Source organism: Gnatocerus cornutus, chromosome 3 (assembly GCF_029298725.1).
Source record: "Gnatocerus cornutus isolate USDA-ARS CGAHR chromosome 3, icGnaCorn1.1, whole genome shotgun sequence".
NCBI lineage: Eukaryota > Metazoa > Arthropoda > Insecta > Coleoptera > Tenebrionidae > Gnatocerus > Gnatocerus cornutus.
The window spans coordinates 266458-409778 of NC_142235.1; the positions used below are offsets into that span (position 1 = coordinate 266458).

General features: G+C 35.4%; 9 protein-coding genes, 2 long non-coding RNA genes and 1 pseudogene across 21 annotated transcripts; 5 read left to right on the forward strand and 7 right to left on the reverse strand.

Annotated features, from left to right (window-relative positions):
• Nucleotides 1-24081: 24081 nt before the first annotated feature.
• On the reverse strand, nt 24082-24914 carry LOC148176707 (uncharacterized). Its single transcript, XR_015769866.1, has 2 exons — nt 24759-24914; nt 24082-24708 (listed from the first exon to the last, which is right to left on the reverse strand). It is a non-coding gene; the product is annotated as an uncharacterized LOC148176707 (long non-coding RNA).
• Nucleotides 24915-24920: 6 nt separating this feature from the next.
• Nucleotides 24921-26064, reverse strand: LOC148176708 (uncharacterized). 3 transcript variants are annotated; one of them, XR_015769865.1, is made up of 5 exons: nt 25796-26060; nt 25543-25742; nt 25227-25498; nt 25062-25175; nt 24921-25011 (listed from the first exon to the last, which is right to left on the reverse strand). XR_015769865.1 is itself a non-coding variant. In XM_088033494.1 (5 exons), the coding sequence occupies exons 2-4, from the start codon at nt 25672-25674 to the stop codon at nt 25118-25120; spliced, it is 462 nt and encodes a 153-aa protein (XP_087889620.1). In that variant the 5' UTR covers nt 25675-25742; nt 25796-26062; the 3' UTR covers nt 24933-25011; nt 25080-25117. The 3 variants fall into 3 exon arrangements, 2 of the variants coding, with proteins under 2 accessions (XP_087889621.1, XP_087889620.1); XM_088033494.1 differs by having other exon boundaries at nt 24933-25011; nt 25080-25175; nt 25796-26062; XM_088033495.1 differs by lacking the exon at nt 25062-25175 and having other exon boundaries at nt 24929-25011; nt 25796-26064.
• A 7760-nt stretch (nt 26065-33824) lies between these two features.
• On the forward strand, nt 33825-36477 carry LOC148176709 (uncharacterized; annotated as a pseudogene). The gene is made up of 5 exons (XR_015769867.1): nt 33825-34154; nt 34213-34351; nt 34403-34456; nt 34512-35012; nt 35974-36477. The product of XR_015769867.1 is annotated as an uncharacterized LOC148176709 (transcript).
• Nucleotides 36478-37300: 823 nt separating this feature from the next.
• On the reverse strand, nt 37301-38338 carry LOC148176710 (uncharacterized). Its single transcript, XM_088032483.1, has 4 exons — nt 37962-38338; nt 37814-37904; nt 37587-37765; nt 37301-37535 (listed from the first exon to the last, which is right to left on the reverse strand). Exons 1-4 carry the CDS (start codon nt 38173-38175, stop codon nt 37426-37428), a joined length of 594 nt encoding a protein of 197 aa, XP_087888609.1. The 5' UTR covers nt 38176-38338; the 3' UTR covers nt 37301-37425.
• A 1403-nt stretch (nt 38339-39741) lies between these two features.
• Nucleotides 39742-40756, forward strand: LOC148176711 (uncharacterized). The gene is made up of 2 exons (XM_088032636.1): nt 39742-40454; nt 40509-40756. Exons 1-2 carry the CDS (start codon nt 40393-40395, stop codon nt 40750-40752), a joined length of 306 nt encoding a protein of 101 aa, XP_087888762.1. The 5' UTR covers nt 39742-40392; the 3' UTR covers nt 40753-40756.
• A 1707-nt stretch (nt 40757-42463) lies between these two features.
• On the forward strand, nt 42464-44531 carry LOC148176712 (putative fatty acyl-CoA reductase CG5065). The gene is made up of 7 exons (XM_088032449.1): nt 42464-42655; nt 42693-43090; nt 43139-43248; nt 43554-43746; nt 43792-44025; nt 44071-44328; nt 44379-44531. Exons 1-7 carry the CDS (start codon nt 42464-42466, stop codon nt 44476-44478), a joined length of 1485 nt encoding a protein of 494 aa, XP_087888575.1. The 3' UTR covers nt 44479-44531.
• Nucleotides 44532-46992: 2461 nt separating this feature from the next.
• Nucleotides 46993-48858, reverse strand: LOC148176713 (uncharacterized). Of its 5 annotated transcripts, none has more exons than XM_088032835.1 (6): nt 48688-48851; nt 48473-48640; nt 48186-48421; nt 47820-48044; nt 47430-47782; nt 46993-47369 (listed from the first exon to the last, which is right to left on the reverse strand). In XM_088032835.1, the coding sequence occupies exons 5-6, from the start codon at nt 47663-47665 to the stop codon at nt 47300-47302; spliced, it is 306 nt and encodes a 101-aa protein (XP_087888961.1). In that variant the 5' UTR covers nt 47666-47782; nt 47820-48044; nt 48186-48421; nt 48473-48640; nt 48688-48851; the 3' UTR covers nt 46993-47299. The 5 variants fall into 5 exon arrangements, with proteins under 5 accessions (XP_087888961.1, XP_087888962.1, XP_087888963.1 ...); XM_088032836.1 differs by having other exon boundaries at nt 47820-48047; XM_088032837.1 differs by having other exon boundaries at nt 47820-48421; nt 48692-48858.
• A 675-nt stretch (nt 48859-49533) lies between these two features.
• LOC148176714 (uncharacterized) lies at nt 49534-51172 on the reverse strand. The gene is made up of 4 exons (XR_015769796.1): nt 50790-51172; nt 50438-50736; nt 50311-50379; nt 49534-50257 (listed from the first exon to the last, which is right to left on the reverse strand). It is a non-coding gene; the product is annotated as an uncharacterized LOC148176714 (long non-coding RNA).
• A 1865-nt stretch (nt 51173-53037) lies between these two features.
• LOC148176715 (choline/ethanolamine kinase) lies at nt 53038-60026 on the reverse strand. The gene is made up of 5 exons (XM_088032216.1): nt 59931-60026; nt 59630-59742; nt 55996-56320; nt 53951-54227; nt 53038-53770 (listed from the first exon to the last, which is right to left on the reverse strand). The coding sequence occupies exons 1-5, from the start codon at nt 59940-59942 to the stop codon at nt 53358-53360; spliced, it is 1140 nt and encodes a 379-aa protein (XP_087888342.1). The 5' UTR covers nt 59943-60026; the 3' UTR covers nt 53038-53357.
• A 591-nt stretch (nt 60027-60617) lies between these two features.
• Nucleotides 60618-62125, forward strand: Septin1 (Septin 1). The gene is made up of 4 exons (XM_088032217.1): nt 60618-60808; nt 60855-61047; nt 61095-61818; nt 61866-62125. Exons 1-4 carry the CDS (start codon nt 60785-60787, stop codon nt 61990-61992), a joined length of 1068 nt encoding a protein of 355 aa, XP_087888343.1. The 5' UTR covers nt 60618-60784; the 3' UTR covers nt 61993-62125.
• A 552-nt stretch (nt 62126-62677) lies between these two features.
• On the forward strand, nt 62678-63614 carry LOC148176717 (uncharacterized). Its single transcript, XM_088032219.1, has 3 exons — nt 62678-62979; nt 63026-63186; nt 63236-63614. Exons 1-3 carry the CDS (start codon nt 62904-62906, stop codon nt 63593-63595), a joined length of 597 nt encoding a protein of 198 aa, XP_087888345.1. The 5' UTR covers nt 62678-62903; the 3' UTR covers nt 63596-63614.
• ct (homeobox protein, cut) lies at nt 63606-117391 on the reverse strand. 4 transcript variants are annotated; one of them, XM_088032215.1, is made up of 8 exons: nt 116867-117391; nt 91544-91684; nt 73915-74185; nt 72748-73003; nt 72296-72708; nt 67264-67603; nt 65971-67219; nt 63606-65920 (listed from the first exon to the last, which is right to left on the reverse strand). In XM_088032215.1, exons 1-8 carry the CDS (start codon nt 116990-116992, stop codon nt 64700-64702), a joined length of 4017 nt encoding a protein of 1338 aa, XP_087888341.1. In that variant the 5' UTR covers nt 116993-117391; the 3' UTR covers nt 63606-64699. The 4 variants fall into 4 exon arrangements, with proteins under 4 accessions (XP_087888341.1, XP_087888340.1, XP_087888339.1 ...); XM_088032214.1 differs by having other exon boundaries at nt 72296-72687; nt 72748-73183; XM_088032213.1 differs by having other exon boundaries at nt 67264-67588; nt 72748-73183.
• Nucleotides 117392-143321: the final 25930 nt, after the last annotated feature.

Here is a 143321-nt window from a genome sequence, read left to right on the forward strand (position 1 = left end):
TTTCAAATTTATACTGCTAATTCATTCATTTTTGTTATTTCTGTATTCATTTACTAATCTGTTTTTCGGATTCTGTTAATTTTAAAGTTTGAGTTTATTATTTCATTTTGTTGGTCTTAAAATAAACTTGTCAATTTTTATGAGAAGACGTCACCTAAAAAATTACGTCAGTGTAACAACAATGCAAAAATATTTAAGATGCATCCATAGTTACAAATAAAGCAGGAAAAGCTAATTTTCAGGTAACTTAACATCAGCAACACGATTGGTTAGTTTAAATTGTTCATTTTCTGATCACTATTAAAGATGGATTTTTTTAAACATTTTTCCAATTATTCCCAGAAGATTGTGAATACATCGTTTCATTTTGGTCCGCTAGTTCTGATAGACCCTGTATAAGAACTTTATTATTTATGATGCAGTACTGCAAATGATTAACTTGAAATTGAGAAATTCTTGTTCAACGTCAGAACTTAGGTCGTCGTTGAAAGATCTCAATAATTTTTGTGCACAACATAATATTTTTCATTTAGTAATTATAAGAAATAATGAAAATGTGATAGCTATCAAAGAAATAATTAAACTTTCCAAAGATTTTAAGAAACCAAATATTAAAGTATCAATTTTGCGAAATATTCAAATAATTGACGATTTACCGACAAGACAATTAATCTTAAATGATTTTCACATGCTTCCTTCTGGAGGACATGCAGGAATTAACCGAATGTTTAATAACATAAAGAAATACTACTATTAGCAAGGATTACATAAAAATATTGTATCGTTTGTTCAACGTTGTGATCAATGCCAACGTTTTAAACATTCCAAACCTTATGTGGAACCTTTAAAAATTACAACAACATCTTCCGTAGCATTTCAGAAAGTATTTCTAGATTTAGTAGGTCCTTTACCGCAAGATTCAGATGATTATAAATACATTTTAACAATTCAGTGTGATTTATCAAAATTTGTTGAAGCATATCCTTTAGAGAATAAAGAAGCAGAAACTATAGCTAGATCATTCGTAAATAATTTTATTTTGAGGTATGGAATTCCATCAGAAATCCTTACCGATCAAGGCAAAGAATTTATAGCTGAAATTTTTAAGAACACATGCAATATTTTAAATATTCGACAACTAAATTCTACAGCTTATCATCATGAAAACCTTGGAGCAATTGAAAATTCGCATAAACATCTTACAGCATTTTTAAGGATGCAATCATCTGATAATTATAATTGGAGCTCATGGTTACCGTTTTGGTGTTTTGCGTACAACACCACCGTGCATTCTGAAACGAAATACACGCCAAACGAGTTAGTTTTTGGAAGAGTAGCAGTTTTACCGTCAAACATCGACAACCATGTAGATCCTTTGTATTCTTTCGAAAATTATCCATTAGAGTTGAAATTTAGATTACAACAAGCAAATTTGGATGCAAGAAATAATTTACTTAAATCTAAAGAAAAAAGGAAGGTTTATTATGACCAAAATAATGCTCTCAATTCGAAATATAAATTTAAAATAGGTGATTTTGTTTTATTAAGAAATGATGCAATAAGTAATAAACTAGAAGAATTATTTAAAGGCCCATATGAAATTACCGTATAGGAATGTCAAATGTAGCAATAAAAGAAAATGACAAGACAATTACTGTACATAAAAATAGGATTAAACCATATTATTCTTAGAAATATTTTATAGATAGTTTTGTACATAATGTAAAGTAAAATCAATTTTAGTTAAGTAATTATGTAGTTTTATAAATTTAAGTAGTATAAGATTAGTTAGCTATAAGAGGGTCACTAAAGAGAAAAAAAAAATTAGTAAAATACAAATTTTTTTTTTCTTCCACCCCGAAGGTGTAGTAATGTAATAAATTAAGTCGTTGAACTATTATTGCAAAAGTGTCAACGCACTATTTTATGTTAACGTAGATCGAACGATGTGGTCGGATATGATGTAATCAATTGCTTATTCCGCAAAGCCCATCGTTCGATTCTATGCCCATTTATGGTAATAAGTAATAAGTAATAAGTATAATATAAGCTGACGATTGTAGAGAAAATCCTAATTATTATTAAGAGTCCAATGTAATGAACGTACGTGCATCATGTGATTTTTATTAAGTTCTACTCAATAAATTAATGGTGACAGAAAGAGTGAGTTTTCCCTTCTCCCAACATCACAATGCTGAAACAAGTTTGGTTGATTATGTAAAAACCTTTAAAAGTTATTTCACTTATGAAGAACCAGAGACAGAAGTGGGTGAATTCCCACAGAGAATTCCGTATGAAGTATCTACAGTTGATGAAAAATTTATATCAGAAGCTGCTAAGCTGACAGGTGTTGCGCTATCAGAGCTTGACTCCTGCCAGCAAAGGGTTGGTGTTTATTCATAGATTATCGATAATGTAACTGACGTTGTTGCAGGTGGTGTTGAAATTGAAGTCTGATTGTGATAAGCTTAACGACGAGCAGCTGGCGAAAATGGCCGTGCACCTTTTAAATTGCCAATCGTATGTAGAAGGGCGCCCCATTTTCCCCTGCACCGATGATATGAGCATTCGCGATTGTACCAGTAGCATGGATTTTGACACCTGGACCAGCTATCATTTGATGAGTAACAGAGCTAGAGCTGTTTGTTACTCCATCAGACAGATACAATTTAGGGGCTTGGCGGAGCATACCGTGAATAGATTGATGGATGCCCCTCGCGATCAGATACAGACTTTGGGAAAAATTGCCGATAACCAGCAAGATATACGAGATCTGACTGAATATACTCTTACTTCCATGTCTGAAGGTCATTCTATGTTGGCCAACCAGCAGAGAGACATCCAGAGGGCCCAGTTCCACGGTCAGTTGGCCCTAGAGGATAACATCCGGAAGTTGTCCAAAGAGAAAGAATTGATTGCGGACACCCACAACGAATTAGTGCAGATGACCCAAAGGATCCAGAAAAAACTAGAGGATTCCACTAAAGCCATGGAGAAACAAGCGGGAGAAGTCAAGGACAATCACCAGGAATTGTTGGACGATTTGATCGCAATCCAGTTCAAAGCAGAAGCCATTTTTGAAAGAATCGGTACTTTTATAACAAATCTTTGTTTGAATTCGTCGCTAATGTAGGTTTTAGAAGAGTCATTGCGGCTGCTTTTGGAGCAAAACGAAAATTTCAAAGTCCAGTATCAAGAAACGCTCCGAAATTTGGCTGAAGTTAACAAGACAGTCCACAATTTAGTGGTTTTAGTCGGAGGAACTCGCCAGGCTTTAGAGGAGCGACTAGCTTGGTTAACTACAGCTCTCGGAGGCACCGGCTTGGCTGTGGAGCGGCTATATCTTATAATTTGGCACGCTGCTTTCATGATGGTGTCAATGTTGACTTGCGCGTTTCTCTCAGCCAGGCTAGGAACGAGACTTATGGTGGCAATCTCGCCACCGCTCAACTTAACGTTTGCGCTTTGGGGCAGTGAGCACCAGTTAGGACCTCTCACTTTAGGGGCGACCATATTAAGTTTGGTTCAACTACTTTACATGAATCCGGAGTGACTTCCTTATTAAGACAACAAATGACAAAAATTATTACATACCAAAAGGTGACAACACACAAGTGCTTCTACAAGGGGCCCTAAAATAACACTACACTCCCGTTAAAATAAATGATTTACTTATAGATTTATTTAAAAAAAAATAAAAACTGAAAAACTGAACGATATGTCGTTTTACGGGCACAGTTTTAGGAATTTTTGCTTGAACTACGACTTGATAGATAGAGAATTGTATTCTACACGCGGGAAACTCCTTGATTTTTTTCAATTATGAATAGTTTTTTTAGAAAAAAATAAAATGTAATGTAAAAATGGTCCTCAATTTTCTAAAAGTCGGCAACCAACACTTCAAAATACAAATGATTTACTACCCCTCACAGCAGGGGTCTCTAATCCTAATGACGGTTCGACGACTACGGCTCGACCGAGTCGGGATTGACCATTGGAACCTCAATCAGATACCTACTCACTACCGAGAGCTGAAGATCATGAATCCATAACATTTTAATCTTATTCTTATCAGGATTATCATTACTAAATTTTCTTACCAAGCATAAAGCTGGCCCAATTACCAACGAACGAAAATTGTAATTATCAATTAAATTACACTCAAAAAAAAAATCAAAGAAAATTATAGAATTATAATATCATCCTAACATGTTATGTCCTTGTAGCCATGTGATAATCACATAGTTAGCCTTTAAGCTAGGACATTTGCTTAAGTGTTGGGATTTAGAGCAACAAAATCTAATCAGATTTTTTTTATTCCACTTACCAATCCTTTTTTTAAATATTACGAAGGGGTTCATTTCTGCTCCACCGAGAGTCAATAATCTCTGGAAGCATGGCTACAAAATAAAACTTCTCGAGATGGGTGATCATATTATTTTCCCAAAAATCATTATTCCGTTCAACCACACAGTGGCTCGTATGAATAAAGTCGAAGTAAATGCTAATGCTTCAAGTATGTAGTATATACTTGGCGAATTGAAGTATATACTTAATTCCGGTAGAATCTACTACAAGCACATACTTCGACTGAAGCAAGATGCTAAACGGATCAAGCATCTGCTTCTCCATGAAGTATATATTTTTTAAAATTACCAATAAAAAATGTATTAGAATAGAATATCGTTAATTCACGTTTCACGAGATTGAGCATTAAATACAAATTAACGGAATATTGGAGTGTGTTAGGGGGCTACCTACATTATCGAAAATAAAGGGTAAAAAAAATACTAAATAGCAAAATTTTGTGAGTACTACATCCATACATTGGATTCTGCTTCAATAATAATTTTAAGTTATTAGACAATTAAATCTCACTTCTTTTTCTCTTATTTTTCTTAACCTTTCTTCGCATTTAAAAAGTAAAAAAGTAACTATATATTCTTTTTTAACAAGAAATGCAAACAAATTCGCTTATTCAGGGTGCGTATAGTAACCTCAGTTGACATATATCTAGTAAACATTTTATGGCTAAAGTCAAACCACCCATAGAAATAAAACTGGGTGTTGTAAACTGCAGCCGACAAAGTTCTAGGTAGAGAGTTGACCGATGGTTGAATAGGCCGGCATTCATTTCGTGCTCATTTATGGTCTCCAATCGCAAGGATTAGTACTGCCCGGCCCTCTCATAATGTGGCCATAAAATTTACTAGGTATATGTCAACTGAGTTTACTATAAATCGTAATCGCTATGCTTTTTCCAAATGTTAGACTTGATCTTTATTGATTTATCCACTATAAATTCCAACTTGAATATAAGATACATTTAAATTTTCGAGATGCAAAAATAGTAAGGTATTAAGGCTAAGTATTTTTTTTGACCCAAGATTTTTATTGTTTGTTATTTTGTTGCAAATTAATCTCATGTTTTCCAAAGCGATGAAAATAAAAAATAAATAAATAAATAAAAAAATAAATAACAACACATATGCATACCTATGTACAGTGTCCGGAAAGTGGCACACTAACTTGAAAGGAGGTAATTGGGTGGTCCCCCAGAGTACCAAAAAAATGTTAAAAAAAATGCAGATTCTCTATTTTTGCAGGAGGACCAAAAGAAAATTAGGAAAATGGCAACATTGCTGAGCTGTTCCTCCAATAATTTAAATTTCTAGTATTCAAAGCCATAGTAACGTCGGTGTTGTATTGTTGGCGTTAGCAGTTAGGTCGGTTCATGAACGAGTAATGTAACTATGGTTTCATGTGAACGATGTCACACTGATAGAGATTGTTGGTTACAAAATCCTATAAACAGTTTTCTGCCATTTCTAACAAGATTTTTCGATTTTTTTTGCACCATGCCTTTGCGTAAAATGTCCTTTAATTAAAAAAATCTTTTGAACCTAAAATTACTGCACAGAAATCATTAATTTTGGCTTTAAACTTTTCCTCTTTAATCCCTCAAAACTCGAAAAATTGAAGACATGATTTTTTTTAACATTTTTACGGTGATCTATGGCATTGTTTGATGATACAGTATCACAGTGGTGCGCGACTTTCCGGATACCTGTATACAGGGATAGTCAGGAGAAGATTACTTCTGAAAATTATATTTCCGCAACCCAAAATACTAATATCCAAAACTACTCGATACTACCAGAGTTAGAAATAAAATGCTGAATCCACGATAGCTTTGGGGTGGACAATGTCACTTTGACATTATTTGTTAAAATTTCGTCTTCACTGTTAATTCCGCTCCATTAAAGCCCCATTAGTTCGAACTGCATCTATCAATCTACCCTATGCTGAAGTTGTAAGTGGTAGACCAATAATTTTTCTCGTTAATAAGCATAATATGTTAGGTTGAGTTGAGAAACCCGTCACAATGTCTTATTCAAATGATGAGAAAACAGACATGATTCTCATCTACGGAGAGTGCCAAAAAAATGCTGTGGCTGCTGCGGACCTTTATCGAGAAAGATATCCACATCGAAATCATCCAGTCCCTCAAACTTTTAGAAAACTAGAAGTCACATTACGTCAAAATTGGCCTAAGGTGCAACGACACCGTGAAAGGATTGCTACTGGTCCAAATAATGAGATTGCGGTTTTTGAGGCAGTCGCTGAAGATCCCCATATCGGTCAAAATGCACTGGCCAGACAAATTGGCATTAGTCAATCGTCGGTAGGTCGTATTCTCCGTGCCAACAAGTTTCATCCATATCACATGACACTGGTACAAGAGCTAAAGCCAACCGATTTTCAGAAGAGAGTGCAGTTTTGCCATTTTATACAAAGAAAATTAAATGAATATCAATTTCCTAGATAAAATACTATTCAGTGATGAGGCCAGATTCAATAATAACGGACAAGTAAATCGCCACAACTGTCACTATTATGCTCAAGAAAATCCGCACTGGATTCGTGAAACACATTTTCAAAATGTATTTTCAGTTAATGTTTGGGCCGGCATTATAAATAATCACATCATTGGTCCCTACTTTTTTGATGGGTATCTTAATGGTGTAATGTACTTAAATTTTTTACAAACTTAGTTGCCTGAACTGTTGGAGGATCTTGATCTAAATACCCGAGGAAATTTGTGGCTGCAACAAGATGGAGCTCCTCCGCATTACCATGGAATTGTCCGCAAATATTTAGATCAAAGGTTTAGAAATCGATGGATAGGTCGAGGGTCTGAGAATATGTGGCCACCTCGAAGTCCCGATTTGACACCATTAGATTTTTTTCTATGGGGGGTTATTAAGCAAAGGGTGTATGACACACCAATATTAAGTGTGGAAGATTTAAAAAACAGAATACGCCAGGAGTGCAAAGCTGTCACTCCACAAACACTGCAGCGCGTTAAACTATCTTTTTTAAATAGAATTAATGCATGTCTTTTAGCCAATGGCCAACATTTTGAACAATTGTTGTAGTTAATTATTACCTTTTTATGTGTGTTAGTTTGAATAAAATGTTGTAAAAGTACTTGTAATTTTTTAGAAATAATTCTTTCGTGACTATCAACTACAGCATTGTAAAAAACAAGACGCGTTGGAAGCAAGGAACTGGGTTGTCCTTGAACACTCACGTAACCTCATTTTCTGTAATTGTCAAAGTGACACTGTCAAAGCGTAAGCAATCGTGGATTCAGTATTTCATTTCTGATTAGGGTTGTATCAAGTGATTCAAGAAATTAGTATTTTGGGTTGCGGAAAAATCATTTTCAGAAGTAATCTTCTCGTGACTAACCCTGTATGTATCGAGAGATCAAATAAAAACTCACCCTCAGTAGGGTTTGTTTCTTTTGATTCTGTCATGTGAAGTGTCGGTTAATCACATTTTAAAGACAATTTAATATAATACTTGGAATTCTTCTTGAACGATGGATTAGCTTTCTTGCTTTTAGGACTCTACCTGAAAACTGATAATGACTATGGTTTCTTCGCAAACCTCACTCTACCTGTCAAAGCACATTTACCTACACATATTTTAAAACTAATTTTGTTTTCGAAAATAGTTTACCTGAAATATTTTGTTTTATTTGGAAGTGCTCAAAACACACATGCGCCAGATTTTTAAATTTGTTGCAATGGATTTTATTAATAACAGCGTAAACATTGAATCAAAAGAAATAACAAGATGGGAAAACATCTTTATTTTATTCATTTTAATTTATTATTATTAATGATAATTTTCTAATACATTCAATTAATTTCGAGGGACATCGTATTTCGAAATAAGAAAAATCTATGAAACAAACTCCGAACCAAGGCAAACTTATCTGCCTGGTTTATTGCTGTACTGCGGTAGAAAATATGCTAATTTTACAGACGATTTTCACCCTTATGGATGACTGGCATGTGTCAAATGGTTAGTATGTTGGGTTGCATACGTTTCAAAACACGAATTTTAGTTGAGGGATAGAACAGCCTTAAGAGCTGGAAGGCTTTATTTGCATGATATTCGAGAATAGATACTATTAATTAATGAATACTATTAATACTCCACAAAAATCACGCACAAAACGGCGATAAATCGGTCACGCAATAGGCTACCCTGCCCCGCAAAAATTAAGCAAAATTTGAAAATTAAATTTTTTTTAAATAATTAAGTGTTTCATCTCAAATTGGTTCCTAATACATGTTTATTAAAAAAAATGACATTTTTCAATTGAATTTTTTAAAAAAATTGACACTTTTTACAAAAAAGTACAAAAAACAAAAGTGGGAATCGCTGTGGTTCTTACCTCAAGTTTTACAGTTGGTATTGACAGAGTGTTTTACCTCGTCGAGTACTGATAACAGTCAGTTTTATTCGTGGCATACAGTCAATTAAATTTCTGACTTCTTACTAAGCTGACTTTTTACTTAGCTGACTTCTTACTTAGCGATTTTTTGCCACATTTGTGTTAAAACAGTTAATGAAACTGTTGGTTCTGAAAGAATTGCAAAATGTTGCTGTAAAAGTTTAATTTGCGTTTTCAGATTGTCTGAAAATCATTTATAACGTTCTTTTTAAAGAAATTAAAAAACATCTCGATTTACAATTTTCAATTTGATTGTAAGCAAATTCCCTTAGTAATAGAGCAATAAAGCATTATTTATTAATATCTCTAAGCTGTAGTCAAAGCAACATAATTTGAAATTGCAATACAATTTGTGGTACCGAAATGTTTTACGCTTGAGTTCTTATGATTGCAAAAAATGTGAAATTTTCACTTTCAAAATCTATTTCCATCTCCATCAACCATTTCTACAACTTTGTTTATTTCGGCTAAAATAAGCAGTAAAACTACGGTTTCCTAAGAGAACGGTGCCGTAATGTAGCGGCCGTAATATGACGACCAAAAATTCATTCTGTATAAACGTTTCCTCGAGGACGGTAGCAACCACCGTCACGTAAAATAGCGGCCGTACAATGTTTGTAGCGGTGGCCTGTACGGTGGCAACTGTTCTTGCAACGTTTTTTGACGTACGGTGGTGGAATCTCTGCCGCAATTAGGATGCAATGCGTGTTTTCTCATCAGTTTGACGTCTTTAGTAATTAATTAAATTCATTTAACAGTAACTAATTCTTAAAAATTAAAATATCAACTTGATGTACAAACTGTAGTACCTTGGAAATGAAGCTTGAATAATTAAATAAGTGCAAAACTCCACAATTATAAATTATATTTGTTTCCATAAAGATTCTTTTAGAGAAAAAAATATTTATTTAAATAACGAAATAATTTTATTACTATTAAAGAAATAAGTTGAAATTATAATAACAAGCACTTTCACTTTTACTACTTTATTGCAACAAGTATATTCGAGTGTCAAATAAGGGTGCTATAAAACTAGATGGGTTTGCCACAATGTCTTCTTTTATACAGTATGTCCCCGGATGAGTTCACACGAGGGGAAAAAAAATATTTTCCATTTTACAAAAAAATGACAAAGGATTAACATTTTTTCCTTATTTCAAAACAGATAAATCTGCAATTAAAATTTCAAAATTATTAGTTTGTACTCTTAAAATTAATTTTTTCATTATTTTTATTTATTAAATTTTGCAATCGTATTCAAATAATAGCAGGCTGTGGCTTCACAAAATCAAATAATGCGTTAAATATTAAAGTATAATTTACCTAATAATGTGTAAGTATTAAAAAATTAGAAAAAAATGCAATTGCATCCTTAACAATAATTGAGAAAGTTCGAAACAGTCGAAGGAATTAGGAGTTAGAATTGAACTAGGTGCTAAAACAGGTAATGGGTCAATCAAATAGTAGAAATTGGTTTGAGTTAAGGAACAAATTTCATTCCTTTGACATTTTTTGCTAAATTAAAATAAAAAAGTTCTTCGTTATTTTTTGTTTTTTTTTTTTTTGATTTTCAGAACACAGCTTGATAATATTAAAGTTTTAATTAAAGATTTATTTATTTTAAATTAAGCAAAAAATATTATTCCTTTGTCATTTTTCTGTAAAATGAAAAATAACATTTTTTTTTCCTCTTGTGAACTCAATCCGGGGACATACTGTATATTAAAATGTAATTAAACAACACTAAGGTGACCCAAAAATATTCTCTAAATTTAATTTCGTTGCACGACAGGTGACGACGAATTAAAATTTAATAAGCACTTTCTTTTGGGCGCATTTTGAATAGGTCGCCCTCATTTGACCTTTCGGGTTCTTCTTCTGAAGATAACTTTTTTTCTAAATACACCAGTAAAGCAACGTCAAGTTCGTTCATGGTCGATCAACACACTAATGTCTTTATCCTGACCGTTTTCTAACTTTACACCCAAACCCACCGCTACGATCGGACGCTTTTTCTTGCCGCTATCTTACGGCCGCTACATTACGCCACCGTTTTCTTAGGAAACCATAGCTTTACAGCCTTCCAATAGGGAGAATGCAAAAAATGTAACCTATATGTTTTTGTACCAAATTTTGTAGAATATTGTTCAAATAACGCAGTGGTGCAAAAATTTTTAAAAAATACATGACGGTTTTGCCAAAATTGGCTAAAGAAATTTAAATATTCAGGCGGGAGCTGAAACACTTTTTCATTGGTTTGACGTCTCATCTCAGCTACGCGCTCCGCCTACTGATGGAATTCCGTATGCAGAACATTTGTTTAACACCAGCGTTGCAATTTATGGTTGTTATTGCAAAAGAATTTATACACAATGGAAACGGGATTTCAAAAAGCCGACACACAAAATTTGAGACACGTGATGTGCAAATGATATGGGATTTTTTATCAAGAAATCCTAACTTTGCGGTGAAAGTGTCGCGGTAACTACATCTTTCTTTAACTTGATATGTCAGTTTACAATGAATGGTTGGATTTTTATTATATTGATGTTTCTTATTCAACCGGTATACTTTCAAACGTTTATTCACATTTTTGCTTTGCATCATTCTCGGTCGGCGGGCGCATTTATCGCATTTACCGCATTTAACGATAATTTCTACAAATACACAGTCAGATTTATTATTTCTTTCTCTCTCTTAACATCTTTGTAGAAAAAATATGGTTTTTACATTTTGATCTATTCTGATTTGATTGAATTTTATTTATGTACCTACGATATAATAACCATCTATTATTTTCTATATTCGGAAATAATTATTATGAAGAATACGCTCTCCGTATTCGCAAGAAAATTTATAATTCAATAATTTGGTAGAAATTAAATAGGTGGTTTACTGTATTGGATTTTTTATAATCAGACCAAATTAATAACAATAACTGATCCAAAGCTTTTGTTGTTTTTTTAATTTTTAATTTCTACACAATCCACTATACAGTATGTCCCCGGATTGAGTTCACAAGAGAGAAAAAAAATAAGTTATTTTACATTTTACAAAAAAATGACAACGGAATAACATTTTTGCTTAATTCAAAACAGATAAATCTGCAATTAAAATTTCAAAATTATTAGTTTGTACTCTTAAAATCAATTTTTTCATATTTTTATTTATTGAATTTTCTAATCGTAAGTACTTAATAGTAGGCTGTGAATTCAAAATATCAAATAGTACATTAAATATTAAACGAAAATTTACTCAATAATGGGTAAGTATTTAAAACTCGGATAATAAATGCAGTTGCATCCGATAAAATTCGAAACAGTCGAATTACTAGTTAGAATTATTGAACTATGTGCTGAAAGAGGTGTGGGTTAATCAAATATTGGTTTAAATTAAGGAATAAATTTTATTCTTTTGGCATTTGTTGCATAATTAAAAATAAAAAAGTTCTTTGTTAGTTTTTGGTTTTTACGATTTTAGAAACACATTCTGATAAGTTTTAATTTAAGGAAAAACTATTTATTCCGTGATTTATGCGTAAAATTAAAAATAAAGTTTTTTTTCCTTTTGCAAATTTAATCCGGGGACATATAGTTCAGCCACGTTCGTCTGAGCCACCATAAAATCATAAACATTTGCGGGCGACCGCAACGGGACAGCTCGTGGTATTTTCAGATTTACGATGACGACCAGACAGCTGGCCTGTTTGGGGAGGATTCTTATATTGCAGGGTGCTTTGGTAAATAAAGATCAGGTAGATATTTTAAATATTTGCAGATTGGGTTGTAATAAAAATTCTGTATTATACAAATGAAAATTTAATCCTCCACCTCGCTTTCGCTATCGTCACTTTCATCGTTTACATGTACAATAATTTCAGGAAATTGTGCTTCTGACAGATAACTATTTTTTATATTAACAACATGGTTGCATTACCTTGAATAAATTTGGAGCAGTTGAGTAAAAAAAACTCCAAAGAGTTGGCTTTAAGCTTCTAACATGATGCGGTAGCTTAGTTCCTTTATTATAGAAACCTAAAATCGTTTGTTTTTTATCTAATGGGGATTATTTTTCTCTGTCTTAAAGAAAACGTAAAGAGTAATAAATAACGTTATTTAACTCATTTTTGACAAAAATTTGAGATTGACTCTTATGCTTATAAGGTACCGAGATGTTCAGGTACATACATAAACCCAAAGTAGATAATTAAGGACCGTTAAATGTCATTTAAAAAAATACTAGGGAATGAAAGTTAAATCAGTGGTGGAAATGCTCGTTACATTCAAATTAATTCGGGGTGCTATCCCCCACTAAACTTTTACATTTTCGTATCTTTGCGTTACAACTTTACTTAGTTCGTTGACCTAATTAGGGCCAAATGTAAAAAATTAGATAGTTTACTTTGGAAAAGTTGCGTCAACCATATTGTTAATATAGAAAATAGTTATCTGTCAGAAGCACAATTTCCTGAAATTATTGTACATGTAAACGATGAAAGTGACGATAGCGAAAACGAGGTGGAGGATTAAATTTTCATTTGTATAATACAGAATTTTTATTACAACCCAATCTGCAAATATTTAAAATATCTACCTGATCTTTATTTACCAAAGCACCCTGCAATATAAGAATCATCCCCAAACAGGCCAGCTGTCTGGTCGTCATCGTAAATCTAAAAATACCACGAGCTGTCCCGTTGCGGTCGCCCGCAAATGTTTATGATTTTATGGTGGCTCAGACGAACGTGGCTGAACTATACTAGATAGACTACTCTATAGAATAAAAGTCGCAACTAAATTGGTAAATTTCTTCGAATAGTTTTTTCGTTAGACCAAAGGATTTTTTTATTAAAACACTTCAAGTCTTTGAGAAAAGGTACAATTGGCAGTTGTTTCGGATATAATAAAAGTCTTCAGTTTTAGCAAAATATTCATTGTTTATAAGTTTGTATAAAGCACTGTAATAAATAAAGTCAGTGTATGTAGCATGTGGACTAGAGATAAAGTCAATAAAAAAATGTAATACCTGCATGTATCATGGGTAATAACATAATTAATTTCAATAAATTTAAAATATTACACTTTATAGAAACATCAGACATCGAACATCTCGCGGCCGAAAAGCATTTTTTTTCTTCTTATTATCTTAAGGAACTGTTATAAATATTTTTTCGGGTGCATTAATACTAGCACTTTTACATCCTGGCACAAAACACCACTGCTTTGACCCCATTTTCAATTATCAAGACGGCAATAGAATTAGAGTAATACAAACACACGGCTCCGCTAAGAGCGAAGCTGAGATGTGACGTCACAAAGCTAGCCTCGCTGATAGGTATGTTTTCCAATCTCGCTCGAATCGGACTTTTAAAAACGCTTAAAAAATTATAAACAATTTTTTTGCAATTTTTCTATTAGCAACATCATATTATACGACATAAAAACTATCGATTTTCATCAAAATTCAAAAATGTGCATTCTCCCCATTAGGCAACCCATTATAACCGCGTTCCTCGTCCAAACAATTTGGCAACCATGGGAATGGTTCGGACTAAATCGCTGTTACTCTACGCATGCGCCTTTCTCGGGGGGGCGAAAACGCAACTTTACCTACAAAAGCCCCCAACAAGAGTAATAAATCGATTTGAAACCAAAACTTGATTTGTAAACATCGCGAAAAGTTTTTGCATAAAAGCCACCTAGCGGAATAACGCCGAAGTTGATAGTTCACGCCTCTTCTCACCAGAGGGCTAAACTTTTGTTTTTAAAACTTACAATTTTTGAATCAAAACCATTTGCAGGAATAAGGAAGAATGATAAAAAACAATACCCTCGAATTAAACTAAAGGAGTATAATTAAAATAAAAACACACAAACTCGACACTCTCCCTCCTTCTTGCAAAAAGTGTGAAAAAGTTTCATGAAGAACATGTTTGTTAGCTTACCTAAAAAAGACGAGGCAAACAATCTGAAATGGACGAAACTATTCATTCTTATGTAATGATCTGTAACCCAATTCCGCCAAAATTCAAATGAACCGCCAAACTCTTGAACCGCAAACTTTAAAATAAATAAAATGGCCGAAAATCGTGATCGTCTGAAACGGCTAGGACCTACGTTGTGTTGTGAAGGCGGATGTTCGTTAGATACAAAGCAGTGCGACGTTTTTTGGGAAGAGCGTACCAATACAAATCAATAAAATACACCAGACCAAATGTGGTTTAACTTGTTTTATTCAGACTTTAAAAGTTTGAATGGTTTTGATTTAAATTTTACAGCTAATTCTTCAAGAATTACAAGCATTTGAACAGACGAACTGATCATGTTACAAAATACTTAATAATCTTTAATGTCAAAGGAAGTCACTTTACAAAGAAACGTTTCGGTACAAAAAATGCAATAAACAAATTAACGGAAAGTGAATTACATCAAAAGACCTACAAAAATCTCCCATTCTCTCTGTTGTGAGTGTGATCAAATTCCAAAAATTATTTAAAACAAAAAAAACAATGAAAAACAACACACAATTTACCAAGTAAACATGTACAAACAATTTATCAATAAACATTAATAAAAGATAATTATTTTCAAAGGCGACACACAGAAACAGGACGAGATTATATTTTCGGAAGACCCGAAAACAATCTTTCCTATTCCGCAAGCATAGTACAGGCGGTGTCTTGTCGAGAGTACTAACAAATTATGGCCAGATTAAGAGTAACCAACATGTCACCCGCGGAAGACCCGCTAGTTAGGTGAACCCTAACTACCCCGCGAGTCCCACGTAACAAGCTTCCAGCACTGGAGGGTTTTAGAAAGTCGAAAATCAAAGTTTAATTTTGAATTGATCACACTCTAAAAAAAACATACTAGCATTAACGCGAGAGGCTGTTTGTTATGTTGAGTCTTTTGTGACGAAGAAAATCTAGAAAGGAGAATTGGGTTCGGACAGTACAGAGCAGCTAAGAAAACAAGGGACATACATAAAATACATAAACATATAAATTTTCAGTTTCAATAAAATACAATGGAAGAGAAAGTCGTGGACTTTAGGAAAAATGTACTCGTTTTTGCTCACGAATGACAGAGCGATTCAAAAAGACATTCCCAGTTAATTTGATGTATTTCACAATTTCTTTAAAATTCCATTCTATTTTTAATCCTTCGAACTCAACAGTATAAAACTGAACTGAATCGAATAAAATTCAAGTTCCCAAAAGTATCGGGTTTCCACGAATCTAAACTGCTTCTGCACGTGTCTTATCGGACGGTGAGCGAACACTGGTTGAATCCAGACGCTTACGTCACCGGAAAAACGCGTTGCTTTAGAATTGTGCAGAAAATAGCTACTTTACATGAATCCGGAGTGACTTCCTTATTAAAACAACAAATGACAAAAATTATTACATACCAAAAGGTGACAACACACAAGTGCTTCTTCAAGAAGCCCTAAAAGAGTCACTACACTCCCGTCAAAATTAATGGGTTTAAAAAAAAAAAGAAAACGTTTAAAATGTTTTGACAAACTACAAACTAACAAAACACAAAAATGAAAAATTAAAACAAAATAGGAATTAAAATTAACACTGGGAAAAATTTGGCGAAACGCACTCGATTACACAGCACCTTGGTAGTTCCGAAGTCGTACCCAGAATGCTTCGCCTCCGGCGTCGCCCGCCTCCTCCGCTGTGGCGGCGGTGAACTCCCAAGTCCACCAACTTCTTAACGCAAAAAATTCCTGCGGTCGTTGTGGCGCGAAGAGTTTGAAATTTGAATTTGAAGTGGGACACTACACTTAATTAATGGTAATTGATTATTGCTCTAATTCCAACTGATTACAATAACTTGTAAATTCCATTTGATGAATATCCAAGAGCCAAGAGCCAAGGTTAGTCTCGCAAGTGGCGCTTCCTCAAAAATATCTCATTTAACGACTTCTTCAATTCTTGTAGATCATTGTTGTTCTTATATGCTGATGTAACCGCAGCCAGCTTGTCGGACATTTTAGTGCTCATTTCTTTTTCCGACTAAAACAGTTTTACGTGTTAATCTTCCTCTGATACTACCAAAGCCATTACATCATAAAGACACTAAATTAAAATCCCAAATTTGCAATCTGCGTAAAATTCTGCGTACAGTGGTGTATAATAACTCAAGTTTACTCTAAAAAATAAGCAAGATATCGGTATGAGAAGTTTGGCCATAGTTTTAGTCATGAATTTTTGCGAAAATTTGCAACTTTTGACAATTGGAAAATCTAAAAACGATTTCTTATGTAAAAAATCGCGAGAAAAATGATGCCGCAAACCGCATTCCAATATCTGAAATAGTTTTCGAGATATCGAGCATGAATTGTTTGGAATCTTCAAAAATTTGGCCATCTGGCGACAACCCAAAATTTCAAACGGCCATAACTCGGTTATTTATTGACAAATTTTAAAAAATTATTATATTTTTGGATTCAGCGTGAAATTCTGCGTAAAATGAGACCAAATTTGATGAGTTTGCTTAATAAATAAACGAGGTATTGGCCAAAAACTGTTTTAAAAACATCATTTTAGGGTGATTTTCAATCAATGTTTTCCAAATGAAAATGACGTTTAATAGCATTGAATTATATATCAGTCGAAAGAGGAGCTTAAAATCTATCTACTGGCCAAATTTGAGATATATAGGACAAATAGTTTGCGAGTTATGCCAAAAATTAAAAAAAATGAAAAATTTTCATCGTTTGAGTCGCAATTTTTTTTCGCGAAAAATCGACTATCGAATTTTAAGCTTTTAAGCACTTTTTCTAACGTAAAATGAGCCGAGAAAAACGATGGCGCAAACCGCATCTCAATATCTCTAATAGTTTCCGAGATATTTAACTTTGAAAATTGGGAAAAATGAGAAAAAATGAAAATCAACTATCCGAAATTTTGATCGGCCATAACTCAGTTATTTGTTGTCGGATCTGAATTTAAATCCCAGATTAGGAATCTGCGTAAAATTCTGCGTTCACTGATATATAATAACTCAAGTTTACTCTAAAAAATAAGCGAGATATCGATATGATAGTTTTAGTCATGAATTTTCGCAAAAATTTGCAAATTTTGACTATTGGAAAATCTAAAAACGATTTCTTATGTAAAAAATCGCGAGAAAAACGATGCCGCAAACCGCATTCCAATATCTGAAATAGTTTTCGAGATATCGAGCATGAATTGTTTCGAACCTTCAAAAATTTGGCCATCTGTCGGATCTGAATTTAAATTCCAGATTTGAATTCAGCGTGAGATTCTGCGTATAATGAGTCGAAATTTATTGAGTTTACCTACGAAATAAAGAAAGCATTGACCAAAAACTGTTTGGAAGTGGTAAAAAAAAAGAAAATTTTTCATCGTTTGAGTCGCAATTTTTTTTCGCGAAAAATCAACTATCGAATTTTGGGCTTTTAAGCACTTTTTCTAACGTAAAATGAGCCGAAAAAAACGATGGCGCAAACCGCATCTCAATATCTCTAATAGTTTCCGAGATATTTAACTTTGAATATTGGGAAAAATGATGATGGTTGATGATAGTTGCTTTTTCCCCCGCCCACCCCTCCCTTTTCCTCTCTCCTCACCCCTCCCCTCCCCACCCCACTCCTTCTTTCTTCTTTCCTTCCTCTTCCCACCCCTCTTAAGTTGCTGATAAGGTCGATATCTCCGAAACTGAGACCTCTATCGATGTGCGGTTCGAAACATCGTTTTTCTCGCTCTTTTTTACATAAGAATCCGTTGCCAGTAAAATATCGAAAAATTTGACGAATAATTCGAAGTCCAAGGGTGGCCAACCCTATGGTGCAAAACCTAATTCGATCGATATCTCGCTTATTTATTAACCAATTTTAATAAAAATAGTCTCATTTTGTGTAGAATTTCGAGTAGAATCCAAAAATATGGCCGCTGAGTCACGTACGTCCAAAAATAAGCGAGTTAGAAGGGTTTAAGTTGCTGAAAGGGCCGCCAGATATAAAGGTCGATTTCTCCGAAATTAAGTCCTCTATCGATGTGCGGTTTGAAGCATCGTTTTTCTCGCTCTTTTTTACATAAGAATCCATTGCCAATAAAATATCGAAAAATTTGACGAATAATTCGAAATCCATGGGTGGCCAACCCTATGGTGCAAAACCTAATTCGATCGATATCTCGCTTATTTATTAACCAATTTTAATAAAAATGGTCTCATTTTGTGTAGAATTTCGAGTAGAATCCAAAAATATGGCCGCTGAGTCACGTACGTCCAAAAATAAGCGAGTTAGAAGGGTTTAAGTTGCTGATAGGGCCGCCAGATATAAAGGTCGATATCTCCGAAACTAAGCCCTCTATCGATGTGCGGTTTGAAGCATCGTTTTTCTCGCTCTTTTTTACATAAGAATCCGTTGCCATTAAAATATCGATAAATTTGACGAATAATTCGAAGTCCAAGGGTGGCCAACCCTATGGTGCAAAACCTAATTCGATCGATATCTCGCTTATTTATTAACCAATTTTAATAAAAATAGTCTCATTTTGTGTAGAATTTCGAGTAGAATCCAAAAATATGGCCGCTGAGTCACGTACGTCCAAAAATAAGCGAGTTAGAAGGGTTTAAGTTGCTGAAAGGGCCGCCAGATGTAAAGGTCGATTTCTCCGAAATTAAGTCCTCTATCGATGTGCGGTTTGAAGCATCGTTTTTCTCGCTCTTTTTTACATAAGAATCCGTTGCCAGTAAAATATCAAAAAATTTGACGAATAATTCGAAGTCCAAGGGTGGCCAACCCTATGGTGCAAAACCTAATTCGATCGATATCTCGCTTATTTATTAACCAATTTTAATAAAAATGGTCTCATTTTGTGTAGAATTTCGAGTAGAATCCAAAAATATGGCCGCTGAGTCACGTAAGTCCAAAAATAAGAGTTAAAAGGGTTTAAGTTGTTGATAGGGCCGCCAGATATAAAGGTCGATATCTTCGAAACTAAGTCCTCTATCGATGTGCGGTTTGAAGCATCGTTTTTCTCGCTCTTTTTGACATAAGAATCCGTTGCTAGTAAAATATCGAAAAATTAATTTGACAAATAATTCGAATTCCAAGGGTGGCCAACCCTATGGTGCAAAACCTAATTCGATCGATATCTCGCTTATTGTTATGATCCCACCGATGATTCATGGACCCATCACTGATCATTATGGCTAATTATGTATGCTTTGCATGACGAAGGTCCATGGGTCTAAGTGATAACAGAACCGATATAATTGTACCCCCAACAGTATTCAAAATCATTTAGTATTCAGTATTCAGCATTCCATATTCCATATTCAGTATTCAGCATTCCATATTCCATATTCAGTAATCAGTAGTTAGTAGTTAGTCGATCACGAAGTTAGTCTGTAGAATTAAAGAATATACAGGGTGTCCCAAAAGTGACGCACCACCTTAAAAGGGGGTAATTGGGTGGTCCTCCAGAGTACCAAAAAAATGTTAAAAAAAATTCCAGACTCTCTGTTTTTGCAGGAGGAGTAAAAGAAAATTAGGAAAATGGCAACATTGCAGAAGTGTACCCCCCTATAATTTAAATTTCCAGTAGTCATAGCCATAGTAACGTTGCTGTTGTATTGTTGGCGTTAGTCAGGTCGGCTCATGAACGAGTATTGTAACTATGGTTTCACGTGAACGATGCCACACTGATCGAGATTGTTAATTCAAAAATTTTCTTAACAGTTTTTAGGCATTTCTTACAAGATTTTTCCGATTTTTTTTGCACCAGGCCTTTGCGCAAAATGTTCTTTGGGTAACAAATTTATTTGAACGTAAAATTATTGCACAGAAATCGTTAATTTTCGCATCAAACTTTGCCTCTTCAACCCATCGTATCTCGAAAAATTGAAGACATGGATTTTTTTTAACATTTTTCCGGTGATCTATGGCATTGTCCGATGATACAGTTTCACCGTGGTGCGTCACTTTCGGGACACCCTGTATATATACCATCAAAAGTTTGTGTCAATCCTCTTCAAAATTCGACCGGCCCAAAAAGGAGATAAAAAGAACCATCACAAACTGGCGCAGTCGTTAAGGATTTCCAACCGGGAGCAGAAAAACTTGTGAAAAAGGGAAGATACGGTCAACTTTGTTGAAAATCCGCAACCTGATTTCAAGTCTACTGGTCGGAGAATGAAGAGGAAGAACCGCAAATTGCTGGAGAACCTAGCAGTATTGTGCAAGCTCCAGGGGGCGATACGTTGCGCAGGAATTTCCAGCAGATACAAGAAGGGCGCACGCTTAGTCAGAACGTGGAACCGCCGCCAAGGAGTGGAAGGAATAAGGATAAGGAGGAGATTCCTGAACCTGGACCACCTGCGAGGCCGCCTATTCCGCAGATACCCCAGAGGGTAATAGTAGTGCCGGATCCGGCGCCTCCTCAAAGACCACTGCCTCCACCGCCTGATAATAACTTTGAAAGATCTTTCCAACTGCCAACCACTGGAAGAAAGGATAACACTATGTTCTGATGTTATGACATACGCCACTACCTCAAATCCAAGTTGTGAAGTTACACCTAAAGTAGAACATTCGAATGAAGTACCAACAAATTGTCATCTCAACGTAATTAAAGCACAGTTCGAAGTTTATCACAAAATTGGACCCAACGAATGGTTGTACATTGTTTCGAAGCCAACGAGCCTCACCATCAATTGCAAATTCGATAAACAGGACTCTACGGACAAAACCATAGAAAACGTCGGAATCATTCGATTAAGCACAGATTGTGTGGGTCGCACTATGTCTTCATCCCTTAAACCAAGTTATAACCAAACCGTCATCGTTCATCACTACATCCCTAATTTCGACATAACGAGAAATGTCAAATACCCAGGGAAAATCAAGGAGTTAAGCAGGATGGAAACCAAACCCGTGATGTTCCGAACCGTCGATTTAGACCAACTCCATGATGCCAAACATCAACTCCAGATGTTTTCAGATGTACTACAGGACCAAATCAACAAACCTATCCTAGGAACTTACGTCGACCACTCCGTGATAATATTTTCGTCGCTCATTTTCGTAATCTTTGGTGCCATGATCACTTTCATCTACAGAAACAAATTGGTGCCGAAGTGTTCAAAACGCAAAAGAGAAGTGTCAAGTTTGCAGAATACCCAAACTGTGCAGCAGACTGTTCCACAAAGTGAATTTTTGATTGAAATACCTCAACAAACTAGTAACGAAACTCATAATGTAAATTTCAGAAGCATTTATTAAGTAGTTCTCCCCTTTTTATATCTCCATGTTATCTTTATTGTTTTTTTTACCTTTTTATATATTTGTATTCACACATATATCAAAAAACTTAGGAGGGAAGAGTGTTATGATCCCACCGATGATTCATGGACCCATCACTGATCATTATGGCTAATTATGTATGCTTTGCATGACGAAGGTCCATGGGTCTAAGTGATAACAGAACCTATATAATTGTACCCCCAACAGTATTCAAAATCATTCAGTATTCAGTATTCAGCATTCCATATTCCATATTCAGTATTCAGCATTCCATATTCCATATTCAGTAATCAGTAGTTAGTAGTTAGTCGATCACGAAGTTAGTCTGTAGAATTAAAGAATATATATATACCATCAAAAGTTTGTGTCAATCCTCTTCAAAATTCGACCGGCCCAAAAAGGAGATAAAAAGAACCATCACCTTATTTATTAACCAATTTTAATAAAAATGGTCTCATTTTGTGTAGAATTTCGAGTAGAATCCAAAAATATGGCCGCTGAGTCACGTACGTCCAAAAATAAGCGAGTTAGAAGGGTTTAAGTTGCTGAAAGGGCCGCCAGATATAAAGGTCGATTTCTCCGAAACTAAGTCCTCTATCGATGTGCGGTTTGAAGCATCGTTTTTATCGCTTTTTTTTACATAAGAATCCGTTGCCAGTAAAATATCGAAAAATTTTACGAATAATTCGAAGTCCAAGGGTGGCCAACCCTATGGTGCAAAACCTAATTCGATCGATATCTCGCTTATTTATTAACCAATTTTATTAAAAATGGTCTCATTTTGTGTAGAATTTCGAGTAGAATCCAAAAATATGGCCGCTGCGTCACGTACGTCCAAAAATAAGCGAGTTAGAAGGGTTTAAGTTGGTGATAGGGCCGCCAGATATAAAGGTCGATATCTCCGAAACTAAGTCCTCTATCGATGTGCGGTTTGAAGCATCGTTTTTCTCGCTCTTTTTTACATAAGAATCCGTTGCCAGTAGAATATCGAAAAATTTGACGAATAATTCGAAGTCCAAGGGTGGCCAACACTATGGTGCAAAACCTAATTCGATCGATATCTCGCTTATTTATTACCCAATTTTAATAAAAATTGGTCTCATTTTATGTAGAATTTCGAGTAGAATCCAAAAAATAGACTAGTCCAAAAATAAGCGAGTTGGAAGCTTTTTAAGTTGCTGATAGGGCACCAAGTGTGGCTGACCTTTTTTCTATAGACCACACCCCTCCCCCCATCTTTATCAAGCCACACCCCTCCTCTATTGACCACACCCCCTCCTCTTTTTGACCACACCCCTTCTCCATTAAGCGACACCCCTTCTCCACTAAGCCACGCCCATACTCTATTTGACCACGCCCCTTATCCATTTAGCCACGCCCTTTCTCCATTTTACCACGCGCCTTCTCCATTTAACCACGCCCTTCCTCCATTTAACCACCCCCTTCTCCATTTGACCACACCCCTTTTCCATTTAGTCACACCTTTTTTCCATTAAGCCACGCCCATACTCCATTTGACTACGCCCCTTTTCCGTTTAGCCACGCCCCTTCTCATTTGACCACACCCCTTTTCAACTAAACCTTCCACCTCACTCCTTCTACATTAAGCCACACTTCCATTTGGCCACTCCTCTCATTCATGAAGCCACACCCCTCCTCCGTTGGCCACACCAAACGGTGTGGTAAAATTAGGCCCAAAATTCCATGCTCGCAACTGTACAAATGTAAAGTGCACTTATTGCATTCACTTTCAGGGAGAAATTTAGGGGAAAATTGAATGCAGCGATTTTTGAGGTTAACAGGTTGTCGAACTTAATCTATAATTAATCAAAAATTTGATGCAAAGAACAGATTCAATACAGATTTGACATCATTGACATGTTTTGGCAATCTTGCGCAAGACGATTAGATTCTACACGCATGCCACAGTTGCGTCAAGGTCAAACTTAACTTTTCAATGAGTGGAAAAAGACAGTCCCGAAGAAAATTTTAAAATATATTTGTAAAAATACTAGTAAAACAATTCTTATTAGTTGTTCTTTGCAAATGCATTACATAATTTATACATTTATTTACATTATTCGTTGTTAAACATGGAACACACAAAATTTACATCCGAGAATTGTCGTCAAGGCCATCTCTATCGCTAATTAACAAAATTATACAATTATGTACAATGTTTTTTCTTGAAGATTTTCCTAACGTTTTATGAAAAATTTGTTATGTACAAAAATCAAGAAAAAGCGAGCCTGTCGTCATTCTCATGTGAAGACGGAAACGTCCTGATCGACACTTGCCTGAACTTTATAAACTATATAACTAACGTTTCATAAAAATATTATAATCTTCTATAACAAGACATTTAACAATCGTATATAATATATATTAAAGAGCACTTTGGGGTGATAAAAAATGACATAATAATTAAGTAGAAGCGAAAATTGCAAACGATTTGAGCACTTGTTTAGAAATGATAAGACAACAATTTGTGCGTGCTAAACCAGCACCAGAGCCACTTCAGCTTCCAACGCTCGAATTCTGTTTTCGTGTTTGACGATCATCGCCTTCAACTTTCTTATTTCGCCGGCGAATTCTGGCAACGTTTTCTCCTAGATCAACAAAATTAGTTTAAGAAAAACCACAAACCTAAACCACTCACCGAAACTTGTGTTTGGTTTTGGGTCTTCCCCGATTTCGAGGAGCTTCGACACAGAAATGATCGCTTTCGATTCCATCCTTGAGCGCGCGCCGCACTGTCACCCAAAGTATCTGGATAGAGATCTTCTTGGAAGAGTTCCGACTTTCTCGGTACGGTCAGTCCGGAGTTGTTTAGCCTATAAAACCTATAAAACCTCATTCCTATGCCCGAGTTGAGTGTTGATGTAATACCACGCTATCCACCATCTTCCTTCCTGCAAGAAGTGTAAAAAAGTTTCATCAAGAACATGTTTGTTTATCTCACTTCAAAAACTCTTCTTACTCTGTGCAGTCAATTGCTGTTTCTTCACGGCAAAGCTTTTAATTGCGCCTGCTTCTTGACCAACAGGAAAGACAACAAAGTTGTGTTAAGCTGCAACTAAGAGATTAAGGTGAGACCATGAATGGAGAGAAAAGAAAACAAACAAACCTTCCATCCTTCCTGAACAAGCAGATCTTCACAAAATAGCTCACAAGACAACAGATGACCTTCAGAGCCTTTGTAGTATTTTCTTTCTTGACAACTGCATCTCGATGATGCTCTGTTTCCGTTGGTTGAGTTCCTTTGGCTCTTCTCCAGAGGAATACTCGTTTTCTGCTCATAGCCTCATTAGGTTTGAAAACGTTACAAACTTCGTGCTCCCGCAATGCAATCAGCAACACTTGAAACATCTCCCAGTCACTGAACGACATCTTCAACCACTGGAAAAAGAACATTTGATTTTGAATTTAACCTTTTTCATCACCTTTTTCGTGATGTTATGCTCCTGGATCAATTCACTGTACTCTGGGAGCACTGAATGGGTGGTTTCTTCAATTCTGTGCAATAACTTGCAGAGTCCTTCAGCGTTGAGCGACGACAACCGCCTTTTCGACATCTTAGGCTATGGGTATCATCCATCGATTCAGTCTCTTTAATAATAAACTCTGGTAATGAAGTTGGAACCTGAAATACCACGAAACATTTCAAGGCTGGAATTCAAACAGTTTTCAGCTTACCTGCGTTTAAAAATTTCAATAAAGACCCATCAATTTGTTGCAAATCAACTCCAACTCTAAATAGCTTCAAATGAACTTCTTAACTTGTGTAATTTCTTTGCTACCATGCCCAGAAGAACGAGAAAGTAAACAGTAAAGAATTCTGGTAGTTTCTTGTTAAATCATGAACATAACCTCAATGTGTGTTGTCAAAATAGTCAAGTTAAGACATACGTTAAGATAGAGACACAATAATTTTTAATAATTAATAGAATCGTAACCAAGTCGTGAATGTTAAATCAGAGTTCAGATTCTAACTCCTGAGGACCAAATTAATAAAAAGAAAATTTTCTTGCTTTAATTTTCACGGAAAAAATTCAAGTCAAATAAAAGTTTGAAAAATTAATAAAAAATTAACGGAGCGTCTAAGCAAAAAATCTTTAACAAATTCTTGTTCCTGAGGTCCACATTGATGATGGAAAAAAGTCGGTTGTAAAAAAACACAAAATTCAGAAATTTTTATTAATATTTTATTATTTATCCTACACCAAATTTCGTATTTTTGGTAATTTTAGTGCAAGTGTGTTTTACATTAACCGCTAAAATTACAGTCAGGTAAAACTAGCTTTCTAATACGAAAATTCTCAAATTCTAAGTCAATTATTTAAATAATAATTCGACTGCTTAAAACGCCTCATAACCGAAATCATTGAATATATCGATTTAGTTATCTGAAAATAATTTCCAATAAAAAATATTTCGCATAAAACATAACCCACCGAAACGCCCAAACTGTAATTAACATTCACTCCTTCCGTAAAGTTCATTTTCAAAGTCTTTTGCGAATTAATAAGAAGTATTATAGGTCTTTTGATTTTCCAAACTCCAGTTGTACCAATTCCTATTTTTCAAAACATCCGAAAACTCAACGGACTAAAATCACTAAAAGGAAGAAAAACGATTGATAAATCTTACCACATCTTCCAGTAGTTGTCCTGCGAGAATGACGTGAGTAAAAGTTAGGCCTGCAGCAAGAATTAAGGTGATCACACGAGGATAACGCCCTTCGAAAGTCCCTTGAAACTTTAAGAAAAATTTAAGAAAACTGATAAAAAAAAATTACTGTTAGGTAAAAGACCAAGATGCTGATACCAAGCATGGCTCCAGAGATGCTAAGAATGGCAATAAAGGATTGTGTCTTCGACACGACATCTCGTATTTTCCTAAAAGATACGAATGAGGCGAGAAGGAAGAGAAGAGAAACTCACCAAGATAAATAAAAGTGTCGCTCTCCGCAAATTTTTAGTTTCCGGCGAATTTCTTTTTGGTATTCTTTCGTTTTCGCACAATCAAATCCGTCGTCAATTTTGCTCTCAAAAGTCAATCAATAGATAAAATTCGTACCGAACAGTACTCGATATACAGGGTGATTTTTTTAAAACGGCAGGCGTTGTAGAATTTTTATTTATGAATCGATTTCAAAAATTTAAAAAGCAAATTAAATGGTTTTTAATTTACTATAAACTGATGATTTTAAAAATTTTCTAAATGTTTTAGTATCTTTTGGGCGATACTCAACTTTCTTTATTTTAAATTGGAACCCATATTTTTTTTTTCATAATTTGGAAGATATTAATTTTCTTGATTCAGAAATGTGCAATATGTTCTACTTCTACCAAAAATATTTAAAAAAAAATTATCAAAATTGAAAAAAAATAAGCAATAAAAGTTAATAAAATCTATTGCATGGTGTCAAATAAAAGAATGCTGTTATTGTAATGTCAAAAAGCAGCAAATAACAGAAAGGATCGGCATTTTTTTTTTGAAATTATTAATAACAAAAGACAATAATAATTACAAATCAGAAAAAACAACTACCGAATTTAATTAAAATACTGTTGAAACGCCATCCCGTTTTTTTCATTGCACAATTGACACCATGCACCTAGATTTTATTAACTTTCATTGCCTAAATTTTTTCATTTTTGATTTTTTTTTTTAAATATTTTTTGTAAAAGTAGAACATATTACACATTTCTGAATCAAGAAAATTAATATCTTCTAAATTATGAAAAAAAAATATGGGTGTCAATTTAAAATAAGAAAGTTGAGTATCGCCCAAAAGATACTAAGACATTTAGAAAAAATTTAAAATCACCAGTTTATAGTAAATTAAAAACCATTTAATTTGTTTTTTAAATTTTTGAAATCGGTTCATAAATAAAAATTCTACAACGCCTGCCGTTTTAAAAAAAACACCCTGTATAAACAGTCATAAAAAAAACTGACGTAAGTAAAAAACTGCTGGGAAATAAACTGACCCTGAAACACCAGTTTAAGAAGTTTTTCCAAGCCGGGAAATATTCCTCGAAGATGAACAAAGGAAAAAAAATATCGATATCATCTGGAAGAGGCATCGCGTGTGTGATTCCCCCAATAGCACTTAGGACCAGATTAAGAAGAGCAACAGTGTAGAAATAAAAAATGTCGTTTCGTATCCGTTTTTGGGTTGGAATACTGGCTAGTTTGAGGTCCCAGAAGTCGCCACATTCCACACTTTCGCGAAAATGTTGCCCGAGATCGTGGATGGAATACATGACAACCATTGTCTGCAAATTTGAATTAATTCGTACTGTCAGCTGCAAATGAAATGAGCTCATGAGTGAAGCTTTTTCGTTGAAGAACTTTGTTGTTGTTTTACATCCTATCTTGATTTGTAAGTGCCCACTACATTTTTTTACACAGCCTCTGGCGACTACCCAAAATTTAAATAGTCCATAACTCAATTATTGGTTGACGTACGGAAAAAATAAGAACAGTTTTAGATTCAGCGTAATATTCTGCGTTAAATGAGCACTAATGACGCACAGATGTCTAAAAAACACAGTGGGCATATACAGGCTCCGGCAACACTTGTGTCCACCCAGGCCCAAGCCGAAACCTTCTTGCGCCCGTGTGCGAACCAAATGTGCCGCCCCCATCTCTCATACAAAATTTGAAAACAAAAAAACAATAACAATGTAATTAAAATTACCCAAAATTCACTGTTCAGTTAGTCAGCAATTTTTATCGATTCAACGATCGTTCATTTTTTGTTTTGAAATTTTGGTTTCATATGGCTGCCTGAAGATGAAATGTTCCAGAAATTTCATAAATTATGGGCCAGTTTACATTGAGATTCACTTAATCGCGTATTTAATTTGATGATTGCCCACATTTGAGTAGCAAAAAAACAATCACGTCGGTATAACAACAAAATTAAAAATTTTCAAATTTTAAAAATTAAATTTACCTTTGGTAAACCAGGCCCCGATATTAAAAATGTTTGCCTATTAATTAAAAATGGTTTTTCTTTATTTTGTAAATTACGCCTTTACACTTCTTATTATTTATTATCTTAGGTTGTCCGAAAAGTCGCGCACCTCTGTGATAGTGTATCATCGGACAATGTCAGAAACCATCAGAAAAATGATTCAAAAAATCTATATTTTTAATTTTTTGAGATCTGATGGATTGAAGAGCAAAAGTTTAATGGAAAAATTAACAATTTTACGTTCAAATGAATTTGTTAAGTAAACAACATTTTGCGCAAAGGCATGATGCATAAAAATCGGAAAAATCTTGTAAAAAAATGGCTGAAAACTGTTAACATTTTGGACACAACAATGTCGATCTTGAAACCATAGTTACATTACTTGTTCATGAGCGGACCTGACTAACGCCAACAATAATACAACAACGACTCTACTATGACCGGAAATTTAAATTTATGGGGGGAACAGTTCAGCAATGTTGTTATTTTTCTAATTTTATTTTGATCCTACTGCGAAAACAGAGTGTAGATTTTTTTTAATATTAGTATTCTCCGGAACCACCCAATTGCCCCCTTTTAGGTGGTGCGCCACTTTCCGGACACCTGAATATCTGGGCACTAACGTAAGAAATATGTCAACGGAAATAACTCGATATTCAAAGGATATTATTTGTTGAACGTTAAAATCGCACTCTCATTAGCGTCATTTATTATAAGAATGAAACGGCAAAATAGTGAATGGCAGGAATTCCAGAGCCACCCTTGATGCCAGAAACATTTATAAACACCTTGTATAAGTTATTCACACATGGTCTGGTTTGACAGTAACAAGGTTAGTAATTATAGACATAAGATGATGGCCTAACCAAACTGGAATGCAAATCAATCCTCATTGTGACATGAATTGATCAAAGAACCTAGTTATTTATTTATTTTTAAATTAAATTAAATATGTGTGTTGTTATTGTCAACTGAAGGACTTCGGTCCGTTTTTTTTAAAGACACCCCACAAAAGTAATGAAATGATGATGTAATACCCTAGTCACAATGGAGTAAAATCCTAATCAATGCAATGCAGTTAACACTGATCTTGTTACAATTGACACCAGTTGGATGTCGATTGTAACACTTGACGTGGTCTTCTAAAAAATGTCGCGGTTTTATAACTGAAAAGTTATTGAAAGTTTAGACTTCAGAATTATGTCTGTTAAGTTTTTCAGTTTTCGACTGCATGAATTCAAAATTTTAAATTGTTACGTAAGCTTATTATAATATAATATCCATTCACAAAACATAAAAGTTACTATGGTTGGTGATAAAAAATAACCCTTAACGGAAAAGTTGGTGAGATTGGTAACCAAATGGACATTTGACAATTATAATGCCAAAATTTCAAAATAAAATCTTTAATTTTGACTCACTCTGCAAGAAAGCGTAAGAAATAGATAATTTCTACATTGGGAAATTTCAACAAGACACTAAGAAGTACTCTAAGGTAAACTAAAATTAAACAAACTGAACTGACTTTGACCACAAACTTCAAAGTACAGTTCTATGAAATGATGATTGAAAAATACACTCTGATTTTACAGAAATCAAACGTAACTTGATTTTTATGTTTTGTGAATGGATATTAAACAAATATTTAAATTTTGTTACAATTGACACCAGTCTCCCCTACTTTTGTTTTTAAATGCTTCTAGAATATATAAGAAAAACAAAATATAGTAGGAAGAAATGTCTATTAGAGCAGTTTGCAACGAAATTGATCATAGAGTATGGTATACTTACATAAGAAAGCTATGAATAAAAACAATCAGAAATATATCTTTAATTTGAACGGTTATTTTGTTTGAGCTTTTTTTGTTTTGAATATATTTTTTTTAAGCCGGGGTTATGTGGCCTTCCCCAATGAGTGGCCGCCCGCGTGCCTTGCACGCATTGCACATATGGACGGCTCGGGCCTGTAGTCCACCCCCAAAATCGTCTTTAATTTGAAAGATAAAATTTTGAAAATTTGCATACGCCCACAGTTGACAAAGTTCTACAAGCTGACGCAAAAATTTGTTTTTTATCACTAATAGTTTTGGCGCCGCGACGCCTTAAAAATGTAATTTTTAGTTAATTGTGACGGTTTGTGACATCAACCTCTAATTTAATTTTTTTTCAATATAAATGTGTTAAAAATATCTCAGTTGTTATTTTAGATTCAATGCAAATTATCTTCAAAACTTGAGAAAAAAAATGCTGTTTTATCAAGTTAGTTTCCAATGTCATTACGTCAAAATTGGGAACGTTTACACCCATCTGTCAACATCTTGTGTCACAAATGACATCTATTCTTTGGTTCGCTTTAGATTGTAACAAAAGTCTTACTTGGTGAAATTGTCGCTTTGTCGATGTTAATTAACAATTTCTGGTGTCCATAAAGTGCAACATGCCCGTGTTAATCGAAATTAACCTTTATAGCAGTGAATGAAGTGACATGTAAAATTTTGGTGTAAACTTAGTTTGCCACTGCGTTGTCATAAATTTGAAAACTAACTTGATAACAGTGTTTTTTTCGCAAATTTTAAACACAATTTGCATTAAATTTAAAATAAAAACTCTGATATTTGCATCACCGTTATGTTGAAAAAAAATTGAATTCGCGAATATTTCCGCAAAAACTCAAAAATAGCTAAAAATTATACTTCTTAGACGTCGCGACGCAAACCAAACCGTGATAAAAAACTAATTTTTGCGTCAGCTTCTAGAGTTTTGTCAACTATGAGCGTATGCAAATTTTCAAAATTGTAACTTTAAAATTAAAGACGATTTTGGGGGTGGACACAAGTGTTGCCGGACCCTGTACAAATAAGAGTTTACTATGAGCTCATTTCTTTTGCTGCCGACTGTACGTACAAAACATGACACTCCGAAAAATGGAAAATACTTGATGAAGAACAGACCATCGAACTTTTGCAAGAACAAGTAAATTAAAAACAGTTGAAAAGAAGTGTATATGTAGAAGAGAATTATCCTCTATCTTCATAGGCAAATAACTTAAGAAGTCCATGTAGATAAGGCGAATAAGCCCGAGATTGTCAGCTAAATGTAAGAAAAATTTTAGTTTTTTAAATTTCGTTTTATTCCTGCTCTCGTAAACCTCCAAATACATATAATTTGATTAATGGTGAACTGTGTTTTAAAAAGTTTTTAATTTGAGAACAATTTTTAGAATCCAAAGTTAATGCGGTATTATTAAAAAAATCGAATAAAAAAAGTCAAATTTCAAATTTCCCGCTCAAAATTTCAAAGTTGCTGTTAAGTTGTCACATTGTTTAAACTAACTTTACTTTTGATATTTGTCTAGTGACAGATCTTTATTTCGCAATTTCGAGCGGAAAATTTAAAATTTTACATTTTTTATTCGATTTTTCTGCTAATGCCGTAAGTAATATCATCACATTCTAAAAATACCTCTCAGATTAAGAATTCTCTAGAATACAATCTGTCAATAACCAAATCTAATTTGGAGGTTCAGAAAAGCAGGAAAAAATAAAATTCAAATTCCGCGGAACACCCGGTACATACCTTTTTTTTGAATATTTTCGGATTGGTGGTAAAGTTTCCACTTTGGCATGTCTCATCTTGGAAAAATTTCGATAAACTGTATTCGATTTTGTAGACACTAGCCATCATCGTACATTAATGAACAAAAAAAAAACCTATTGTAGTCATTATATTGTTCAGGTGTAGATAATGTGACGGCTAATGTGAGTCAGTTTGTTTATTCTTGGAAAATTTCAACTCACTTGTACCATAAATAACTACGGCGTGTTTTAAAAAATTGTTTTTTTCTCCAAACGTGACAAAAAGTCATTATTTTTTGGACAGTAAAGTAGGCAATTTTCTTATAAGTAATAAAAAGCGCTCGTTCACATGAAAACACTTTTTCTGCCTATTTTTCACAGTAAATGTCATCAATGACAACTACATATAGCCATCCATGTTTATAATTCCATGTGCGATCACTCATTGTCGGTCGTAAAACTAAATTTTGGTTTGGAGAAAAAGTAGTATTTGTTATTTGGCCGAAAAGTAGCTTTGCTATCTCACAATTTTGGATACGCTCGGCTACGCTACACTTCGCCTTGCTACTGAAATTTATTTGCTCGACAAAAAAAAACACTTTTCTGCCGTATAGCCAAAATCTACTGTTATCTACTCGCCTAAGAAATTAAAATGCCGCTTTACAAAGATAATGATTGGAATGTTGATGACATAACCATAAAATACTTCCCTAAAATTACTGATCTATGCCAATTGTATGTACCGTTGAGGAGATAAAACTGACTCATCCTCAGCTAAATTTTTCTGTTTGTTTTTTAAATTCTTTCATTCTTGGCGAATTTGACAAAAATCCAAAGTGACAGGACAAACTCAAACACAGAACAATGCGAGCGGCACAGAGGAATTACTTTCCAAAGATAACTAGACGAAAATAATTTTGAAACACAGTGTATCTCCATGAAAGAGAGAAACGACATAGAAGTCATATCGGAGCGATATTTTTGTTTTTAACATAACGTCAATTTTTTGATAAAAAGGAATAAATAAAAGAAATTTGGAGTAATATTTTTACATTTAATCTTTTGCTTATTGATTATAAAAAGTTATAAATAAATTAAAAGATAACGACTAGAACAATTGGGCATGAAAACGAAATGTAGATGGCGCTGTAAAATTCCAATATGAATGACGGTTGCGAGATAAATGTTTGTTTACAACCGGCGTGTTAACATAATCTTATAGTTTTCATTGTTTTAAGTGCTTTAAGCAGTGCATTATTAATCAAAATAATGAATGCAAATAAAAAACGCTCTAAAAGCAATATGTACTGTTGTGTGCCGCAGTGTAAAACATACTATTCAGATAATGTATCGTTTCACAAATTTCCAAATCCCGATAATAAAATACTACTATTGAAGTGGATTCATGCGTTGAAAATGGGAAAAGCAGTATCACCATACATGCGAGTATGCAGCAAACATTTTCAAGATCAAGATTTTTTCTTTAATCGACGTACGTTGGTATAAATTAATCTAACCTAACTTTAACCCATAAATAATAATGATTACAGGCCATGTAAATAAAAATTACCGACTAAAAGCAAATGTTGTGCCTTCACAAAATCTTCCAAAGGGTTTGCATGACAAAGAAGTAAACAAAGAAAAGTCTTTGCAAAGACAACAAAGAATTGCAAATCGACACAAATCAATGTAAGCATAGGTTTTAGGTGAAACTGCTTTATTATTATTTTTTCAATGCAGAGATGCGAGTAGGAATGTCGTGCAAATCGTAGAGGATACACCACTTGTTGAGAGGTAGTTAAAAAGTAAAGTCAAATAGTTTTGTTTCTAACTGATATTTTCATTTTAGTGTTAACACTACTGAATTGGACGCTGCAGAGGCGTTAATTTTTTTGGGACATTCAAATCCCATCAGTTTTTCAAACACAGAAGCTAAAGAATTTGAAGATAAATGTATTCAAGTAAATACATATGAAGAGTTGAAAGACTTTGATCTGTCTGACATTATAAATACGGATTATAAACTACGAATTTTGACGGGAATTCAAAATTTTGCTTTGTTAAATGTTTTTGTGAATGCGTTAATGCCAACATTGCATATAAAGTCAAAATTATGTATGAAAAAAATTGTGTTACTCTCTTTAATGCGCCTCAAGTTAGATATACCACTTACATGTTTAAGTATTTTGTTTGGTGTCAGCCACACAACAGCTCAAAGCTATTTTCAGCATGTTATAAAAAATTTAGCATTTTTTATTGAAAAGTTTCATCCGGTTTCCTACTATAGAAGAAATTCAATGTAATATGCCACTTTGTTTTAAAAACTTCCCAAATACAAGAATTGTTCTTGATTGTGTAAATCGATTTTTTACGCTTAAATGCTGAATTTACGAAACCAACCCTCATTACAGGGTTCTACTCATTTTCTTTCCTTGAAAGGGTACTTCTAACTACCAACACAATGCTACTTGACTCACCCCTTCCGAAACACCCTTATTTAGTCAGGTCCGGGCTTAGCTCGACTGGGAAGTCACGGAATTCTTGCAACAAAACATATTGCCACCTGCCTTATCGGCCTTAATCATTTATTAATGAAATAACTTACCGGGGGAGCTCCGCCCCCTGCCCCATCGCTGGATAGCGGCTCGGATTACTGGCTTTGACCCCTTTTTCTGCAACTGAAGGACACCCATGTTCTCACTCCGACCCTGGTGACATCTTGACATCTTTTTCTTTCTTCGAGTACGGCAAAGTCAACCATTACCGTACCCACCCGCGTACCTGAAATTAACCATCCAGCACGCTACCTGGAAGTCAGCCATCCAGGCCTTCTGGAAGTAAACCATCCAGGCCCTCTGGAAGTCAGCCATCCAGCTGTCTGGAAGTAAGCCATCCAGCCCGACATGTAGCCCCTCGCCTTCTGGAAATCTACCATCCAGAACACTTCCTGGAAATCAGCCATCCAGGCCGCCTGGAAGTCAACCATCCAGACACTACATGTCCCTCACTCAGCGCATTCTGGAAATCTACCATCCAGAACACTTCCTGGAAGTCAGCCATCCAGGCCCCGCACCGCGCACAACACTCAATTTCCACCTTCTCCACCTACGGCCAATTCTTCACCTCTTGGCCACCATCCCTTTCACGGCCCAATTCCTTACTGCCTGAAGCTACACATTCTGGCGTCATTCACCCCAACCCGGGGTGCGCACAAGTTACTGAGCCAATCCAAGGGCTCTTAATTACAACATTAATGACTCCCAGTTACGTCATCATCATTATTACAAATACCACATTTTTATCGTCTTACAATTGTACGGAAATTGAAGTTGAAAAATGTAAGTGCCTAAAATGTAGGATTAGAATGTATTCATTTTACAAAAGTAAACATACTGTAAAGTTTTTAATAGGTGTAGCCCCGTCTGGAACTGTAACGTTTTTAAGCAAACCATATGGCTTCGGACAAAGCCATATTCAATAAGGAAAATATAATTTCAAAATTTTCTGCAGGTGATGCTATAATGGTCGACAAAGGATTCTTAATCGACAATGAATGTGCTAAAAATGGCATTGAACTTATTCGTCCGCCTTTTTTAAAGAAAGAAAAACAATTAACAAAGGCGCAAGCCCAAAACACCGCAGAAATAGCTAGAGCCCGAGTACACGTAGAACGCGCCATACAAAGAATAAAAACGTTTAAAGTCTGTCGAAATATACTGCCATTTAAATTATTGAAGAATATTAATGATATTGGTATTATTATTGTTGCTTTAACAAACTTGTCAAGTCCAATTTTATCTACGGATAAATTTTAATCATATAATACTCCCTCTGTTCAGAAAGGGGGAGTAAATCATGCTCAAATTTAAGCTAAATCCATGTTGTAACATATATGTAATCAATGCCATGACCTCATGAGGCTGTAAACGATAAATTGTACTGTTTTGAAAATTTAATAAAAAACTTAAAGTTGTGATATTTATTTCATTGTAGGTTTACATAATACATGTAACATTTTCTCAAAAAATATTGAATTTAGTTTCTTCACTAGATTTTGACATTTCATCTCGATCTACATTCAGAAGATGAAATGTTTTGTCAAAACTACTATATATAACAAAATCACAACCTTCTAGGTTTAACACTGCCATAGAAAGTTGCACTTGGGCCATATAACTGTGCTTTCTTTTTAGTTGCCAACCTTCTCCTTTCAATTCCAAACAATCCATGGTGGGAAGACACTCTAAAATCGTTTTCCACCTTCGTTGACCACCTCATTGCTTGGGAGGCAAGTCTTGTAAGCCTCACGGGCAAATTTTTATTGCTCATTGCCGTATCGTGTAGCAAAGTTTCCTGTAAACGACTTTGGATAAAAATACTTCCTAGATTTCATGTCCCATTCTTCTTTGGCGTACGTAAATAAATTGTAACACCTTGAGCCTACAACCCCATATTCTTATTTACAAACAGAAACATAAGTAAATATTTAGCTACAAACCAGTTATTCTAAATTGGCGTTCTTTGTGCCAAATTGCTTTGCTCAGGCAAGTTTGTTTACAAACTTCGAAGGTGTCACAGGGATACAATTTGTTGAACGTATCAAAACAACATCCTTTCAAATTTAAATTGGACTGGGTCACCCATTCGGTTAATTTGCTTCGCTCGGCATTATGGCAAATAGATCTGATCAAGTCATCCCTGCAAAAAAAAAACACAGCAGCAAAAACTTTTAAATAAAAAAGTGTTTATATCATAATCAATTGCTAAGGCGTGATGATGCCGTTTATAAAAATTATTTGATACAACCTGGCTTGGTGTTTAGCAATGTCAACTGTCCCCTTGGCAAGCAATGCAGCTCCTGAATGTGGAACAGCTTTAACAAAATATAATTATTGATTTTAATTTTTAAGATCTACATATATACCTTCAAAACACTTTTGTTGAAACTCGTCCAGAGACGATTCTGTCATTTCACATTGAGCGGTAGCTTTTGGGACATGACAGAATTCGTCTAGTGGAACGAGTTCAACAAGCTCTTCCCTCTTTCTTTTGCCACAAACCTGGGGCAGGTCAGTACAACTTAAGGTGTCAAGATTCACAGCACTGAAAAAATAATGCAATAGTTGATAATTTTAAAATAAATCAACTTACTTGTAAACATATAGCAAAGTGGCAACAATATGTTTACACTTTGCCCCAGCTCCTGCCTTGCAGCTGCAGTAGCACGTCCACTGTTTGTAATCTGGTAGAACATATTATGTATTTGTTATAAATGTAGTTTTTGCGATTTTTTATTCACCTGAGTAATCGCCAAATCGAATTTCAATTTTATGGGGCACAGCACTGATTTTTGAGGTTAAACATCGCGCATGAACGCTTTGCCCCACAAAATTGCAGTTCCCAATGAAACCGGCTAAATAAAGTTTTTCGCCCTCTTCTAGGGGCCGTGTTTTGGTAACACAAACTTGTCCATCACTCACGTAACTACTAATATTACTAATCGAAATCAACATACTTATACCTAGTTATTTACAAAAAAAAAACGAAATAGTCACAAATACACAACAACTAAACACTACAATAATCCTATTCTACAGTTCAACACAAAAATAGCCATAAACAGTCACTACATACACTTTATCAACCACGTTCAAACTATCCACCACTATCCACTTATCCCTCAAATGTAGTTTAGAAAATTTTCCGCAACGCGGCGCCACTATATCTCGTTCTGCCGAATTGGCTGTCATTTGCATACGTCAAACAAAGTCGCTTGCTTTCATGACACTAAATATTTTATAAACAAAACAAATTGTGATCGTAATAATGTGTTTTCCTACGTCTCAAAAGAAGGTGGCATATTTCACATGGTTAAATGGCTCGAAGGTGGCATATTTCACATGGTTAAATGGCTCCAAGGAACGTTAAGGGGATATCAAACAAATTTCAGTATAGGGCAAATTCAATGTATTTTTCCAAACACGATTACTCGAAAACTATTTGAGTAAATTGCTTTCTGTTTTTTGCATATGAATCTGTTCAACGTCCACTATGTTGAATGCTATATATAATTTTTGTAAAATGATTCTTTAATGACTTTTTGATTAATTAAATACGTAAACTTGGCTGAAAGCAAAATAATTTTTAGCATTCCACATGCGTAGACTAATTTTACATAATGTCGACTAAACAGATTTTTTTTAAAGTTAATAGTTTTTGAGAAATCGTGTTTGGAAAATTTCATATTCGAAACATGTTATCCTTGTTTAGCAGTAACTTCTCTTTTCTCTGTACCAGAGAGGTCTGGTAGGTAGAAATGCGGGTACCATAAATCAATTTTGTAGCCGAAGGGATAGTTTACAACTGAAGCTTTTCCATAAACACACAAAATCTTAAATTTGCTTGAAACAAGATTTTTCTCTTTTATTCAAACTGAACGTAGCTTTGAGGATAATCATTTCAATATTTTGAACTTTATATCTGATGAATTAGGATTTTAAATTGTTTTAGAATAGTTTTATGTGATAAATATTTGTCTTTATCTTTATTTTTTAAGGGGATCTCAACCAAATTTGAATATAAGGCAAATTCAATGTATTTTTCTAAACACGATTACTCGAAAACTATTTTAGTAAATTGGTTTCTGTTTTTTGCATATGAATCTGTTCAACGTGCATTATGTTAAATGCTATATACAATTTTTGTAAAGTGAATATTTAATGACTTTTTGATTAATTAAATACGAAAACTTGGCTGAAAGCGAAATAATTTTTAGCATTCCACATGCGTAAACTTTTCAAAATTCACACATACGTATTTTGAGAACAACCAGACAGTAATATAACGTCTTGTTGTCAAAATTATAACTTTGGGGTGGTGAAAAGACTGAACAAATTTTCGTAATTTAAAGGTTTTAAAAGATAGATCAATGACTAAAGCAACAGAATATAATTATTATATATAATTTAATTATTTATAATTATGTTCACTATTTTTTGTTACATTCACAAAAATCTTGAACAAAATTCGAAGATCCCCGTGCATCCATTAATTCTTCAATTTTTGCATTTACACCAATCCCACCTTTTTGGGAAAAATTTAATTTATTTATGAAGATAAACATTAAATAATAATAATGAGATATTGTAATTATTAAGTTTCATGGGTGTAATTTGTAAAGTATCTGACTCTACTATCAAAGTATTTAAGATTTACTGGCCATGGGCAATAATAATTTGGCCATCAATGCAGTCAAAACTATTAGCTATTGTCCTGACCACAAGATGATGGGAATAATAATCTAAACTACTCGGGCTGGGGTTTTAAGAAGTAGTTTTTATTTATGGTTTTATTACCGTAGTAAGCAGACTGACCATGGGTAACTCACTAAAAGAGTGCCGTGTACAAATAATGAGGGTTGAAGGGAGATGCTGCATTTAACGTTTGGATGTTTAAAATGTTTCATATAATAGGGGCTATTCTGTATCGAGTCGGTTAAATTTAAAGGGTGGTTAAATTTTAAAGGTCCTTTAAAACGAAATTCCTATTCTGTATCAGCCAAGTCCGTTAAAATTTTAACCTAGGTACGTTAAAAAGCTGCTTATTTTAAGGGCTAGTCGAAGCCATCCCTTAAATTTAACAGGGTTTCTGTTTGACAGTTCGATGCTTGATATTTTTATAAATATTGAAATTATAACATAATTCTTCCACAAATTTGTTGCAACTCAAAAATGGCATTGGATGGTTTAATACATTTGATAATTATGCATGATGAAGAAGATCGAATACGAAGGTAAAATTAGAGGTTAGATTATAAATGTTTATCTAAAACTTAAATTATTTGCAGAAATGAAGTTCGTATAAAACACCGACACTTGAGAGATTCAAGCGATCCATTTACATTGCCGGATAAATTATTTATAAAATTGTTTAATTGTTGGACCAACTCTTCCCATTTGTTTTCAGATCTCTCCAATTCAACAGCATTTCTGGCTCTGCCCTCAATTAAGAAAGGATGTTCCTCCAAATATGCAATTAAACCTTCTTTTTGTTTTTTGATAATTCTTGGAGCTCTCGACATATTTATTTAAACTTTTAAACAAAGTAAGGTAGAGGATCAACTAGACGCACCAAGCACAACCACAATAATGAACACAAATTCTAGATCAAAATAACTTACCTTCTTGTAATAAAAAAAGATGGAAAGAAAATCAGCACGTTTCGATTATAAATATTTTGCATATTATTATCTTTGACCCAAACTTTGCCTGCTCATGGGTTTTTCGAAGTACATCTTGAAGCCAGATGTTGCATCTAAAGGTGCTATCAAATCAGAAACAAGAAATTTTCATTTTTTGTAGCGTTTATACGTTTGTAACAACGAAACAAATATATTTATTTTTTTATTTGCTTCGTTTGAATTTAAGTCGATGTCACATAAAGCGCACGCGCACGATCACAACAGCCTACTTTCGGGTCAGAAAACCTACCAACATGGCTGGTTCACAATCGAATTAACAGACGTACGTTAAAATTCTCCATTTTAACGTACTACGTTTATTTCATGATACAGAATAGCTATTTAAACCCCGCACCGTTAAATCGGACTATTTTAACCTACCCTTTAAATTTAACAGACCCGATACAGAATAGCCCCTAATGTTTCCTTTACGCAGAATTTTGAAGCAGAATTTACCGTTACAGTTTGTTAGATATCCCCTTAAAAGTGGATGTTTTCGTACGTGTTTTAACGAAAATAAAAGTCAAGTATCAGGCCGTAGAAAAATGACATTTGAAATAAGAAAGAAATGGACCACTGTTTGTTTCAGACGGAGGGTCGTAGGAAAAATAGTGCATATAATTCGTCGGAAACTGCCTCTCTTGCGTTCGCGTGATATCTGCGCCTCGTGTATCTACATTCCCATTCGTGCGAAATTTGACACTTTCCGCACTCATTATGTAAATAACTATTTTCCGACAGCATTGTCATTTTAGTGTTCAAAATTTCAATGATTCTTCTTTTTTTGGATGGAAACAATTTCCAGAACGCCGGTATGTCCACTTGGGATAAACATAATTTCCAAGTTTCATTTTGGATTAGCAATAATTTAAAATTATGCGTTGTTGACATAATTGTCACTAAATTTACTAATATATAGTTGGAAACTAACAATTACATATTTAGTTTGTAATTGCATTCATTATCATTAATTATGCACAGTTATTTCTGTCATCAACAACATATCCAATTAAGAGGATAATGCGACTCACTTTCATTCCCTGGAAGTTAAACAACGTCACTTGCTTTGATGACGCTTTAAATAATTTATAAACAAAACAACTATTCAAATATTTTTTTAGTTATTTTATTTTCATTGGATTGGTAGCCCTGTAATTTTAAACTGTTAAAAGTAGCCCACAGATGTCACCACAGGCGTAGATTATTTTGAGAACGCAAGTGGCTCGCAAAACTCATGTCGTAACTAACATCATCGCAGCATTTTTGACGCTTGTAAAGTACACATTGTTTATGAATGATTCTGGATCAAGGCTAGCTTTGGAACAGCAATGTTATTTGACAGTTTGTTCGAGCAAAAAAGAAGTTCTAATAAAACCGGGAAAAAAATTAAAGTCGAAAATCCAAAGTACAGAAAACAATTTCTCTGTCATCCCACCTTTGAAAAACATAAGAAAAAGTACGTCGTCAATTGCCTATCTTGTATTTAAGTAGTCGAAGTCAAGTGTGCTAGACGTGTGAAATCCCCACACAACTGCCAACCGAACTAACTGAAAACATTCAAAATGTCCGACCGAATTTCCGAGCTGTTCACCAACAAAACTCTCCTTTTAACCGGCGGCACCGGTTTCGTCGGCAAAGTCTTCATCGAAAAGCTCCTCCGCACCTCTCCCAACCTCAAAAAAATCTACGTCCTCGTGCGACCAAAAAGGGGGCGCAGCCCCACAGACAGAATCAGCGACATCTTCAACGGCCCGGTAAGAATCTTTTGCACAATTTACGTCACGATTTTAGTTGTTTGAGCTCCTGAAGAAGCAACGTGGCGAAGACATCTTGAAGAAAGTCGAAGCGGTCGGCGGCGACATGGAGGTGGCGGATTTATCTCTGTCCGCCCCCAATCGCCACAAACTGGCTCAAGAGGTCGAAATGATTTACCACTGCGCCGCAACGATCAGATTCGACGAATCGTTGAAGAAGGCGGTTTTATCGAACACCCGCGCGACCAAGTTGATGTTGGAGTTGGCGAAGGAGTGCAAGAAATTGGTGCTTTTCGTCCATTTAAGCACCGCTTATTGTCATTTAAACGAGCGCATTTTGTTTGAGAGAGCGTATCCGCCACCGGCACCACCACATAAAGTCATCGAAATGTGCGAGTGGTTGGAGGAGAAGACGTTGGACACCATCAGCAGAGAGTAAGTTGGGTGTGTTTTCCTTCTCCACCGTGGAAATCCTCGTTGTAGTATTCTAGGTGACATTCCCAACGGCTACGTCTTCACCAAGTCCTTGAGTGAAGCTTTGGTCAACGAAGAAATGGACAACTTACCGGTCATCATCGTTCGACCATCAGTTGGTAAGTTAGCACAGGCAAAGCTAAAGAAATGAGTCGTAATGAGGTGTAGTAAACTCTCAACGAGTGGTCAATAACACATTTACAAATTGTGTATAACACAATTTGTAAATGCGCACTATGTTTTTTTACACAACCGTGGTCGATATCTCGCTTATTTATGAAGCAAACTTGTGATACTCGGGCTCATTTTACGCAGATTTTCGCGAAGATTATTAAATAACTGAGAGTATAAATCTATAGCTGTGTAAAAAACCATAGTGCGCATTTACAAATTGGAGTAGGTTTGTAAGAAACGACCGTTTTAGTCGTCCCAGTGTGGAAAGAGCCCCTACCGGGATGGACAGACAACCTCAACGGTCCCGCGGGTCTTCTCACCGCCGCTGGAAAAGGAGTCTTACGCACCATGTACTGTAAAAGCGAGACCTACTTGGACTACCTCCCAGTGGACATCGCCGCCAACGCGTTATTATGTTGCGCGTTCTTCTATCTTCAATCAAAGTCGGTAAAACTGTTATCTGACAGTCCCACACTAAATTTCTTCAGACAGCGCGTCTTCAACATCACCAGCTCCTCCCAGCATAAAGTCTCCTTCGAAAAAATCATCAACATCGGCCGAAGCATCGTAACGAACGAAGTACCGTTCAATGCGGTCCTGTGGTATCCTGGGGGATCCATGAGAAGGTACCGTTGGGTGCACAACGTCGAGTTCTTCTTATTCCAGCTACTCCCGGCTGTTTTCCTGGATGCGTTGCTGATGGTACTGGGATACAAACCTTTGTGAGTAGCAAGCAAGGATCGGTACAACTTTAACGTCGTTATCAGTCTCCTTAGAGTGCAAAAACGGATCTCTAAAGGCTACGAAGTCTTGGAGTACTTCGCTAACAATCAATGGGACTTCAACAACGACGGCACTTTGCAACTCGTGAAGACTTTGAACGCGGAGGAACGAGCAACGTACAAGTTGGACGGGGATGGGCTCGATTTTTATGAGTATATCGCTGATTGTGTGCGGTGTGCTCGGAAATTTCTTTTTAAGGAAGGGGATGATGACATTCCAGCAGCCAGAAGACGGATGAAAGTGTAAGTTGACGCAAGAGACAAGAGAAAAGAAGCGTAACATTGATTTTTAGGTTGTGGTTCGTTGATAAAATCTGCAAAATCTTGATAATTATGGGAATGATGTACTATTTCTATAGATGCTTCGTGGTGCCGATATTTGGGCCCTTTTAGACCAAAACTCAATTGTTTTTTATTGAACTAGGTAATAAATGTAGGGATTGGTACTGTTTTGTAAACTTTACACAGTGTTCCTATGATCTCAAGACTCCAACGTTACAAAATGCCTAGATACAACGAAATTCATTCGTCAAAACATTCTTGAAATTACAAACGAAAAGAACGTCTTTTTTTAGTCAATAATGTAATGTAAATAGATAGTTGTAGCAGTTAACAAACAAAAACTGTCACAAAAAACTTGACAGTTGCTTGTGAAGCCATCTATTAATCAAAATGGACGTGTATCCACTACAGGCATGACCAACTGCATTTATTACGCTTGACGCGTAATATGGCCGTGCCATTTGAACAAGAATGGTGTTCCTGCATAGTAGGCCGTCGATACGATGAGTGGCGCCGCTAGTTATAATTTTGTCCGCATCATGCTACTCGAGTTTAATCGAGGCGGGGAAGGCGACTTTCAAATTTTTAAACCAACTTCAAGTTGGCTTTGGCGTATTAATGTCATTATTGTCATCATTTATTGCTTGTCAATAGAATTTTCCGGTTTTTTTTAAGTTCTTGTTGTTTTTATTGTTGAGTTTAGTTATTAGGTGTTGTTTTCTCGTTTTTGTTATCCTTGTTTCTTGTTCTACGTTACTTTTAAACACTGAGCTCTAGACTTTCACTTTTAAAATGGTTAGAAAGTGTTTCATTTGTGGAAACCCAGAGAAGCCACTTTTTGAGTTACCGGCTAACGAAATTGCGCGAAGCAAATGGTTTGAAGTGCTCGCAGATTTTTGTGGTAGTTTTGCACTATTCATTTCTTATTTCAAATAATGTCTAAATTATTTTAGATTTGTCTAAAATTTCCGACCGTTCCGTTATACAGGGTGTCTCGCATAAGGTTAGCTTCCTGAAAATGTAAGATTTGTGAGTTTATAAGGAACAAAAAATATATACATATATCATCTGGGCCTAATCTGAATAATAAGCGAAAAAAAGGCATTTTTGTAAATTGAAATTTTGGGACCACTGATATAAGATCTACAATTAAGCAACTACAATGAAACAGTTAATTTTCTATAGCAACACTAAACTGTCAATTTTGACTTTTGTCACAAATTTAAAAGTGTTTTCTGCTGCGGAATATTCTGATCTGCTTCTGTTATATGGAAAATGCAGATGAAATGCTGCTAAAACCGCCCGCCTGAACAATCAGCGTTTTCCTGCAAGAGTGGTTCCCCACAGAGATACGCATTGAATCGTCTACGTACTACAGGTACGATATTATTATCGCGTCATTGGGAAAGCCATCATACGCTTGAAGTTTTGGAAGCAGAAGATGCAATACTTCAACTGGTTGAAGAAGAACCAGGGATCAGCACTCATAAAATCAAAAGGCGAATTGCAAACATTTCGCGAACAACTGCATGGCGTATTATCCGAGAGCAATAACTCCATCCGTTTCATTACTCTCGTGTGCAAGCTTTGGAACCAGAAGATTACCCTAAAAGGGTTCAATTTTGCGAGTGGCTAATTGAAGAAGCACAAGACCCAATTTTTGCTGACAGATTCAACAATACCTTATAACCATAGAAACAAAATTAGTAAATGTCTAAGAATGAATTTCTTTATTGCAGAGAGGTTCCCAAAAGTTGTACTTTTTTGAGTGCTTTTTATAAATGTCTTTAAAACGCAATTTGCCATTAGAGTTTTTTAATCCTAAAACCTTCAACTTTCTCTATGTTTAAGGAAGCTAACGTTATGCGAGACACCGTGTATGCTCTAAACACTTCAGTGCGGAATGTTTGATAACAACGTCGAAGAAAACATGCCTTAGTAAAAATGCTGTTCCATTTATGTTGTCTGTAGGTAAAACACACTTCTTTCAAACAAACCTTAACTTCTTTCCTAACTCTAGGATCCTTCTCCTACTCCTAATCTTCGTGTAAATTTGGAAGAAGATATTCCGACCTATTCCACCCCGATCATAAGCACCGAATCGCCAAAAGATAAAGAAATTAAGGATCTTCAATATCAGTGTAAAGTTCTGAAACAACAGTTGAAAAGAACCAAAAGCAAGTATTCTCAGTGTTCATCAAAAATGAAAGATTTAGAAGAAAAATTACGCCACTTCGAAACATTCAAATTAAATAAAATTGTAAAAGATGCGAACAATTCTGACGAAAGATCAATATTTCTTCTAGATCTAATTAGAAATCACTATAAGAAAAAGCCCCGATGGTCAGAAATTTCAATCCGGTTGTGTACTGTATGGAGGTACTGTTCTCCAAAAGGCTACATCTTTTATCATCAGAATTTGCTAAAATTACCATCGAAAACAACAATTCGTAGATATCTGGGTGAATTTCAAGGTCGCAATGAATTAATAAAGCAACGTTTATCTATGGAAATATCTCAATTAAAGAAACCGATCGAAAGAATCTGCTCAATAATAATTGACGATATGGCCATAAAGGAGAAAGTCCATTACAGTCGCCCAGAAGATGAAATTTACGGACTTGATACAACAACACCGCACAATATTGGAAGTGGACCTAAAGTAGCAAACAAAATGCTTTGTTTCGTCGTACACGGTTTATGTACAAAATACACCATCCCTGCAGGCTATTTTTTCCATGGTTCCCTTACCACTCAAGAGCTATATGTTTTAACAAAAAATGTTCTGCAACTTTTAACAGACTGTGGCTATATTGTAATCAGGATGGTGACCGACAATATGTCATCAAACGTAGCTCTTTTTCGGAAGTTCAGTAATGGTACCCTTCAGAACACTATTAAGCATCCAATTTTAGAGCACATCCCACTCTTCCTAAGTTTTGATTTTTGCCATGCTCTGAAGAACGCTAGAAATTTGTTTTTGGACCACGACATGCAGTCTTCTAAAGGAAGAATAACTTCAAGTTATTTAAAAGATCTATATGAATTGCAGAAAGGGCTACCTGTAAAACCTGTCAGGTACTTGACAAAAAAACATTTGTTTCCATCGAACTTTGAAAAAATGAATGTGCTGAGGGCCATTCAAGTATTTTCGCCCGCTGTGACTGATTCTTTGAAATTTTTGAATGAGGCTGGAGATGAAAGGTTTTCCAACGTTGAAGGCACGGTGCAATACATGGAAAATATGTATCACTTTTTCCAGGTGCATAATGTTTCCAGTAGACGACACTACATACATTCCCTTGATGACTCGGTGGCTCCCTATGTGGATGTATCAGACGAACGTCTTTCGTGGTTAAATATTACTTTCCCAAAATTTGTTGACGACATTCAGGCGAACTCTGCAAAAGCAGGTCTAAAAGGATTGAGTAAAGAGACTGCTCACGCATTACAATTTACGGCAAAAAGCACTGCCTTGTGCATTCAATTCTTGCTGAGTCAAGTAGGATTTTACTATGTTCTCACAAGATCATTTAGTTCAGATGCAATAGAAGGGATGTTTTCGCATGTACGATTAAGAGGGGGGTCCAATGATGCAACAGATGCAAGAACAGCAGATTATGCCATTCGACAAATACTTCGTTGTGGAATTGTCAAAGCATCGCAATCTTCGAATACTGCTGAACGGATCAATTTTGTTAGTTCTGCAAGCGTTTTAACATCTGACAAAAACGTAACAAATTCAAGAGTTACCCAAGATCTAATTTTACCGATTGAAGTAAAAAACAAAATTGAAAATCTTCAAAATAACATTGTACCTGAAAACAACATATTTTCCGCATCAATAGCATTTTTGTCAGGATATATTATTAAGAAGCTTAATGACGAATTTCACTGTGATGAATGTCTGACACCATTGCTATCAACAACCATCCCAGGACCTCTTATGCAACTAATCGCTCTTCAAGATCGTGGTGGATTGATATACCCCAACGATACTTTTGTGGGTATCATTCAAAGAATCGCGGAGCTTGTTCAAGAGATTTTACCATTTCTACAACCAGAGAAGCCTTGTGAATATTGTCTTGAACAACTTTGTCCATACCTGATTCGAAACCCCATTTTCTCCTGTGCAACTCATAAGGCTACAGTATGCAAATTAATTGTTAAAGCTACTACCAAACCAGTCATCAGTAATATTTGTGTAGAAAGGACTGATTCCATAAAACGTCTTCCTCTGAATTATAAACCGCAGAGCCGGAAAGTACTGAAGCTGTAATAATTATTGTAACCTCCTGTTCCAATGTTTGAACAGTTTACCTGCTGTTAGTTTTCTTTGAATTCAGTGAAAGTAAAGTGTTTTTGTTAACTGTTTCTTCTCTGGTTTCTTATTTAACTCAATTTAACTTGGATCTAACATGTCTAGCTGAAGCTCTCTGTCAGTTTGACAGGCGATTGATACCTTAACGGTTGTGTAGAGGGCCCTACTAACCGTATGCCAATAAGGTCACTAGATCAAAGTGTCTGTTTTATAAGGTATGGCTATTAGTGACAAAAAGAAAGACAACGATATCTTCTGTCTATCTCTACATGCGCACTAAATTTTGTGTTGTTTGTGTGGACACATTGCTTTATGAACTGTCAATTCTTGTCAAATATCGTTTGTAATAAAATGTTTGAATGTGCGATTTCTCAACACGAATCGTTATGGTGTATTTGTTTCCTCCGCCGTAAGTAAATACTATTTGACGTTTTATGTACGACGACTTTCCACTAATTTCAGAAAACTCCAAATAGAAGGTAGATGGAAGCCCTATCAAAGCCGACAATCATTGTGACATTGGTTAAGCAGTACGTATTGGGGGAATACTAAAGTTGGTTTTTGTATATGAACCCTTGAGTACTTCTTATAAGGTTATGGAATTTTGTACCTGTTAGTTTACGAATTCCGTGAACTAAATTTAAATAATGTTCCCCCAATTTGTCTTCAATCGCTTTTGTGTTTCAATAGCCCCAATACCAACATGAACTTCTTGCATTCAGGCGAATAACTCGTTCATCTTATTGTTAATATGAGTTGAAAATCAAATCTATGGGCAAGAAAATGGAAGAAGGAAGACCACTCACATGTGGTACATCACAAAACCTGCGTTATGATATTGTAAAGTGTAAGTATATCGGCCTCAACGGTAAACGTTCTCAAAATGTGTTGTAGGACCAACTGACTGCTATCCTTAATGTAACAGCGGGGCCTCATAAACTAGCAGGTGGACAAGACACAGTCATTGCACTCATCACTTGAACAGTGCAGATACACAGTCTCATGAGGAAGACACACCATCGCTTTCAACATCAGCGGCAGAAGATGGTTGGTTTGAAGCCGCTGCTACTTCCTCATAATGAATGTGAAAACTGAAAATGCAATGGGACATGAAATATACATAAGATATGCAAAACTGGTTCTATAGTTTAATGTGACGTACGAAGGTCCTTAAACTTTGATGTCTCTTAACTACTGCTACCCCAGTTCTTAGTGAATACATATATTTCTCACCTACTTAGCAGTTCCTCTACACCATCTTATTGTTTTACTCACAATTATGACTAATATCAGTCTCATTATTCATTTATAAACTTGCACTTGGTTCTTGTTACTTTATATGAAAATTTCAAGGTTTCATTGCAACAATCTGCATACAGTGTTGTTCATCTTAAGTTCTTAAATTTCTTTCCACATTCTTTACTTCTTCTTGATTGCATTTGTGGTTGTTGTTTCAGAATTCTTCTTTTCATATACTGCTCATTTATTTCCTCACTATATGTGCCCCTTCTATTTTCCATGTTCCATTGCTCTCAGTTTTTTTTTAGATATGATAATTCTACATTTTCGCTAAAGTACACAATATATAAAGTATTTATAACAAATTACATTTATGCTCTTACTGAATACACGTCGAATCGTTGAAACACTGCCAAATACAACGCTGGAGGCTCAAGAACTCGAACAAAGCACTAAAATACATTATTTGCACTTCAATGGAATTGATCGAAATGTTAGTTTACTCCTTACGTATTCAAATGGTCTCCTGTAGTGTTAAAAATAGATGTAATTTTGTATTTCAGGGTGATTTAAGTAAATGATTTTACCATAACCTTAATATTTGTTCTTGATATTCATTTTGTTGCAGTTGTTTTGCATAAACTCATTCAAGATCTTAAACATGTCTACTTCTTCAAACTTGTAAATTCTTTCTTTAAAATATCTCATGTACTTCATTTTCTGCTCATGTATTTGCTACTTCCATTTGTGCAATGCTTTCTCTCAGTTACTTTAACATCTCATCATTGTTACTACATCGTCGGGAGAAGCTACAATATAATAAGTGCTAATAGCATATTCTAATTAGGGCGTTACTGCATACAAGTCGAATCGTTGGAGATTAGAAAAGACAGTGCTTGAAGTCCGAGACCGTTTCTGAGTGTTGCACCTCCTTAACGTGCTAAAATGGAATCGGTTCTAATGTCGGTTCGCTCACCTCTTACGTATTCACATAGTTTGTTATAATGTTGGAACCTATTTTCTTTTTGTACCCACGGTTTATTTAAGTGTATTTTAAACAAATAAATTTAAGATAACCTTAAATTTTGTCAATGACAAATTTTACGTCAACAATTTTATGACAATTCCCTAGAATCTTGCGTCTCGTTCTAACCCATTGATTTATGGACTATGTCTGTCTCTCTTGAATTGCGCACTGAAAACTAACAGCGGTACCTTATAAAACAGACACTTTGATCTAGTGACCTTATATGCCAAACGGAAACATTTTTGCCAAGAGTAAATGGCACGGCCATATTACTTGTAATAAATGCAGTTGGTCATGCTACAGGTATCTAACTTATATCCTTTTCAAATCGGGGAAAATCCCTGGACCTGGCAACACTGATTATGAATTGAGCGTTATGACGTACAGCCACTTGTCAGTGCCACATTTTAAAACTTTTGCCTGCTAAAACGGGAATGAAATTTGCAATATTACGAGTTAATAAAAATTGGCATGCAAAAACGCCACCTTGATTAGGATCTTTAATTGAAATGATAATAACTGTCATAGTTCCTAAGTGCAAAGTGTAAAATTTACCGACAATTCGATGCACACCTTTAAATTGTTGTCATAGTAAATTTGACATCATTGTAATTAAGTAATTAGTGTAATGCTGTAAGAACTGTATTTAAGTATGTGGACGATCTTGAATTAATTTGTTTTGCTACACACTTTAGTTTTTTGTTTTATTAATTACTAAAAAAACAAATAAAAAGTTGAACTCCGCAGCCTTGACTTCTGTTCTTCTGCCATAAGAAAAAAATTGACAAAAAAATTATGGTTTACACTGGATTGCAATAAATTTGCGTACACTTAAAATATCAAGCAGCAGAATTTTGACGTTCTTGAACTGACTGTAGAGTTGGTTGTATACTTAACATAGGTTTTAAGAACAGGGGATGCAACCCCAATCGGCAGTCTCTAACAGACCACCGACTTGTACAGATACTGAAATAAACAAGTTACTACTACCACTGTGTTTTACTATACAGGCTGTTAGGCAACGTTATGGCCATAGAAAAAGGGGTGATGGAGGCAGCCGTGAAAAGTAATGTTTCAAAGTTTTTTTCGGGTTTTCTTGAACCGTTTAAGAGCTAGAAGGCTTTGAATGTGACCAATCAGGGAACAATTTGCATAAGGTTACAAAAATTTGAATCAGAGTTACTGAAGGAAATTTTTTGTTTGACGTCTAACTGACAGTTCTTATTTTTTTATCAGTGGCGTACTTGTTCCATTTTTGTGGACATCACAAGTCAAGTTCGTCAAAACGAAAATGTGTTGGGTACAATAAAGGAAACATTGTTGCGTCGTTTACAATTATGTGTTCAACAAGATGGTGGCCATTTTGAATCTATTGTAATGTTGCTTTATTGTCTGTTTTTTGAATAAAATTGCGTTGTTTTTCCCTTTTATTGACGCCACTGATTTAAAACTTCAAATGTGACGGGAAAGTGACAAATTATTCGTTTGGTCCGAAAGCTACTTGGATTTCCGTAAAATTGAAAAATTATTTGAAGCGATTCTATTGGTCAACTTTAAACCCTTGTAGCTTTTTAACTAAAACGAAAAAAATAAAATTGATTGCGGATTCCGAGACAGTTTGCCTTCCTTAATTACCTATTAGTCTATGGCCGTAACGTTACCTATCACCCTGTAAAACACCATACTGACAAATGCTGTTACAATAATTCTTGGCATTTTGATTAATTTTTGAATGTCAGTGTCAAAATGAAGGCAAACTCAATCTAGCAAAAAATGGGTGAACGCAAATTTATTGCAATCCAGTGTACATCCAAAATTATACTGCCGAGTTAATGCCCAAAATTTTCTGACTGCGACTGTATAAGAGTGGTATCAACCTCTCAACCCTTTGCAGTAGGCTTTGGAAGAAAACTACAATGTGCTTATAAATGTTGCTAGAATCAAGGGTGGCTATAAAATGTCAAAGAAATTTGCCGCTCATTACAAGTGTGGGTTCAGACCAAAGAAATTATAATTACTTTGGTTCAGACTTTTAACTGACATTTGAACAATTGGTCCTCAATAACACAATAAAACTAAAATCCCCATACTTATTATTTATTAAAATAAATTATTTACAAAAGATAAAATCATGAGGAATAACTTATATACACTTATATACGCATAAAAACTTAACAATGCATTTAAGATTCAGACATGCCATCAGTCTCGAATGTTAAGTACATTTTCCTAAAAACCATAGAATTAAGCCAACAAGAGTGCCAATAACGGATGGAAAATTCGTGCAATAAATGTGAAATAAACAAAATCACGATTTTTCTATCTAATATCACGTGAAGATCATCAGCCTTTTGTAACCTTCAGACGACTAGTCCAAAGTTAACCTAAAAGGGAAGTACGGATTCACTCCAAGCTGCAACTCTTCCGCTTCGCCGGCAGACAAGTCCCCAGTGGTGTTAGATCGATTGTAAACTTCTTCTTGTCCTCGAAGTAGTTCTTCAGGCGGGACGCCGCGTACTCCCAGTAGCCGAACGGGATGGTCGAAGTGTCGGCGTTGATGATGCCCCAAATGCCCCAGAAGAAGTGCGAAGCCAAACTGAAGACCTCCACTTCGCGAAGGATCTTCTTGGGGTTTTCTTTTGATTCGCGGGCTTCTAGATAGGCTTTGATGAAGTGGAGTCGTTGCTGCTTGCTGGGGTAGTTGTCAAATTGCTCTTTGTAGAAGGGGTACTGGGGTTCGGTGTAGTCGTACATCCACTCCATGAAGTGGTTGGCGATGTCGAACGAGCGGTAGTTGTAGGAGCAGTATTCAAAATCTACAAAAAAAAAGAAATTTAGTATAGTCCACACACCTTTAAGACACCTGTATTGCTGGTAGCCTAATTAACCACAAAATTAACGAAATCTAATGAGATTGCATTCAAGTAAGCATTGTAAAGAAAATCAACCGCCAAAACGCCATCTGATTGGCGCGCAATCATCACCTGACAACTCACCAATCACAACAATCTCAGGGTCGTCGTTGTTATTATTCTCCGGTCCTTCCAGTCTAATAAGGATATTCCCCTCTTGCATGTCATTATGGCAGAACACGACCGGACAGTTCTCCATTTCTAATCTCTTTCTCAGCCATTCAACTTCCGCGCTAATGTCGACATTAATCACATCGCGAATAAACTCAGGAACGTCATCACTCTTCAGTTTCGTTTCACAAGTTTTCAGCCATCTATCAATGGTCTCCCACAACCATCCCGGCTCTTTATGAAGCGGCACCTGAAAAGTCACCACATGATTACCAATCCCCACAAGCAGTCGAAGAAAAAAAACTGAATTGTAACAAGAGGACATGTTTCCTGTCTGCACACAGGGAATTTTAGTTCGTTCAGTTTGATACACTGTCTGTACTTACCGCGATCTGAAAATTAAAATTATCACAGTACACTACCGTAGCGACACTATAAAAAACTTCGCAATTGAAGGTGAGTTGTCGCTACTGTATTATAGTTCATACAGTGAGAGAATGAATGACAAAAAAGTCACTAAATCTACGTACGAATTTATAGTGTTTTTAGTGTATTTTGTAGCACAATTTGCTGCCAACCTATATGTCAACTGTCAAAATCTCCCAATCTCTCACCGGATAAACTATACACTGTGGTTATGTATACGTGCCATGCAAACCAAACAAACCAAAAACCAACAAAAAGCAAAACAAACGACGTACTGACTATGGCTCCTCGGATTCAACAAAAAACATGTCTTTTTTTTTAATTGTGTATTTTTTATGAATGATTCCTACGCTTGGTAGTCCCCGGACTGTTGTGTGCGCCTCGGGAGGGCACGTGATTCGAGATGTATCGGGCCAATGATACGACAACGCTAGAACATAACAACAACAATCCCCATATGTGTGTGAGATGAGAAAAGGAGAGCGCACGCAGACCCATGAGTGAGTTAAAAAGGGGTACAGCGCGCTTATGCGGACGAGAACGGGCGGTTTTACTTCCTAGGCAGTAAAATTCGGACGCTAAGCTCCGATAAGATTAACATTGTTGTGCGTAGACGCGAAAATTTCTTATCAGTGAGTCTAGACCGCATTCTACAACGATTTTCATCTAGTTACCTTTGGAATGTAATTTTGTGTTTGAACTAGTTCTGTCAATTTGACTTCTGTCACTAGTGCCACTTGTCAAACGTCAAAATCGCCGTAGGGAAAAAATTTAAACATCAAACTGTATAACTAAGGAAAGGTTGAATCAGTTTGATTTCTTAAACGATCCAGTTGGCCTAGATCAGTAATTTTTGAAAAGTATTTTGGGGTTATGTAACCAACGTTCCAATCATTATCTTCATAAAGCGGCACATTTTAATTTGTTCGAAAAGTCATAGTTGTCTACATGAAAATCGTTTTGAAACACGCTGTACTACAATATCCATTATTTTTATATACAGTATACAGGGTGTTCGTTTATGAATGTTTCTAGCATCACGGGTGGCTGTGGAATTCCTGTCATGAGATAATGAACAGTTTTTTTTCCAAAACTAACTTTACTCCATGATTGAAATTAACTGCAAACGTCAGTTGAAAAATTCTAAACCCACATTTGTAACGAGCGGCAAATTTCTTTGACATTTCATAACCACCCTTGATGCCGTCTGAAACTTCATTGGTCGCGACTGCAGGAAATGATAAACAAACAAAACAAAATGATTACTATAAATAAACGTGTCGCCACAACAAACGCGATAATTAATGTAAATTTATCTCTCTCAGAAAAGCGCGTTCTTTCTTCAAGAAACTGAACGAAATTCACAAAACTCGCCTAATCTCGTAACAATGCGTTACGTATTTACCCGCTGCATAGTAAACAAGTGTATCTTTCCACGATAAGATTTCAGTGGAATTTTCCCGACCCATTTTCTCGTCCGCGTAAACAGCGCGTGCATGGGCTCAGCGCCGACCCTCCACAGACTAACTCAATAGTTTGTAAATAAAAATTTTACCTCTTCTTGGATCTCTTACTAGAATTGAAAACCTTACCTCCATGCCGTGTATGGCCGCCATCTTCTGGGCAATCTTCACGGAGAGTTTCTGGTCGGCGAGTTCCTTGGTGAGCAGCGGTCTGGCGTTGATGTACTGTTCGATGCGTCCTCCGGGGAAGACGCCGTGGAGTTTGGGTCCTAGACCGCGCTCGGAGAGGAGCGTGCAGACGACGCTTTCGGTGATGAGGGCTTCGAGGGCGTGCTCGCCGTGGGTTTGGCCGTAGACGCGGATGAGGACCTCTTTCGGCTCAGTTAGGTCCTTAGTGTCTTTGACCAGGGAGTCGGGGAGGGAGATGTGGTAGAGGAGGTTGGACAAGCCGCCGCTAGAATAAAAAGAAATTTTAGTGACTTTTATTATTATAAGTTGGTACGGCTGTTGTCATTTTTTAAAGCTTGTTAAACGTGAGTCCAAAGATCAACAAAGTTTGTCACGTGACTTAAAAAAGTGCCAAGAGTTGCTTCATATGAAACAATTTCGCCAACCTAATTGTGTCATCCTTCGTAACAGGTCAACGCGCTGCCAACAATGCAAAAACAAAACAAAGCCACCTACATCCAACAACCCATTTCTTCGTATTGTTGATCGAAAACAACAAACGTCTCGAATCTCGGCGAACAAAGACCTCAAGGACAAACAAACACTTAAAACGCATTTCGTGGTTTATTTATTTCATGATTCATTCAAGTTTCTGAAAACAATCACAAGTTATTTGTCGAAATCAATTCTATCGAAATCGGTTTTTATAGACTCGGGTCAAACCGAAAATGTTATCGAATCGTAGATTTTTTTTCAAATCGACAAGATTTCCGTTTAAAATAGCTCGGAGTTGATAAGGTTAAAAAAAAATTGTGACATCGGTGGAGTGGAGTGAAGTAATCACGTCATTCTTAGATTAATTGCTACGATAGGCGGCCGGAGAGGCGGAATAGGTCACGTTATGCGATTCAAAGTCGAATCTAGCTCCGACATCACTTCGGGACACATGATCTATAAAATAATAATTGCAGTTTTTAGGTCGGTTAACTTTAACTGTTCTCATGTCATAGGTAAACGTGCCACCAACAATTTAAAAAAATAGTATCGTATCGTATAAATTTCGAAGTTTTGATAAAGTAACAGAAAGTGTGAAATTTATGAATTAAAAGTGAAGTGGAATTTTCACGTCATTCTTAGATCAATTGGTACGATAGACAGTAACAATGGATCACATTACGTTACGCAATCGACACTAGCTGCGACATGACGAAATGAAACACTCGTGGCTAGAAAAATCTAGTTTTCACAAATGATACGATCAAAATGATGTTTTGTTCAAAAATCGATAGAAATCTAACTTGATTAGTTTAATTGGAAGATTGCAAATTCGATTATATGTCAATAATTTGATTGATTTTGACTTAACAGTGAAGTGACCACACATGCCAACGTGAACAAACAAACAGGGCTTCTTATTTTAATCAAAAGATTCCAAAGAAGACCAGCCAATCGAAAGCGAATGTAATAAAACAAATGAAGAGAATTTGATGCAAAGATTCCTACTCGCGTCTAATTGACAGTGTTGCCAATCTAAATTTTTACATGTCAACTTCAAAAAATAGACGACGATTTACCAACCTAAGCCGACGTCATGTCCCTAGACTTGTAGTTTTCTTCAAAATTGAACGATTTCTAGTTAGAAAAACAGCTCCAAGGTTAATTGGGTCATGAAAAATTTGTTATCTATTTAAAGTGGATGAACAGTATAATTTGAAATAATGTTTTTTTGCGTCAGAATAGGGAAATAACATGTGAATTTGAACTTTATTCTTTTCCTGCTCTGTCAACCTCTTAACCTCTTAAAGTTGCGATTAGTAAATTTTAAGTTCCTCCATGTTTAAACCTTGATATCTCGCTTAGTTTCGGAGCAAACTTGAACTATTGGTGCTCATTTTACGCAGAATTTCACGCTGAATCCAAAATTGGACGACATTTTTATGTGCGTCAATAAATAGCCGAATTAAAAGCGTTTAAAGTTGAGGACAGTGAATTTTTAGTTCCCATTTGTATAAAATTTAATATCATACTTAGTTGCGGAGCAAACTTAAACTGCTGGTGCTCATTTTACGCTGAAGCCAAAATTGGACGATATTTTCACGTGCGTCAATAAATAACCGAATTAGAAGCGTTTAGCATTGCAGTTGGTAGACTTTTAGTTTCTATATGTAAAAACCTGGAGTTCTATCTTACTTTTAAAGCAAACTTAAACTATTTGAGCTTATTTTATGCAGAATTTCACGCAGAATCCAAAACTAGGCCATATTTTCACGTACGTCAATAAATAACCGAATTAAAAGCGTTTAAAGCTGCAAATTGTGAATTTTTAGTTCCTATATGCATTAACCGCGATATCTCGCTTGTATCACTGCAAACTTGAACTATTTATGCTCATTCTACGCAGAATTTCATGCAGAAACCAAAACTGGGCGATCAGTTAACGTATGTCAATAAATAACCGAATAGAAGCGTCTTAAAATTGTGGATCGTAAACTTTTCATTTCTATATGTATAAACCTCAATTTCTCGCTTATTTTTGGAGCAAACTTTAACTTTTAGTACTCATTTTACGCAGAATTTCACACAGAATTCAAAACTAGGCGATATTTTTACGTACGTCAATAAATAACCGAATAAGTAGCGTTAATAGTTGCGGTTGGTGAATTTTTAGTCTATACAGGGTCCCAGAACGTTCGCACTTCCTTTTAATGGGAAATTCTTAAAATCTGAGTTGATAGTCGTATCGCACAACATTCAGGCCCTTACAGTTTTTGAGTTACTTTAAGCTGGCCAATCACAGCTCATAAATCGCTAGACCCCATTCTGTTGCTACGTTACCTGCGAAAATGTTTCCTTAAATTGTACATAATGCGCTATGGGCTGAACATTGTGCGTTACGACAATCAACTCAGATTTCGATAGAGAATTTCCCGTTAAAAGGAAGTGCGAGCGTTCTGGGACACCTGTATGTATCAACCTCGATATTTCGCTTATTTTCAAAGCTAACTTCAACTGTTGTTAAAAGCGTTAAAAGTTGCGGTAAATTTTTAGTTCCTATATGTATAAACTTCAATATCTCGCTAATTTTTAGAGCAAACTTTAACTATTGGTGCTCATTTTACGCAGAATTCAAAACTGGGCGACATTTTCACGTACATTAATAAATAACTGAATTAGAAGCAATCAAAGATTTACATTATTGGATTAATCTCTAAATTTAGCAAGAAATTGACAGGAGTACCAACTCACAAAACAGTACTTTAAGGCGTTTCTTAAAACATGGGAAACAATCGAAAAACAATGCGAATGAAATCAACACAATTCTCACAATACTACGATTTGTAAATTTTTTTTTAGATATTGATAATAATGATAATATAACAAAGATCGCAAATTAGATTAGAAGTGTAAACAGTTTATTGATAAATATCAAAATCACGAAACGGTGAGGTGGCGCCTAGAGCTACCAACGTGATAAACAAACCATCCAAGGCCTCCTTTTTTGAATCACCTTGTTTACGAATCTGTTCTCTGTTCTGTTTACCTTCTAAATCTAGCGCAAGATCAAAACGTTTCTCATGAATGCAGTTAATCTCACCTGATATGTTTGAATCCAATATTCTGAGGGGTGACACTTTTCCACGGTCCATACAGGTAGTCTCTGCATATCCTCGACGCCAACTCCCTCATTTCGTTCATATCACCCGACACCTGTCCACATAGCAAATCCTCAAAAGACTTGTTACAAAAGAACCTCTTGTGCATAACTTGCGGCGCAAATTTCGCAAAAATTCGCATAATTTCACAACCCCGACTTGACACAACGCGATCGATAAAACGACGCAGACGTACAATTTCGGACACTCTCAACCTCAAATCTGCACGAGGGGCACACTTACCTTTTTTGCCATGTTTCTTGGACGCTAAACTTGACACTCTTGAGAAAAATCAAGGAAATTGAAGAGAAAACGGACTAGACGCTTGCGCTGCAGTTGTGGGGGGACTGGCGATAACGTCGTTGGAATTTTGTAAATACGGAGATTGTTCGGCGTTATCAGTAAGGGGGGATTTTCAGTGCAAAAAACTGAGAAATTTGATTCGTGGAGGTTAGGAAAGAGTGACGTTTGAATGACGACTTGTATGGGCACGTCATTAGGCGGCAGGGGTACCAACGTGGTGGTTGTTATGCAACCAGACAAACGCAAATTAACGGAAATCCTGTCTTTTCATTCCAAATAGCGAGATTTCAGATCACGTCCGAAGAAAAAAGCTTTTGTTGAGTATTGTAAACAACTTTTTTCTAACGTTTATCTCAAGTCCAAAGAACAGAGAAGTGATTGAACTAGTCAAACCACAAGCGCGATGTTCACGCGAGTGCACGGTCCTTTTCCACATTTTAGTGCCCCCTTTTGCAACAAACACAAGCACATCTTTTTTATTCAACAACAGCTACAAATCTGAAGCCCCGGACTGTTCAGTTCTCCCAATTTCCCCTTTTTTTATAATTTGCGCTTATGAATATCGCGCTAACGTGTGTGCGTCTCAGTGATTTTCATCGTTCAAGGTTGGCAGCGCGTCCGACCACACCTTATCTCGACCAATCACGTTCATTCTCAGATCGTTGTTTGATGTTTATAGTTTCTAACAGATTTCCCAACAACCGGCTGTTGAAATTCAAGTAAAAGTTCGTTATTTTCGTACCGTAGCACGTAGTACTTATAATTTTCGCCCCCCTGTTCGATATATGTAGAAGATGTCGAGCGATTCTGTCAAAAATGTAAGTTTCCGTTGCACAAATTCCAATCATATCAGCACTTCCGTAGTTTTCCGGTTTGGAGACTCCGGGCTACGTGGGCTTCGCTAACCTACCCAACCAAGTCCACCGGAAGTCCGTGAAGAAGGGCTTCGAGTTCACTTTGATGGTAGTTGGCGAGAGTGGCCTGGGGAAGAGTACTCTAGTCAACGCGTTGTTCCTCACTGATTTGTACCCCGAGAGACAAGTTCCTGATGCCACAGGTGAGAGGTGGAGTCTCCCCAACTCCCCACTAACCTCACTTTTGTAGAAAAAATGAAACAAACGGTGAAACTCGAGCCGTCTACTGTGGAGATTGAAGAGCGCGGGGTGAAACTCCGACTGACCGTCGTCGACACTCCTGGCTACGGCGACGCTATCGATAACACAGATTCCTTTTCCGCCATCATTCGGTATATAGACGACCAATTTGAGAGGTTCCTCCGTGACGAGAGCGGTCTCAATCGCAAGAATATCATGGATAACCGGATTCACTGCTGTTTCTACTTCATATCTCCGTTCGGGCACGGGCTCAAACCTCTAGATGTAGAATTTATGAAGCAACTTCATAACAAAGTTAACATTGTGCCAGTTATAGCAAAGGCTGACGTACTAACAAAAAAAGAAATGCAAAGACTGAAGAAGAAAGTCATGGACGAGATCCAAGCGCACGGGATTCGAATCTACTCGCTTCCAGAATGTGATTCCGACGAGGACGAAGAGTACAAAGAACAAGTTAGACAGTTGAAACAAGCCGTTCCTTTTGCAGTCTGTGGGGCCAACACGTTGCTTGAAGTTCGTGGGAGGAAAGTCAGGGGGCGCTTGTATCCCTGGGGGGTGGTAGAGGTTGAGAATCCCGAACATTGTGATTTTATTAAGTTGAGAACGATGCTGATCACACACATGCAGGATTTGCAGGAGATTACTCAGCAAGTTCACTATGAAAACTACAGATCTGAGCATTTGGCGAGAGGGGGGCTTCCAAAACGCAATACGTAAGTGTTTGAGTTCAAAAAAACAATTGTTATCGAGTTCTTTTCAGGATTGTTGAAGACAAGGGTGCTGCAACTAGTGATAGAGATAGGATTTTAATGGAGAAAGAAGCGGAATTGAAGAGGATGCAGGATATGATTGCGGCGATGCAAGCGAAAATGCATCAGCAGCAATAAAGGGGGTATATCATTTATTTTTTACAAGTGTCATTGCATAGACTACCAAAATGTATTTTATTTTAAGGTTTTTATGATGGTCTCTGTGAATTATCGTTTCCTATTCAAATAGAGCATATTTTATAGAATGCTGCACAGGCGTTTTGTTATCCTGTCGCCTCTAATATTTTTTTTAGTGCCAGTTTCACTCCACGACCTTGAGGAGTGACTCTGGCATAGGTTTTATGTCGATGAATCTTAGAAGATTGCTAGTCATTGCCCTACTGCTCCTGTAGGTCAAACGACTCAAAAACGCCTTATGAATGTGGGGATATCTTGCCGAGAGACAGTCAAAATGCCTCTCGGTAAAGCCGAAAGACAGTAGGGACCATTCTTGATGAAAATAACAGTTCAGTGGTTTGAATATGACCAGTGCGAAATTGGAAAAAATTGAATGCGAACAGGTGTGAAGTTGGTTGTCTACTTCACACAATAAGATTTCTGGGTTCTGGAAACGCTTTTAACCTCTAATTTAGCAACCAAAGTGATCTCAAGCGCACTAATACACCTTCTATAACCACAAACACTTCGATTTACACAAGGAAATAGTAAACAACTCAATTTTAGAATTCGAGAAAAAGTTATGTTAACTGTCGTTTGGAATACCAACCTGAAACTACTGAAATCCCTCAAGTAAAGTCAAAAATTGCTGAATTTGGTTAGCTTGGCACTTTTAACTTCTCACAACACCCACAGAGCCCCAGTTTTGTAGTTTTCTCAACAAAAAACGAACAGAAAGTGTGTAAAACTCACCCAAAACGAATAAAATCGACTAGTGATTTTGGCACCGCAGTGTTGGCAGTCCGGTTTCCCCCAAACTGTCAAATTCGAATTCAAGTTGTTTACAAACGAACTCTTCAGTTGTCTCCAAAATGAACGATGTTTACCTCCAGAACAGCGTGCAGTTCATCCATTTCCACTTTACCGCGACGGAGCTCTACGAAGACTGTAAGTAAACTCCTCCGTGTCCTCAAACTTCATGTTCAACTTCTAGTTTGTAACTTGACCGAAGCTCAGATCAAAAACGCGTTAGAAAACTTAGAGGAGGACCTTGCGGCCAAGTTTCCATCGAAAAACGAACAAATTAGAGAAGAAATCAAAAGACTCGAGGAGTTGTACGTGCTCAGATCCCAAGAAAGTCTCCAGAAGTTTAAGGTTTGTTGGATTGACCCCCCCCCCCCAGTTGTCTCATTCTGAGTTTTAGGAGGCAGCGAAGGCGATTTTTGCTCTGCCGGTAAATACAGAGCACGGGGGCGTAAAAGTGACGAATGAAGAAGTCGCGAAGTTGTCTGGAGAGGTGGAGGAGTTGGAGAGAAAGTACCAGCAGGCGGTGTTCTACAAGAATTACTTGCAGAATGAGATAAAGAAGTGTGAAGGGGTGGAGTCTCTGCGACTTGAGGTGGAGAGGGCGTTGGGTCGTTTAACGAAAAATGACGAGGGGAAGCCCCTGAAGGAGTTGCTGGAGGTGGTGGAGAAGTTTGAGGAGTTTTATTATGACAAAGCCTTCTCTCAGAGGGAGGTCACGGATGTGTTGAATTTGTTTAAGATTGGTAAGGTTGAATAAAAGTCTTCAGTTTAAATACAGTGAAATGTATAATTTAGAAATTTCAAAAGGAGGATGATATGATGTAAATATTTACAATACAGAAAATCATCACTAATTAAAACGGTTGATAGTTTCTACAGTTTATAAAATATAATATGAGAATAAAAAAATGTAAATAAAACAAACTTTCATTTGAACGTTCAGGTAATGGATAACAGAAGACGAGTACACAGAAAGTTCGTTTTATTTGGTTTATCTACTGCAAAAAAAGATCTAGACGCTATTCTACATGCAGTTATTTAAAAATGTGCTTTTTTATACATATTTTGCTAATGTCTCTCACTTAATTCTTTAAACATTCTTTGTAAGAGCAGAACATTACGTATTTATTTTTAATAACTTTTTTACAATGTGTATACATTGAATAATACAATGGAAGAATTACACAAATTTGTATATTGCCAAAAATATACATTTCTTTTAAATATGGAAACGCTAAAATATTGCACTCGTGCCATATTTTATCGTCCTGGAAGAAAACAAGGATAACATCACTATTGTAATTCATTTAAATTCTTCTCTATTGGGTGGATTCGTATCTTAATACTTAGAAGTAACGATATGCATTTTTCAATAACTTTTGCTCACGATTAATCCTAGAATTTGGAAATTAAAGCTATGAACAGACACATTTCCAGTCGGTTGAGATCACTGGAAAAATAACAACAAACGCGGAATCTTGTCCGTAACTGGCCAAACAAAATGATGCCCTTTATGGAAAGACTAGAGGAAAAACTGGGAGCAATTCCGAATATGTACAAAAATTTTGGAAAAAACTACGACACTTATTGCGAATTTGGCCATCATGGGTTGGAAAGCACACGTTTTCTCTCAAAACAAGCATATCACATGTTTAAAACATTTGCTTTGCAATAATAAGCCTTCCGGCATGGTAACAGTCTTGTAATAACTACTTAAAAAAAAAAGAAACAGTGCCTCGTTGGCAAGAAAAGCCTTAAGTTTAACAAAAGGTAATCACAATAAATTAGGGTAATGATTATTCGATTTCGTGATTGCACTTATTTATTATCTTACAGTCTTCGGAGAAGTCTATCACTGAGTTCAATACTCCCACCGCTCGTCCTCGTCCTGCTTCTCTTCTTCGGGTTTCTCGCTCTCTTCGTGGCGAGTCTCCTCCTTCTCCTTGTCTTCGTTTTGATTCTGGGGTTCGTTATCGTTGCTGATGGAGGAGGTGTCGCTCTGGTCATCTTCGAACCGATCCATGACTGGCGTGGGTTCCACTCGGACCGTCTCTTCGGCGTTCCTCCTTCCATAATCCTCCGTCTGCATGACACACACTCCGTTGATGATGACTTCGTCACCGGTCGGCTTGTCTTTCTCGTTGTCTTGCCATTCGGGGTTGACCCACTGGGGCGCCGCCGGTTTCCTCCGCGAACTCCGAGCTTGGTTTACCGCCACTTCGCGCTCTTTGGGTTCGTTCTTGAGGAGGCTCCCCGTCGAGAGGTTGGAGTCTTCGGATCCGACGTTACTTTCGACATCGTCGTCGTCGTCAAAATCCCCCGGCTCTCGCTTCAGCGACAGGTCTAAACCACTGATCTGTTCTTTCACTGCGTTGTTCAGCGCCGCCATGTCCACTTCACTGGGCAAAAGCCCCCGACTAATAAGCGCCGCCAAGTTCGTATTTGCGGCGAGATAAGGAGGGTATGGTAAGGGGACGCCCCCCAACCCCATCCTCTCTTTGGACAACTCCAAAAGTCTTTGGTTTAACAGCAACCGAAATTGCACGGGGTCGAAGGGGCCTTGAGCGCCGCTCTGGTCGCGTGGGGGCACGTCGGAGGCCATCCCGTGCGGCACTTGCTGCTTCAGACGCATCCGATGGTTGTGGAACCAGTTGGTGATGGTGCGACTCGACAGCCCCAGTTCGGACGCCAGGAACTCGATCGTGGCCACGTTGGGGTACGGGTCCAGAGCGAACGCCAGACGCAGCGCTTCCTTCTGTTCTTCGGAGAAGAGCACGCGTTGCTTCTTGGTGGGGCCGGGGCCCGGAGAGTTGGAATGATAGAATTCGGAGGTGTCGTTCGAAGACGTGTCCGAGCTGTTGTCGTGGGCGCCGGGACCAGAAGACCGCCGGCGTTTGTTGGCTTCGCGACGCTCGTTCTTCAGGGCTTGTAGCCGGTCGATGTTGTGGGCGTCGTTCAGCCAGAGTTGCATGCGGATGAAGGGCTCGCGGCCTTTGATGCTCAGCATGTGCCACGGCTTCGGCTTGGACAGCAGCTCGCTCACGGAGCCCTGTGACAGCCCCAGCACGGCCTCGCCGAAGATCTGGAAGAGAGAAAGTTTCAATTCCACTTTCTAGCGTTCAACGATCTCACCTTTTGCCCGATGTTGTTGGCCAGCAGCGCCTCCTTGATCTTCGTCGTGATAACCTGCGTGTCCAGGTCCTGCGTGAGCGCCGCCATTTCGTAAACGCTCGGCGACATGTGCTGATGCATGTTTCGCAGCGACTGGTGCTGCCCCATGGGCGAGTGCGGGATGCCATGGGGGCTGGGATTGGACTTTTTCAGATGGTCGGGCGTCTGCAGACTGATGGCGTGGTGAGGCGGGACCCCTGGCGGCGTTAGTAACATCGGTGGCGGCTGCGGGTTCTGCCCCAACGACGGCGGCCCCAGCTGCAGCGATGGCGGCAACAAGTTCTGCGTCTCTTGCATTTTGCTGATGATGCCAGCCGCGTCGTTGAGCATCTTCGGCGTGGGTGGCATCGGCTTCCCTATCGACGTCGCCGCCCCGCCGTACCCCCCAGTCCGCATGAGCTTCTCCGGGGCGATTTTGTACTGACTCGCGACGAGTTTGTGCACGGCGTTGTCGTCCTCGAGGAACATCTTCATGCGGATGAAGGGCTCGCGACCCTTCTGGGTCAACATGTGCCAGGGTTTGGGGCGGGCAAGAAGGTCACTAACCGACCCCTGGGACAAGCCCAAGACAGACTCCCCGAAGAGTCTCTGGCTGATTGAGTACTGACTGAGTTGTTCTTTGACTTTCTTAACAATATCTTCGGTGTTGAGGTTGTTGTACTGGTCAAATTGCTGCTGGGTGATGGGCGGTAACACCGCCTTCAACGGCCTCTGCGAGGTGGTGTGATGGGGTTGCGCCGGCGGTTGCGAGATGAGGGAGTTGGTGATGGAAGCCATTCTTTGGAGAGGACTCGCAACGGAGGAAGCAGTGAAATCGTCAGTGGGGGTCATCGCCGGCGGCAAGATTGCGTTTCCTAGAGGACTTGAAGCGGTAGATCCGCTCGATGGTTGCGTCCCCGGTTCGATTTTTGGTCTAACTAAACTAAACGCGCTCCCGGAATGTCTGAGCGCTTCTTCGTTATCTTTGGTGTCTTTCTCTTCCCCGTTGACCATCTTCTTGTCTTTGGGCAAAGAGAGATCCTGAACGCCTCCATTGGGCTGGTGCTGAGCCAACGCCTGTTGTTGCAGCGCCAACAACCCCAAATTCGGCATCTGTCCAGGGTTGGTCTGGTTCAACTTGACAATCTCTCGGTGGTACGCATCCAGCGCCATGCGGATCTCCTCCTGGGTCCGGTCCATCTGCCCGCTAAACAGTTGCGGGAAGAACATACTACAATGAGTTTAGCGACACCGTCGAAATCCCAACATACTCACCCAGGAAACGCCTCTCGGGGATTCCGAAAGTCTTCAATCCGGCGCCCCATGAGCTTCGCGAGCTCTTCCTGGTAGATCCGCACAACCTTCTCCTGAGGAATGTCGTCGTTCTCGTACTTCTTCAGTCTGCGGTTTTGGGACGAGTCCTTGGAGAAAGGACTCAAACACTGGTTGTGCGGCGACTTTGAATCGTCGTTACTGCGGCTATCTTCAGTGCTGTGTTTCAACTGCTGGAGTTGGCTAGCTTCGCTCAGGATGTGAGCTATCCGCTCTTCGGTTAGATCATTTTCTGGACGGCCGAAAGTTGGCATTCCTGTATCTTTGCCTGAGGAAAAATTGTCTGTAAGGGAGCGGAATAAAGAGTCTTAATGATTTAAAATTATCTAATTTACCTCTCTAGTTACCCATGACTTTCAAGTCACGTCGTGGTTTATTACAGACACTATCAAAGAGTGTCAATTGTCAAAAGTGACGTTACTTTCCATGGATAACTAAAGGTAAAATTTATACGAACAATCAAGCGTGACAATAAAATCCCCAGAATTTTTTCCCACCGTTTTTAATTATTGTTTGTCGATTTGAGGTTCCGAAGAAATCAACCATAATAAGAGTTGCGTGTTTGTTTTTTTTCTCCGAAATGACGAGGTAATTACGTGCCGTCGATTCTTCCGATCTTCTTCAATCTTGTCGTTATTAAAATAAGATTACGATTGAAATAAAGTGTAACGGTGGTTTCTAAACCGTGTGACACAAGACGACAGTTTAATGGCAGTATTTACGATGTACATCTGTATTTATATAATAATAAAAACTTCAAGAGAGTCGCTAGCAAATAATTACTCGTTGCTCATTTTGTATTTTTCATGGGAATGTGAACGTTTGGATCATAATGGAACAAGAATAGTAATATTGTCAACTCGTTTCAACAATGGCGGAAGACAACTTTAATGTTAAGATGCGAGCAATTGCATATGTCAACGTATCAATTTTAATACAGTTAACCCAATTAGTAGTTCGAAGATTTCTTTGTGTGCGGAGACAGAGAGATGGATTTAATTGGACCTTGAAGGATCTATAATTTTATTGTCAAGTGCACCGGAAGGAAAATATACGAAATCTTGCGATGGACACGAACACTTTCAACAATTACCGGACGATCGACAGCCAATTTTTAGGACTTTCACGGAGGCGATGAGGCGCAATTAGAAAGACAAATATCTAATATCCGTTCACAAAACAAGTTACGAAGGTTGGCGAAAACTAAACGTCCTAAACGCACAGTTGGTAGCAGTGACAGTTAACGTTTCTAATCTCAAAAGTTCAATTTCAAAGTTTTGATAGCAAACTTCAAAGTGCACTCTGATTTACCAAAAATTTAAGGTAATTTGATTGACTAGGTTGAAATTTAGCCTTCAATTTGAAGAATACACAACCTGGTGCTCGACAGCCTAAAATTCCCACTACTAACCCTGAAATTTGAAAGAGTTTGGCATCTTTTGAATGTGACTAGGCTTCTAACCTAGTTTAGTGGAAAACTATCGCCTAGACTTCCAAGAAATCCGCTCAGTCTTTAAAAGTTTAGTAAACTAGAAGCCTAGCCAATGTAATTTACTGCTTTAAATGAAAGCTGGAAGAAACCCCAAAACTTTTAATTCATTCCTAGGTTTTGACGACTGTGGAACGTTAACCTTCAAGAAATTGTGTAACAGCCTGGAAGGAAACCTGGAATTTCAAGGTTTATATGTAGGGAGTTTTGAAGCGATCACCTTAGGAAAAATGTCTTAACTTCTAGGTTTGTGCAATGGACAATGTGAAACTCAAATGACACAACCTGGGTGAGAAAAGTAGGTTTCTTGCAAAAACTCATAAACCTAAAAAGACACTGAAAAGCTCAGGTTTCTAATCACGCTTGTTTGATTCAAGTTCATGGAAGCCTAGTTTACATTGTGATAAATGTGACTTTCTTTTTTTGAAATGTTCAGTTTTTGTAAACTTGGGTTATTTAGGGATGAAAAATACTTCGTATTTTTGGTAAAGAAACTTGGTTGTAAATGAAAAATCACCGGATCTGACAGTCCGAAATCTAGAAGGATGACTAGTTTCGTGGAGTTTCTCAAATTGCCTACTTGAGAACTAAAAAATCCATAGATGTGTTGGTTTTAAATAAAAGAGAAGATGCCAACTGGTAATCAGAAAACTCCCTAAAGTGCAATGGTGATTAAAAAAGTTGAATAATGAATAGAAGACGTGTGTTTTTAGCAGTTCTTTGGTTGTTGTTGATGTGAATGGTAGAAGAGGCTTTAGGTATTTGTATGAAATTCAGTAATTGCGTAATTGTCGAATGAATAAAAAAAATTAATAATTGGAAACACATTGTGAGTGACAGCAGCATGTGCCAACACAAAAATGTTCCAGTTGAGTCGTCCGACATTGAAATTGCATTGATGGATGTATTTTTTGTAGGCTGTCGTGTTGAAAATCGTTTTCCAGAGACATCCAAAGGGCCGGACTAGCGCCCGGAATTAGCATCCGAATTGTATCTTTGTTGGCAAATTTATAGAGTGAAATATAAAAGAGTAAATTAGCAATTTAGACAAGTATATTACCGGAGATTTATTAATCTTTTGTTCGGTTTGCTGCAGACGTCGTAGCATTGCACCCTCTTTTTTCCCCGATAGAGGTAAATTATTCGCATCGACTTCCGTGGCTTTTGTTTCGAAACGATATAAAATATCTTTATGCCCAGACATGGACGCCGAAAACAAACCCCAACACTTTAAATTTTAAAATTTCAGAGATAATCGCGAGAGGCGATCTAGCGTGCTTCCGCTGTGGCCAAGGTTTCGACCTTATCGCTCGCCACCATCATTCCAACGTTCGCATTGAAAAATCCTATAAAATCGATAGATTTTTCCGACTGAAAGCGACTTATGCCGCTTTTCCTCATCGAACAGTGACGTGCTTCCAATCCGATCGCGTGTAAAATGTTGCATGTGTAAAAACGCCGTAAAAACTTTTTTATAATTCTAGACGTGATAGAAATCGAACGCGCCACGAAATGCTACAAACTTACAACCATTTCTTATCACAAAGCCAATTTTACAATATCGAATTTATTTTCGTTTTAATAACGCGACTTCCTTCCTCTCTCCATTTATCAAACTAAATTTGGAAATGATTCAATTTTTTTTTCTTTGTTTGCGGTCAACCATCTAGTTACATCCGTTCAGACGCGGCAATTATTATTATCTCTATTTATTAATCGGATATATGTGTGTACACACTATAATGTTTTAAGGTCTGCATTCTTCCGATTATGCGTGGAAAACGTCGAGATTTTACCGACGAGCTTCGCATGGGAACGCGCCTTAAACAACGGTTCCTGTGCGTACATAAATGTATAAACATGTGTGGTCATACCTCGCTGCGCGCGCTATTAGAGCGTTATTATTGTAATTCTTCCACAAATTTGCCCGTTTCTTTGTCCGGATCGCAATTATTTCTACTCTAATTTCGCCTTTGTTACCCAAACGTCTTCAAATCCCAGGAATCAAGAAGTATTTTTTTTTTAACCGGAATTATTAGTAAAATTTTTAGTTCCTGTATGAATAAACCTCGATATCTCGCTTATTTTCAAAGCAAACTTCAACTGTGAATGCTCATTTTACGCAGAATTTCACGCAAAATCCAAAACTAGGCGATATTTTCACGTACGCCAACAAATCACCGAATTAGAACCAATTTGTTATTACAATGTGGTAACCGCAGCCACCTCCATAAACATTTACGATTTCCAACAATAAGTCAGCGAAAATCCCGCAATAAAACAGTTGATTAAGAAACAACAAAATCACAAGACGATGATAACACCGTTTAATTAACAATGACGTATTTGTAAAAATAACCTAAAAACAATAGTTGAGATAAAAGTAATTATCCTGTTTTGCCAACTCGAAAAAGACGACCTCATCGGAAAATCCACTCTTCCGGTAAATCCATCAATTCCTACAATACCGACCGTGTAAACTGCAGCACGATTTAATTCAATTAAACGCAGATAGTCTCCATTGTCATCGTTGAATTTTATTTTATTTTGCGTTCGGCGGTAATCGACTCTGAACATGCGATTAATAAAATTGATTCCGACATAACCTCAACTTTGGTACAGTCTCCTGGGCTTCCCCGATCTATTGCGTCCATCTTGAAACAATTGTGACATTTTCCGCCGATTACGATCGTGTCAAACAAGAAAGAACGTGCAACAATAAGTCATAAAATATGCAATAAAAATGTAAAAGTAGAACATATATTTACGGTAATCCTAAAATCGAAGAAGTGTGATTGTAGAGATAATTCCGAGTTTAATTGCGCATTGTTAACTGCTCAGATTGAAATTAAAGAGTTTTCAGAGCAGAAACGTTGATTTAAGAATGTGTTGTAAGGCGTGGGATTTGTCCGGACAATACTTTTGTAATTAAATATTTGGGTTATTAATGTTGAAATCGCATCGCATGTAAATTCGTTGTGACACAACAGTTTTTTTTTTCTTAAACACAATAAAATTGCCACAATTCGATTTTTTCACTGTAATTATGTATCATTCCAAATAATAATTTATTTTATTGAATGGCAGGAAATGATTCACGAATTATTTTCAACATGCGTGGCCTAGAAAAACGTTAATTAACGAATTAGTTATTGCTGATCTAGTGATCTAGGAAAACGCACATTTTTGGGATGATCATCATCTAGTGTGCTGGTCGATTAGTATCACTTGTCAAACGGAATTTGAGGTTATCTGACCAACGTTCTGACCATTATCGTCGTAGAGTGGCACAGGCGACTAAATTTTTTTGAAACGCGCTTAATCAAACTAAAGACGAGACCACTAGATTTAGATGATTGAATTTCTTGGAATGCGCCATGAATCACTTTTTAAATCTAGTAGGTACTTATTAAACAATTACAATTCGACGAAACGGCAGGAAATGATTCTAGAGCCCCCCAGTGTTACCAACCGAACAGATCTTACCTTTCTTTGGTATGAGGGATTTGAGAAGAAGAATTGCTTGTTCGTCGCAGGCCCAAGCGTGCATCTTCCGGTAGCTGTCTCGTCCCTTCTCCGTGAGTTTGTCCCACGGTTTGGGCTTGGACAGGAGTTCGGAGACGGTCCCCTGGGACAGCCCCAGGATGTACTTGGCGAAGAGCCGCTGGCCGATGTTGTGGATCGAGAGCAGTTCGCGCACTCTCCTCGATATGTGCAAAGTGTCGAGATTCTGGGAAGCGTATTTGTCCATGTTGTACCTCAGCATCTCCTGGAGCTTCGCCTCCATGGGGTCCCCCTTGGGGATGAGACTCTCGCCCAGCCGACTCACCATGGAGCCCGGCGCCATGCCCAACTCCTCGGCGAAGCGGAACGGCGACCTGGTCGGGAAACCGACAGAACTAGAAGACCATCAAAAGTGCTCCGAGGAGGGGGCTTACCTGTGGTCCTCGAAGCGGTAGGGGCTTTTCAGCGACTCGTCGCCGCGGAGGAAGTTGACGGCGCACATCGTCGCCATCGGGATGTTGTTGTTGCTGAGGTGGTGGTTGTTGTTGTCTTCCGGGCTCTTGGGGTTTCCGTTGAGGATGGGTTCGACGGGGGAGGATTGCGGCGGTTGAGAGTCCGGAGGCTGCGGCGTCGAAGCCGTCGATTTCTCGTCGGGGACGGCGACGACCGGCGTCGGCGTCTTGGCTACATCTATACAGGGTGAGCGCGAGATTAGACTCGGTTCTAAGGAGCGGCGCCAACTGGCCACGATCTCTTCACCTAACATGCTACCGAATGCTTCTACGTTCTGGAAGGGACGCGGCAAGGGGGCTGGGGGGGACAGGGGGGACAGTGCTTCCGCCGTTTGGTTCGGTGGATTGAGTGCAACCCCTGGAAAAGAGGAAACAACATCAGATTTTGGGGATGACGGACGCCACTGAGCAGGAGGAACGAGAGACAATTACAAGCGAATTATTCTTAATTACCTGAAAATTGGCGCGGAGCTGATTGCCGATTATTAAATTCGAATTAAAACGCCATTTTTAAGCACAATTTGCGCTGGGAAGAAGGAGGGGGGCGGGAAAAGTGAAGTTGGTACGACTGGAGTTGCCCGTAGAAATGTCCACACGTTAAAAAATTAAGTTGGCAGCACCAGCCGTTGACCTTGAAACGTGACATGCGCAGAAGCTAATCGTAACCTCAAAAGTCGCGACGTTCAGTCTTCCCCCAAAAAGCCGGATTTACACCCGCGAATGTTCGTGGACTCACAGCAATGAGCTAAGAAAATTCGTCAGCGCAATTCCCAGAGATTTATCATGATAGATGTCCGAAATAATTCAACCGCGACACATAAACAAAATTTTTTACGTCAGCTCGTAAATTTTCGGCAGTAATCGGCGTCCTTGTTTAAAATTCGGAATTCTTTATCAATCAATTGTTTCCCTTCAGGGCCGTCTCCGCTCATTTCGGAGCATACGAAAAAAATCATAAATAACTTGTTATCTGATACGGCTCTGATAAATGACTTCCTTTTTCCACGGTTCACCGATCTTAATTTATAATCGCACTAAACTAATTAAAAATCCGCTTAATTACCGTGTGCAAGAAGTACAAATAATTACCTTCTTCTGGAGTTTTGGGTCTTTCGATTTTAGTCTTTTCCAAGAGGAGATCGATGGACTTGGTCGTTTCGGGGTCCGATCTGAGGATGCTCAGCTCCCGTTTCATGTCTTCATAGTCTCTTTGATGGTCGAGTTTGGCTTCTAATCTCACGATGATTTGTCTTTTCTGTTCGAGTTGGTCTTCTAACCTGGAGATCTGCGATATCGACGTTTCTTTGAGTTTAGATATCGTGCTCTGGAGTCTTTGTACTTCTTCAACTAATTGATTGATCTGGAACGGAATTATTTAAATTCGACTATTGTCTCGATCTGAATAATATTAATGACATTAGCATGAAAATACACCTTTGTTGACTAACCCCACGTGTACTTTGAGGAATTCTATTAGCTAACAAGCTTTTGAAGGGAAAGAGACGGATATGTTTAACGTAATTTAGGAATCAATCAATCGTTCTCCGTATGAAGACATTAATCTGTTCAACCCCTTTTGCATAAGGTGATATAGATCGATTGATTACATTCCGGGGGCGAACACCACCCTAGGGCAAGCAAATAAGATCAAATACATTCAGAAAAAAATCGAAATATCTCACGAGTTTGCTACACTTTCCGATCAATAAAACAATATTTCCAAAAAGTTGTTTTGTTTTTTTGAATAATTGATTCTGTTTATGAAAATCATCACCATTTTCTAGAACATTTCGTTAATTTGGCGGTTTCAATCCCCGAATTGTGTATTGCTGAATTCGAAAATTTTGGAATTTTTAGATTTTTTTTTTAAAGAACCAATTTTTTTATTAAATTCCCTAACTTTGACAGTTTTGATTCTAAAGAAATGAGCTTTGGCGATTTTGTTTGTTCCACTTCTTTATCAATTGTGCTAAAATTCAAAAATTTTCAGAATTAAAAAAAAAATGTTTTGACAACGAACCAAAAATTTCCACTATTTTCGATTAAATTTCGTAACTTTGTCAATTTTAATCGTAAAACAGTGAAATTTGGGAATTTTATTTGCTTCGACTTTTTCATAAACGGTGCTGGATTCCAAAATTTTTAAGCAAGAGATAGAATTTTTGGAAATTTTTATTTTGAGAACGAACCAAAAATGTCTACCACTTTCTATTAAATTCCATAACTTTGGCAGTTTTAATCGTAAAACAGTCAATTTTTGAGGTTTTACTCCTTTCGACCTGTTTATCAACTGTGATAAATCCCAAATTTTTGGAGCAAGAGAAATATTTTTTAGAAATTTTTATTTTGAGGACGAACCAAAAATTTTTCTATTAAACTCCCCAACTTTAACAGTTTTAATCGTAAAGCAGTGAGCTTCTTAGACTTATTTTGCTTGGACTTCTTTATCAACTGTACTAAATTCGAAAATTTTGAAGAGACTAAATTTTTGGAAATTTTTACTTTCATGACTAATCAAAAATGTCAACAAATTTCTATAAAATATTGTAACTTTGACAGTTTAAATACTAAAACAGTGAAATTTCGAGGTTTAACTACTTTCGACATGTTTATCAAGTGGACTAAATTCAAAAATTTTGGACCAAGACAAGAATTTTTGGAAATTTTTATTTTGAGCCGATCCAAAAAAGTCCACCACTTTCTAATGAAATTCTGTAACTTTGACAGTTTTAATCCCATAACAGTTAAATTTCGAGGTTTTATTACTCTTCACTCGTTTATTTGTGCCAAGTTCCACAATTTTCGAGTAGGAGACTGAATTTTTGGAAATTCTCATTTTGAGGACGAACCAAAATGTCTATTAAATTCCGTAACTTTCACAGTTTTAATCGTAAAGAAGTAAGCTTTGAGCATTTTACTTCGATTTCTTCATCATCTGCGTTAAATTTCAAAATTTAACAGCAAAAAACAGAATTTTTAGAAATTTTCATTTTAAATGGAACCAAAGTTTTTGTTAAATTGCGTAACTAACAGTTTTAATCCGATACAGTGAAATTTCGAGGTTTTACTCCCTTCGACTTGTTTATTAACTGTGCAACATTTGGTTGATGCAGGTTGGTACTCTTGACTGTCGTAGCCAGAGCGCCAAATTTGAAAAATCTAAGCGAATTCCTTAGCATTTGACAACAAGCACAAAAAGAGCAAAGAAGAAGTAAATTTGAAAAGAAACTTACTCGTTCCATTTTTATCAGTCAATGCTTCATCTTTCAACAACTCGAGATAACTGAATGAGCGTTAAAACGATAATAATTAACATTTCTAATTATTGTGCAATAAATAAATTAAGGTATAAATTAAATTTCTAGTGTCAACACAATGATGAAGAGTCAACAAAATCAGACACGCTATCTCGGAAATTACAATACACTCAGAAAAAATAAGATTTGTCAATATTGAACTAACCTGAAAATAATAACAATAAATCTACTGAATCAAAATTTACAATTTCGAATTAATCCGATAACGCTTCATAAACGCTGATAACACACAATCACTGATAACAAATAAGATGGCGTCTATTAAACAAATAAGATGGCGACGGGAGCCATAAACTCGTTCAACAAGTGATGCAATCAACTTTTCGAATTTTTCATCGAAATTATGACGGCTGATAAGGCGCTGCAGAACAATTGTGAAAACGAGATTTCGGTCTTTGATGGGAGATCATGGGCTGTATTGTTATTTTAATGGGTTTTTTGAGAGAAACGCGCGGTTATGGGTATGGGCATGGACTTTTTTATATGCTAATTTAAGAGATTTCAGGGATCCGAAAGTTGCTAATTCAAGTTCAGGTTAAAACGCAGTTTCAAGTTTTGCCAATTTTTAGGTTTGTGTTGTAAATTTCAGGTTTTAAATTGCACATTTTTTAGGTTTTAGAGCAGATTTAAGTGATTTGTTTTAGGGCTTTTCAGGCTTCACATTGAACATTTCAGGCTTAGAACATTTGAAGTTTAAAACGCTATTTGCAGGTTTAAAAATGTTTTTTTTCGGAGCTTATAAAGGATAGTTATTATCTCTCCTTGGACCAAAATTCCAAGTTTAGGAGACAGACAAAATTTTTAGTGACAGAATTTTTGGAATTCTTTTTTTGAACCGAACCAAAAATGTTAACAAATGACTTTAAATTGCGTAACTTTGACAGTTTTAATCCGAAATTAGTGAAATTTCGAGGTTTTACTACTTTCAACTTGTTTATCAAGTGTACTAAATTCCAAAATTTTTTAGCAAAAAAGTGAATTTTAGGAAATTTTTATTTTTAGGACGAAGCAAAAATTTTGAAACATTCCTATTAAATTGCGTAACTTTGACAGTTTTATTTCCAAAACAGTGCATTTTCGAGGTTTTGGTATTTTTGACTTGTTTACCTAGTGTGCTGAATTCCAAAATTTTTGAGCAAGAAACTGAGTTTTTGGAAGTTTCTTTTAAGTTGTGTAACTTTGACAGTTTTAATTCGCATGCAGAGAAATTTCGGGGTTTACTATTTTCGATTTGCTCATTAATTGTGCGAAATTCCAAAATTTTCGAGCAAAAGACAAAATTTTGGAAATTTTCATTTGAACTAAAGCAAAAATGTCCACCACCTTCTATTAAATTTCGTAACTTTGACAATTTTAATCCCAAAACAGTGAAATTTCGTGGTTTTACTACTTTCGACTTGTTTATCAAGTACGTTAAATACAAAAATTTTTGAGCAAGAAATTGAATTTTTGGAAATTTTTATTTTGAGGACGTACCAAAACTGTTAACAAATTTCTATTAAATTGTGTAACTTTGACAGTTTTATTCCCAAAACAGTGAGTTTTTGAGGTTTTGGTACTTTTAACTTGTTTACCTAGTGGGCCAAATTCCAAAATTTTTGAGTAAGAAACTGAATTTTTGGAAGTTTCTTTTAAGTTGTGTAACTTTGACAGTTTTAATCCGCATGCAGAGAAATTTCGGGGTTTACTATTTTCGATTTGCTCATTAATTGTGCGAAATTCCAAAATTTTCGAGCAAAAGACAAAATTTTGGAAATTTTCATTTGAACTAAAGCAAAAATGTCCACCACCTTCTATTCAATTCCGTAACTTTGACAATTTTAATCTCAAAAAAATTTTTGAGCACGAAACTGAATTTTTGGAAATTTTCATTTTGAGGCCGAACCAAATATGTTAACAAATTTCTTTAAATTGCGTAACTTTGACAGTTTTAATCCGAATACAGTGAAATTTCAAGGTTTTACTCCTTTCGACTTGGTTATTCCAAAATTCCAAAATTTTCGAGCAAGAGACAAAATTTTTGGAAGTTTTTATTTTAAACCTAACCAAAAATTTCCTCTACTTTCTCTTCAATTCCCTAACTTTGACAATTTTAATCATAAAACAGTCAGTTTTGGGGATTTTATTAGCGTTGACTTCATTCATATTCATATTGTTCAGGTTTCTAGGCTTCAATTTCAGGTTTTTTAACATATAATTTCAGATCCTCTGGCTTCAAAACGCGAATTTTTTCTCCCTAAGAACGTGTCCCAATGAAGCTCCCTGCGTGCCGCCCATTTTCCGTCCACTTTTGGTTTCTTCCCCCCGGCGTTCCGCCACCTCCGCAACGCTCTAATGCTCATCTTTTCGTTATGTTTCTTTTAAAAAGCTGACGCTTCAACAATAGATGAAACTGGAATCACACAAGAGGTTGAAACCGGCAGTGGTGCGCAACGGAGCGTACTAACAACATGGACAATCAGTCATTGCAAATGAGCAACCTGTTCTTCCCAAATTGGACTTTCGCCGCGGATTTTCTAATCGCAACAATTAAAAATCGAGCCATCTCCTCTCGGAATTATAAACATTAACCGGAACGCAAATCACGTATTTCAGGTGGCGGAAACAAAGGGGGAATCCCCGAAGTGATGCCTAATGCTAGATTTAAGACAGAACTTCGGATTGAGTATGCGAGATGGAGCAATTATGCGTGCAATGGCCGCCATTTTGATTCAATCTATTGGGATGACACCCGAGGGATTTGCCTACCAGATCTTAATTCGTTTTAATGCGCGCGGAAAGAATGTTGCCCTTAGATCCGTCATACACATTTTTTTTTAATTGTCAGTTGCATGTGGTAGCGCTTGGTGGAACAGGAGACTCAACAAGCAAGAAATTGCCGCGAATTAAATCAAAAATCGGATTTCGGGCTATTATGCGGAATCTGTTAACCATGAATTCACGTGAGGGAAGATGAAGAAGCTTCTAGCGGACCATTAAATTTATTATGAAAACCGGATTTACACGAACGTCCTCTTCTGACCTTGCGATTATAAATAATATTAAGTGATGTATGAGAAATATAAAAACTTAATGAACTATTTCCTCTGTTCGAAACATCAATAGAGACAATAACAAGCATGAGAAAAAACGACGAGACCGACAATGACGAACTGCACTCTTTTACAACTTTACTTTCATAAATCAATCCTTAATTGTTTTTCTCCAAACCCTAAAACTAATTTCATTACGAGATAAGGGAATTTGCATGACTAATAGATAGGCGAGAGTCACGTCAAAGGCAAACGAGAAATAAAACGAGAATTTTCACATTCAAACCACTGAAAAATTGGCGCGGTGATCACCTTCAAACCACTGGAAAAGTGGCGCGGTGGTCACATTCAAGCCACTGATTGAAAAAATCACGTATAATCACCGAAAAAAGTGGCACGTTGGTCACGTTGAAGTCACTGATTTTTTCCAAATTTTGGATTTGGACTGCAATTATTAAATAAGTCCAAATTTTAAAGTAAATTTTTTGAAATGTGACACCCAAATTCTTTATTTTTTTTATTGTATTCTGGTTGAAAAAATCTAATTTCGAACAAATTTTGAACTGATGCGAACTAGGAAAAAAGTCAAAAGATTTGGACTGACTTGGCTTTAAGATTTGGGCTACAAATTCGTAATTTTAGCAGAATTCTGGATGAATAAGTACAAATTTCAAACAATTGACTGAAGTATTCACAGAATATCGAAAATACCTCCAAAATTGTCATTTAATTTGGACTGCAATTAAAATTAAAATTTGGACTGCAATTAACTTTGGACGATTTTTCACTTCAAGAGTTTATCTACAATGTTCCAAATTGGATTTTTGCATTTATTCCAGAAATCTGACATTTGGACGATTAAATAAGTCCAAAAGTTTTGAAATGCTAAACTCAAATTCGTAATTTTTAGTCGAATTCTGGTTGAAAAAGTCCAACAAGTTTTGGATTGATGTACCTGCAAAATATTTATGATCCTAAAAAAAAATACTCGAATGGGAGAAAATGATGTTAACCCCAAACAAACTAAAATTGCACAAAAAATAGTCCAAAGATTTGGACTGACTTGACTTTAAGACTTGAACTACGAATTTATTTTGAAATGAACCTAAACTTGTAGCTTTTACAGAAGTCTGGATGATTTCACACTTCAACAGTTCGAAATTGGACGATCCGTGTCAAAAGTTGGACTGAAGCTTCAGTTTCCAAGACTAAATTTACAGTAATTGAGTGTTTTTTGATTAGAAATTTGGTCTGTAACTTGCTCGGACTTATTTATTATTTATAAGATAAGCGAAAAGAAAAAAAGTAGCCGAGATTGGACTGCTTTGGACAACCTACTTGAAGTTCAGGTAATTCAAAATTTAGACTTTTGGGTGCTCAAACTATAAAAAATAATGAAAAATTTGGACTTACATTAAGTTAGAAGTCCAAGTAAAACTGTAATAAAAATTTGAACTTAAAAGTGGGTGATTTGAATTTTGATGGGCTTACTTTTGCAATATTATTACACGTGAAGTTTTCTTAAATCTGTAACAGATTTTTTACATTTTAAAATTTGGACTTGGGTTTAAAAAAAATTGTAGAAATCGTTTGTTTTTTCAGAATTTAGACTGTGGCGTAAAAGTCTAATGGCTATTGGATTTAAATTCTGGTAAAACAGTTCTAATTTTAAACAAAATTTGGACTGATTTTACCCCAAAATATACATAGAAAATACCACCAAAATATTTCACAAATGGGAAAAAAATGTGTTCTAACCCCAAACATTCTTTGACATGTCTCAATCGACTACACTAAAGTCGATGAAGTCCAAATATCATCGACTCTCTTAAAGAAGTCCAAAGATTTGGATTGACTCGAGTGTAGGATTTGGCGTAGTTTTGTTTTTTCAAATGGAAATCTCAAATTCACTATTTTCAACTGAATTCGGGTGGAAAAAGTCCAAATTTCGAACATGTTTTGGACTGATTAAAATTATCGATTCTAGTTCAAAAGATTTCAAAAACGGCACTTTTTTTTTCAAAACGTGACTTTAAATCAGAACAAGCACACTTAAAAAAGTCCTAAGATTTGGACTGACCGATTATACGATTTGGACTACAATTTGTTTTGATATGGATAACCATAATTCGGCATTTTCAACTGAATTCTGATGAAAAAAGTCTAAATTTCGTAACTATATTTTTTATATGAACGAAATTCTTTAAAATTCGGACTTGAGTTTAAAAAAAAATTTGTGAAACTCGATTGTTTTCCCGGATTTTTTTGCGATAACTGTCCATTTAGACTGACGTGAAGTTCAAATTACAATTTTTTATCGAATTTGGACTTAGTATTTGGACGACCGACTTTAAATTTTGGATTAGGACTTGGAAAGATGCGATGTGGAAGCAGCAAATGTGTGTAATTGAGCGTGTGAGTTCGAACTGACAAAAATGCGAAAGTGGTTTGCAAGTGATCACCGCGTCAAAGCCACCCAAAGTAGTTCGAACGTGATAAGTGTCAAAAGCAAAGTTAACGATCGAATAAAATAAAAGTGTAAACGCCGAAAAGCCATTATTCTCGATGTTTGTAATCCGTTAAAGTCTCGAGCATCAATTCGTTTCACTCGCTAAATAATCAATTGTCTTAAGGAAAAGTTAAATACGAGGCAAGTGTAGTGAACTCTCCCCGAAGAAGTTTCGCAAGATATTGGCCGCCAATCAAATCAGCTCGCGAAGTCGGCCATTTTAATTGTTCCAATTAAGAATAATCCTCGATTTGGAGAAATGAAAAGTTTGATTTGGTAATCCGAGTGTCAATCGGAGGAAAAGTCGAAGCGATGTCTGGAGGTATAATAAACGTGCAAATGAATAATCTCCGTATGTGAAACAAAGACGAGAAAATGTCAATCAGTGGAGAAAGAGAGAGGGGAAATAATCAATCGATATTGCTCAGACTTAGTTGGTATCACTCTAATTGTCAGACCAGATGGGTGGAAGGGAAAAGGGGGCCAAATTGAGAACCGAAACCGAAATATAGAATGTGGTTGAGATGCCAGATATACATTCCGTTTTAAGCCGCCAATCAATTTCCAATCCAACTTGCGCGATTTTTTCCCTCAAACTTCTTCCCGTGTATGAATAATACGCAGATCGCATGATTCATAGCCAAAGTTCGATGCAGATCAAAATACACAATTGATGGCTACAATGCAAAGCAAGCAAGAATAAGTCGAAACAAGCGCGCCCTCTCCCTCTTTCTCATTAGCGCGCCGCACCATCACGACCAAATCGGCATTCGCCTGGCTCTTTTCTCTTTATATTTCAGTATAATTATTGATTATCGGGAGCTTAGACGTACGTAAGGGGAGGTGGGGGGTTGAGTGATTAAGCTATATGGAAACTCACCCCTTTCGCTAGGGATCTCTGACTGATTGGGATAAAATACGAGATATAATATTTAAATTAGATACGTGGCGCGTCTGATAACTCCGCTGAGGAAACGCTTGCACGTCAAGAGTTAACGTTTCTTGCTCCATGATTACGTGTAAGGAAGTTAATTAAGCGAGGGCACAGTTTTACTACTTTGCAAACACTTTTTTTGGAAAAATACGAGCAACAGATCGCGCAAAAACGGACGATTATGATCACATTCGAACCACTTTTTAGGTTTTTTCTTTTCATCAAATGGGAATTACTACTCTTTGATTTGATTTTTTACGCAAAAAATCAAGGAGGCGCTGCAAGTTTTCTTAAAATCGTCCGCAGTCCAGATTAGTACTAATTTTTACTACTAAAACTTCAATTAGATCTTTGGACTGACTGACAAATTGTTTATACAGTATTAATCAAATTTTGGACTGCAACTCTTTATGCATATTTAACAAAACAGCTTTGGATTAATTATACTTGATTACAAAAAGAAGTCCAAAAATTTGGATTAAGATAACTGATGAATCTGCACTACAAACATTTTTTTAATGCGCGCTCTTAACAAATATCCCAAATTTGTGGTGCTTAACAGAATTCTCGTAACTGAAGTTCTAGTTGCACGTAGTCAATTAGTCCAAATATCGATAAATCGGGTTCTAGGGTGCCCAAAAATTAATTTCTTTTTCATATTTTATATTTAGATCTAGAACAGGGTGTAAATTCAGACAAATAAATGCAAATTTCGATCAAGATTTGGACTGATGGTGGCTATAGGATCTGCATTCTGGTTGAAAAACTCTTTATTTTGAACAGGATTTGGACTGATGTAATCGCAGAATATAGAAAATACCAGTAAAAATTTGTTCTAATTGGAAAAAATGGTTTTTAACCCCAAACACTACATATTAATATCGATGAAGTCCAAATTTCCTCCATCGATTCGAGTTTAGAGGTCTCCAAAACGGATTTTTTTTCCAAAATGTAACTTTAAATTCAGTGTAAAATGCGAACCAGGACAAGCACACTTAAAGAAGTCCAAAAATTTGGACTGACCGACCATATTATTTGAACAATTTTTTTTAAATAGAGAACACAAAATCGGCATTTTCAACTGACCTTCTAGTAGAAAAAGTACCCATTTCGAATAAGTTTTGGACTGACGTTCCTGTAAAATAGTCCAAATATCATCTATTCGAGTTCAAAGGTCCCAAAAAACGGTACCTTTTCCAAAATGTAGCTTTAAACTTTTTTTTTAAATAAAGAACCCAGATTCGTAATTTTAACTAAACTGTACTTGAATAAGTATATATAAATAAATTTCGCACTTCAAACATTTGGTCTGACTTGACTGTAGGATTAGGATTACAATTTTTATATATTTTTTTAAATGAAAATCCCAAATTTGTAATTTTAACTAGATTATGGATGAATAAGTATAAATAAATTAAGATCTTTTATAAATTTTGCACTTAAAAGATTTCGGCTGATTCCACTGTGGGATTTGGACTCCTATTTTTTCGAAATGAATAAAAAAAATTGTTGTAATTGGACCTTTAGACTATTTCGCACTTGAAAAATGTGGACTAATTTCTGTAGGATTTGGACTACAATTTTTTTGGAAATGAAGAACACAAAATCGTAATTTTAACTGATTTATTAAAGTTTTGGACTGACTTTTTTGTTGCAACTCGTCCAGCGCTGCGATAAGCGCCGAAACCGATAAGACCTCTAAACAAAGACACGATTTTGCCCCGCTCTTCCGCAACATAAATCAAGCATAATTGTTTTTCTGTAACCCTCAAAAGTAATGAAATTATCCGATCGCAGCATACATAACTCGCAAGTACAACAATCAGCGATCTTGCGCCTTTTTGAGCGCTCTCGCACTTTGAAAAACCCCCCAATCCGAATGAGATATTTGCATGCGATGTTGTATGATTGGATTTGGCATTAAGGGACTATGCTTAGGAAAAGAGAATAGGGAACGTCATTTTACTAATTACAATTTCTCCCTCATGTGTCGTTATTACTGAACGCCTTACGATTCGATTTCGTGATTAAAAAAACGCAAAAGAGCGACTTACCGAGCGCCGAATCGATCACCGACTGATTATTAGTTTTCGTATTTTTATTTGTAATCGAACTACCGAATTGAATTTCGATAACCTCTGCGTTTTGGGAATACACTGTGCGGTCTATATTTAGACGAGGCGTTTATCGCGGGCAATAATTAGAAACGATTGATTAACGACAATGGAAAAACGCGATCAAGTTTCAAAGTTTTATTGCGAGGAGAGCGCTATAAATATTTCGGGGGCAGAAAAAAATAAACAGCATGGAGAGGTTAAACAGTCGTAAATCCGAAGCGTTTGACAAATTTTCGCGTTCGAAAATAACAGCGTACTTTAGAGATATAGGAAATATTTGACGCGATAAGCCTAATTATTGGCGAATTTATCTGAATTAAAAAACGACGGAGGTTGATGAACTCGGAGAGTTTAAAGAGCGGAGTTTTTGAAATTTTGGGAATCAAAGCGGACAAAAGGCCACAAGGACGGATTCTAAACAACAATTTTGTGGTGCAAACCGCACCTTTTTAGCTGTCGCAGTTCCGGAGTAATCGAGGACTAAATATTCCGGAGCTCCAAAATGTTTGCCGAAACTTCAAACGCTTCTAATTCGGTTATTTGTCGACGTACGTTGAAAATTCGCACAGTTTCGGATTCTGCATGAAATTCTGCGTAAAATGAGCACCCAGAACTTGAGTTTGCTTCACTGATAAACAAAATGTTGACCGATTTGGGTTTTCAAAAGGTCCTTTTCGGGTTAATTTTTAAACCAATTTTTTCGGGCGAAAATTACGCTTAATACCTTTGAGTTACATCAATCGAAAGAGCAGCTCGAGACATATTAATTGGCCAAATCTCAGGTCGATAGGTCAAATAGTTTACGAGAGACGGTTAAAATGTTCATCGATTGAGTCGGATTTTTTTTTCCAATTTTCATTTGCCATAACTCAGTTATTTGTTGACGTTCCTGAATTTTGAGCACAGATTTGAATTCTGCGTCAAATTCTGCCATAAATGAGCATCCATAACTTGAGTTTGTTTTACTAATAAACGGAGATATTGACCGAATTGTAGGTCTTCATAGTGCCTTTTTGGGGCCATTTTTGTACCAAATTTTTTCGGTGCGAAAATGCCGCTTAATATCTTTAAGTTAAACATCAATCGAAAGAGCTGCTCGAGATCAATTAATTGGCCAAATTTCATGTGGATAGGTCAAATAGTTTACGAGTGGTGGTTAAAAAGACAAAAATTCAAAATTATTAACTGATTCTTATCTATAAGACTTATATGTAAGTGCAAACGAAGGTAATTTGACTTTAAAAAAGTATACTTTTGACAAAGAAGTCGAAATTCGGATAAATCTCGCCTACTGAGTGCACGTTTATTGAAATTTTGTTGCATATCTCGGCTCTGTGCCGTTGGAATCGTCAGACGTTAGTAAGTTATGAATGAGAGAAGGGTGAAAACGCGAAGGGGATGACCAGCTGAAAGGGTTGAGACCGGGCAACCTAAAACCAAGTAATAAATTAGCGAAATTATACAATGCGGAGGCACGATATTCAATATCCGTACGTATCCATCATCAAGTGAATGGCAAAAAACCTAAAGAATCGCTCGCGAAAAATTGTAATAAAACTCTCTGACCTCTCATAAGTAATTATTCGGCGGGGAAATTCGAGCTTTTCGTCGGGAAAATTAGAACGAGGAGAAAAAGTTGCGAATAATTACATCGCGCTGTGTTACGAAAAAGGTTTTATATATTATCTTACATATGAAAACAAAGGGGTATTGAAATTTCTGCTCGGAGCGATGAGTCTGCTTTTATTCTACCTTTACTAATAAGGGGCTTTCAGTGCTCTTTCTACTAGTCGAAGAAAAAAAAATGAAAAAGTGGCTAGAATGTGATCAATTCGTGTCAAGAATAATTTGTTCCCGAAATAGTTTGGTAATGTTTATAAAAGAATCGCAGGTAGTTCCAGCAGCCTATAATCGTTAAAAGCGTAATGAAAAAGCTTTGAAGTGGTATTTAACCGGTGGCTTTATTTATTTTGACTAGCAAGTGAGTATGTACACATGCAATAACAGCGCGAGTTAAACGTTTAAGAAGTCGTTTTTCATAGACTTTACAGTATTCGCAGGCGATTCCTCGCGATAAGAACAAGAAATATTCGTAACGAATACACCGGATTCCTGCGGATTGTTATAAATCGTCCCGTAAAAGGGCATTCGCTTAATTTATGCGAATACTTTATCAATCACACGCTCCCGAAATGTTTACGGACGAAGAACAAGCAACATAATAAGAATCTCTCGCTCTTTATAAATACTGCAACTCATAATTAATAGATGAGAAATTAACAGCTGCGATGTGATACCGTGGGGAAATAAATATTGATAACTCTTCAAGTAAACTCAATACAGTAGAATTCAATTACGGCTTAAAACTTAACGCCAAAGTTGAATTCATCGTTTATAGATTCCTGCTTGCTGTTTTTTCTCTTCGGAGCCTGCGAACATCTTAAGTAGGATTAGGCCGTTTTCCGATACTTTTTATGCCACGTCGACGCGCCCTCCAGCCGAAGAGGGCAAAAGATGACGGAAACGACGTAAAACTAAGACAAACTGTGTTATAGATACACTTGTTCTCTGTATAAACCGATTACAACGCAAAGCGGAAAATAAATCACTTTAGCTGGATTTTTGCCGATTTTATCGCCAATCTTTACCGGAAACACCAACACGAACAACGCGGCATTTTTCTTCCATTGTCGCTTCTTTAGAGGAGATTTTTCACGCCATTGTGGCGAGGATCGAGAGAGCTGTGGGCACATTTGTTTTCCGAAAAGGAGAAAAGATGGCGGGGGCGCCATTTTGACGTTCAATAGATTTATTTAACGTTCAAAATTTCAACAAATACGTCATGACGAGCTGAATTGTGGCATAAAAGTCCAAATTTTAAACAATTGGACTTGGAAGTCCAAAATTTGACCAAGTTTTGGACTGATGGAACTGCAAATTTAAGCAAACTTGGGAGCAAGTTTTGGAGAATTTGGAGAGTAAATTTTGTAGTGATACAAATATAAAATATGACGAATCTTTGGACTACCTAATTTGCCAAATCAATCCAAATATCAACAAATTAAATTCACATTTTTAATCGAATTTTAGTTATTAAACAAATATTTTCAGCAAATATTGCAAGTACGCTGAACAGTCCAAATATCAGCTTAAGTTTTGGACTGACAAGTTTCCAAAATTTGGACTACAAAAATCTGTTTCGATGAACATTTAACAAATAAAAAGTGTGAGCACTAATTCGTCATCGTCAGGGAAATTTCGGAAGTTTTGGTCTACTTTCACTGCAAAATTTGGACTACTTTGACTGCATAATTTGAACTACCCATTTTCTAAAAATTATACAAATACTTGGTAAACAGTGGAACTAAATTTGGGGTGTTAAGCGGACATTTCGTTTTAAAATCTTTGGACTTCTAGTGGCTCACATGAAAATCAGTCCAAATACCTACGAATCGAACTCAAAAATTTGGTCAAAATTGAGTTTCAACAAAAATTCATTTGAGATAGAACAAGTGCACGTTTACAAGTCCAAATATAAACTCAAGTTTTGGACTGACATGTTGACTGCAGAATTTGGACTGCACATTTTTTAATGGTCATACAAAAATTATAAAAAAATGAATTATATAAAATATAACTAGATTTGCGACATCTATTCGACTTTCTGTCTTAAAATCTTTGGACTTTCTAGCACCTCACTTTACAATTAGTCCAAATTGGGCTGAAAAATTTGGTCAAAATTGAGATTCAGCAAAACATAACACAAGGTGCCACACTTTTCCAAAATTTGGATCTGGAAAAAAGACCTAATTTTTTTTCAGAAATTTTTCCAATTTTGCGCTCCGTGAAGTTCTCATTTCTTTTTGATAAGTAAACAAGATGGCCGCCGCCGCCATTTTGTTCCACCCAAAACTGGAATTTGACTCGCGTTTTTTTCTCCAATATTAAAAATGAATCGCTGAACATTGAAAAATGCCAAGGGCCGGTTATAAGTATCGTCTCTTCATCATTAATTAAGTTAAAGCATGAATAATGGAACGGGTCCAACCTCCGATAATAATCGCCGTATAAATTGTCTATTCTTCTATAATTGCCGCTCCGAATCTAGTTTCTATTATTATAATTCGGAACGCACCTGTATTGTTAACAAAATTCAATCCCGATAGTTAATATTTCTTGTTGCTAAAACAGCAGAAAATACCGAATTTCGTCATTCCTAATTAATCCATTTTTGAATCGCGATAAAATTTTATTGTGACGCTGAGCGGTTTGTTGTTTTTTTAAGGATCAAAAGGATACGAAAATAAGTTTGATTAATGGCGATTTTTATGTTTATTAGCGCCATTATCTCGATGCGCTACTTGTTTACTCACGGACACTCTGTCAAAATCTGCATCTCATCCTTATTTCATTAAAAATATACACCGAGCGCTACGGATTATAAATAAAACGATAATTTCGCTATTATATTGTTATGGGGCGACGTAACTTGGCCCCAATTTATGGCGGAAATGCACTGACCAATCGGACGAACGTCTTGCCAACTTTTCCATTTTGCCCAAATCGGAATCGAAATGTGGCGATTTTGGGTCTTATAAACGATATTATCGATAAGTAAAACGTGAGTATTAAAGGTTCTTTTTGTCACAAGGGCGGTAAGTGCGTGTTTCCAATCGCGTAATCAATACGAGTAGTGGCACTGAACTTAGATAGTAGCAATAATCGTGGATTCGTTGAAGAATTACGGAGGAGGAAACGGAAACAGCTCGTACTTATCGAAAAAGCTTATCGTTTGTGTCATTGTTTGGTATAGCGTATTTTGACAAATGTCTGATCACACATGCGTGAAGTAAATGAAAATTCTGCATTAACAAATGAGTTGCGAACGGATGTGTTTAATGGACTATTCTAGTGTACAGGTATCGATGGTACGATTTCCATTTTTATGGTGCACTTAAAAAAAATAAATATACCAACGTCCTCATGAATATTCGCGATTGATGGTCGGATAGGAAAACACGTTCGGAACTGATGCGGTTGTCAAACTTTTCGGTTTTATTTATAAACGCACGGCGTCGCCCCGTCAAACAAAACGGACAGAAATAGTATCGTGGAGTAGATTAAGTGTAACTTTTATCCCGACTATATTTTTAAATCGTCACCTCGGATCGAAGTCGAAACAAAAAACACGAATCACAATGAGGGAGGAAAAATCACGCAAGTCTTTACTCGTGTTTTATCGCGGGAGATAACGCGGTATCGAGTTTACGTCAAGGGTGGCCTAGACGTAAACAAAGAAAACACCGATTTTCATTACACGATTTTCAATTTTTTCGGGGGGATTTGATTTTTTTAAACGAGGACGCGAGGTCACTCGATTTTGCAACCAAATGGGAATCCATGACGACTTGTCAATAGTTTCATCAAAGTTTCAGGCGATCACGCGATGATCCGGAAATTAAAAATACGCTAGATCTGGGAATTATTGTGAAATCAGAGCTCGGTTTGGCGTGCGACACTAAAATCAATCACTTTGGAAATTTTTTGACTTTTGAAACGCCCTATCGCCTTTGACTAACATGATAATAACCACCACGTTAGCTAATTAAAAGAGCACAGTACCTAAATCCAAAATTTCGATGTTTTTTCTCTAAAAATAGAAAACAAGATGGCGACAGCCCGCCATTTTGTTCCCCAAAAATGACCCTAGGCACACCAGATTTTACACGTGAAATCTTTGAGGGTTTCTAAGTCACACTAACAAATCACCGTCGTGAGATTATTTACGTTACAGGGTGTTTGAAAATAAAAAAATCCCCGATAAACATTGTTCGCGATTTAGCTCGGAATTTTCAGCCTCTCAGCCAAAGCCGCGAATGCCAAACCCCGGCCAACCAAAAGAGATAAATAAACCTCGAGGTATTTGCCTCGGAATTCGCTTATTTTCGTTTCCAATATCGGCCCTATCGCCCGATTTTTCTCCACAGGAAGCGCCGCCGTATTAATAGAATTTAACGCTCCTCATTTTGGTACTTTTATTAATATTTAGTGTTGGCAGCGCCGAGGAAATGTCGTATCGATGCACTCCGTTTTTAATGGCGCATGTGACCGAAAGTTTGCTTTGGATCAAAACGGCCCATTAATAAAAGAAAAAATAGAATCAAGGCGGCTTAGTCACCGCGAGTTTTTCGGAAGAACAATTATTTTCGAAACGAGCGGCCGAAGTTAGATCGAACGAGGTTTTATGACCTCACCCCTGAACCGGTGACGGTGCCAAGCCGACGAAAAAATATGTTTATCGGAACATTCGACACAAATAATCTCGAGTCGCGGCGATTTGTATCAATCGGCTATTTTTAAAACAAAAAAACTCACCTTTCCCACGTAAACACCCAGAGATGCCGGTGTAAACGAACCCATTAAAAAAAAAATTAAAATTAAAGTGGTGGTGTAAACGGCCTCGAATATCTACAGGGCGGCCTGAAAAATGGGCGCGCGGAAAGCCCTCGCGTAAAAAATGTTGTTAATTACTCGCAGTCATAATTATGCAAATAATCGCCGACAGTTATTGCATACCGGCAGTGTTTTCATTTCTTCGAGCATTCTACAACTAATCAAATTTAATGACAACAGAGACAATGATTAATTTATTACAAGTGAACGTCGAAATAATAGCAAATTTAGTCACAGGCAGCGGGGAAAAGCGGTGTAAACAGGCCCATCCAAAAATTAAGCGGTGTAAACTTGGTCATTTGAAAAAAGTCCGTGTAACGTGGTAACTCAAAAAAGTGAGTGATGGAAAAACTCACTTCTTTATCTTTGGTGGCAATTTCGTTTTCGAAGGTCTGTCTGTCCATGTTGGTTCCTTCTTTGTTCTCGCAGTTATTCGTTGTGTTGTTGGCAATCTGTTCCTTGAGCGTGGTGACTTCCTTCTCCGCCAGCGTGGCCCTCTGGAAGAAAAACGGGCAAAATGAGTGTCAAGACGTAAGAAAATTCACATCCGATTTCAAATTATCGTTAATTCGATTAGAGCGGCGGAACGTCGGAATCAGAAAATCTAATAATAAACTATCTCAAGTTGCAATTAATGAAGTAATACTGGGAATATTTCAATATAAATTCCACTCGATTATTTGTCACGGTTCGAAAATTATTCAAGATTTTGATTAAGCCGAATCCTTTTGGTATTAGCATCATCGACGTTGATAATTCGATTTCGAGTGGCGAAGAAAAAATAAACACTCGAGGGATTGAAATCGAAACGAAGATAACGTCAAAATCGTCGATAATTCCAAGGCGAGAGAGACGGGCGATACAGTCACTTAGTTAATTAGAAGATGTAATTAGTAATAAAGTTATCGGTTTCTTTAAGCGGATTGCCTTTCAAAAAGTTTGGAGTAATTAAACAGCGCGAGAAAGATACTTTCGGAAAAAAGCCGATCCGCCGCTGTTTATTTTTTGTGAACGCCATTCAAAAGGGCGACGGATTACAAAGTAATGCCGCAAATACGAAAAAGTTCGATCAAGGCGGCGGCGGTTAATTAGGGCCAGCAGATATGTGCAGATGCTCTAATTGCAATTAGCACATTTTTCACTCAAACTTAACTAATAATGAGATCAAATGTATTCAATTTCAACCTTCACTATCAAATTAGTGCAATTTACTGCAAGTTTTTTAAATTGACTGTGATTATAATATTATTATTATTATTAACAGCGAAATTTTGACTTTTGAAACGCTCTGTAGCTCTTACTTAACTTGATAATAACATCCACGTTTGTTATTTGAAAAAGGACGCGGAGGAGTACCTAAATCCTAAATTTCAACCTTTTGTTTCTAAAAATAAAAAAGAAGATGGCGGTGGTCCACCATTTTGTTCCTCAAAAATGACCCAACACGAACCAGATTGTGCAAGTAAAATCTTTGGTTTCTATACAACAACAAAAATACGATGTTGTGGAAGTGTGTTAACTATCAAGTCAGTTAATTAAATTTACCGAACAATTTTTTAGGGATTTTTAAAAATGAGCGATAATTAAGGGTTTTACAACCAAATGAAAATCCATGACGACTTGTCAATTGTTTCATCAAAGTTTCAGGCGATCACGCGATGATCCGGAAATTAAAAATTCGTTAGATCTGGGAATTATTGTGAAATCTGAGTGCGATTTGGCGTGCGACAGCGAAATCAATCACTTTGGAAAAATCTCGAATTTTGAAATGCCCTGTAGCTTTTATTTAACATGATAACGACATGCACGTTTGTTATTTGAAAAAGAGCGCGAAGGAGTACCTACATCCAAAAATTCGACATTTTATCTCCAAAAATAGAAAACAAGATGGCGGGAGGCCGCCATTTTGTTCTTCAAAAATGACCCTACGCGAACTAGATTTTGCACGTGAAATTTTTGGCTTCTATGCAACATTAACAATTTATTAATTATCAAATAACTATAATTTTCAGGACCGTACTCGAAGTTTCCGCGCATAATTGTCAAACTAAATGTATATTTTCGGTGGAGTTGAGCTAGTTAAAATCCAGTTAGTAAAAATAAAACGGCAAATCCGTCCATTAGACAATGGTAATGGAATCAGAGTAGTTTAATCTGGTTAGCAGTTGCAAATAGGCTCGGCCCGTTGCAAAACTGTCCGATTCGTCCCTGTAGCAGTGATCTGCGTTTATTCCATTAGTCGTCGACTTTCCTTGAAGTCTTGAAATGAAATTATTCGTCGTTTCGCTCCGATACGTGCTAAAAGAGCAGAGCCGGACTGGGAAAAGTGGCTAATTGTGTTTGTTAATTCCGTTATGTGGAACAACGTGTAGGTGTGATGGCCACCGCCCCCACTCTCGCAGAAAACGGCGGCGGAAGTATACTTATTGACATTTCAGTAATTAATTAATCAATAGCTATTTCTTCTGATGGAAAGGCGAGCACTTGTATTTTCCAGCTGCATCTCGTATTAATAATATTTGACAGCTCTTCGCGAATAATAAGACAAAGGCGAATTCAATATACATTTGTAACGTTTGAATAATTCTAGGCTTTGAATAGCGGCGCGTATCGCAGTGATTTTGTGGAATTTTGGCTTTTACATTAATTTTATATATGAGATCAATAAGAAATATTCAAAGGGGTGGGTTTCAACTTCTCTGATTATCTCAAATGCAAAGCTGAAGTGTTCCTTTCAAAAGGAATACGAATATTTCAAATATATTTCGATTTCTGACGAGTTTACAGTTGCGTGCGCCCCACTGGCGGCGGTCAACCGACAAGACGGTTGGGGGTGGCACATTAGCACCCTCCGCCGCCCCCGAGCGGGCACCGCGACTTAAATTTTTTTTTTTCCGCGGTGGCGCCTCGTCGAACTCTCCGCTATACGCAACGGCAACCTTCAGAGAACGCAAGTAAAGGGGATGATATAAAAGGGTTAGCAATAGTAAAATAAGGGAGACAGACCCCCAGTATCACTAATTAGTTATCAAAGAGTTTGGCTAGTGACAAAATTCTGCGATGAGGGTACCGCAGTCTCATTAACATCTCCAAAACTACTCCTTTTTATTATCAAATCCACCCTCTTCCACCCTCGTGCAAGTATATTTAAAAATATTACAACGTGGATTTATATCGTGACGTGCAAACCATAAATTCTGATCAAAAATTCAAACAATACGACCGTTAAGAAGCCTGTTTTGTCTTTGTTATAAGGGTGGGTTTCGCTAACGCACCCCTAACTTACTCATATGGGTAGATTTATATCGTTCGGTTATTTTGCATATTGACCGAGCATATAAGGGTATCTGATTTCAATCGAACCCTCAAACGAGCTGGATTTTTTGCGACCTTCGAAGGGAAAGTGCGTTGCGTTGCGGGGGTTTAAAAGGTGAAAGTCACCAGAGGGGCGGACAAGGGACAAGGAATGGTCATTATCAAGCTGGACACAACACCATTGTTCTTAAAATTCAAGCAAAAATTAAAGCGGCTACATGGGGGCGATCGAACGCATCCAACTTATATGTTTACACGGCGATTTTCGATCGATCGGATGGATATTATCTGTTTCCTTTTCGACCTCAAGCTAAGTCAACTATCATTTTAACTATCATAACTATCAGTTACCTATCTAGCTATCACTTAACTTTTAACTATCAAAATAAGTAGTTGGTTCACTTTACGTAGACTTTCAGGTTTATCTCTGAAGTTTCTGATCTATTAGATGTATGTAACTATAATTGTCTAAATTGGCTAATATTGAGACTGCATCAGTTAACTCTAACTATAAAACTGGAGTTCCCTATATTTAACTGATAATGAAAATCGACAGATGTCCATTTTTGGAAACAATTCCGCTCAATTATAGTTAAAGTTTGCAGTCAAATGTCTTATTTCTGATCTTAACTATCAAATTAGTTAATCCCATTTTCTCTGGCGTGCAAGTTTGTAGCCCGAGTTTCTAAAATTTCTAATCCAATTCTTCCAGTTATAGCTAAAAGTCTGCTAATTTAGTTATAGTCAGGTCAAATGTCTACGTTCTAATCTTAACTAGCAAAATTCAGTTCCGTTATCAAAATTTCTTTATTTAGCTATATTTTACAAAGTATAGTTAATTGCACTAAAACTTTTAAGCTTGTGAATGGTAAAAACCATGATTATCAATCTTTTGACTGAGCACAGAGCACATTTTTAGTTATTTTAGCTAAGTTAGACATTAGACGTTAGACAAGTTAGCTAACATTAGACAGTGATATTCAACCAATGTAAGTTTAGGTTGTTAACTATAAAATATTAACTGTCAGAAACATCGAGAAATATAGTTAATTTAATTACACTAGGAATTTCAAACAACTTTATCAAACCATAATTATTTACCCACTTCTAATTCTAAAAGTTAAATTATAGTTAATAAAGTTATAGTTTTTAATGTTAGCTTTATTTTTTTTCTGTAATAGCTATAAATATAGTTATATTAACTAATTCTCGCTTTCTTCTACATTTTTTTAACCCGAAAAGTTAATAAAGTTTCAATTAACGATCTTAGCTATATACAGGGTCCGGCAACACTTGTGTCCACCCCCAAAATCATCTTTAATTTTAAAGATAAAACTTTCAAAATTTGCATACGCTCACAGTTGACAAAGCTCTAGAAGCTGACGCAAAAATTTGTTTTTTATCACTGATAGTTTTGGCGTCGCGACGCTTTGAAAATGTAATTTTTAGGTAATTGTGAGGATTTGTGATATCAACCCCTAATTTAATTTTTTTTCAATATAAATATGTTTAAAATATCTCAGTTGTTATTTTAGATTCAATGCAAATTGTCTTCAAAATTTGAGAAAAAAATGCTGTTTTATCAAGTTAGTTTCCAATTTCATTACGTCAAAATTAGGAACTACGTTTACACCCATCTGTCAACATCTTGTGTCACAAATGACATCTATTCTTTGGCTCGCTTTAGATTGTAACAAAAGTCTTACTTGGTGAAATTGTCGCTTTGTCGATGTTAATTAACGATTTCTGGTGTCCATAAAGTGCAACATGCCCGTGTTAATCAAAATTAGCCTTTATAAAAGTGAATGAAGTGACTTGTGAAATTTTGGTGTAAACTTAGTTTGCCACTGCGCCGTCATAATTTTGAAAACTAACTTGATAAAGCAGCGTTTTTTTCGCAAATTTTAATCACAATTTGTATTTGATTTAAAACAAAAATTCAAATATTTTTGTTACAGTTATGTCGAAAAAATTTTGAATTCGCGAATATTTCCGCAAAAACTCAAAAATCGCTAAAAATTAGACTTCTTAGGCGTCTCAACGCTAAAAAAACCGTGATAAAAAACAATTTTTTTGTCAGCTTCTAGAGCTTCGTCAACTGTGAGCGTATGCAAATTTTCAAAATTTTGTCTTTAAAATTAAGGACGATTTTGGGGGTGGACACAAGTGTTGCCGGACCCTGTATAATGATTCTTATATAAACTAATTGTCGCTCTTTTTTAGCTATTTTTAAACTCTTAAAGTTGAATTATAGTTAATAAAGTTTAAGTTAATGATTTTAGCTATATTTGTTCCTAAAATACCTGTGGTTATAGTTATATTACCTAATTGTCGTCCTTTTTTACCTATTTTCTTAGTTAGTTACATTTTTCATTATGTAATACCTATAATTATAGTTATATGAACTTATGGTTGCTCTTGTTTAACTATTTTTTTAACTCTAAAAGTTGAAATATAGTTAATCAAGGTAAATTAACGATCTTAGCTATATTTTTGTGTCTGCAATTATAGTTATATTAACTAATTGTCGCTCTTTTCTACCTATTATTGACTTTTAAAGTTGAATTATAGTAATTACAATTTAAGTTAACGATCTTAACTATGAACTTAACTTTGAACTCTAAAAGTTGAATTATAGCTAATAAAGTTGATGCTAACGATTTAAGCTATATTTTTCGTTCTGTAACACCTATAATTATAGTTATATTAACAAATTGTTGCCCTTTTATAGCTATTTTTTTAATCTGAAAGTTGAATTATAATTAATAAAGTTTATGTTAACGATCTTAACTATATTTTTGATTCTGTAATACTTGTAATTATAGTTATAACCCAATTGTGGTCCTTTTCTGGCTATTTTGTAACTCTAAAAGTAGAGTGATAGTTAATAAAGTTGAGTTAACGATCTTTTAGCTACATTTTTGTTTGTGTAGCACCTGTAATGATAGTTATTAACTAATTGCGGCCCTTTTTGTCGGTCAGATGTTATCTAGCTGGCTGTGATCGCAGTGGAATCGCGTCGGCTGTGGCAACAGTTGTGAAGAGCCTGCTGTATAATTTGTGTGTTTAGCGATTTTTCACGGCTATTGTGCGGTAGCGCGTCCTAAAAACGAGCACTTTTTCTCCTCGAGATGTTGAAAATCATTAAGTCAGTTCCGTTAAATGAATTCGAGATTATAAGTGTGTTTTTTCTCCCTCGTCCTAATCATCCAATTGCACGGCAAATTGTTCTTTAAACATCGCATGCATAAAAGCCTTAACCGATTCATAATGCATATGTGCATTTAATAGGCGCACAGTCGCCCATCGAATTCTTGCAGAGGAATTGTGGCGTCGGGGTGTTGGTAGTTTGTCTGTGCGATTGTTTGTAATACCTGTTAGTAATAATTTACTGTTGAATAATTATCAATTACTAGGGATTTTTGTTGCCCCGATAAATCAGCGCTTGAAAGTTGGTAGCCCTCGAATCTTATATCTAATCGTTCACACATCCTCTTCCGTTTTATTTAATGTCCATTAAACTCCTCCAATAACAAAAACGTATCGAATGACAGCCGTTGCAGCCAACACGCGAAAAAAAAACTCCCACAAAGTCTTTGTTTTCTTCGCATTCAAATTGGTCCTTAACACCCGCGCGCGATTCGGTTTAGTTTGCCGTTTCCGGTTGAGATTTTTGTAGAAATTTTGATGAGTGACGGGTGACACGGCCGTGAGGGGGAGCCACCGAAAACACCTGTTCTTGTCGAGGGTGACACCGTAAATTCGGTTTCGACGCTGAAAAGGGCGATTTCACGCTCGAAAACAATCGCCATTAGCGGCCTACGGTGATTTACGAGCGCTGGGAGTGCCACCGCGCTCGCCGGATTCGGGTCCAACAGACTCCTCTTGGCGAATTCAAAACGGAGCGTGTTAATTACGCGGAGGAGACGAGGAATAAATCAAAATTATTTCCAGATAAGATAAAAAACGAAAAGGTAATTAAATAAAATTAAATGTCGGATCGAGAGCTCGACAAGTGCTTGGAATGCACAGAATTCTGAACATTAGAATGTTTCGAATGTTCATGGCATTTCTGGGAGAAATGAAAAACGGAGTCTATTAGAAGGTGCATTACTGAGCGGATATTTTTAACGGAAAAAGAGTGGAAAAAAGACTTCAAAGGCTGGAGAAAATTCGACGCTATTTTCGAGAGAATCGAGAAAAGTTGTTTTATTTTAATCATAATATAACTCCGTTGTTTGTTGACGCACCGGAATTTCGAGCACGGATTTGGATTCAACGGGAAATTCTGCGTTAAATGAGGCTTTCCAATGCAAATTTGCTTCAGAATTAAACTAGATATTGACCAAATTACGTTTTCAGAGGGTCTTTTGCGTGTCATTTTCAAGGAGCGAAAACGACGCTTAATGCCATCGAATTTTAAATATTTTGAGTGGATTCTAAACAAAAGAGCCCGAGAAAAACGATGGTAAAAACCGCATTTTTTTATCTGTCGTAGTTCCGGAGATATCGAGTATTAAACATTTCGGAACTGAAAAGTCACTATTCGAAACTTTAATCGGCTACAACTCGGTTATTTGTTGACGTACCGGAATTTGAGCAGAAATTTGTAATTTACGTGAAATTCTGCGTAAATTGAGCACCAACGCTTCAAAAAATAAGCGAAATATCGATCAAATAATGTTTGTAGAGGGTCTTTTAGAGCCAATTTCCATGAGGAGCTGTTTTGAAGCGAAAACAACGCTTGATACCAGTGAGTTCTATATCAATCGAGATCTATCAACTAGCCAAATTTCGGATCGATAAGTCAAATAGACTACGAGGGGCGGTCAAAGAAACAAAAATTCAAAATTATTCAATGATTGAGGTTGAATTTTTTTTCACAAAAAAAAATCGACCATTGAATTTTAGATATTTGAGAGCAAATTCTAACCAAAACTAAACGCGAGAAAAAGGATACCGCAAACCGCATCTTCCTATCTGTCATAGTTTCGAAAATATTGAGCATTGAACTAAAAATTCACCATCCGAAATTTTAATCGGTTATAACTCAGTTATTTGTTGACGTACTGGGAAAATTCTCACGGTTTTGAATTCAGCGCAAAATTCGGCGTAAAATGAGCCCCAACAACTCGGGTGTGCGCCACAAACAAACAAGATGTTAACCGAAATCTATTAAAAAAAACAAAACGAGTTGAATGTAATGTGATTAGAAAAACAAATCTAGCCACAGCAGCGTGGAATGTGCAAACAAATGAAGTGTGTCGAGCAAAGACGGCCTGTAGTTTATATTTAGTGACATCAGAATTCCATATCAGGAAGTGTCCCAGCCTCCTGCGACGCACTTTATATCGTTCGACCTTGAAAAAGTGGTGAAAAACGCGAGAATCCCAGTCGGCTTGGAATGTCCTCTATATTTAGTGGCGATGTTTTGGTGGAATGTCTTATAGATCGAAAGCGTGCCTGTCGGTCGTTTCCCGAATTTTAATTATAAAAGTTTGTCTGTCAAAATTTAGTGTCTTATTAATTAGGGAATGTTAGTAGTGACTGTTACAACAAGGAGCGATAAAAATGGGTATAGTTTGTGCCACCACGCCTAAAACTGAATCATAACATAATTTCCATTCATAACACCTACTCTCGTCTGTATTACAACCCTCGTCCAGCGCTCTGTCTTCGTTTCTCACACGTGAGTTACGTGCAGACAAATCACGTGTCTCTCCTACGCTTTATTAATAGCAGACGACAATAGGATCTTTTTGTATAGACTGATGTATTTTTTAATGTAGGCAGCTTAAACTGCTTTGTGTTTAAATTATAATATATAATGGTCCCATATTTACCCGTCTCCGAAAAAACTTACCCCCTTTCAGACAAACCCATAAACATTTCAATCTGGGACTTAATAAATACCAGATGGCCCCAAATCGGTTCCAATACTCAAACTCAAACTAAGCCCTAATGACAACGTTTTTAAGACTTATCGGCGGCGGATCGCGTAAAAAACCACCCTCTTAACTCAAACAGAAACCATATGGTAAACAAATATGGGAAAACGATCCGCCGGTCGCGACTCAACAATATTCAAAACAATTTCTAATATTTCATGTGATAGTGCGCTTTCAAGATGACCGATGCAAAAATTGCATCACTACCGAGAAAAAACTATCAAACGTAAGCGGATTCGTGTGGGAAAATCGCGATAACTATTGTTCCACACGTGACCAATAGGCTTCATAGAAAAACGCGGATTCCAGAAAGTTGGCTTGGATGGGGTTCATTGGTCCAAGACGCCGACGCGACGCCGCGATTGGACGAAAAAACGAATCACAACGGTTACACGGGACTCTTCCAACGACCATTTTCACAAAAAAAAAACGTTTATATGGAGGACTTCGATCGAATCGCTGGCACACTTTTCGTGTTTTCGCGGCTATAAAGATTTTTATTGCCGTCTGTGAAAATTAAAAACAAAAATTAAAATGTATCGGAAACGATTTTATTGTTGGCTGACTCAGCACCAAATGTCATTGGCCATTGAACTGATAACTTATATAGACCTAGGGGCGATTTGACGTTTATTTCAGATCAAACAGGTGCTCCAACTTCAAAAAATCAATTTCAGTGATGAAAGTTGACTTTTCGAACAAAAAAATCAGTCGGCATGGTACAATTTCTATATGTCAATTTTGAAAAAAAAAAAGATAAAAATTGGCCTTGAACGGGCAGAAATCACACAGCCCACTTGTAAATTCATCATTTGTATCTTACTTTTGATATTGTAGAACTGTCATAATAATGAAGCTTGAAATGTCAATTGATTGATATTTTATAACGTTGTGTTTATGACAATTGACCGGAATTTATGCCCGTTCAAGGTCAGTTTGAGATAAACTTCAAAAAAAAGTGCTCGTGACTGTCGCTTTTAATAGTTTTAATCCAATTTAAAAAAAAAAACAATCTTACCGATGAAATTTGACATTTAGAACAAAAAATTAAATCGTCTTGTTGGAATTCTGGAAAAAAGATAAAAATTGGCCTTGAACGGGCCGAAATCACGACACACTTCTAAATTAATCATTTGTTTCTTACTTTAGATATTGTAACTGTCATAATAATGACGTCATGGTATACATAATTAACCTCAAAATGTCAATTGATTGATGTTCGTTTTTAATATTTTTAATCCAACTTTAAAAAAAACAATTTTACTGATAAAATTTGACATCTAGAACAAAAAATTAAGTCGTTATGTTATAATTTTGCTGGCTTTTAGCTACCTTGAAGTATCAATATGTCAATTTTTGAAAAAAAAGATGGAAGTTGACCTTGAACGGGCCGAAATCACTGCCCACTTGTAATTGTGTTATATAGGTTGGCCTTGAAAAAAAAAAGTGAATGTGCTTTACATGCAGACGGCCGTGATAATTTTTGTATAGTTCTCTGTCAGTTGTTTCTTCCCCCATGCCATCCTGATTACGATATTCCATTTCCCGAACGTCATGCCTATATATAAGAATGATTATTACTCGGTATCAGCAGCGCCGTTCTGATACCATAAAACAGTGTCTGAGTTTGAATTAAAAATCAAAATATATTGCCTTGCATATATCCCTCCCGAGTTTAATAAGGTACGCCGCCAGTGGCGGCGCGTGAATCCCCCGTGATGTATATCTGTCAAGTGATATTATCCGATCCATTTATTAAAGCGCCTACTTTTCCCGAACTTGGATATTTCATTAAACAGTCGAAAGTGGACGTCATTAGCGGCTCGTCACGCTTTATTCTTTACGGAAACGGACGGAAGGGTAACCACCCCGCCACTGGATCGTGTAAAGCAGCCACAGAGGATGAAGCGAAGCTATTGTTTTTATAATAACATTGAGATATTACTCTATGCGGTATAGAAAGGTGGCTATGAACATATTTCACGTAATAAGAAGGCTGGGGCGCGAAAAATTCTACATCTTGAATAATAAGGTGGCTATGGGGGGAGAGATGCGTTTTCTACGCGGCGAGGGCGGCGCTAATTATAGGCGGCTGGGAGAACGTCGCACCGGTTTCAACCAGTTTTAAGCCGAAATTTTGACAGGTGACCATATCCTTGGCCTGGGGTTCAATTGTTTTTTAAGCTATAGTGCCAAGATAGGAGTCAAATTTGATGCTATATCCACAACATTGAAGTCAAATTTGATACTATATCCACAACATTGGAGTCAAATTTGATGCTGTGTTGAGAACATAGTAGTCAAATTTGATGCTATACGCGGTGCATTTGTATGAGTGATTACCGTTCGGACGCATTCCTCAACCGTCCGAGTCAGAGTTGATGCTATAGCACGCCCCTTGCCAACACCAATTAAATCTCACTTTTACTACCAACTTAAATGGAAAATAGCGTTTAGTGATAATTTTCCTCGACATTTAAGTGCCGTTGATTAATTGTGGTCGCTGAGGTTTGTTATCAGTGTGATGTCACAATGTGTTTGTCTTTTGTCATTGTTTGCGATCAAGTCGCCATTTTCGACCGCGCCCGTAAAAAGCGTCTTTTTCTACTTGTCCCATAAACGCGCGTGAAAGAACCCGTTTAGACAGTGTATTAATAGAGAGCACCTTAGCCTTCAGATAAGTGCGATAATTTATAAAGCTTTTATTATTTGTCGATCACGCTCGTCTTTTTTTCTGACTAATGCGTTATTAATGATAAGTTTCCTGATAATTCAGCAAATTATCAAAACGTAACCATTATTATTGTATGCGCAATTAAAACGGGAAGAATTCGCGGTGGAATAACATGATCGCGGCGGGCCAGGCAAAGAAAACAAAAGACTAGCGCAGCGCGCGCTTCGATCGCGTCGCTACAAAAAACATTACAACATCGCCAAAGGTACCTCGATGTAATATAAAAGTCAGAAGAGGCTGCATCTATCTGCTATCAGATATAGAGGAGGGAGGAGTGATAGGTGGGACTCTGTATCGGTGCCTCCCACTTCGATAACCCTTTTTCTGCAGCCGCTGCCCCCACTCCAACATCGAATTTTATTATAGTTTTGTCATGTAGTTGCGCGTTTTGCGATTTTTCTACATCGATTGGAGGGACATGTGGTTTTCATATAACATGTGTTCCTCAAGACGCTGCTCGCTTTTTTGTCCAATGAATCATTTATTTTGATCGCGACACTTTTAATCGGTTTTGGGACATATGGGCACGGGGGGCGCCGCTTCAGGTTGGCGGCGATAGGGGGCGCACTCACAAATATTTCGCTGCGACTTGGCGACCTCCTCGCGCTAATTATGCCGTTACAAAGCAAATATCGCCTTCATTATTTGTAACTAAGTGTCTGTAATGACAATTTAAATAGCACATGTGTGCCCAACACCGCGATAACGAACGTTCCCACGTAACAGCCGCAGGAGTCAAAATTGACGGGTATCGAAGTTCAAGTTCAAGGCCTAATTGATCGAATTTTCGTTATTTGAGAGCGGATTCGGAACAAACAAAGCGTGAGGAAAACGATGGGAAAAATCGCATCTTTCTATCTGTCAGAGTTCCGGAGATATCGGGCACTAAATAGTCCGGAGCTCCAAATTTATTTTTTGCTTCAAACTCTTAAATAAATGTCGACGTACGTTAAAAATTCGCACAGTTTTGGAATCTGCGTGAAATTCTGCGTAAAGTAAGCACCAATAATTTAAAATTTGTCCGTAAATAAGCGAGATATTGACTTAATTATTTCTTCAGATGGTCAGGGGGTCATTTTGAAGAAGCTTTTTAAGAGCGACAACGACGTTTAATTCCTTTGAGTTTATATCAATCGAAAGAACAACTCGAGATCTATCAACTAGCACATACCGCATATTTCTAGTTGTCGTAGATCCGAAGATATAGAGCACCGCAGCTCCAAAATTTTTGCCGGAGCGACAACCCGACTTCAAACCCTTCTATGTAATTAGGGTATTTGTCGACATAGGTCGGAAACTCGCACAGTTTTAGATTCTGTTTCAGATTCTGCGTAAAATGAGCACCAACAACATCAGTTTGCTCCAAAAATAAGAGAGATTTTGACCAAATTACGTTTTCCGATGGTCTTTTTGTTGTCATTTTTTGTAACAAACACCAATCGAATTGAATTATACACCAATCGAAAGAGCCGCTCGAGATCTATAATCTGATTAAATCTCAGATTGATGGGTAAAATAGTTTTCGAGTGGCGGTCAAAAACCCAAAATTTAAAATTTTTCATCGCCTGTGTCGAAATTTTTTTTTCCCAAAAAAAATCGACTATTAAATGTAAATATTTGAGAGCGGATTCTAAACAAAAAAGCGCGAGAAAAACGATGGTAAAAACTGCATACTTCGCTCTGTCTTAGTTCCCGAGATATCGAGCATTAAACATTTGAGAACTGAAAAGTTACTACTCGAAATTTATTCGTCCACAAATCGGTTATTTGTCGTACGTGGATTTTCCGCCCAGATTTGGAATCTGCGTGAAATTCTGCGTAAAATGAACCGATTAACGAACGTTCCCACAGGAGTCAAAACTGCCGGGTATAGAAGACCATGTACAAGTTCAGAGATTTGAAAAAGTGAAATTCGGGGCCTACTTGATAATTCTTAATATAACACGAACAGCACCGAAAACAAACAGCCAATTAATCACGACATATACCACATATGCACAAAGAGAGTCTTCCAGATGGTTCGTCGCCGGCGTTGGCCAGAATCGGGGCGGAAGACGCACTCGGTCGTTTGGAAGTAGTAAAATAAATTTGATATTTAAAAGCAGCACAAAAAAGACTCGATTCATATGGGACTTTAAATATAAGAACTCCTGTTGTGGTCGACGGGTACCCCATGCCAAGATAAGTGCCCAAGGAAAACATATTGCAATGATTCGCATAAACAAGTGTTCGTAATGGCATTTATAGTAATTTTTACGTCGAAAAAACAACATAATTGATAAAGTCGGGTTTACACGGGGGAAAGCGCGGAAAAACAAAGAAAAGACGCTCGCCGAGACGAATGCAGATGCTTTTCTGGTGTCTCATTGCCTTTTATGAGGGGACATTAAATTTTATTAGTTTATTACATCCGACTTTTAAAGACCTTCTTAATGAATTCGATAGACTTTTTTTCTTCGGGACGGTCATCAATAACTGGAATTTTAAACGGACCGAACAGAAACATTATTATTATTGTTATTGGAAAATTCTTCGCTTCGGAAACCAATGAAACATTATCACAAAAAACCCAAAAACAGGGATATTTAGGGATTTTTATTTTAGGGGACAACAAAGTTTTCGTTTTCTGCATGAACACCCTGTAGTTTCTTCGTTTTGGGTGTCACTGCTTTGAGATTTTGGAGATTCCGTCGGATAGTATCGTCAATTTACGCCACAGTTTTTCTCGCTGAGAATCCAAAATTCGATCATTTTCGAAAAAAAAAAAAAAATGCGACTCAAACGATAAAAATTTTTGAATTTTTGGTTTTTTGATCTTCACTCGTATACTATTTAACCGATCGATCTGAGATTTGGCTAGCTGATAGATCTCGAGCTGCTCTTTCCATTGATGTATAACTCAAAGGTATTTTACCCTAAAAAAGTTTGTTCAAAAATGACGCCGAAAAAACCCTCTGTAAATGTAATTCGGTCGATATCTCGCTTATTTTTGAAGCAAATTGAAATTATTGGGGCTTATTTTACGCATAATTTCACGCAGATTCCAAAACTGTCCTAATTTTTTCCGCACGCAAACAAATAACTAAATTATGACCGATTAAAGTTTTGGGTAGTCGCTGGAGGGCCAAATTTTTGAAGGTTCGGAAATATCGAAAACTATGACAGATGTAGAGATGTGATTTTTGCCATCGTGTTCCTCGCGTTTTGTTTGCTAAGAACTTGTTATTACATTTCCCGGAAGTCAAAAATTTGTTTTTTTCAAAAAAAAAAGATGACTAAACCTATGCAAACATAGATTCTTCGGTCGATTTTTGGCTTATTTCTGAGGTAAAATGAAGTAGTTAGGGCTCATTTTACGCAGAATTTCATGCGGATTCCAAATCACAGCTCAAAATTAACATACGACTACAAATACCCCAGATGTGGGCGATTAGAGTACTTTTCAGTTCCAAAATGTTTAATGCTCGATATCTCCGAAACTAAGGTAGAACGAAAGATGCGGTTTTTACCATCGTTTTTCTCACACTCTCTTTGTTCAGAATCCATTCCATAACATTTAAATTCGATAGTCAATTTTTTTGGGAAAAAATAAATCGATTCAATCGATGAAAAATTGATGAATTTTTAATTTTTTGATAACCACTCGTAAACGATTTGAAATTTGGTCAGATGATACATCTCGAGCTGCATTTTTAATTGATATATAACTGAGAGGTACTGTTAGTCATTTTCGCACTGAAAAAGTCTGTTAAAAAATGACTCCGGAAAAAGCGTCTTAAATCCTAATTCGATCAATATTTCGTTTAATTATAAAGGAAATTTGTCTTATAAGGATCTATTTTACGCAGAATTTCACGCAGGATCGAAAACTAGGCCACATTTTCAACGTACGTCAAAAAACAACTGAGTTTGAAGCGATTCTAGTTTCGGCAAAAATTGGACCTTGAAAATTGAGTGACGCGATCAAACAAACTCAGTTGGCTCGGATATTTGTCCAATGTGACGTAATAACCTCAAAATTGGCAACTGTCAATGTGACAAGCTACTAGTCAGTTGTACCAACTTGAAAATGTGACCAAACAAAAGTCCCAAAAAGTGTCCGTAATGAAATGGCAATAAGTGATTTCCTAAATCAATAAAGCTTGTCAATTACGAAAATACACATGTATCCGGCAATTATCTAGCCCCGTAGCTTGCATACTAAATTTTTTCCCTCCTCGTCCATCTCCATGAAAGGAAAACCAATAAAGAGTAGTAATTTCCAGCAAACAGGTTTTATCGACGGAATGAAAATATTCCCAAGTGATGGACATCTTCTTCAGTAGTTAAAAATGGCGAAAACTCGCTTCAGAGAGTTGTTTATCTCGTCTCCGCGTTAATGTGCTCCGATAATTGGTTTTAATAATTCAAATGTATCGATGAAGTAATGCTTAATTGACAGAATGAGTCATGGCATTAGTGGTCACCGCGAAGAGACACTTGCCACACGTCCACGTCGGTAAAAAAGCAACCTGCGTACCATCACGTCTTGCTATGTTAACAATCAATTACAAGAGAAAAGCACCGAAGCCGAAAGACTCAAGCAAAGCGGAAATCAAACATTTTAATACGTAATTTTCGAAGGGGTGGGCTCTTAATTCTTTGTTCTGTATTCTTTACTAATTCAGTCATCGGCTTTTGAACGGTTGAAGAGTTTGGAAGTTTCGGTTTACAGAACGATTTATCTGTTTTAATTCGTCTTATCGAGCTAATATTTGGCGAGGGAAAATTTACTTGAGATTTATCGATTCGGTGCAAGAAGCCAAGACCAAGAAAAGAAACAAGTCCCGTCAACAAAACTTACCGATGGTTAATTAGAAGGACAGACCCGGCCTCGACCAATTTGTCCCATCAAACCGCGGTACCTATGGTTAAAAAAAAGAATTTACTTGCAGGAAACCACTGGTTCTAAAGTATTAAACGGTGATGACGCCAAAAAGAAACTAATTCGGTTGTTTGTGAAGCAAACTTAGAGTATTGCGGCTCATTTTACGCAGAATTTTACGCTGAATCCAAAACTAAGCGAATTTTAAACGTACGTCAACACATAACTGAGTTATGGCTAATGCAAATTTCAGGTTGGGAAAAAAAAATCCGACTTAATGGATAAACATTTTGAGGTCTACTCGTAAACTATTTGGCCTATCGATATGAGATTTGACCAGTTGATAGATCTCGAGCTGTTCTTTCGATTGATGTATAAGTCAAAGGTACTAAACGTCATGTTCACACCGAGAAAATTTGATAAAAAAATGACCACAAAAAGACTCGCTATCGCTTATTTTTGGAGTTGTTGGTGCTCATTTTACGCAGAATTTCACAAGGGATCCAATATAGTGTGAATCAATAATGTACGTCGATAAACAGCCATTTTTTAAAGTACGTCGACAAGTACCTGAATTAAAAGTGTTTAAAGTCGAGTTGTCGCTCCGGAAAAATTTTTAACGTTCCAAAATATTTAGGGTCCAATTATCTTCGAAACTACGACAGATAGAAAGATGTGTTTTTTACCATCGATTTCAAAATTCATATTCAAAATTCAATGGTCGCTTTTTTAGGAAAAATTTTTTTACTCATTCGATGATTTTTTTTTTATTTTTTCTTTTTCGACTACCACTCGTAAACTATTTTACCGATCTATTTGAGATTTGGCCATTTCATAGACCTTGAGCTGCTCTTTCGATTGATGTATAACTCAAGGAAATCAAACGTCGTTTTCACATCGAAAAAGTTTGTTAAAAAAAGACTCCGAAAAGACCCTCTAAAAAGGCAATTCTGTCGATATCTCGTTAATTTGTGGAGTAATCCCAAGTTATCGGTGCTCATTTTATGCAGAATTTCGCACAGATTCCAAATCCCTGCCGAAAATCCGCGTACGACAACAGATAACCGAGTTGTGGACGATTGAAATTTCAACTAGTGGAATCTGCATTGAAAGAGGATGTCCCCACTGTAACCCTCCGCTTCCGGGCGAGTCCGGCCCTGTCTCAATCAATTGAATCGTCCCAATAAACGCATTATTCACTTCAGTCATAAATATATGATTGATGATTAGAAAATTGTGATGACGTCACGTCCGTTGTCGTTTCTTTTTCCGTTGTCGCTCCTCCGCTTAGCGGGATTTTCGATGACGATGGGATTTAATTAGTTTGATGATGTTTTCGTTTATCAGGCGCACTAAGATCGCACAATAAATCTGCAGTATTGTAAGATTCATCAGAGCATAAGTAAGCCAGTAATAGCTAGAAAGGGTAAAACGTTAAACATTCGGAAACGTTTAGGCGACAAGAGAAGTTAATTCAGCCGGAATTCTTACATTACGTTACTAAATTAAATTATATCCCGATGTGATGCAGAGGCAGAAGCGTTCTGTATTTACGCGCCGAACAGATTTCGCACAGACTCATCCTTTATTATTTTGTTAAGTTTAGCGGTGGCAAAAGACAAATTGCATTACGACGCAAATTGCAACAGACTTGGGGATTATTGATTTTTCAAAAGACGTTTACATGACACTCTTCGAACGGACTCAAAATTCCTTGTTACGGTTACACGACAAAGACCGGTTGGTGTCCGATAAGTGACCTAAACTGATTCAATGAAGAGCTTGATTTAATAAATTGATTAAATCATCCCATCAATAGATGAAACTGTTAAGTCAATCTTCAACCTACGGACAATAACAATAGAAAAATCGGCGTCGAATTTCCGATTCCCACGAAAAAAGTCGCTGAAAACTTTCCAGACGCTCCCGACAAAGAAGCGCGTTTTTTCGCTCCGTCTAAAGAGGGAATCTCGACTTCTACCCCAATTCTCGATCACTTACCGATCACTTGAATGGAAGAGGACGGATAAAAAACACCCCCGTAAATGTCTATATCGGTTCACTTCACCCCATTTTATCGGAAGACACCGGATATCCCGGAGACGTGCCATTGAAGGAACTTTTTTCCGATTGAGGTAGGTCTCATTCGTGTTTTATCTCGACTTCTATACAATTTGACCAATCGGGGAGATAATTAAATCGATTTTCGACTGTTTTTACGACAATCGGGACGGAACTGGGATGATTTAGGCTAGGCTGGGAAACAAACGCGATTGTTTTTTGACACATGTCGCGCGGAGGGAAATGATCAACAGATGGCGCGCGAAAACCACAAAAATCGCTTCTCAAAGTTGATACATACTCGTGAGATTTGGTGCAGAGAATAAGTGACTCAGAATTAATAATCTCACCAAATTTGATTGCTATAGTACTAAAATTGGCGGAATTACGAATTTTATTAAAAACTAAAACTAAAATTTCCAAAATTTGTGTTTTTTGCTCTATGCTTTTGAGATTTGGTGGTGTTAATAAAGAACTCAAAATTAGTAATCTCTCACCAAATTTCGTTGTTATAGTACTAAAATTGTCGGAATTGTCAGTTTCGAATTTTAGTAAAAATTTTGGAGATTTTTGGTTGGACTTAAAAATAAAAATTTCCATAATCTGTGCCTTTTACTTTCTACTCTTGAGATTTAGTGAAGTTAACAAACGACTCAAAATTAGTAATCTCCCCAAATTTTATCGCAATTGCATTAAAATTGTCAGAATTACAAATTGTGGTAAAAATTTTTGAACATTTTTGTTTGTGTAAATAAAAATTACCAAAATCTGTGTTTTTGCTCTATGATCTTGAGATTTGGTGGAGTTAATAAAGGACTCAAAATTAGTAATCACACTAAATTTCATTGTTATAGTACTAAAATTGTCGGAATTACGATGTTTTACTAAAAAATTTAGGAGATTTTGGGTTAGTTTTAAAAACAAAAATTTCCAAAATCTGTGTTTTTTGCTCTACATATATGTACTCTTGAGATTGGGTGGAGTTAATAAACGATTCAAAATTAGTAATCTTACCAAATTTGATTGCTATAGTACTAAAATTGACAGAACTTTAGTAAAAATTTTGGAAATTTTTGGTTGGTTGTGAAAATACAAATTTCCAAAATATGTGTTTTTTACTTTATATTCTTGAGATTTGATGGAGTTAATAAACGGCTCCAAATTAGTAATCTCAGCAAATTTGACTGCTATAGTACTAAAATTGCCGGAGTTATAAATTTTAGTAAAAATTGTGGACATTTTTGGTTAGTCGTCAAAATAAAAATTTCCAAAATCTGTGTTTTTTGCTCTATACTTTTGAAATTTGGTGGAGTTAATAAACGCCTCAAAATTTTAGTAATGTCTCCAAATTTGATTGGTATAATACTAAAATTGACGGAATTACGAATTTTAGTAAAAATTTTGGAAATTTTTTGGTTAGTGTTAAAAATATAAATTTCCATAATCTGTGTTTTTTGCTCTAATCTCTTGACATTTGGTGGAGTTAATAAGTGACTCAAAATTAGAAATATCCGTAAAGTTGATTCCAATAGCACTAAAATTGACAGAATTACGAATTTTAGTAAAAAATTTGAGATTTTTGAAAATAAAAATTTCCAAAATCTTTGTCTTTTACTTTATAAATATACGTTGGTAGCTATGGAATTCCGAAAACTGAATAGGCAAATCACCTGAAATCCCTCAAGAACGAAAAGTCTCTAAAAAGAAGTAGGTACCAACCGAAAATCAAAACAATCTCAAAAATCCGTAGAACTACCTGAAAATGTAGAAAAAAAACAAAATTCCGTAGCATTTTCGTGGCGATTTTCCGGCGGCGAATTTCCCAACCACACCCCGCCACCCCGATCATAAAAACTTCTCGCTCGTCCTGAAGGTTTCCATTCTAAATCTCCATCTGTTGGGGTCTGTCTGCCGGAGAGAATGGAAAAGGGTTTAACTTATTGGGGAGATTTGAATTTCTCATATATGCCGATTTAATATTTCAGATAATATAGCTGATGCGTCCGTTTTTACGGAGCGGTCCATACAAACCGAACGTCTATGACTAATTTCACCCCTTTGGAGTTTTTATTTTTTGCTGCTTCGCGTTTAAGGGTCGGACGGCTCGAATTTATTGAACTCGCAGATATGTGTATGGAGGGGTTTTATTATTTTTTCTGAGCTTCTTTCGTGTCAGAACCAAATTAATTGGGAGGGATTTTTTACTTTCGATCGTTTGTGATTTTGTGTCGCATGCAATTATTACGTGACGATGGGAAAATTTATGAAATCGGACACAATGACGAGAGAAACTTTACATTGGTGCAATATTATAATCTTAAGACGACGAAATCGTTGAACAAAGAATATATGACTAATCGCTGATGCCTGAGGATGACCCGGGCGGTGGCGAAACGCATTAAGACATTTTAGTCAAGTGGGCCGTGTGTGACATTTTTAACTATAACTGACATTATTTTGCTCTCAAATTAGTTAAATTATGTTACTTCTAATCAATTAACTGTCTAGTTAAACTAATTAACTATTTACAATTTGACACAAGTACTTTTAAAATTAGTTAGTCAACATCAACATTGCCTCTTCTTTTTCTGTAATTTTTAAAGCAAAATTCAGCTACAATTTCATCATGATTAGTTAATTCTAATTATTAATTTTAACTAACGCTTAGTTCCACAAACAGCTCGTTAATTCGTAGTTTCTTTGTTTAGCTATTTATTTTTAATTCCCAGAGTTAAAATAATAAATTAATAATAGTAAAATAATAGTAAATAGTAAATTAATTAACAATGTGAGCTAATCTAATTTGATAAACAGTAATTAAATTAGTAATATTCAATTTAACACTAAAATTAGTTAATAACCAAAAATCCACAATTTTCGCTGCAATTTGACGTAACTCTGAAATGGAATTTTTGCTACAATTTCACCATAATTAATTAAATTAATTATTAAATTAGTTACACGTGTAGTTAAGTCGTAAACAGGTAAAAACTTAAATGTAACATTCTAATTACTAATTTGACCAGAATTGCCAACTTAATTCTGTTGCAATTAATTTAATTCGGTGTATTTTTAAAGTTAGCTATAATTAGTTAAAATTATTACAAATTTGCCGTAAATAGTTAATGAAAATCTGCTAATTTTCATATAAAATTATAGTTTTAAACGTGTAACTATAATGGGAAAATCACGTTAATTAATTACATAATTACTCATTTAGTTAATACTCATTTGTTTTTTGCCTAGATTAAGTAAAATGGAAGAACATCAGACATAAGAACTTTGAGTTTTTAAGTGGAATTTACAGTAAACTTTCGTAATTAATTAATTCTAACTATTCCGACCAACGAAACCAAAGATTCTAATTACAAATTTCACAAAACTCCGATGTAATTAATTGAAGGCTTAAATTAGAAACTCAACTTAGTACAAATCGTCGTAAATTGTTAACTAATAAAATTATAATAACGGTTTTAACTATAATTTTGCACTTTCGCCGAATTTATAGTTAATTTACGAATGCGTTTCTATTAGGTACTAATTTTTATCGGAATTCGACGTAATTAGCTAACACCAGTTTGTATTTTCGATCTTTTAATTTTCGTTTTTATAGTTAAAACGTTTTTATAGTTGTAAACAAGTAAAACGCACACGTAAAGTTTTAATTTCTAATTAGACCAGAATTGACAACTTAATTCTGACGCAATTAATTAAATTTGGCATGTTTTTTATGGTGATCTATAATTAGTTAAAATTATTACAAATTTGTCGTAAATAGTTATTGAAAAACTGCTAATTTCCACATAAAATTATAGTTTTAGATATAATTTGAGCTTAGTTCGTCATTTTTGTAGTTAAACGTGCGTATAACGGAAAAATCACGTTAATTAATTACGTAATTTAGTTGATACTTATTTGTTTCCTTATTTGTTTAAAGTGAACTTTCGTAATAAATGAATCATAGCTATTCCGACCAACGAAACTAAAGATTCTAATTACCAATTTGACTAAACTCCGATATAATTAATTGAAGACTTAAAATTAGGATTTTTTTTTTACAAATTGTTGTAAATAATTTACAAACAAAATTATAATCACTGTTTTAACTATAATTTAGCGCATTGTAGCTATTTTAAGTTTCCATAGGTTAATAATTATAGTTAGTTAATATATGTCATTTTGCCCGAATTAGCTAAATTTGACTGAAATAGAAAGAATAAGAAAATTAGTGCCAACGTTTGATAGTTATAATTCCTAACTATCAATAATAGTAAAGTTCGTTTTCCAGAAAAAGCTCTTTTTTACCATTAAACTCGTACTCAACTTTCCGTCGCTTAACTATCTCTCCCGCAGCCGGCGAATCTTCCGTAAATTTCCCGTCGTCGCAAAGGTGTCAAAACCCACCGTCAACACCGACATTAACCCAAACGCATAAAACCACAAATACAACTCTTCTGGCTCTTGTAACGGTTGAGATTTAGTGGATAACAGCGCGAGTTGCATCAAACCGCGGGCTGGAAATTTAATTACCTCAACTTAGATCTGTTGACCTTACGAGAAGACGCTTTTGCCATTCTCTACGTGAACTTTAACTATCACTGAGCCGGCCCTGGATGAAAAAAAACGAAATTTCGAAGAGAAAGTGCGTGGGGTGTCCGACCGGTGCTGCCACCGCACGAAGAACGGACGGCGCCTGTATTATGGCAGACGCGGCGCGGCGCTGGGAGCGTCGCGACGTGCGCCGGGACGGAGCCACGCACGGGAGACTCGCGGAAAAAGGAAACACTTCTTCGGCTCGGAAAATTTTAAAACGGTGGAAATTGGAGGATTTTGCTGGGAATTAGAACGGGAAAATGGGCTTCAGGACTGCGGGAAGACATGAGGAAATGAATAAACGGAAAAGCACTTCTTAGATTCGAAAAAAAAATTAGATAACAAAATGACGAAGAGTTTGGCTACAATTAGAGACGAAAGTATCCTTGAAAATCAGTTTGGGAAATTTTCGGGAGTCGAAAAAACGGTAAAATTTTAAGTTTCTGGAGCTGAGAAAGCCGGAAAATTTAGTCTAAAAAATGGGGAGATTGAAATTGAGTTGGAAGTGCAGAAAAAGTCAAGACAAAAACAAGAAATTTGGAATATAAGTCGGAAATTTTAAAAAAAGAATTACAACGAAATTCTTGAAAAAATATGCAAAGTTTTTAGGGAAAAACTGAAATTTGTAGCTGGATTTATGATCGTTGAAATTTGGAGGAAATTGAAGACTGAAAAGCTCCTGAAAATTCAGTAAACTGGAGAACACCTCTCGAGACCCTTTGAAAAACTTGTAAAAACGAACAAGTTCAGGTCGATTTTGGCGACAATTTTCCCGAAAAAGCTTCGGCATTGTCAGGCGAAAATAAAGGCCAAAAGTACTAGAGAAAATTTGAAAAAAAAATCCAAAAAAACATCGTGAAAACACTGAATAAAGTTATGAACGATCAAGACAGAAGAAACTTCCTAAAAAACTTGTAAGAACGACTCGATTTTAGCAACAATTTTCCCGGAAAAGCTTTGGAATTTTTAAGATAAGATAAAGAGCAAGACTACGGGAGAAAATTTAAAGGAAATATCCGAAAAAACGTCGTGAAAACACTGAATAAAGTTATGAAAGATCCAGACAGGTAGAACTTTCTGAAAAAACTTGTAAAAACGAGCAAGTTCGACTCGATTTTCACGTTAATTTTCCCGGAAAAGTTTCGGAATTTTTACGAAAAGATAAAGACCAAAACTACGAAAGAAAAATTTGCCGAAAATATCGGAAAAGCTTATGAATTAAAAAGTTTGAGACTCTAAAGATCAAGACTGAAAAAACTTCCTCAAAGTACTTGTGAAAACGAGCAAGTTCTGGTCAATTTCGTGATAATTTTTCAGGAAAGCTTCAAAATCTTCATAAGGAGATGAAGACCAACACTGCGAGAGAAAACTTTGAAGAAAATATCCGAAAAAACGTCTGAAAAGCTTGAGAATAAAGTGATTTGGGAGACTCTGAAGATCAAGATTGGAAAAACTTCCTGAAGAAACTTGTAAAAACGAGCAAATTCGGGTCGATTTTGGCGACAAGTTTTCTGGTAAAGCTTCGGAAGTTTACAAAAAATTGAAGACCAACACTTGGAGAGGAAAATTTGAAAAAAATATTCGAAAAAACGTTGTAAAAATACTGGAAGATTTATGAATTAACCGGTCTGGGACTTTGAAATTTTTACGGGAAAATTAAGATAAAGGCAGAAAACACTTGGAAAAAAGAGCAAGTCCGTGTCAATTTTGGCGACGATTTTCAGGGAAAAGTTTTGGAGTTTTACGAGAAAATGAAGACTAAGACTTGGAGAGAAAAATGTGAAGAAAATATCCGAAAAAACTTCGGAATTCCTTCCGGAAACACTAAAAATACTTATGAATTCAATGAACTGGGACTTTGACATTTTTACGGAAAAATAAAGATCAAGACTAAGAGAAGAAGGAACGTCGGAATTTTTTCGGGAAAACTGGACTAGTTAGAAATCCTAGCGTTGGAGTGAGTTTTAACAGTTTTGGAGAAAAATTGCCACTGGAAGAAGTCGAGGATTCAAAGAGGAAAAAATCACTTGGATTTTTTTTTTATGACAATAATAATAATAAGACTCGAGGTGATGAGATTGTGACAATTCCACGAGAAAAGTTGTAATTTTAGTTGGTTCTTGGAGGTGTTGAGGGTTGGTGGCGCAAAGTGTAAGTGACTGACCTGCTGCCAGAATTGCACAAGAAGATAGAACCTCTCCTTCTTGAATAGCCAATCCATCGACTGAACCGTCTGCAGGTCCATATCCGCGTTGGGAGGCGGAATGGAAGCCGTGGCCGAAGGCTGCATGCGGATTCGGTCCTCCAGTTCAGCCACGGCTGGAGCTTCAGCTAAGAAAGCCGTTTTGGCAAGTCACTCCACCACACCGTGCAACATCACCACCAAAAGTTAACACTCGAACTGCTCTTTCTCGTCTAAGAAATTCGATCCTCGTTGCGTGATCGGAATCGAAGAGCAACACGCGAGCACAAGAATTTTCGATCGAAATGTCTTTCACTCACACCACACGGAAATTACATGTCACTGGTATTCTTTGCGGAAGCACAAAAAGTTGCGGATCGCGTCCTGAACCCGTCGAACTGTCAAATCAAGACCACGTGTGCACGTCGGGATTGTTATCCCAACACTGAGTCACGGAGTAAGGCATGCATGGTGCATCAGAGTAGTCCGCGACTCTGTCCTTGTTTCGCCGTCTTCTGTTTCGCGCCAGACTCCGCCCCCTTTGTTGATTGTAGGCGCCCTCTGGCGGCGCGTCTTGTTTTAGTGGCGTCTCGCTCGCACGCGCTGGAAGCGCCATCTGCGTCTCGCTCCGATTTATTGGAGATATAGTAGGACCAATGCTGGAGCACAAGTAAAAGGCAGATATATTCTTTTTAGTTAAAAATCGAAGTATAGTCTATGTGCGCATTTCGTACCCCTTCCACGCCTGTAAGGGTTTTTCTAGTGAGTGATGTTTTAGAGGGATGACAGCGCGGGCGCATGTGCCGACAATTCGCCGCTTTCTTCTACATGATTTTCTTACCGAGTGCCGAGGATACAGGACAAGGACCGGACAAACTCCTCATTACTATTTTAGCACTTTTTCGAAAAAGTACACTTTTCGTACTTTGCGACTTTAATCAACATTCATTAATCAGCGATTATCATATCATAACTATAAGTCTGTTATTATATTGTACTTTTAATTAGCCTGAGAGGATTTTCCACTCGGATAACTAAATCCGCTTTCACACAGCTACTAAATCACTGATCGAATTATTGATCTTCTGTCACTTTAAGATCGAATTATTGATATTGATTCTTTTGAGTTCCTTCGTGACAGAAACTACAAGTGATGACAAGGAAAAGTAATCAATTACTGAATAGCCTTCTGTGTTTTATTGAGGACAAACTGCCTCGTTGAATCAAATTATTGATATTGATTATCTCACTGTTGATTATGTGATTAGTTATTATTGATATTGATTTTCTCGTGTTCTTTCGTGACAACAACGACTAGAAGTAATCAATTACTGAATAGCCTCTAGTGTTTTATTAGAAAAATCTGCTTTGTTGGATCAAATTATTGATATTGATTGACAAAAGTGGTTGATTTTTGAAACTCACTATAAATTGATCAGTTTCTCACTGTCTAAAAGAGATAAATAATCGAAAATTGCATTTCTGCTTTGTGTTCGATCTGAGTATTGATCGAATTCTGATTGATTATGATTAGTTGTTATTGATATTGATTCTCTCGTGTTCTCTCGTGACAGAAACATCTGGAGATAATCAATTACCGCTAGCTTCCTACGTTTTATTTATTATAAATTGCTTCTTTAGATCAAATTTTTGATATTGATCGAATAAACTGACTGATTTTTGAAACTCTAGTTATAAATTGATCAGTCTCTCGCCATATAAACTAAAAGATAATCAAAAATTGCACTTCTGTTGCGTGTTTGATTTGATTATTGATCGAATTTTGATTGATTTTGATTAATTTATTATTCATATTAATTCTTTTGTGTTTCTTTGGGACAGAAACTACAAATGATGACAAGTAAAAGTAATCAATAACTAAGTAGCCTACTGTGTTTTATTAACAGAAGCTGCTTCATTTGATCAAATTATTGATATTGATTGACCAAATTCTGTGATTTTTGAAGCTCACTATAAATTGATCAGTTTCTGACTGTCTAAACTCAGAGATAAAGATCGAAATTGCACTTCTGCTTTGTGTTCGATTTGATTATTGAACGAATTTTGATTGATTATGATTAGTTATTATTGATATTGATTCTCTCGTGCTCTTTCGTAACAGAAACTACAAGTGATGACAGGTAAAAGTAACTATTTAATGATTAGCCTCCTGTGTTATTAAGAAAAACTGCTTTGTTGGAACAGATTATTGATATTGATTGACAAAACTGTAAAAAGTAAAATTTAAAAATAAATTAATCAGTTTCTCACCTACGAAACTCCCAGATAAATGATCGAAAATTGCGCTTTTGCTTCCTGGTCGATCTGATTATTGATCGAATTCTGATTTATTATGATTATGATTAGTTATAATTGATATTGATTTTTTATGTTTTGACGACTAATTGCTTTTATTGATCAGATTGTTGTATCTTGTTTATGGAAATGTGTTTACTTGTAGCACGGAATAACAGCTGCAGTTTCTTCTGTCTAATCTCAAAGAAAAATGATCACAAATTGTTATGTGTCCGATTTGATTTATTGATAGAAAGAAGTTGTTTTAAAAATCTTCAAAAGTTCTTATTTTGTGTGTATGTCGGAGCAAATTATTGATTTTGATTCACCCGATAATCACAAGATTATCATTGCTGTTTACTATCAAAATTTAATCAAAAGTTGTTAATATCAATATCAATATCTGTGGCGTCATTGTGATTTCATTAAAGTTGCATATTGGCGATCAATGATTAAAAATGATTATTGATCAATATCATCTTGAGGACACTACTTCAATGTTGAAATTGTAATTAATATGATCAATTTTTAGTGCGGCGTCTAAATTATGGAACGAAAGTGATCGTCAGTATCAAAATATAATCAATTATCAATTAGTGATACTTTTTCTTGATCAAAAGTTGTAATTAGATACAATTCTATGACACTGACTATCAGAATTATCAATTCATTGCTAACAATTGATCATTATCCTTGTTTGTGTCTTGAATAAATTGTGATCAATATCAATCATGATTTATTGATATTGATTACTTCCGACAAAAACCGCCAAATTGTTTGAAAAATTCCGAGAATGATGAATTTAACTTTACGCGTCTAATTAATTACAGATTTAACCTCCATTTTAATGATTTTTTACATACTCTCCATAAAACTAAACTCTCCTATTTTTACCCGAAGAAAAATCTTTCCATCAGCCGCGAATTTTTCTGTTAATTAATATCGATTTACCGCAATTACCAAGCAACGAATTCTTAAAATAACGTCTTCGTCCGAAAATAAAATGACAAAGATTCAGCAAGTTTATTGCACTCGAATAACAGAACTCTGAAATCATTCCAACCAAACATCGATTTAATTTTTTTTTTCAACAAACAATTCTTGTTTCCACGAAATAAAGCCAGTAATGAATTATTGTTCGTATGTATTTCCGTTGCATTGAACGTAATCAGATTAGACGAAATTTACATTTCTCACATCTTTTCTTCAATATGTGGCCATTGTCTTTGGACGTGAAATCAATTTCGGACGACCTCGAAATCTTATCGGGACCGGAAACGCGAAGGTGGAAGGATTCAGAAAAAATTGGGAATTTTTCCTGCTTGGAAATTTGCCACTTGAGCTAATAAAACGGTCATGTCGGACGGCGACGAAGTTAATTGATCAAAATTCGGACAATGCGAAATCGAGTAGGCTCGGGGAAAATTCAACGCCACCGCTGACCCAATTCCACAATTTTCACCGTGGTATCAAGAAGCAAGACGTGACGTTATCGCGCTTTTGGGCTGAGTTTTTGGGCCGGGAGTTCTTCAGTTTTCGTAACATTAGCCATTGCAATGGACCAATTAGGGGGTTGATGAGGGCGCGGGAAAATTGAATTTGGGGATTTTTGGTTTGTTCTGAGAGGAATTACAGAATGAGTCGTAATTTATTGCTTGTATGTATTAAGGGGACTTTTGAAGTATGTAATTTACAATTAGATTTAAATAATTTGATTACTTATTAAGTGTTGATAATTAATTACTTGTTACAATTCGTAAATTAACTTAACTAATTAATTTTTTTTGTTCAAAATTACTAAAAGTTTGTTTTAATTTAATCTCATTTTCTGAAATTAACCAATTGGTTTTAATTAATTCAAATTTAACTTTTTGATACACTTGAATTTCGAAATCTGCTGTAATTAACAAATTTCTCTGTAATTGAAAATTTTCTTCTCATTTAATTTAACTTGAAATTGAGTTCAATAATTAAAAATTAGTGAAAAAATGAGTTATATTTGGTAAAATAGTCAATAATTTGATGTTTTACTTTACTACTTAAGACAAATTAGTTAAAATTAAGCTTTAATTTTGCATTAATTAGCAATTTGGTCACAGTTGATCGAAATAAAAGACTTTTATAAAGTTGGTGGTTTAATTTGAAATTTTACATTTTTAATTACGCTAAATTTACTGAAATTCTAGCTGAATTTAATCTAATTTAACATGTGAATGGAATTAGAAATTAAAAAATTGCAAAAATTTGTTAAAATTGTTTAGAATTGTCTTTCATAAATGAAATAATATATAGTATTACTAATTTTTAATCTAATGTAAGACACGTTAATTAGGCATTAGTTGAATAAAAACCAATCAAAGTTATCTAATTAATTTTTTGGAAACATTGTTTGATTTAGGATCGGATTTGTGATGTTGTGTTTTCTTAATTAAAAGAAATTAGCAACTATATAGTTTTAATTAATTCTAATTTAGTACGTTAAAGCAATTGGCATTTGAAAATTTGCTGCTATTAGTAAATTGGTTGAGTAATGTGAGTGATTAAAGGACTTTTTTATTACAATTTTGAAATTTAACATTTCTAATTACGCAAAATTAACAGTGGTTTTATCCTAATTAATTGAAATTTAACATTTGATTAAAATTTTAAATTAAAAAAAATGCTATAATTACTAATTTTAGGTAAATTGAACTTTAATTATTAAGCATTTCAATAAAATGAAAATTATTTATATTTTGCTAATTAGTTTATTGGTATTATTATTTATATCAATTTGGATAGAAGTTTTTTTAATTTTATCAAATTTTGAAATTAATGCAGAAACGGGGGAGGGAATTAATGTAGAAAACCAATTTTAATTTTTTTGTTTTTTTAAGTTAATTAAGTTAATTGGGTATCTCCTAACAGAGAACTAGTACAATTTTGAGCATTTTCTCAAATTTCCAACCACTAAAAATTTTCAAAATTAAAAAAGAAATGGAATTTTGAAAAATTTGGAATTTTTTTTTACTGTCTCAAATTTAGAAATATGAACAGAATTATTAGAGAAAACCAAACTATCGATGAACGAGATAAATTGAAAACATTTCATTGTTTGAGAAAACCAAAATTTTCTAAAAATACATATTTTTCATCGAAAATTGCAAAAATTCTTTAAATGTCATTTTCAAGCTTCTGAACCAGTTTGGCAAATTACAAAATTAACTGAAAGAAAAACTTTTTGATTTTTGACTATAAAAAAAGTGTTACATTGTATCAAGTGACCAGGTGCACTTAATCACTTTTTTTTCAAGTAAATGATTTTCCTCCAGCGCTCATGTGATTGATTATAATATAATTTGCATACAATTTGCCAAACCTCGCCACGCAAAGCCCCCTTTTCGTTTAACGATACAACATTACATTCTGTACCAACGTATGTACGGGAAATGCGTTTGCACACGCACGCCGATTACAACCACACACGTAAAAACTCTTCAACTTCCACTTTCCGCGCTTGCAACAAAATCAACATCATAACTTTATTAATTATGCCATAGGTATAGGTAAAAACCGTCCCTTTACTGCCACCCCTTTTCACCTAAGTGTAAGACCACTTGCTTGTGGTCGTTTGAATGTTTGAGTAGCTGCCGCCGCCGCCGCCCTTACGTCAACCCTTTCCCATCTCGCTCTCACTCGGCGTCGCGACGCTTCGCTGAAAGACAACCGCCACTTCTTCGGTGCTGTTTTTTCACATCCACTATCATCTAGTCGGCTGTGTAGTTTGTAAACGATTTCGTGGCCACAAACTGATGCTTTCAAAGTGCGAACTACTGATTGTGGCTAATTTCGTTTTATTTCAGCGAATAATATTCAATCGGTAACCCAACTTTTCGACGCGACAAGCAAAAGTTGGCTTTGGTTATTCCAAAATCGAAGTTCCGGAGATAATGCGTCGTTTATGTAGTTGCTATTTAGGTTGGCTGCATTGGGGCCGTTTTTTCGCCACAGTGCTGCAAACTTGTTTAGTTTAGTGACTAATTTTGTCAGTTCATTGAACGCGATCAAGTAGGCTCGCCGCCACCGCTGACCTAATTCCCCACTTTTCATTGGTCAGCATCACGTGACGTCATGGCGTCTTTGAGGTTATGACCCGTTCCGCTCGAACCTATCAAAGACACAAGATCGATTTCCACAGCCTACTACGATACGAAGTTTTCAGGTATCATTGTTTTGGAATTTTTCCTCGAAAATCTGAAAATCTGAGATCCGCGGTCGAGAGGTTGCGCAAGGCGCGCATTACCGCATTTCGTAAAAAGTAGGCAACGCTCGAGATGCTTGTGTATTTCAATTGTTATTATTTCCAGAGATTACCATGATAAATACGATTATTACTTAAGCCGAAACAATTGAAATGGTTGTGTCGAAGAGTTTATCTATTTTTAATTCGCGTTACTAAACATCCTGATTTGTATGCCGCTTATTTTTGTGCAACGATTAATTGTTTATTGTGTTAACGTAAGCTCATTGTTGGCTTCAAATTGCGCAAGTTTTCCCAGCGCGATCAATTCGCACTTGTCGGGGGTAAAAAACGGTCTTTTCCAGGTAGGCGCACAAACGCCTGTTTACATAAAGGGTGCACCCTAAACACAGGAAATTCCGAGTTTATTGGGCCATATTTGGTCGGGGATCTCTTCAGGTGACAGGGATTTTGGTTTTTTATGGAAATGAGAGGTCTTGAATCGAACTGTAGCTAACTTCACTAAAATAGAAACGAACTTCAGTTTGATTGTTTACGCATGGCTTGACGACACGCTTCCAACTTCATTATTAATGCACCCTAATTAACGAATCAACAAAACTTGGAACTACTTTTTGCTGCGAAAACTAAACAGACGCTCCGATTACAGGAACGGGCGAAAAATTCTTACGATCGGATGATGACAGTTTGTGTCCGAGTTTATTATGCAAAGTCGCTTTATCGGGAACATACACAATGAGGATCAAAAAAAACTGCCAGCAGAGCAACAAGTTGATGGAAAAGTTGCGCTTCGAGTCGGTCTCGGAAATCGGTTGCGTGTCGCTGATAGATTCGGACTTTCATTTTTAAAAGTAAGAGTTAAAAGGCCTCACCACAGAGTGAGTGTTTAGTCTGAAGATGGTTTGCTTGCATTAGTGGACGAAACGTTTAGACTTTGGTCACTTCATTGCTCGTAATTTAGATTTAATTATACGTAATTAGTAATAAGAATGTTCCAATTTGATATCAAATTTAAGCATATTTTTAATTATTTTTAAAAAAATTGAACAATATTGCACAATGCTAGAATTAATCAGATTTTTTCGTGCTTAATTTGTGTTAATTAGCAAAGCACAACTTGAAATTCTGTCCTAAATCGTACAAAAAATGTTTCAGGGTGGACCAATTACCTAATTATGATTGGTTTTTGTTCAATTGATGCCTAATTAAGGACTATTGTGTTTAATTGATTTCAAATTAGAACGAAAATTGGTAATTATACTAATTTTTTAATTTATTTGATTCGATCTTGAACTATTTTAGCACATTTTTATTTTCTAATTTTATTTACGTATTAAATTAGAATAAATTAAATTAGAACCACACTTAATTTTGCGAAATAAGAAATGTAGAACTTCATATTGAATCTCCAACTTATGAAAAAGTCGAAAATCAATTTACATATTACAAATTTTTAAATGCCAATTGTATTAACATGCGAAATTAGAATTAATTATGACATAAATATCAAAATTTATTTACATATTATTGCGGCGTAGCCGAAGGCTGCATTTTAAGTTTTTAAATTTTTTTGAAAATATGTGTTTTGGCTGTAGACTTATACTCTAGAAAGAGTGCCAATTTATGAAAATGTACTACAAAAAACACAATTTTTGAAAATTTTTCTTTTATTGTCTATGAAAAACTAATTAACTTTTTTCACTTCTCTGTAATACCGTCATTTTTGGTGTAAGAGCAACGAAATTTATGAAGATTGGTGTATTTTATTGATTTATTAGGAGTCCCAAATTACAAAAATATACTACAAAAAACATAATTTTTGGAAATTTTTCTTTTCTGGTCTATGAAAAATTAACAAAGTTTTTTCAACTCTATTTGTAATTTCGTTATTTTTGGTGTAAAAATGACGAAATTTTTGGAGGTTGTTGGTTTTCACTGTTTTATTAAGAGTGCCAGTTTATAAAAACCAACAACAAAAAGAACAATTTTTGTATTTTTTTTTGTTTTATGTTTTATGAAAAACTAATAAACTTTTCAACAGACTGTAATTTTGTAATTTTTAGTGTCAAAGCGACGCAATTTATGGAGGTTGGTGGTCTTCACTGTTTTATTAAAAGTGCCAATTTACAAAAACTGACAACAAAATGCACAATTTTTGGAATTTTTTATTTTATGGTCTATGAAAAACTAACATTGAATTTTCAACACTGTAACGTTGTTATTTTTTGTGTAAAAGTGATGAAATTTATGGAGGTTGGTACTCTTGACCGTCTTAATAAGAGTGTCAATTTACAAAAATGTACAACAAAATGCACAATTTTTGAAAATTTTTGTTATTTGGTATACGAAAAATTAATAAACTTTTTTCAACACTCTGTAATTCCGTCATTTTTGGTGTAAAAGTAACGAAATTTATGGAGGTTGGTGGTATCTACTGTCTTATTGAGAATGCTGATTTACAAAAATGTACATGAAAAAGCACAATTTTTGAAAATTTGTGTTCTATGGTCTATGAAAATCTAATAAATAAACTTTTTTCAACACTGTGTAATTCTGTCATTTTTGGTGTAAAAATGACGAAATTTTTGGAGGTTGTTGGTTTTCACTGTGTTATTAAGAGTGCCAGTTTATAAAAACCTACAACAAAAAGAACAATTTTTGTATTTTTTTTTGTTTTGTTTTATGAAAAACTAATAAACTTTTTTCAACAGACTGTAATTTTGTAATTTTTAGTGTCAAAGCGACGCAATTTATGGAGGTTGGTGGTCTTCACTGTTTTATTGAAAGTGCCAATTTACAAAAACTAACAATTTTTGGAATTTTTTATTTTATGGTCTTTGAAAAACCAACACTTTTTTTCAACACTCTGTTACTTTGCTATTTTTGGTGTAAACGTGACGAAATTTATGGAGGTTGGTACTCTTGACCGTCTTAACAAGAGGGTCAATTTACAAAAATGTACAACGCAATTTTTGAAAAACAATTCTTAGGGTCTATGAAAAACGAATTAATTTTTTTTCAACACCCTGTAATTTCGATATTTTAGTTGTTGCATGTAGTCTTGACTAGACTCAAACAAAAAATGTCAAATATATGGTCCAATTTAGCCATTTCCAGTAAAAATTAATTTCGGAATAGAGGCAACATTCATGGCCCCTGAATTTTTTCGCGATCGCACGGTACAAAAGCCTGCAGCGCGTAATTGCCCGATTTCCTCCATTCCATACCCCACACTATGGAAAACTCGTGAGAAATCCGAAGAGTTGTAACGATTTTACGAGCAGTCCTCTACATGTTGCGAATTGCAGCAAATTAACATCTGCAACGCTTCATTATCGCACCACAACAAATTTTCCATCATTTCTCGCCCTCGAAGTTTTTTTCTTCCAAACCCACATAATTTAGCATCCGACTTTTATGGTTATAAAATCAATCGATTACATCTTTAAATTGGCTCGTAAAACCTCCGAAGAATGAGAGTTCTTTGTTTCGATTTCAGCGAACGGCCGTCGTTGCTACAAATTAAGAAATTCGCGGAAGGTTCGAGGAGGAGTACAGTTAGGATTTTCTGTTTCGAGATTTGTGGAGAAATAAAACTTGCATATTTATTATGGCTATTAATTGGTTATTATAATTGTGTGGAATAATTTCGAGGACGTTGGCTCCGGAATGAAAAGGAGATAATAGATTATAAATCAAAGAACAATCTCGGGTCAAGCATTTACATGTTTATTTAAATCAGATAAATTTGTTTAAATATTCATTTTTCGAAAATCATTTCGATGGAGATCGTTAAAACTTCGCCCCGACTATCCCACAAGGATTAGATATTTAAGGGCATTAATAAATCAAGTATCAATAGTCTCAACCCTTTCTCCGAATATTTGAATAGTTAAATAAACAAATTATGATTCGAAATGACGGTGCAGATGCCAAAAGAGTCCCAACTCCGCCGGTCCCACACTTTGCATATTACCAACTGATGGTATTCAAATTAGGGCTTAGCACTCAATACATTCGATGATATATTGTGAATGGTTTATGTCCTTGAGGCTCTATGAAAAAAGAAGATTTTGGTCGGAATTTGACCCCGTTTCATTCAGATGGGTCTTATAATGATAGGACATCCGATAGGGTTCTTACACAGGTAAGGCTTTTGTTATGAAGAAAAGGGCTGCGACGGCGACACGTTCGCATTTGAATAATCGACGGGGTTTTCGGGAAATTCGGGGGATCTGGTTTGGCTTCCGGTTTTTTGAGATCGAAGAAAAATTCTTCCTTTGCACGGCTAAATGCTAAAATTGTTTTTTAAAAAATTCAAATTTCGAATCTAAAATTTTGTATTGTGGACGAATTATTATTCGCCTACTAATTTCATTATTGTTAATTCAAATCTTGAATATCAAAACTAACAAATTCACAAAATTGAATACAAAATTTTGTATATTTTTAGTTCGTTGTAGAAAGTAAAATATTCTTTTCGTTTCTTGGCTTTGAAAATTTGTGAATTGGTACGTTATTATCGTAAAATCTTTAAATATAAAACGCACTTTTTTATTTGTTTTTGCATCGCAATATACATACAGGGTGTTTAAAAAATATTTACAATCACGGCTTAATTTCCTACTTTCCAGTGTATAAGTGAAGTTTTGAAATTTTTTGAAAATGAAAATTGGCACTTCTAGTAACACAGTGAAGACCTCCAACCTTCACAAATTTTGTTACTTTTACACAAAAAATGACGGAATTACAGAGTGTTGAAAAAAGTGTGTGCGTTTTTCATAGTCTAGCAAACATTTTTTTTTAGAATTGTGCTTTTTGTTGTACATTTTTGTAATTTGGCACTTTTAATATGACAGTCAAAACCACCCTATCTCCATAAATTTCGTTACTTTTGCATCCAAATTGACAGAATTACAGAGTCATGAGTTTTGCATAGACCATAAAACGGAAATATCAAAAATCTTGGTTTTTTGTGCTTTTTTAAAAATTGACTCTAGAAATAAAACGGTAAAGAGCACCAATCTTCCTAAATTTCGTTGCTTTAACGCTAAAAATGAAGAAATTGTAAAAAAATTAATTAATTTTATTTCGACCCTAAAGCAAAAATTTACAAAAATTGTGTTTTTTTTTTGTAAATTGACAATTAAAAGTACTAATTTTTAATTTGCTATTGATTTGTTTTTTGACTGTCTAACTGTTTAACGAAATAAAAAAAAAGTTATAGAAATTTTCAAATTTTTGGCATATTATTTTTGTAATTTTAAAGCTACAGACAACGAATTTTTGTCAGTTAGTATTTATGACGTGTTCTTCAACTGTGTTAATGTAGAAAAATATCGAACACAAAATAACAGTTCTGGGAATTTTTTATTCTTAGGATGCAAACATTTTTAAAGTTTTGGTTCTAAGACTGGTCATTTTTGTAATTTTAAAGCTACGGAGATGGGATTTTTGGAGATTTCTACTCTCGATTGTGCCAAAATACAAAAATTTCGAACAGATAACACAAATTTTGTAAATTTTTTATTCTTGAGAGGATGCAAAAATTTTTAATTTTTTTTTGTAAAGTTTGTTATTTTCGTAATTTTAAAGCTACCGACATGGAATTTAGGGAAATTGGTACTCTTAGCGTGTTCTTTAATTGGGCCCAAGTAGAAAAATATAGAACCAAAAACACCAATTTTGGAAATTTTTTATTTTAGAGATGCAAAAATTTTCATTTTTTATTCTGAATCTTGTCATTTTTGTAATTCTAAAGCTGAAGACATGAGATTTTGAGAAATTTGTACTCTTGACGTGTTCTTTAAATGTGTCAACGTTGAAAAGTATAGAACAAAAACCAACCGGTTTGGAAATTTTGTATTCTGGGGAGAAAACAAAATTTTCAAAATATTGGCTCTAAAGTTTGTTATTTTTGTGATTTTAAATCTACAAAGATGTGATTTTAGGAGATTACTACTCTTGAAGTGATCTTCAATTGTGTCAAAGTAGAAAAATGTGGGGCAAAAAAACATCAATTTTGGATTTTTTTTATTTTTGGGAGATTGCAAAAATTTTCAAAATTTTGATTCTAGGGCTTGTCACATTCATAATTTCGAAGCTACAAGTATGAAATTTGGGGAAGTTGCTATTCTTCATTTGTTTTTCGGTTGTGTCCATGGACACAGAATTATAGATCAAAAACGATAAGTTCCAAAAATGATTACTCAAAAGAGGACGCAAAAATTTCCAAATTTTGGTTTCAAGGCTTGTAATTTTCGTAATTTTAAAGCTATAACCATGAAATGTTGAGAGATTGGTAATTTTGAATTCCTTTTGAACTGTGTCGAAGTACAAAATTTTCAACAAACTCAAAATTTTATGATTGGAAGCATGCAAAAATTTTCAAAATTCGATTCTAAGGCGTGTCATTTTCGTACTTTTGAAGCTACATGTATAAAATTTATAGAACTTGTTATTCTTCATTTGTTTTTCAGTTATTCCAAAGTACAAAATTATAGTACAAAAAGCACCAGTTTTGGAAATTTTTATTTTTGGAAAGAAAGAACTTGAATTTTTGAAAATTTCAACTTGATTCAGCTTTGTTGGTCAAAATCATTCAAACTTTTAAAATTTCAGTTTTACCTATACAAATTTGCTCACTTTCTAATGATCCAAAATTTTTAAAATGTTCGCACATCAAATTCGCACCTAAAACTCGAAGAAAAGTTATTCGTCCGTCCGAATTTTCCCTCCTCGTCGAATTGTTTTGTCTCGTTAGTTTTTTTTTTCAGTCCATTAATGGTCTATCTCGTTCTGCGTCCACTGTACCATGTCCTTATGACTGCACTAGTCATATCCGGTAATGCTTGAATGCGTCGTCGACATCCTTTCACTCCCTCGCCTACGTCTCCCTCACACGTCCGACAGAGACAACCGCGCTCGTCACGTCCGTGACCTGTCTCGCTTTAATTACGATACAATTGATTCGGAGTACATGTCAGTTGTTTAAAATGTAATTAATGCGTAATTTATTAATTTATTCAGATATTGTTTCGAACCGAGCGTTAAAATTGCCGATAACGGCCGAGATAATATTATAGAATTTCTGTAATTAGTTTTATATTCTTTGTGTTTTGATGGGGATTCACATAAGTTCAATGCATTTTTTAGTTATTACGGACGCACCGATCCGAAACACCGCCCATTTTTATATGGATTTATATTAGGAAAATATTCTTCGTTAGTCAAGGCTTATTGAATACGCTCACACTTTTCCCACTAATAAAAACTATCGCCGTGTATGATGGAAATTATGATCACCATCGAGCCACTAATTGCCTGCAATTAAAGAGGCTTCGATTCAGGCGCAATAAGTGCTAATGCGACACAGAGGGAAAAATGCGGCCTTGGAGTTTAGATACAAGTTGGCAGCATTGATGTTAATGACATGTACGAAATGTCATTACAGGTGTCATTTCTCAATCGTTTTCCAATGTCCTCGTTTTAAAATTTTAAAAACACAGGAATTAGAATAATTTTTTTAAAAGTTTTGCATGGCCTCAAGAATACAAATTTGCTAAACTTGTGTTTGTTGTGCTATAATTTTGTACTTTGGCACAGTTGAACAACAAGTCAAGCAACAAACAAGTCCTAAAATTTCATTCCTATAGTTTAAAAATTACGAAAATGACAGGTCTTAGAATCGAAACTTTGAACTGTTTGCGTGTTTCCATGAATAAACATTTCTGAAACTCATCACTTTTGATCAAGAATTTTGTCCTTTGGCGCAATTAAAAAATAAGTCAATAATACCAATCTCCTTAAATTTTATGCTGGTAACTTTAAAATTAAGAAGGTGAGTGGCCCTAGAATCGAAATTTTCAAAAGTTTAATTTTTCTAACTTGTGTGTTTTGTTGGATTTTTTTGTACTTTGCTACAGTTGAAGAACAAGTCAAGAAACAACCTCTCAAAATTCCATGTCTATAGTTTTAACATAACTAAAATGACAGGCTTTAGAACAAAAATTTCGAAAATTTTTTTATTTTCTCATGAATAAACAATTTTCAAAACTGGTGTTTTTGTTTCTATATTTCTGTACTTTTGCACAACAGTTGAAGAACACACCAAAACTACCAATCTCTCAAAATTGTATGTCTATTGCTTTAAAATTACAAAAATGATAGGTCTTAGATTCTAAATCGTTGCACCCTGTCAAAATTAAAAAAAAAACATAAATTTGTGACTTTAGTTCTATACTTTTCTACTTTGCCACAGTTAAAAAACAAGACAAAAATAACAATTTTTTTGAATTTCGTACCTGTAGCTTCAAAATTATCCGAATGGCAAGCCTTAGAATCAAAATTTTGAAAAGTTTCGCATTTTTTCAAGACTGCAAATTTTTAAAAGTGGTGTTTTTTATATAGTACTTTGGCACAATTACAGAACACGTCAACATTATTAATTTCTTAAAATTTCATATCTGTTATTCTAAAATTACGAAAATGACGGGCTTTAGAAACAAAAATTAGGAAAATTTCGCATCTTCTCTAGAATAAGAAATTTTCAAAACTGGTGTTTTTTGTTCTATAATTTTGTACTTTGGCACAGTTGAAAAAAAAGTGAGGAGTACCAAACTCTCAAAAATCCATGTTCATAGTTTTAAAATTTCGAAAATGACAGGTCTTAGAACCGTTAGTTTGGAAATGTTTGCATCTTTTTACAAATATATTTTTTTAACTTGTGTTTTTTGATTTATAAATTTGTATTTTGGGCAGAGTTGAAAAACAACTTAACATTAACAATTTCCGAAAATATTACGAACATGACTGCTTTTAGAACTGAAATTTTGAAATTTTCGCATTTTCTCAAGAATAAAAATTTTTCAAAACTAGTGTTTTTTGTTCAATATTTTTCTTCTTTGCCACAGTTGAAGAACACATCAAATATACTAATCTCCCAAAATTTTATTCTGTGGCTTTAAAATTTCAAAAATGACAAACTTTAGAACCAGAATTTTGAAATTTTTGCATCTTTCTAAGAATAAAAAATTTGCAAACCCGGTTTTTTACTTCGGCACAGTTAAAAAACAAGTCAACAATACAAATCTCTCAAAATTCCATGATTGTAGTTTTAAAATTATGAAAATGACAGTTGTTATTTATTTTAACATTTTGAAAATTTTTGCATCAACTCAAGAATAAATTTTTTTTTAATTTTAGTTTTTTCTTCAATATATTTGTACTTTGGCACAGTTGAAGAACGAGTTAAGGATTAAAACTCTTTTAAATTTCATTGTTCTAACAATAAAAGTACCAAAATAAATATTAATAAAAAAAACACTAAAGTTTGTCTTTTTTGTAATTGTAAGGTTACAAGTATGAAATTTGTGGAGGCTGTCTTTACATTGGACTAAAGAAAAAAATAATAAATAAAAACTATAAGTTTCAGAGTTTTTTTGAATCGAAATTTTTGTTTGAAGACATAATTTTTGCAATTTTAAATGTGTAAGTATAAAATTTTGGGAGCTTGCTTTTCTTGGCTTGTTTGTCAACTGTGCCAAAAAAGAAACAATTTTTGAGAATGTTTATTTTTGTATAGAACGAATTTTAGAATTTTGATTCTAAGACCTGTCAGTTCCGTAATTCCAAAAATATCGAAACGAAACTTTGGGAAGTTTGTAATCTTGACTTGTCCTTCAACTGTGTCAAAGTACAAAAATGTAGCACAAAAAATACAACTTTTGCAAATTCTTATTCTTGGATGCATGCACTCTTATACCACTTTTCCGCACTTGTGCCGAAATTAAAACGTCTCTTTTATATCGCGTTTGCAGATAGAAAATTCCCGTTTCGCCCCCCAACTTGTCATCATTAAATTGGCCAATAAAGCAATGAAAAGTGCTGATTTCGTGCATGGATAAGAAAGTGAAAATTCGTAATTTGGTTATGGAATGCCCAATATGCGTCAAATCCGCCGCTTAGCCCCCAATAAAAATAATTCATAATAATAACAATAACAATATCTCGATGTTTGTCATGTAAAGTCGCACGCGAGCTAGTGAAAAAAGGGAAAATCGTCAAGGGACGCACAGCGTTCTTCGATGTTTGTAATTAATTTTCCACTAACCCTAACCTATAGATGTCCGTTAGATTATCTCGACACGAAATCTCCAAATGTTAAAAATTGGACAACTGTCGTACATTAACACTGATATCAAGGGCGATAAGGGCAATTTTATATTCCAATAATTATTAGCCGCGTATTTTTCGCCTTGTTATAACATACCCTCTGGTCATGAATATTTATTTCGTTTGAGCAACATTCGAAAAAATCAATGGTTTGCCGTTCTGGGAAAGCGATCGCGTGGAATATTGTTACTTTATTATTGTTACTTTGACGCAGTAACATCGAAGAAATGATGATCGAGTCAGCGGGAGCCAACAGGTGAACTGATTCCGTCTTTTTTTTGGAAAAATCGTTATTGACGAGGAATTTTTTCAGGGAATGTGTGCGCTCGACTGTGGACGCTACATCTCAATTGCAAACAAAACTGTTTTTAACTCGATGATCGAAATTACGCTGGTGCGTCTAGGAGGCTGGGCATTCTATTTCGTGTTGGTAGCACTGTACGAATTTGACGGTTTGGCGTCTTAACCTCGAACTGTCAAAGTGGCAGAACTCAAAACGCGTCTTCTTAATTCAGAAACAAAAACTAAAAAACAAAAAAAACAAATTTTAGAATTTTTTTCGTAAATTGATGCAAAATTTCTTCCAAGAATAAAAAATTTTCAAAATAAATTTTGTTTGTTCTATAATTTTGTACTTTAGCACAGTTGAAGAACAAGTGACGATTACTAATCTCTCAAAATGCTACCTGTATATCTTTTAAAATACGAAAACGACAGGCTTTAGAATTAAATTTAAGAAAAATTTTGGATTTTTTTAAGAAAAAATATTTCTAAACTTTTTGTTTTTTTCTCTATAATTTTGAAATTTGGCACAATTGAAAATCAAGCTAAGAATAATATTTTTTTTATATTTCATGGTTTTAGCTTTTAAATTACCAAAATGACAGGTCTTAGAAAAAAATTAAAAAAATGTGCATGTTTTTAAGAAAAAAATCCAAAATTACTGTTTTTTTGTATAATTTTGTACTTTGGCATAGTTAAAGCTCAAGTCAAGAATAGCAATCTCCCAAAATTCCGTGTCGGTAGCTTTAAAATTACAAAAATTACAAGCCTTGGAAGTAAACTTTTGAAACAGTTTGCATCCTTTTGAGGAAAAAAAATAAACTCGTGTTTTTTGTTCTATAATTTTGTATTTTGGCACATCGAAAAACAGATCAAGAACACCAATCTTTCAAAATTTCATGTCTATAGCCGTAAAATTACGAAAATAACAGGGTTTACAACCCAATTTTTTAAAATTTTGCATTTTTTTATGAAAAAAAAAATACAAAATTTGTGTTTTTTGTTCTATAATTTTGTACTTTGGCATAGTTGAAGAACAGGTCAAGAATACCAAAACCCTTAAAGTTCCATGCCTATAACTTAAAAATTACGAAAATGACAGGCATTTGAATCAAATTGTTGAAAATTTTGAATCCGTTTAAGAAAACGTTTCGTTGTATAATTTTAAACTTTGGCACAGTTGAAGAACAAGTCAAGAATACCAATCTCTCAAAATCCTATGTGTATATCTTTTAAAATATGGAAAACGACAGGCTATAGAATTATATTTAAAAAAAAATCGGATTTTTTTAAGAAAAACTATTTCTAAACTTTTGGTTTTTGTCTCTATAATTTTGAAATTTGACACAATTGAAAATCAAGTTATTAAGATATATTTTTTTTTAATTTTATGGTTTTAGCTTCTAAACTACGAAAATGACAGGTCTTAGAAGAAAAATTTAAAAAATATGCATGATTTTAAGAAAAAAAATTCCAAAATTGTTGTTTTTTTTGTATGATTTTGTACTTTGGCATAGTTGAAGCTCAAGTCAAGAATAGCAATCTCCCAAATTTCCGTGTCTGTAGCTTTAAAATTAGAAAAATCACAAGCCTTAGAAGTAAACTTTTGAAACTGTTTGCATCTTTTTGAGAAAAAAAAATCGAAAACTTGTGTTTTTTGTTCTATAATTTTGTATTTTGGCACAATCGAAAAACAGAGGAAGAACACGAATCTCCAAAAATTTCATGTCTATAACCGTAAAATTACGAAAATAACAAGCTTTAGTACCCAATTTTTCAAAATTTTGCATTTTTTCATGAAAAACGTTACAAAATTTGTGTTTTTTATTCTATAATTTTGTACTTTAACTCAATTGAAGACCACATTATGAGTACTAATTTTTCAAAATTTCATGGCTATAGCTTATAAATTACAATCAAAATTTTGAAAATTTTTGCATCCTTTTAATAATAAAATGTTTAATAATTCTGTTCTTCTGAATATCATTGAACTAAACGCCAAAATAACTTGTAATAAAAACCACGTTTAGTGCGTAAAATAGTCCGACGGTGCGTTAATAGCTTTGTCGAAAAATTCTGTAAGAAAATTTGAATTTGATAGTCAAAAACTCAGCCTTTCCAGCACTAGTGTTTTAATACGCGTGTCTGCCGCAGCCTTCTCGACTTCCGTTGTAACCGATATTACAGCACTCGTCTAATTTATGCAAATTCCAATTACATCATATCAAATCACATATCAGCAATTACTAATTCAGCAACGAACTTTCTCAGCTGATCCAAATAAGAAATTGTGCGATTCCCACACGCCACCCTTCATTGTATTTGCCGATAATGCATGCACATATGCAAATAAACCAGTCCGATATGTTAATTATAACAGTGCGAAGACTAAATATCATGCATAGTTAATTCTTCCATTGTAATTGAAGACCGATCGTGTCCCGCTCGCCTCGGAGTTTGATTAAAAGTGAAGAACGGGCCCGACCGGGGAAATATCAAGTAACAGATGGTAAACCCTTTAAATTTCTTAGAGGTAAGTTCTTTCAAACAGCTGCCGAATTATCTATGAGGGTTGAATGCAAATTGATCGCCGCCTTAATTAAAACATCGACGTCTTTGCTGCAAGAGTTTTTACGAGAACTGGAGCGAACGCTTGAGGGAGGAAGAGGCGATGCTGGGTTCAATATATGGGTCATTCCATGGAGATTTGGACAAGTTTTTGTTGTATAGGTCATTCCGCGTTAAATTGTGAAACATATGGGTCATTTCATGGGAAGTTTGACCACATTATATTGTATAGGTCATTCCATATCGAACTGTTTTAAACTTATAATATAAATATATGGGTCATTCCATGGGAGTTTGACTATTTTATATCGAACCTGAAGCTGTGCCTAGAAATTTGTAAAGATTACATATTATTTTCAATTTGGGTTTTAAATCTGCCCAAAGACAAATATTTTTGAAAGAAAAAAAAAAGAAAAAAAAACTTTGTAAACGCATATTTTACAATGTTTTATCTACGATTGTTCCTCATTTCTAATTTTTTATAAATAAACTTAATTAAAAATGTTCTGTCATTAAATGTCAAAAAAACAAATTTTTGAAATTTTTGTTTTGAGGACGAGCCAAAATTTAGATTTTTTTTATTCACATTTTATTTTTGTACAAAATTATAGAACAAAAAACACAAATTTTGTAACTTTTTTTCATGAAAAAATGCAAAATTTTGAAAAATTGAGTTCTAAAGCCTGTTATTTTCATAATTTTACGGCTATTGACATGAAATTTTGAGAAATTGGTCTTGATCTGTTTTACGATTGCGCGAAAATACAAAATTATTGAACAAAAAACACAACTTTTCGAATTTTTTTTCTCAAAAAGATGCAAACAGCTTCAAAAGTTTACTTCTAAGCCTTGTAATTTTTCTAATTTTAAAGCTACAAATACGGAATTTTGGGAGATTGCTATTTTTGACTTGAGCTTCAACTATGCAAAAGTACAAAATTATACAAAAAAAAACAGCAATTTTAGAATTTTTTTTCTTAAAAACATGCACATTTTTTAAACTTTTCTTCTAAGACCTGTTATTTTCGTAGTTTAGCAGCTAAAACCATAAAATTAAAAAAAATATATTATTCTTAACTTGATTTTCAATTGTGCCAAATTTCAAAATTATAGAGAAAAAAACAAAAAGTTTAGCAATATTTTTTCTTAAAAAATCCGATTTTTTTTTAAATATTTATATAATATTTTAAAATATATACACATAGGATTTTAAGAGATTGGTATTTTTAACTTGTTCTTCAACTGTGCCAAAGTTTAAAATATAGAACGAAAAACCCAAGTTTTGGATTTTTTTTCTTAAAAGGATTCAAAATTTTCAACAATTTGATTCAAATGCCTGTCATTTTCGTAATTTTTAAGCTATAGGCATGGATCTTTGAGGGTTTGGTATTCTTGACCTGTGCTTCAATTATGCCAAAGCACAAAATTATAGAACAAAAAACACAAATTTTGTAACTTTTTTCGTGAAAAAATGCAAAATTTTTAAAAATTTGGTTCTAATGCCTGTCATTTTCGTAATTTTACGGCTTTGGACATGAAATTTTGAGAGATTGGTATTTTTGACCTGTTCTTCGATTGTGCCAAAATACAAAATCATAGAACTAAAAACACAAATTTTTAAATTTTTTTTCTCAAAAAGATGCAAATAGTTTCAAAACTTTTCTTCTAAGGTTTGTAGTTTTTCTAATTTTGCTAAGAGATAAAAATGTTAGAGATTTGTTGGAAGAATGCAAAAATTTTCAAAATTTTGATTTTAAATCTGTCATTTCCGAAATTTTAAAACTATAGGCATGAAATTTTAAGACATTAGTGCTCTTGACTTCTTTTTTAATTGTGTTAAAGTACAAAATTATAGAACGAAAAACATAAGTTTTGGATATATTGTTTACTAAAAAAATTGAAAAATTTTCAGAATTTGATTGTTAAGCCTGTCATTTTCGTATTTTAAAAGATATACAGATGGAATTTTGAGAGATTGGTACTCCTAACTTGTTTTTCAATTTTGTCAAAGTACAAAATTATAGAACAATAAACACAACTTTTGATTTTTTTTTAATGTTTTAGTTCTAAAGCTTGGCATATTCGTAATTTTAAAGCTATATGTAGATATGAAATTTTGAAAGGTTGATATTCGTATTTTGATTTTTAACTGTGCAAAACTACAAAATCATAGAGCAAAAAAACACAAGTTTTGGAATTTTTTTCTTGAAAAGATGCAAAAATTTTCAAAATTTTACTTCTAAGGCTTGTAATCTTTGTAATTTTGAAGCCACAGACATGGAATTTTGGGAGATTGCTATTTCTGACTTGAATTTTGGGAGGTTATTATACTTGACGTGTTCTTCAACTATGTCAAAGTACAAAATTATAGAAAAAAAAACAGCAGGTTTGTATTTTTTTTTTGAAAACATGCAAATTTTTTTAAAATTTTCGTTCTAAAGCTTGTCAATTTCGTAGTTTAGAAGTTACAGGTATAGAATTTTCAGAGATTAATATTCTTGATAACTTGATCTTTAATTGTCAAAGTACAAAACTTTATAACAAGAAACATAAGTTTTGGAAATAATTATGGTCGAAAGAAGTCAAAAATTTTCAAAATTTGATTCTAAATTTTGTTATTTTCGTATTTTTAAAGTTATGCACATAGGATTTTGGGAGATTGGTACTCTTGACTCATTCTTCAACTGTGCCAAAGTGCAAAAGTATAAAACAGAAAAGACAGGATTTGAATTTTTTTTAAGAAAAGATCCAAAAATTTTCAAGAGTTGTATTCTAAGGCCTGTTATTTTCGTAATTTTAAAGCCATAAGCATGAAATTTTAAGAAATTGGTAGTTTTGGCTTGATCTTCCACTGTGTCGAAGTACAAAATTATAGAACATAAAACACAAGTTTTGAAATTTTTCTTTTCTTAGAAGGATGCTAAAAATTTTAAAATTTTGATTTAAAGATTTGTCATTTGCGCAATTTTAAAGCCAATAACCTGGAATTTAGAGAGATTTGTTCTTTTAGCTTGTTCTTCAAATATGTTGAAGTACAAAATTATAGAACAAAAAGTTTCATAAAACGCGTAATTAAACACAGGGTGTTAACCAAATAACCTTTTTCTTGAGCTTTAAAGCAAATATCAAAAATTTCCTTTTTTTTTCATGGGAGTCCGACCAGACCACCATACAGGTCACTCTAACCAAACCTGAAACAATTGCCAACCCGCCAGTCCTCGGCCACCTTGATCCCGTCTTCCCTTTTTATCCCAACCCAACAAGTGTGGCTCGCTTTAAGAACCCGAATCTTTTGTATCGTCACCCCAATATTTTATTCTACCCCTGAAAGCTACCTTTACCACCAGATGTTCATTTGAATAAAGAATCATAGATACAAGATCAAACAAATAAGCTCGAAATTAATTTGAGAATTGATCTCAGCTGTCGATTTTTTTCACTTTTCTTTCTTCATATTTGTCGTTTTCTACGTGTTTTTTATTACAGTCACGAAGAAGCAACGAACGTTTGTGTAATTCCTAACGATCGGTCTTGTGCACCTGTTCGATATCTATTGATGAGTACTGACGTTTCCGGTGGAGAAGTCGCCGGTTAAAGACAGTTTAATTCCACTTTTAAAAATACATCTGTTGGTCGTAATGGCTATCATAGGCGGCGGTTTTCTAGCAGTTTTGTTTCGTGAAAATGGCGGTATTTTTCCGGGGACAGCCATTCCGATGAATTGATCATCGCGCCTTTGTCGAGAGGGTTAAATAACGGGCAGAACCGTCCCGATAAATCTCCAAGTGACAGAGTCTCCGGTCACAAAACTAAATTCCAGCCGGCAATAGTTCATTTAGTACAGTGTACACCCGAGCTATTACCCCACTAATTGAGAATTGCATTAAGACCGTAAATTTCAAAAGTCGCCACTTCTGTCTATTGTCCTGTCCTCTCTCGCTATGCTGGATGCTCTATTCCGAAGCAAATAGCGCAAACAATTCACTTTTACTCTTTAACGGTGATGGCTTTTCGCCGGGGCCAAACAAGAATTTTCGGAAGAATTACTACTAGATAATTTTCTTCTATGAGCGCGGGGAGACACGCTCGGGTGATCGACGGAGGGCTGGAATTGAAATTACCGCACCGGAAAGTAGGCTGAGTTTTTGCAGAGGTGCAAAAAACTGTATACATGGAGGCGCAAAAAAACGGGACAAATTCTATGAAAATTTCGAAAAAATCTTGGGACATTCTACAGCATTTAAACGGGTTGTTATGATGTGTAAACGCATCTAGGAGGCATTGCACGTTTCGTTATCTGTGGAACTGTCAAGGCGGCGACGTTTCCTAATTTCAGTTTAATTTCTTCTAATTTAGTTGGCTTTACTCTCGAAGAACAAAAACAGGCTAAAATTGAGTATTTTGACTTAATTTACAACACTCGCTTTAATTTTTTCGAAGCATTCTAAATACAAATTTTGAAAAATTATTTTTTTTTAAGTGTAATATACCTAATTAAATTTTAATGTTTAATTAATTAGTTATATAAAACTTAATTACAAATGCAGGAAATTTGTACAATTTTTCTAATGTATCTGAATTTGGGTTGAATTAAAGTTTTTAAAGCGTCAAAAAATGTATTTAAGTCTAATTTCAAAAATTTTGGAGTTTGCCAAGGTCAATTTAAAATTTTGGCTAATAAATAAAAACAACTACTAATTTAAGTAATCTTGCTAATTTAATTTTAATTAAGCTTAAGCAGATTTAGTAAAATCCTTTTTTTTAATTTATTTTGACATTTTGAGTCTATAGAAGCTACAGATTTTGCAAAATTTAATACAAGGTGTTTATTAATGTTTCTAGCATCAAGGGTGGCTATGAAATGTCAAAAAAATTTGCCGCTCCTTATAAATGTGGGTTTAGATTTTTCAACTGACATTTTTGAAGTTAACCTCAATCATAGAGCCAAGTGAGTTTTGAGAAGAAAACTGTTCTAGTTGTGTTTTAAAACCTAAAAATCAAAAATTTTGACACAAAATCAAAACAGATACGTCGTTGACGTAAGTAACGTTATAAATAATTTTCAAAATAGTTATATTCACAATGAAAACAAAGCGGCAAAGTAGTGCCCGACAGGAATTCCAGAGCCACCCTTGATGCTAGAAACATTTATAAACACCTTGTATTAATTTATCATTTCTCTAATTAAATAATTTAAATTATTAGTACATTACTACTTATATACATAAAATTGAGGGAATTACAAGGTGTTGGAAAAACAAGTTTTTTTTTGGCTCAAAAAAAATCTAAAAAGTGTGTTTTTTTGTTAATTTTTGATAATATATTTTTTGAAAAAGACAGCTAAGGGTACCAAAATTTAGTTGCTGTAACACTAAAAATGAAGCAACTACAAGAGGTTGAAAAAAGGTAAATTTTTCATGGTCCCAAAAACAGAAATTTTCAAAAATTGTGCGTTTTTTGTTAATTTTTGGAAATTAATTTCTCTTAAAAACAGTTAATGGTACAAATGTTCGCAAGTTTCGTTTCTGTAATACTAAAAATGATAGAATTACAGAATGTTGAAAAAATAATATGTATTGTTCAGGGCACCAAAAATAAAAAATTTCAAAAATTTTACCTTTTGTCGTTAATTTCTGGAAACTGTTTTAAATAAAGTTAAGGGCACAATTTATACTAATTTTGTTACTTTAGTACGAGAAATGAAAAAATTACAGGATAATGAAAAAAAATTGAAATTTGTCATGGCATCAAAAGTGAAAATTTTCAAAATTTTTGCTTTTTTTGTCAATTTTTGGAAATTAATTTTTTTTAAAAACAGTTAATGGTACAAATGTTCGCAAGTTTTGTTTTTGTAATACTTAAAATGATAGAATTACAGAATGTTGAAAAAATAATATGTATTTTTCATGGCACCAAAAATAAAAAATTACTTCTTGTCGTCAATTTTTGGAAATTGAATTGTTTTAAATAAAGTTAAGGGCACAATTTATACGAATTTTGTTACTTTAGTACTAGAAATAAAAAATTACAGGATAATGAAAAAAAAAATTGAAATTTGCTATGGCATCAAAAGTAAAAATTTTCAAAAATTGTGCGTTTTTTGTCAATATTTGGGAATTAAATTCTCTTAAAGACAATTAATGGTACAAATGTTTGCAAGTTTCGTTTCTGTAATACTAAAAGTGATGGAATTACAGAATGTTGAAAAGAATAATATGTATTTTTCATGGCACCAAAAATACAAAAAATTTAAAAATTTTACCGTTTGTCGTTAATTTTTAGAAATTGTATTGCTTTAAATAAAGTTAAGGGCACAATTTATATGAATTTTGTTACTTTTCTACTAGAAATGAAAAATTTACAGGATAATGAAAAAAAATTGAAATTTGCCATGGCATCAAAAGTGAAAATTTCCAAAATTGTGCTTTTTGTCAGTTGTTTCTGTAAATTATATTGTCTGATAAGGACAGTTAAGTACCAACCTATAACAATTTTGTTACTGTAACACTAATAATGAAGTCAGTACAGAGAGATGAAAAAAAGGTAATTTTTTTATGGCACCAAAAATTATAATTTTCAAAATTTGTGCTTTTTTCGTCAATTATTGGAAATTATATTTTTTTAAAGACAGTCTTGGGGACTGTTGTTTGCAAGTTTTGTTGCTGGAATACTAAAAGTGAAGGAATTACTGGATGTTGAAAAAATATATACATTTTTGATAGCACCAAAAATTTTTTTTTTTTTAATTTTTATTTATAAATTTTTTTCTTTTTTTCACATTTTCTACTCGACAAATGGTTTGAAAAATTTAGTAAAAATTAGTATTGCTTGTATCAATTCGCTCGTTGATCCCTAAACTTGCACCACCCCGCTTCACCC

What these genes read in the sequence shown, in the direction of transcription:
- LOC148176715 (XM_088032216.1), bottom strand. An exon ending in ATTGGATTCAAACATATCAG is followed by an intron (nt 56,321 to 59,629) that starts GTGAGATTAACT and finishes TTTTTATTCTAG; the next exon opens with CGGCGGCTTGTCCAACCTCC. An exon ending in CCCTGAGATTGTTGTGATTG is followed by an intron (nt 53,771 to 53,950) that starts GTGAGTTGTCAG and finishes TTTTTTTTGTAG; the next exon opens with ATTTTGAATACTGCTCCTAC.
- LOC148176712 (XM_088032449.1), top strand. Translation starts at nt 42,464, where the DNA reads ATGTCCGACCGAATTTCCGAGCTGTTCACCAACAAAACTCTCCTTTTA. An exon ending in TTCTTCTATCTTCAATCAAA is followed by an intron (nt 43,747 to 43,791) that starts GTCGGTAAAACT and finishes AAATTTCTTCAG; the next exon opens with ACAGCGCGTCTTCAACATCA. An exon ending in GTACTGGGATACAAACCTTT is followed by an intron (nt 44,026 to 44,070) that starts GTGAGTAGCAAG and finishes CGTCGTTATCAG; the next exon opens with TCTCCTTAGAGTGCAAAAAC.
- LOC148176711 (XM_088032636.1), top strand. Translation starts at nt 40,393, where the DNA reads ATGGCATTGGATGGTTTAATACATTTGATAATTATGCATGATGAAGAA. An exon ending in GAAGAAGATCGAATACGAAG is followed by an intron (nt 40,455 to 40,508) that starts GTAAAATTAGAG and finishes AATTATTTGCAG; the next exon opens with AAATGAAGTTCGTATAAAAC.
- Septin1 (XM_088032217.1), top strand. Translation starts at nt 60,785, where the DNA reads ATGTCGAGCGATTCTGTCAAAAAT. An exon ending in CGAGCGATTCTGTCAAAAAT is followed by an intron (nt 60,809 to 60,854) that starts GTAAGTTTCCGT and finishes GCACTTCCGTAG; the next exon opens with TTTTCCGGTTTGGAGACTCC. An exon ending in ACAAGTTCCTGATGCCACAG is followed by an intron (nt 61,048 to 61,094) that starts GTGAGAGGTGGA and finishes TCACTTTTGTAG; the next exon opens with AAAAAATGAAACAAACGGTG.
- LOC148176717 (XM_088032219.1), top strand. Translation starts at nt 62,904, where the DNA reads ATGAACGATGTTTACCTCCAGAACAGCGTGCAGTTCATCCATTTCCAC. An exon ending in GACGGAGCTCTACGAAGACT is followed by an intron (nt 62,980 to 63,025) that starts GTAAGTAAACTC and finishes TTCAACTTCTAG; the next exon opens with TTTGTAACTTGACCGAAGCT. An exon ending in AAAGTCTCCAGAAGTTTAAG is followed by an intron (nt 63,187 to 63,235) that starts GTTTGTTGGATT and finishes TCTGAGTTTTAG; the next exon opens with GAGGCAGCGAAGGCGATTTT.
- LOC148176710 (XM_088032483.1), bottom strand. Translation starts at nt 38,175, where the DNA reads ATGTTGATTTCGATTAGTAATATTAGTAGTTACGTGAGTGATGGACAA. An exon ending in TCGATTTGGCGATTACTCAG is followed by an intron (nt 37,905 to 37,961) that starts GTGAATAAAAAA and finishes ATGTTCTACCAG; the next exon opens with ATTACAAACAGTGGACGTGC. An exon ending in TCAACAAAAGTGTTTTGAAG is followed by an intron (nt 37,536 to 37,586) that starts GTATATATGTAG and finishes ATTTTGTTAAAG; the next exon opens with CTGTTCCACATTCAGGAGCT.
- LOC148176708 (XM_088033494.1), bottom strand. Translation starts at nt 25,674, where the DNA reads ATGTCGAAAAGGCGGTTGTCGTCGCTCAACGCTGAAGGACTCTGCAAG. An exon ending in AGCATAACATCACGAAAAAG is followed by an intron (nt 25,499 to 25,542) that starts GTGATGAAAAAG and finishes TTCTTTTTCCAG; the next exon opens with TGGTTGAAGATGTCGTTCAG. An exon ending in TTGTTCAGGAAGGATGGAAG is followed by an intron (nt 25,176 to 25,226) that starts GTTTGTTTGTTT and finishes TTAATCTCTTAG; the next exon opens with TTGCAGCTTAACACAACTTT.
- ct (XM_088032212.1), bottom strand. Translation starts at nt 116,992, where the DNA reads ATGCAGCCTTCGGCCACGGCTTCCATTCCGCCTCCCAACGCGGATATG. An exon ending in TTGCCACCAAAGATAAAGAA is followed by an intron (nt 74,186 to 91,543) that starts GTGAGTTTTTCC and finishes ATTCCGTTCCAG; the next exon opens with ATCAATCAATTAGTTGAAGA. An exon ending in CCCCGAGAGGCGTTTCCTGG is followed by an intron (nt 67,220 to 67,263) that starts GTGAGTATGTTG and finishes AACTCATTGTAG; the next exon opens with TATGTTCTTCCCGCAACTGT.
- LOC148176713 (XM_088032837.1), bottom strand. Translation starts at nt 47,665, where the DNA reads ATGTATGTAGTGTCGTCTACTGGAAACATTATGCACCTGGAAAAAGTG. An exon ending in GTACCTGACAGGTTTTACAG is followed by an intron (nt 47,370 to 47,429) that starts GTAGCCCTTTCT and finishes TTCTTCCTTTAG; the next exon opens with AAGACTGCATGTCGTGGTCC.